Source organism: Otolemur garnettii, unplaced genomic scaffold, assembly GCF_000181295.1.
Source record: "Otolemur garnettii isolate 467f Iridium unplaced genomic scaffold, OtoGar3 scaffold00009, whole genome shotgun sequence".
Classification (NCBI taxonomy): domain Eukaryota; kingdom Metazoa; phylum Chordata; class Mammalia; order Primates; family Galagidae; genus Otolemur; species Otolemur garnettii.
Window position 1 is genome coordinate 20,480,632 of NW_003852404.1, and position 127,308 is coordinate 20,607,939.

The window sequence follows — 127,308 nt, forward strand, 5'->3', positions numbered from 1 at the left end:
GTGTATGTATATTTCTAAGATAAGATTCATCTATTGTACTTTCCTTTTATTTTAATTTAACAGAATATCATGATCCTTTTTCAATGTCCAGATATACTCTTCTATAATTTCGTTTTCAGTGCTTCATTTGTATCCTATTATGTTGATGCTACATTATTTAATTAACCCACAATTGCTGTAGACATCATTTCTACAATGGCCTAGTGGTCATTTGTCCACCCCCCCACTTTTTTCTGGTCTGCCCAGCTTCATTCCTTTGCTCTATAACACCTTGATTTCCAACCAAAGAAGTAGATCTCTGTCCTTTTTTTAAGTATTTGGGGAAAAGAATTCTGGACGATTGCCTCCAACCACAGAAGCCAAGAAAAAGAAATGCTCTCTCCTCATTTCTGTACAGCCAGGAATTGGGATGTGACTTCCATTTGGCCAGTTGGAGGCCCTTTCCTGGGACTTAAAACCTTGGACTTTGATCAAATAGAGGAGGGAAACATGAGAGGCTGTTCAGCCCCAAAGGTGCAGGATCTGCTGGAGTTGTGAGGGTGTCCTGACGACTCCGCCAGCTACACACAAGTAATTGTGCTTTTTACCTTATCCTCCTTGATAAGCTGATTCTCATTCTTCTGGACACTCCCAGGGAACTCCTTAACAGATACATTTTTATAATAGTCACTCAGGTTCTATAGCATTAATCATGGATTTCAATATTACAAAAGTCTCTAACAAAAACCCTGAAGACACAGTTTGGACTTACCCACTATTAATGCTTTAGTTAAAATCTTAGAAGTGCTAAGCAAAAAGGTTTGCAAAAATTTAACTTTAAAAAAATGTATAATGTGAAAACTACCTTCTAAAAATATAGCATAGAGGTTACCAGGGCTAGCTGACCCCTTACAGTATAACTTTTTAAAATTTACTCTCAGCCTTACTTTATTCATTTTACTATAGGAATAATTAGTACACACAAAGTTAGTACATAATAAACTATGACTAGTTACGTGTCATTGTTATTAGACAGTGTGTACAATTACACTTCCATTGGCCATTTCCTTTATATATACCTGATCTATGATCCAAACTCTTGTACAATTTTGATTTCCTTTGAGCTTTTTCATTTACGCAAAAGTCAGATCAAATTTAAAAATTCCCACAATATAGGATTATTCAATTTTTTTTAATTTCTAAGAAAAATACACTTGATATATTAAGAAAGCTTTCCTATAGTTGTTAATCCTTAGTTAATTTAAAAACAAAACTCTGTCAAACGTCCTTGTAATTTTTTTGCAGCTTACTATTTCTTGTTATAATTACATGTGAGGCGGTGTGAAATCACAATCTTGTGGGTGTTTAGGACTTCTCAACAATGATCTTAATCTAGCCTGCATTCTAAAAGATGATGCAAGCTAAAATTTAGAAAAAGAGGGTAAAAGTCAGGCATTAGGAAATAATTTCAAATACAGCATTTTAAGAAAAAAGAAGCACGGCTATGATTAAAGATTAAGAAAGGTAAGAAATTTCTTTACATAGAGTGAAAGAAAAAGGGAAGTTTAACTGTAACAATTAAAAAACGAATTTTCGCTAGGTGTAAAATAGGGTCAAGAAGAGCGTCGAATCTTATCTACATTGTCTAACAGCGACACCTGCTGGTCACTTTTCATTTCACAGTTCAAACCCTTAAAATAAATTTATTCATTCACTTTTCATATTCTACTTCCACAGATAACCTCTAATCTCTTGAAAATTCACAGCACGAAGATGATGAGAGATTCATATCAAAAGGATAATAATTAAATCAATGAAGTGTATTTTTCACATTTAAACTAGAGAAGAAGGTCTGCCAGCAAGACAACTTTGCTAATGCCATTATAATGTATATTAAATTAAGTCCACTTTGTATAATATACTGTCAAAAGTTAGGCTGAAGTATATAATACAATACCTTAAACATAAAAAGAACTAGTTTTTATGTTCTGAAGGTTCACAATAAAATACGGTGAATGAAAAAGATGAAAAATTATAAAACAAATACATATAAGACACCAGGTTAAGATTTCTGTCTTAGAAAAGAAATATAAACTATGATTACCTATAAATATGACAAGTATATCGTATAAAAATTCAGTAAAGGAATTGGCTTGTTTTCTTTCACTGCTATGAAATTCTCAAGATTGATGGGTTGTGTCCATAGCAACTAGAGCAAACTCAAAAAAGGCCAAACACAAAGATTGATCAGGTTATTACAGAGGGTAAGTTGGGGCACCTATCCCCAAAAGAACTTGGCTTAATGAGAGTATATCCTGTTCCCTTAAACAATTCAGATTAATTAAAATACTAGAAATAAATATATTTTGACAAACAAAATATAAAATTGCTTTTTCTTTAGTACCCTTAAATTTCATATTTTGAAAACAAAGATTTTAAAAAGTGCTTCAAAAACTAGGAATTGTCATCAGAATCTAAAATAGCACATAGCATAAATTAGCCCAGTAAGTAAGCTGTTGTCCATTCACAATGGGGTCAAATGTAAGAAGTGCTTATTATGTATATAATCAATCAGATAGACAATTATCAAGTAGTTATTAACATTCTCTGCTCAATAGTGTTCATGGAATTATAAGAAATGCAGAACTGTAAGACAATCTCTTTTTAAGGAGCCCATAGACCACTGTATTTCACATACATAACAATGTATAATAAAAGTCAGTATTTAATTATGAGACAAATTAAGTTATGATAACCCCAATTCGTGTAAAACTTCCTAGGAGTATGGGGATAGTTGGGAAGTAGTTAAGGAGTGGTTAGTTCATGGTGGACATGAGCACTAAATGGGCATTGAATATCCGATAGGATTTGAGTAAGTGGATGTCTCAGTGAACGTTATTTCAGAAAAAGAGAAAAGAAAACACCATAAGGGGAAATGAGCAAAGCCTGGTGAGAATTTGTTTGCAGGCAATGAGTACATTTGCTGAAGCAGAGAGTAGATTAAGAGAAGAGCAAGCAATAGTTGGCTTGAAAGAGTGGGGTTAATGTAGGGAGATTCTTAAAAGCCTGGCAGAAAAGTTTAGATTTGATGCATCAGGACCTAAGGAAGATGAGTTCTGATGAAGTCAAAGAGTGACTTGACAGATTCATTGGTTACAGGTTAGTTCGGCAGCAGTACTTATTGTAAGTAGTATAACATGGGTTGGCTCCACTTGAGGTTACTTTGCTAATAATATTTGGATTTAAACTTCAGCTTCAAGGAAAGGTGTTCATATATAATTTCATATATCCTATGTGATGATTGAATTATTTACTTGTCCATGCCATTAATAAATGAGGAAGAAAGCCTAGCAATTGATTTGATTTCTGTTGGCGACCAACCTAATAACTTAGACCCCCATTCCATTCCCTTCTACCTCTCTTGCTCCACTCCCTGATCACAGGGAAGGATTTGCTTATGAGGAGGGAATAATTATCATCATATTTCTATGACCTAAACTTGTTTGGGAAAAAGTGAGCAATTTCCCTAAATTATATACAGCTATAGTAAGTATACATGAATATTAGCGATAGGGATAATTATAATGTGTGCTACTGTTAAGGAGTGCCTCTTACATGTTAAGCATATAACATGGACCATTTCATTCTTACAACATCCCTGGAGATTGTGATTGCCATTTTTGCAGCCAGGTTATCCATGGTTCACATAATCTGGAAGTTGCTTCAGATTGTGTACTAGGATGTGGAGCCAGGTCTGTCTGGTTCCAGAACTTGTGTTGTCTCTGTGATCCCTCCTGTCCTCTCTGTCGAGGACACTACTTGAGCCAGTGAAACATTTCCTGTCCTGGCTTCATCCTCCTAAAGCTAAATGTCAAAGTTAAAGGCTACTTCAAACTACATACAAATCCTAGCATATAATGTTAGCGTATATGCTAATCCTAGCATATAATGTTAGCCTCTAATATTAGCATACTCCTACAGTGGTGATCATGGAAAGCACGAGTACTGGTAGCAAGGTCTGGCTAAAAATTCAAATGGCAGATTTCCAATTCTTAATTTCAAAACTCATTCTAAGCATCCTAGAGTCATCATGAAGCTTGACACTGAGTGGTAGTTAACAACATAATAATCTTCTTTATGGTTTGCTTCAATTACCTCATGGTTTGGGGGATATCATTCAGGCAATTCTACATTCTGGCTTAATTTTTAAAGTTCTTAATATAAATTACTGACACTGAGATTTTTCTAGGCTGCCTCTCTCATTTTGGCATGGCTTTTCCCTGTCACTGATTAGTATAACCCTATTTGGAGAACACATAATTTCTGGTTTATAGTTTTTTAAAAAGAGAGAGAAAGAAAGTTAAGAGCTGCTAGCTATTTAGGTGCACACTTCTTTCCAACTCCATAATAATGTACAATAAAGAGAGAAAATGGGTCTGGGTCAATTGACTGTAAAGGCAGAAGCTAAGGTGCTGGGTCACTCTCTGACCCTAACTCAGAAGCGAGGATTGCTATTTCACGGTTCAGCCACTGAGCTCCTAGAATTGCATATTGAAGAGCCCTCGCACAAAGAAGAAAACTAGTTTCCTTAAAACCTGTTGTTAGTGAATGATGGACTCCTGAGAATTTCAGGAAAATCTCCAAAGGCCTAAAAAAGAAATTAAGTCTATGGAATAGAATAGAGAACCTAGTGATGAATCCAGACACATATCCCTTCTGATCTTTCATAAACCAAACAGAAATATACACTGGGGAAAAGAATTTCTATTTAATAAATGGTCCTGGAAGAACTGGTTAGCAACATGGAGAAGACTAAAACTGGACCCAAATCCTCCACCTCTTACAAAAATTGGCCCTTACTGGATTTCAATTTAAGATACAAAACAATAAAAATTCTAGAAGAAAGTATGGGAAAAACTTCTAACAGTATTGGCTCAGGAAAAGGTTTTATAAAGAAGATCCTCTTGGCAATTGCAGCAACACCAAAAATAAACAAATGGACACAATCAAGGTAAAAAGCTTCCGCACAGCTAAAGGTATAACAACTAAATCTTACAGACGACTTTCAGAATGGGAGAAGAAATTCATCAGAGATTTGGAAGGTGGAATTTTTCACTCTCAGAAGGTCAGTATCACTCACGTGCAGTGCAGCTCACATGCACTGTGGCTGATCTTGGCAACACACAGCAGCCAGGCTGCGGCGTCCCCAGATCTCATCAGATTTCCTCCTTTAGGTTCTCTGGGTCTGGCCAGGTGTGGTTCAGCTCCCTGGGGAAGAGAATCCTCTTATCCATCAAATCGCCATCATCAAGATTGAAGGTTGTGAGAGAAAGATGTGTCTCCAGTTTGTTCTTGGGCGACCATTTCTGTCATGTCTGCTCACTTCCCCAAGCAGGGTCTAACTGGCTAAATTCTAATTAATCCCTGTGACAAGTCCCTTATTTTAAATCAGTCACAGAGGTCTGCTTTCCTGAGAAAACCCTCAGTGACACAATCAGTATGATCCCAGCATGGGCGTTTTGGATGGGTCAAAACTAAACTAAATAAGGTTTTGTTTAGGTATTCATTGTATATGATAGAAAATAGAGGAAATGATAAATAGAAATTCACCTCTGAAAGGAGGCAGGAATAGGCCAGGAGAGGAAAGGAACACAATGGTAGATTCCGTGGTATTCAGAATGGGGTTGGTGAAGTTCTTAAAGCGGGAGCTGAATCCGTTGGTGTTCATTTTGTTATTTTCCTTCACAACGCAAACATACATTTTATATTTATGTATATATGTACACACACATATATAATTTTTACATAGAAAATATTATTTAAGAAAAATAAAAGCACTGAGATAAGAATGGCATGAAAACAAAATTAAGACTCAGTAATGGAGCAAGAAGAGAAGGCAGCATGCAGAGCCCACGATGCAGAGGTTTTCTGACCCAGCCTGGAAAAAGCTGTGCTCAAAAAGGGCAGGGAGTTTGGAAACACGAGCAGGTACAATAGCAAGACACAGGGTGATGAGAGTGACTTAGGAGTGGAGCATGGCCTCACAGGACCTGGCACACAGATCGGCTTGTCCGTCCTACATGCTAAGGCTGCAACTTACTAATGAACACTCCGTTTTGGATAAAGTTGCAGTGAGTTCTAACATGGTTATCAGAGTCAGGGAAGCCACCAGGAAGTAGTGTCCCCACAGCCCTCTGACCTACATCTCTACATGAAAAAAAAAAATCCTCCATGTACTTGCAGGTGCCTTTCCTTAACTATCTTCTCATTTTAGAGGAGAGACTTGTTATTTGGAGATGATAGTTATTTAGACAATTAAAGACAGATCAAGTTAGAATTATATAGATTTAAGTGTATTTAAAATTGATAGTTTTAAGAGTTTTTAATTGACAATGTGATTCTAACAAATACTATATCATAGTATCAACAAAATTATAGAATATCTTAAGATAAACGTAATACAGAATATATTAATGCCTACTTGAGAAAAACTCTGAAACTGTACTACGGGATGAAGAAGTCCTTATTAAATGCGGAAATACGGCACACGTTCATGGATGGGGAATTTCATTGCTGTAAAGATGTTCCTTCTCCTTAAATAGTTATATCAAATTAAAGTTTTAATCAAAATGAAGAGAGCAGAGCAAGATGGCAAAGTAGAAACATCTCCCTACTAGCTGCTCATAGTGAGACAGGGGAAAAGGAACTTCAGCCACCTCTGGCTGCAGATACCTACGAGGGACATCACTCTGGGGGCAGAGTCAAGCAGTGGTGGACTCCAGAAGCCAGTGAGCAGGTCTGGAACTGAGGAAATCCGGCCTACCAAGTATTTTTATTCATGCAGGGGCCACACAGCCAGTCCTCCCACAGAGGATCGGGGATGAGAAATGGCTGTCCTGCAGTTTTTTGATTTTGAACTGATCTTGCTGAAGCTGCCTTGGGAGGCTGAAACGAATGAGTGGAGTCCCACAGCCAGGATTGAATACCAGTGGGGTGGGTCTCCCACCAGCTCAGTAGGACTAGCAGGGAGCCACCATTGTGGAAAAGCCACGAAGGAAAAATGGTCCACAGGGTCTTAGTGCATGGCCGGCTCTGGCACACCTGCTGAGCTCAGGCACCCATCCTTGGGGTAAGCTGAGCACCTCTCTACCCCTAGGAAGTCTACTTTGTTGTTTGGGAGCATGGTTTGGCCAGCCTCCCAAGGAATCTTGTGAGAGCTTTAAGACCTCAATCCCATGGGGATTCACTGCTGATGAAGTGGCCAGGCCCTGTCTGAAGGCAAATAAGTCAGGAAAAGCAGGACCGGACTCCACTGTATCTAGAGAGTAGCTTCCAGCCCCCATTTTACACACCAAACCCAAGGTCTCTTAATATCACAGTGACACCTGGTGTTCAAGCAATATATTGTAATAAATAGGTACATATATATATACATATATATATACATATAAATACATGTCTTTCATTTTTTGCTCCTTTTCCAAAATATCCTCTTAATGAATATTGATGCAAATATACTCAACACATTCTTAGACAATAGATTACAGCTACACATTAAAAAAAATTATACATCATGATTAAGTAGGCTCCATCCAAATGATTCAAGGCTGGTTTAACATATACAAGTTCATAAATGTAACTAACCATATTAACAGAAACAAAAAAGACATTATTATCCTCTTAACAGATGCAGAAAAGCATTTGATAAAATTCAGCATCCTTTTCTAACAAGAACACTTAATATAGGCATAGGTAGCACATTTCTCAAATTGATGGAAGCCATCTATGACAAAACCACAGAAAATATCACATTGAGTAGAGTAAAACTGAAAACTTTCCACTTAGAACTGGAACCTGACAAGGATGTCCTCTATGGTCACTACTATTCAACACAGTTCTGAAAGTTCTAGTCAATGCAATCAAGCAAGAGAAAGATATTAAGGGCATCCAAATGGGGTCAAAGGAGGTCAAATTCTTGCCCTTTGCCAATGATATTATCTTATATTCAGAGAATCCCAGAGGCTCAACCAAAAGACTCTAGGAAGTGATCAAGAAAGACAGTAATGTCTCAGGGTATAAAAGCAATGTCCATAAACCAATTACAGCCAAGATGAGAAGCTAATCAAAGACACAATTCCTTTCACAGTAGCTTCAAAGTAAATGAAATACCAAGGAATATATCTAACAAAAGAGGTGAAATACCTCTTCAAAGGGAATTATGAAGCCCTAAGAAAAGACATAGTAGAAGGAGAATCAACATTGTTAAAATATCTATACCGCCCAAAACAATCTGCACTTTCAATGCAATCTCTATTAAAATACCAACATCACACTTTGAAGAACTGAAAATAGTTCTTCATTTTGTATGGAGCCAAAAAAAAAAAATCCCTATATAGTTAAGGCAGCTGTTAGAAATAAAAACAAAGCTGGAGACATCATACTACCAAACTTTCAGCTGTCTTGTAGGTCCACAGTGATCAAAAAAGCATGGCATTGGCATGAAAAATGGAGACATAGACATATAGAACTGAATAGAAAACCATGAGCTGAAATCAGTCTCTACTGGCCATCTGGCCTTTGAAAAACCAAACAAAAGCATACACTGGGGGGAAAAAAACCTATTTGATAAATGGTCCTGAGAACACTGGATAACCACATGTAAAAGACTGAAACTGGACCTGAACATTTTACCACTTAAAAAAATTGACTCAAGATGGATTAAAGACTTGAATCTAAGACATGAAAAAATAGAAATCTTAGAAGACAGTAGGAAAAACTCTTGAGGATATCAGCCTAGGGAAATATTTTATGAAGAAGGCTTTAGTGGCGATTACAAAAACAACAGAAATAAACAAATGGGACTTAATTAAACTGAAAAGCTTCTGGACAATGAGGAGACAGCAACCAAAGCAAACAGACAACCTTCAGAATGGGAAAAGATATTTGCATGTTACAAATCTGGCAAAGGCTTGATAAGTAGCATCTATAGAGAACTCAAATTAATCAACACAAGAGTAAACAATTCCATCTATCACTGGGTAAGAGACATGAATAGAACCTTCTGTAAGTAAAACAGATGAATGTCTAACAAATATCTGAAAAATGCACATCATCCCTAATCATCAGAGAAATGTAAAGCAAAATCACTCTGAGACAGCACCTAACACCAGTAAGATTAGCCCAGATCACATAGTCCTAAAGTTGCAGATGGATGTGGAGAGAGGGCAGGGCATTTACACTGTCGATGTGACTGCAAACTGATATAGCCTCTTTGGAAAGAAGCATGGAGACTCCTCAAAGAACTAAAATTAGACCTCCCATTTGACCCCATAATCCCACCACTCAGAATCTCCCCAGAAGAAAAAAAAAAAAAAAACATTTTATCATAAAGAAATTTTCACTGGATTGTTTATTACAACTCAATTTACATTTGCCAAGATGTGGAAACAACCTAAATGCCCATCAACTCAGGAATGGATTAACAAGCTGTGGTATATGTATAACATGGAATGCTATTCAGCCATAAAAAGATGGAGACTTTACATCTTGTGTATTTACCTGGATGGAGTTGACACACACTCTTCTCAGTAAAGTATCATGAGACTGGAAAAGGAAATATCCGATGTATTCAATACTAACATGAAGCTAGTAGCTGATCTAAAACATGCCCACATGGGAGAAAAACTCAATTCAATTCAAGTTGGGGTGAAGGGAAACAGGAGAAAGGGATGGGGAGAAAGGAGTTAGGAATGGTGTCCACCCACTGAATGGACACGAGGTCAAAGTGTATGGCACACTTTTAGGTTACAGAGCACACCTACAAGGGAACTCTACCTAACAGATTAGAAAATTAAAGAGAAAGGGTGGGGGATCCAAATGAGATTTTTTTTAGAGGAAAGGGAACTAAGCTGGTTCTTGAGCCCATGTGGGAAATGAAGTCAGTGAAAATTGTTAAGAAATTGTCAAAGTAAAGAACAAGAATATATTCATTCAGCTAGATGAAAATAGTATGATAATGCTCCAATGACTTAAATAATATATTTCTCTTCCTAATAATCAAATTGATGAAATGCATTAGTCAAGAAAAAGACATGTGTGTAAGGAAAATTCTCTATGCATACGGATATTTTATTTATGATGTAGGTAGCATTTAAAACCAATAAAGAAAGAACAGTTTATTCAGTAAAATCTGTTTTAACAACTGCCTTTGTATTTAGGAATAAAGTTCAAAATAATTCTCATACACTGTAATATATTTCTATTAAATTTATGATTTGAATATAGAAAGCAATAAATATGTAAGAATAAATGTGACAGCACTATTTAAATCTCTTTGAATGAGAGGTTTTTAAAATCCATGGCACCAGTCTTGGAAGCCATAAAAGAAAAGACTTGACTATATAAAAATTTAGAACTTCAACACGACAAAAGATGGCATAAAGAAAATAAAAACCAAATGACATATTAGGAAAACTATATAATTGAGACCATTTTGATGTGATAGGAATAGTGACAACAAATCTTGACAAAAAATGAATACAAATGACCAACTAATGGGTAAAAGAGATGAACAAACAACTCATTCACAATAAGTAAAAAAGAGCTAGAAACATTAACAGAGACTTTTAACATCACTAATAAAAATAAAAATGGAAAAATGAAGCAACTAGAATATAATCCACTCCCCACCGCCACGATCTGATTGGCAAATGTTGATAATCCTTAGCACTGGTAAGAAGGCAAGGAAGGGTAGGGCACATATACATTTGTAGGTGTACAGAAGTATAAATTGCTACATCTTTTTGGACGGCAAATTAGCATTATCTATCAAGATTTTGAGAGTATGTATTTTTATACTCCTAATAACTGATAGACATAAATAATTGCATAAAAAGGAAAAGGTAGAACAATTTCATTGCAGACGTATAATCACAAGAAACTAGAAATAGCCCAAATATTCAACAAAAGAGATTGTTTAAATAAGTTGCAGTACATTAGTGTCATGAAAAGTGTTGCAGGTATTAGATTGAAATAGAATTATGTATAGCATGAAAAGGTATCCATGATAAATTGTTAAGAGAGATAAGCAAATTGCAGAAAAATATATAGGACATCAGCACGTTTTTAAATAAAGATGTGTAATTGTGTATGTCTATGTAGGAAGAAATTCAAGAAAATATACAATGTGGGAAGTTTGATTGTTTGAAAAGAAGTATTCTCTCTAATCTTAGATACTACTATTTAATTTTATTTTTACAATAAGTTATATAAAGAAACTATTTTTAGTTGGCCTAAAATTTAGGGGGGGGGAAATCACATTAAAAAAAGAGCTATCTAGAGCACAAGTATATTTCACCTAGTCCTCTGAGCTTATCATCTTCATGAATAAAACAACTCATTGCTAACATTTGAAATTCTTAAAGTAGACAGCCCTGAGATAAGCTTAAACCTAGAGTACCGCAAAATAATTTTCTTTTAGAAAACAAGACTAATTTTACTAACAACATATTTAAAAGATTGTCAGCTGTGTACTGCATGACAAGTATTATTTTCTTTAGTGAAATGTTAGCCTGTTACCAATTAAATCTCTTTCAATATAGTAAAAAAGATGGAACTACTTCCCTTTAATACATGGAAGTGAAGATACATAAACTAAAACAGAAAATAGTACTCAAATCTACCTCTCCACCAGTGTAAATCCTTTTCTGAAGCAGTTATAACGCTTAAAATCACACACTATTTCAGCAAATAATTGTTTCAATATTTGAGCTTTTCCAACTAGGCAATAAGCTGCCTGGGCTTAGGAATCTTTCTACTCTGGTTCCCTACTGTATTCAAAGTGCCTGGGAAATGGGAGGTGTAAAATAACTATCTGTGGAAGGGAGGGAAGGAGCAGCATGGAGAGATTCCCAACATTTAAGAAGAAAAAAGGAATCTCCAAGGCCATCTGTGCTGGAGAGATGTAATCAGTGTCATGTACTCAAGGATTATATGGAAGAGTCATGTAATCAGTGTCACAGAGCTAGCCCTGGAACTCTCTTCGAACATCTGGCCCCAAATTCCTTCAACTTTACTTGGCCAGAGATTTTACTGTTTCAACTTTGTTCATTTTGTCACAACTGGAACCAAAAGAGTATCTTGAGGTACACAGGATAACAAGTTTGATCTAAATTTAGCCAAACACTTCAACACTTATTACCAAAATTTCAGATAGGTTATTATTAAAATATTTGATTTAGAACATTTGATTAGGACGCATAATTTGTCAATGCTTTTCTTCCCTTTGCTCCCGCGTCTCTGATCTGTGTGTACAGTTGAGAATAGAAGGCTCTTATATTTTGTGCCTTTATTAAATTTCCATTGTATGTCAGGCAAACATTTAAGGCCATAACTCTGTGTTATCAAAATTAAATGAATAAATACTTTTAATATACCATTTTGCTGAAAGGTTTCTTTGTTGAAAGAGAAAACGCACCCCCAAACTGAAACATATTGCCATATTTATAGTCACAGGCACTCCTTCCTAGTCTAGTTTTGCAATGTAATTTTTAATCATTGGATGCTTTTATTCATGTAGTTGTTGACTCAAAATAAAAGACTGAAGAAAAAAATCTCAAAAAATACAGGGAGGTTTATTAAGCCAAAGTTAAAGACACACCTGGGAAAAACATGAACTACAGACAAAACATCTGGCTGTTTTTCTGAAGAGGAATATGAGAGTTTCAGCTTTTAAAAACACACAGAAATTTAAAGAAGAGGTGGGAGGGGATTGAGACAAATGGTTACATTCTTTTTTTTTTTTTTTTTTTTTGCAGTTTTTGGCCAGGACTGGGTTTGAACTTTCCACCTCCGGCATATGGGGCCCGTGCCTTACTCCTCTGAGCCACAGACATTGCCACAAAATGGTTACATTCTCTTGCTGCTCAGAAAAATCCACATTTTAAATAAGGTGAGGTGAAAGTTAGAATGGGAAAAGCATTCAAACTGAATGAAGCATCAGTTGTGTAATGTCGATGTGTAAGTTTGTCTGATCCTGTTTTATGCTTGTCCAGCTGCTGTGAAGGTAAACCTGTAATTCATTATTAGTGTGGAATTGAATAGACTTTTAGTTTTAGATGCTAGACACAGCTGCAGACTGGAAGTTACAATTTGCATGTCTTTGTTCATGAGGGTTAGTGAAGGATTTTTTTAAATGAACTATCTGTGGAGCAAATTCCTCACAGCTGCCTAAGGCCATTAATTTCCCTTTTCTATAAGGAATATGGGTATGGGGGCAGCCAGGAAAATCTTCATTTTCTTTTTACATGCTCAAAAGTTGTATCCAAAATTTAATGATCTTGTGGCCAAATATTGTTTTGCTGGATTGAAGATCAATGAAGATGGCTGCAGTAGTCTGGGTAAGTTTGGTTTGTTATCATCAAATTTCACATTTTGTCATGGTGGAAGATTTCTCAAGAGTAGATTAAAGCCCTCTCTCAGGGAGACTGAATTCTGAATTCCCGGGAAAGCGGGTTGTTAAACAGAGCCTGACACCTTCCCTGTCTCTCTCTTGCAGCCTCTCTCACCAAGTGATCTCTGCACATGCCAGTTCCCCTTTGTCTCCCATCATGAGTGAAACCAGTCTGAGACCCTCACCTAAAGCAGATGTTGGTACCATGTTTCTTCTATAGTCTATAGAAACATAGGCTAAATAAACTTATTTTCTTTATGAATTACCCAGTCTCAGGAATTCCTTTATAACAACACAAAATTGAGTATGATAATGGCAAAGAGAATTAGACTACTGAAGTTTCCCACTGTAAGGCAGAATTAAGTCTAGCAAACCAAACCTGATTTTAAGTTTAAATAATTATCTGAGTTCTAGGGCTACTAGAAAAGAAAAGAAAAATTAAAGAGTGCTATCTGCATTGGAAATAATGCATAACTTAAACACTGGAGATTAAAAAACTGAAGACCATACAAGAATTTAAATCTGTATGGTCATAAACTTGTTATTTTTAGGGGATGGAATGAATTCATTAATTAAACAATTATCATCAGATACCAGAAAGTTATTCATAGAGTTATTAAGGGTAGGTCACAAAGCACAGAAGACAATTGGAAAATAACTTCAGATATTAAGTCATTCATCTTTCTTTAAAATTATAACGGTACTAATTAGAAAACAGTGGATCATAGTTTTTAAGAACTGCTACAGACTGAATTGTGTCCCTTCTGAAAATTCATATGTTGAAGCCCTAAATACCAATGTGAAATGTGACTACACCTGAAGATAAACTCTTTAGGAGATAATTAAGATTCAAGGAGGTCATAGAATGGAACACTAACTCCAGAGGGCTGGGATTTTATAAGAAGAGTAAGATCTCTCTCTCTCTCTGTTCTTTCTCCCCCTGTACCCCTCTTCCTTTCCCTCTCTTTTGTCTCTCTCTTTCCCATTCTCTCTCCACTCCACTTGAGGGTATAGTGAGAAGGCCACCTCTGCAAACCAGAAAGAGAACACTCAAAAGTAAACAAAGTGGATTGCACCTTGATCTAGAACTTCCCAGCCATCAGAACTATAGGAAAATAAATTTCTGTTGTTTAATCCACCAGTCCATGCTGTTTTGTTATGGTAGCCCAAGTTAAGGCAAGAATATAGGGTAGTTTTTTTTTTTTAATTCTAGTTTTAAATTCTACCCTAAATCACTCTCTAAATCTCAATTTCCTGTTTATAAAAAGTTATCAATCCACCTTCAATATACAGTTTTAGAAATAAAGCTTATAATATATACAAATCAGTTATTGTATAATTTTATATTTATTTTATGGTTCATTGGTTATTTATATAAACTGTTTAGCAAATCACAGACTTTTATTACTTTCATAATACAGGTTTAAATGTTAATTCATTATTAGTGATTGCCAGTCCAGAAAAAAGTCATTTGTCTCTTTTGATTTTAAACATTTGTTTTGATCTTCAACCTCAAGATAGTGTGATCTTTGAATGACTAGCTGCATACCAGAAGACACAAATGCCCATTAAACAAAGTAAAAGATTACAAAATTATTGAACACACTATTTATGCATCATCTGGTGAAAACTTTTTCAAGACATTAGTGTATATATAAATTTACATATTGTTACTAGCTTAAGTAAAAGTTGCTCTCAGTGTAGTGTTTGATACAATGCATACAGAAAAATAAATTAAAGCTCAAAGAAATCTAACTATTTAAGCAACATGTGAAATGTTTGTATGTATGGCATGCTGTGAAAATACTAAAGTGAGATTGAGTCTTAGCCTTTACGCCCCTGGATCCCCAGGAGTTAGTGGAGGTTCTTACCCAGAAAATTTCAAACACAGTCTGTATTTACTTTCTATTTATTCATTCAGTTAATACTAAGCATCCAAAATATAATTAGCACTGTATTAGGAAGTGTATACACAGAAAAGAACAAAACAACAAGGCTCTTCTTCCATGGAGCCCCAATTCATAGCCTGTATTATACTTCTCTTTCTTCTTTATCTTCCTTATGTCTTGGGCATACCTATCACCTACCAGAGTTTTTTGTACATAGTAATAAATGATGTAATTAGAAATAGGAATAGCACAGGTGCCACAGTCCCAAATCCAATCCCATGGCAGACATTTTTAATTAATTATGGCTTGTATTCCCCCAAAACATGAATGTGAACTTAAAATCCCCTTTATCACAATATTAACACTACACATGACTCAGTAAGAGTTAAAAAATAAGTTAAAAATCTATTTCAAACTTTGAGTAGAATTCAGAATGTAAGGGACATGCTATCAACACCTACTTCAACAAATACACGCATACATCAAATTTGTAAAGACAAGAAAGTAGTGAAGAAGCAAAGAGGACAGCATGAAGATATCTCAAAGAACTAATATAGACCTACTATTCGATCCAGCAAACCCTACTACTGGGCATTTACTCAAAGGAAAAGAAGTATTTCCTCACAAAGACACATGCACTCTAATGTTTATTGTAGCACATTTCATAATTGTAAAGATATGGAAATAACCCAAGCACTCATCAATTCATGAATCGATCAACAAAATGTGGTATACTATGTAGTACTACTCAGCCATGAAAAGGAGGTATTATTGCCTTTTACAACAACTTTGATGGAACTGGAGACCATTATCCTAAGTGAAATATCTCAAGAATAAGAAGAATAAACACCACATGTATTTTCTACTGAACTGGAAGTAACTGAGGGGCATACATGTGCACAGAGGGAAGTAAAAGTCACTGGAAACCAAACATGGAATGTGAGAGGATATAAGGGGCTAAAATCTACCTAACGTGTACCAAGAATACTATTTGGGTGATAGCACACTTACAGCTCCAACTCAAGCATTACTAAAGCTATCCATGTAACAAATACATTTGTACTCCCTTAATAATTTGAAATTTAAAAAGAAAAATTTCTCTAGATGGATGGTTCTGCAATAAACACAGGACATATTTATATTTGAGAGAACTAAATTTAGCTTAAGCTGGAATTGTGCCCATATCCAGCTAAATTCCCAACTGTACCGAAATGATTTGCCCTCTGTCAATCTGGAAAAGAGAGACAAGGAAAAATCCTGTCTGCAGAAAAATAACATCAACTTCTCTCTCCGTGGTTCTGGTGTGTAAAATAAATATGAGACAGATAAAGAAGCAGGAAAATATGACTGAAAATAAAGAAAAAACAGATTAATATAAGGACCCCCCCCAGATGTCATTATAACAGATAAAAGCTTTGAAATAATTATCAAAAATAAGCTATGAAAAAAAGAAATAAAGATGGAAAATGTTAAAATATAATTAGACCTAATATAAAAATCAAATGGAATTTCTAGAACTAAAATTAAGCGAATTAAAAAATTTATGGAATGTGTTTTAATAGCTTACTAGACACAGTAAAGAAATTATTAGAGAACCAAGAGAATACTGACAGTTTAAAGGAATGATAATGATTCTTATTACTCAGATTCATAACATATTATATGTATAATATGTGACAATAACTGTTTAAGGACAAGAGTGATAAATAGAGTGAAAAGAGCATTCTGATTCTTACAATCTTCAAGACATGATAAAAAAAGACGAAATGTAAGAAGTCAAAGGTACAATCACAGAAGAATAAAAGGGATTCTCTACTGACAAAAATGAAAGGTATAAAAAAGATTAAAAGTATTGATTAATCTAACAGAAAGCAGGAAAAATGTTAAAACAGAAATGAGACAAGTTTTTTAAAAAGCAAGAAGGTAGAAAAATTCTTATTGGTCTATAGTATAAGTTGACTAAAGATTTGCAATAAAAGACCAATATTATCAAACTGCCTTTAAACATAAAGCCAACTATAATACCATTTGCAGGAGACCCATTAAATATGAGGAAATAAATGTGTAAAGAGACAAAGGGTTGAAAAACTATGCTAAGCATATACTAACAAAATGAAGCTGAAGCTACTGTATTAACATCAGGCAAAGCAGGGCTGGAACTAGGGTCAGGCAAGCAAGAGCAAGTGACATGAGAGTGAGTGCCTCCACAGGGTCCGCATGTAGGGCACAGAATTTAGGGAGAGCCTTAACTCTCACTTGTACTTACTCCTGCCAGTGCAGAGCCAGTCTGTACCAGAGAATAAGCTTCTCCTTAAATTTGCTATGTATTTTTGGCCGGAGACAAAGTAGCTATAAAAGAAGATGTAGTATTAAACATAAAATGAATATTTCATGATGATAAAAGCATCATAACGTAAATTGGTATGTGCCTGAAAACAGAATTTTTTTTGTACTATTACAGGTTTGTCATTGGTTTTAACATATAAAAGGGTTGTTCTCTCATTAAATTCTTATTCTTTAGCATTCCAAATAGGTTAAATTATCACTTTGTTAAGAAATGAAATATCCTTCTGGCATTTTATTTGACATTGTATTGAATTTAAACATAGGGAGAACAGCATCTTTAAAATGATACCCCCCCCCTCCCGTGCACAAATTATGGTTGCCAAATACCACAACAAAAGGAAGTAGAGTTCCATAAGAATATAGCTGAATACATGGCAATAAAACAGAAGTGTAAGAAGGTCTCAAGGCATCTTTTTGGAGCAGGTAACAAGAAAGTAAAGCCTACTAGGGTTGTGTCCAAAGCACTCATAAATGAATATTGACAAGAGTGCTACCGGCCAAAGTTGGGACGATATGAAAACCAAAAAGGATTATGTTTGCAATGGATTGGAACATTTAACAATAACAACTAAGCCGCAACAACAAATTCATTGGTCATCATTGGAAAATGACCGCGAGCCATCTGATTATTTTTAAAAATAGAAAGTAAAGAAAATGAATGAAGAACTAATCTTGCCTTTTCTATATAAACTGTACCACTGGGTAATTCAACAGTAAATGAAAGGAATTTCTCTTTATAGATATATTTGAGATAATATATAAAGAAGAAAAAAATTATAAAACAATGTTTTATAATGCCGAATTAATTAATTGGGCATTAATAATGAAAAGAGAGCAATTAGAATTTTGCCTTCTAATGGAAAAACATATGACTAAAGACAAATAAAAAGAACATAATTAAATCAGATCTCTACTAATTTATACTACATACACAAAAGAGACAAACATGTTCAACTATACCATGGGGATACAATCAGTAAAATCCTGAGTGTGGCACAGTTTACTTTTTAAAAACTTCAAGTTGTGGACTTTATTTGGCTTCTCATCCAGAGGAACAAAATGGAAAACAATATAACACTTATGAAACAACTGGAAATTTGAGCACTGATGTTTCTCAATAGCAGAGAATAATTTTTAAAATTTGACTTTTATAATATTAGAGTGAATGTATAAAATCATTATCTTTTAAGAATGCCTATTGAAATATGTCAGGATAAAATGATGTATCTCCTATTTTCTTGAAAGTAATGTAAGATGGGGAATGGGTGGAGATAAACATAAAATATGATAGCCACTAGTTGATAATTATTGAATATGGATCATAGGCTTGGTTACTAATTCTTTTTGTATATATTTAAAATTTTCTATAATAAATGTATTGAGTTTCCTCTACAAGAATTATAAGCTTTTAATTTACCTAAATGTGTTATTTTAGTCTTACAAGAATTTAATTTTTATGTTTTGTCTTAACCAGAAGCAGATTTTTAAAGGATAACCTGGTATTTTTTAGTTTATTCTCTTCATGGGATACAATGAAATTGATCCTAAATCTGTCATCCATTATTTTCACTGCTTCTTTTCTTGATATATTTGCTCCATGAATTTTTAAAATTTAACTCTAAATGATATGTTTTGATCCTGTATGGAAAACTGAAAATTGTACATATTTTTATTGCTTCTCACTTTTTCTTCTCTGTAACTTAATCTTTTGAATAAATTCTTGTTATTTTTTGGTTCTACAGAAGTAGACTTTTAAACTTGAATAATCTATTTAAGCTTCTATTTCTTTAATTCTCCATATTAGATAATATTCACTAACTTCATGCTAAGAAAAATAAGTATATCACATTTCTTTACATGTTCCTGGCCTTGTGTAAATTTCCCAATCTGAGTGCTTTGACTTTTCAATTTTTTATAACATTACCACACGTATAACCATGAGAAACAACTAGAATAGTCTTACTAGCATTCCTACCTGTGTATTTCATTATTCCTCTGACTGTAAGCAAGCATGACGGGTTAAGTGATATCAAGTTACTAACCAATTTAGTTGGCTCAGATAATGAAATTTGAGACTGTTAAGTAGATGTGCCTTCTAGACTTTGAGTTGATGCTTTGGGGGATGACTTTGGGGGATGGTTTGGGGGTTGACCCGTTTTTCATATGGACATATGTGAATTCTGTTGAGGGGGCATAGAAGAAATTGTAGTAGGTATAATAATAGCCTCACAAAGTTCACGTTCAAATTCCTGAAACTTATTTCACATGGAAAAAAGAACATTTCAGATATGAGACAATCAGAGTTTGAAATGGAGAGTTTATACTGGATTTGTTCAGGTAGGGTCCATTTAATCAAATGACCTCTGAGAATTTGAAAAAGGATGCAAAAGATGTCTTCTGAGAAAGACCTGACTCACACTGTTGTTAGCTTTGAAGATGAAGGAAGAAGGTCCCTGAGCTAAGAAATGTGGTGGCCTCAGAAGTTGGGAACAGCCCTCACTTGACAGCCAACAAAAAAACAGGGACCTCAATTTTACAAATGCAAAGAAATAAATTCTACCAACAAGTCCACTTAACAGTAAACTGATCTCTCCTAGGTCCTACAGGAAAGAATGAAGCTCTGCCAATAATTTTAGTTGGATGAGACTGTACCAAATTTCTAATATATAAAATCATAAAATAATAGATTTGTGATTGTTCAAGAATATAAATTTATGATAATTTATTAAAGCACCAATAGAAAACAAATACAATCTGAGAGCAATTTTTTTTTTTTTTTAGATGGGGTCTCACTTTGTCACCGTGGGTAGAGTGCCATGGCGTCACAGCTCACAGCAACCTCAAACTCTTGTTAAGCCATCCTCTTGCCTCACACTCCCAAGTAGCTGGGACTACAGGCCCCACCACAGGGCCCATTTATTTTTAGAGACTCCTCCACTCTAGCTCGGACTGGTCTGGAACCTGTGAGTTCAGGCAATCCACCCGTCTTGGCCTCCCAGAGTACTGAGAGAAATTTGAATTCCTTACCTAGAGATCCTGTAGTCTCTACCTGCTTCTTGAACAAATTAGGATCTTACAATTAAAGAGAAAGTGTTGGGTGGCAGGGAGAATGATCCTGCCTATCACAAATGACTAATCTCGATGTGGTTTAAATCTCTAGTTTTATCTCTCAGACTTCTACCTCATGCTTTATGATCCAGCAGTTTCCAGTCTGCAGTATAGATGATCCTCTGCTTCTGTGCTCTTAGTAATTCACTTCCCTCTCCTTAGAACACCGGTAGCCCACTGCCCATTACACCTAATAGCCAAGAAATGAGTGCTTGATCCTTCAGAAGAATCTTACTGAATTGCACTTATTATAGACACACACTTTTTCTACCCACGCTTAGTGGATGGGGCGCTGGCCCCATATACCGAGGGTGGCGGGTTCAAACCATACCCGGCCAAACTGCAGCAAAAAAATAGCCAGGCATTGTGGCGGGCACCTGTAGTCCCAGCTACTCGGGAGGCTGAGGCAAGAGAATGGCCTTAGCCCAGGAGTTGGAGGTTGTTGTGAGCCGTGACTTCACAGCACTCTATCGAGGGCTACAAAGTGAGACTCTGTCTCTACAAATAAATAAATAAATAAATAAAGGTAGAGAAAATATATAATAAATCCCTGTTAGCCACAATTTACTTTCAATAATCAACATTTACAGGTCTATTTTTAAATCAGCTAGGACAGTAGCTTTTTATTTCCATGGCAAGTTGATTTGTTAACTGGCATCTCTCCAGGATCTTAGTTTTTCTGAACTTTAGCAGCAATAATAACAAAACGACTCTCAGAAGGAGCCAGTAAGTATAGGAGAGACCAAGATGTGCGAAAAATCCTATTACAGACTAGAGCCTGAAAAACATTTCACAAGCGTCCCACATGGCCACTCCCTTGCGTAGGACAAGTTCAGCAAGGGCAGTTCTCAGTACTTAAGACTTAATTCAAGAAAAAGGTTTTGTTGTTGTTGTTGTCGTCGTCGTCGTCTTGTGTGCGCGCGTGTGGGTCTGTTTGCATTTAATGGCTCAGTTCCGTCTCAGCAATACAGAAAATATGTCCTTGTCGTTTTAGATAAATGGCATTGACTGCAGAATGCTTGAATGCATTTATCCTAAACACAGAAGCACAAGACTGAGGATCTTTTTGGAGTTCGAGCTGCTCCCAGCGAGATGAGAACACACGCCGAAGCAGACCGCTCTGTCCTGCACTGCGGCGGAGGAGGGGTCGGGGGTGGGAAGATGGAGAACTCCATCTAGAATCTGGATCTCAGGCTTTCGGACGCGCTTTAAAAGAAAGAAAAACTAAAGAACAAAAGCCCTGTTGCTGATCCTGATGAGGGACGCCTCCAAACATTACAATCCCGGTTCTCCCCACCTTCCCTCTCATTTCCTCCCGCGGAGGGGAGAGAACCGAACTACACCTCCCAGGATGCACAGCGCGGGGCGGGGCTGAAGAAAGAGCTGATTTTAACCTCGCGCCGGGTTTGGTTATAAACAACAGTCGGCCTTGGCTCTCTTCCACCTCAGCTTGATTGGTTCGGCAGTCCGTGCGTAAGAGGGGCGGATCCGCCGTCACAGGCCGCGGTTGACTAGAGGCTTTGCGCCCCGCCAGCTCACGGTAGCTGATGTTCTTGCTGGAGTGGGAGCGGTAGCTTCTCGGGCCGCCTCGGAGCAAAGGGAACTACATTTCCCAGCGGGCAGCGGGAATGCCGGGCGGCGTGGGGGCGGGGCCTCACGTCGGGTACAGTCATCCCAAGCCTCTGCGGCGGGATTGTGATGGCCGGAGAGATGACGATCTTAGGTTAGTGCCCGGGATCCCTATTACTGTCGTGGGCATCGGGGTGGTCCGAGGAGGCCAAGTGGGCGGGGGTAGTTGTCTCCCTTACTGGATCCTTCGGGCGTTGCGGGAGGGGGGACGGAAAGGTGACTTCAGGGGCAGTTTTGGCTGTTTGGAGCGGGTGGCGCTGGGGCCGCCTCTAGGAGGGCCCAGGACCGAGTAGGCCAAGGTAGGGCCAGCGGTGACCAGCTGCGCGCATCTCAGGGACGTCGGACTTAGGGAAGCGTTCTTTGCAACAGAACCTAGGTTTTGTATTGCTGGTTGGATTTGGCCTTTGACAGACTTCAAGACCGTGCACCTCCAGTACTCCTTTGTGGAGGAAGAGGGAGGAGCAGCTGCAGCATCTGGACCTGTAGACCCCTGGGGGTGCTGAGTTTGGAGGGATTCTGGACTCTTTGATGTATAGCCCAATATTTTTCCCACATATGGGGCTGGGAATTATTCTTCCCTACCTAGTAGGTGGTGTAGTGCTTCTGAAATTTTGCCCATGTACGTATTAGAGGAAGGTGGTATTGACACTTGGTTTCATGTCTTTGAGTTATGTATTGATGAAGATGTGCTAACGGTAGCACAAAGTTTGCGAATTGACATTTTGGATCAGACGTAATATGTTTGAACACAGCCTCCTGAAACCAAATAGGAGATTAATTCTGAATTCATAGAGGCATCTTTCTTCACTTGTATTTACAGTCTACTGTGGCATTTGTACTACTCTTTTTTTTTTTTTTTAATGTTCTTTAATTGATACTGATCATTTCCTTTTCCTGGCGTGGGGGATACCAAAGTGAGCAAAACCTGTCTGCAAGGAACTTGCATGTATGTTGCCATTATCCAACATATGCACCTTCTTCCCTAAATATTCTCTGCAAGAAGAATGTCCGTAGTTCATACTTAAATACCTAAAATGATTTTATGCAATTTACCCATATGATCATTTTGAAAGGGACAAGGAGGTAAATGCAAAATTAGAGTTTTAGCCTTACAATAACAATGTTTAAGTTGTGTAAATTGTATTAAGCAATCTTTTTTTTATTAATGACAATCGAAACTATAAAGCCTAAGCCTTACATATTAGTTGATCAAGAAAATTGGATTATATCTAGCTTTTACTCCACATGATGGTATTTCCTGTCAGGATAAGCACAGTTATTATCAAAATATTTTTTACATTTATTCCTTTTTCCATCTGTTAATGAACTGCCCAAACATGTAATTACAGGGTTTTGTGAGCTTTATTGTTGTTACTTCACTTTTAGTTGTAACCGGTTTTCATTATGAAAAGCTTTATGTCTGAGAGAAATGTTATTTTATAAAAAATATTTTGAGATTTGTATTTTTAGTCTTGTTTCAAAGACTGGTATTAATCTGGCATATTATACTAGTTTGTTAAGATGTATCTTTAATTTGCCTGTATTTCAGGATCAGCTGTTTTGACTCTTCTGTTGGCTGGCTATTTAGCACAACAATATTTACCATTGCCTACTCCTAAAGTGATTGGTATTGACCTTGGCACCACCTATTGTTCCGTTGGGGTGTTTTTTCCTGGTACAGGAAAAGTAAAGGTGATTCCAGATGAAAATGGGCATATCAGCATACCCAGCATGGTATCTTTTACTGACGATGATGTGTATGTGGGATATGAAAGCTTGGAGCTGGCAGATTCAAATCCTCAAAACACAATATATGATGCCAAAAGATTCATAGGCAAGATATTTACCCCAGAGGAGCTGGAGGCTGAAATTGGCAGATATCCATTTAAGGTAAGTGATTAATCTAAAGTCTATTTTAATATTAGTTTAGTGTACTGTTTCATTTAATGCTTTGGCTTCACCTTATAAAATGTTCTATCTCAACTAGCTGTATTATCTTACATAACAAAAGTTTCATACAGCACTAGGGTGAGTTAATTCAGTAACTCCACAATGCTATCAAGAGCTTACGGTTTTACAGTGTTCTTGCTTTCCCATCCTCAGTGTCTGTTTAGCTTGTTCAAGGTAGTAGGAAAGTTGATAAAGCCGTATCGTATACTGTAGATAAGTAGATGTTCTGTATGTATATGTGGACATAGTTGTATACATATAAAGAGAATGTACTGGGTATGCTGTTTTATGACTTATTTGAAACTCAACAATATGCCATGGACAGTTAGTTAATAGGTTCACATCATTATCTTTAATAGTGTCCTAGAATGACCTATTCCATTATTGAATTGACTAATCTCTTATCATTATACCTTTTTTCCTGATTTTCCATTAATACTGGGGGTTCGTAAAATATCCTTATAAATATACCTTAACACACTTCTCTGAAATTTTCCTAACTTGAATTCTAGAGTAGAATTGATAGGTCAAATGTATACATGTTTTTTTTTTTTTTTTTTGTAGAGACAAAATCGCGCTACTGCCCTCAGTAGTGTGCTGCGGTGTCACACAGCTCACAGCAACCTCCAACTCCTGGGCTTAGGCAATACTTTTGCCTCAGCCTCCCGAGTAGCTGGGACCACAGGCACTTGCCAGAACACCCAACTATTTTTCTGTTGCAGTTTGGCCGGGGCTGGGTTTGAACCCACCACCTCTGTATAGGGGGCCAGCGCCCTACCCATTGAGCCACAGGCACTGCCCTGTATACATGTTTTTAAGGCTTTAGATTTCTGTTGCCAACTTGTGCACCAGAAAGATTTTGTGCACTTAAGATTTTTCAGAGTACCTATATCTTCAGTGGTTATTATTTTTTAATATTTGCCAGTTGGACAAATGAAAAGTAGTAACATATTAATTTTCATTTCTTTACTTTCTAGTGAAATCAGATCTTTTTAGAAATTTGTTGATATTTTAATTTTCTTTAGTCATCCATTTTTTGTTTATTGTCTTATTTTCTTTTTCTTAGTGACTCTAAGAGTTGTATGCTTTTGTTATTTTCCCCTTATTATCTTTTAACTCATATAATTTTATTTTGAACTTTCAAAAGTTTAAATTTTTTTGTGGTAAAATGATGTCTAAATATTTTTTTTTAACTGTTTTTGAATCTTACTCTGCTGACTGTGACCTTTCCCTTCTTATCCACTTGTATTTATTTTAGTGGTTATATCAGTGCTATCCATAAAAATTCTCAAATTTTTTTTTTTTTTTTTAATTTGAGACAGAGTCTCCCTTTGTCCCCCTTGGTAGAGTTCCGTGGCTTCATAGCTCACAACAACCTTGAATGCTTGGGCTAAAGTGATCCTTTTCCCTCAGCCTCCCAAGTAGCTGGGACTACAGGTGCCTACCACAGTGCCTGGCTAGTTTTAGAGATGGGTCTCTCCCTTGCTCAGGCTGGTCTGGAACTCCTGAGCTCAAGGCGATCCACCTGCCTCAGCCTCCCAGAGTGCTAGGATTACAGGCGTGAGCCTCAGCGCCTGACCAAAATTCTCCAAGTTGTATTCATTTTCAAAGGACAAAGAAGTTTGCTCCCTGTGTTTGTTAGGTTTATTACTTTGTTCTTTTTTAGTTTTTCTTGGGATTTTGTACTGATTTAATAGCTTTATGGAATGATAAATCAATCTCCAGCCGTGCATTTTGTCTAAATTACAGCTTTGGGTACTTTACTTATTAATCCAAAAGTTGTTTTAAGTTTCTAAGTGATCTGCTGTTTTTGTCTTTACTGTTTTCGTGTGGACTGTGATGGTTCTGGTGTGTTTGTACTTTATTGCAGTAGTGTCTGTATAACTCAGGCTAGTGAAATACTTTTTGAAAGATCAGATTTCCTGACTGAAATCCAATTATGAGGTCTACCTACAGTGGGAAAAAAGTTATAATTTCTGGGGACAGATTAATTCTCTTTACTATTGCTATTAATTTGGTCTATTGGAAATGCTAGAATACTATGATTTAATCCAGATTTTTTAAATGTGCACCTGCTTTTTCAGGGATAATGAACAAATGCACAATACATGTTGTCAGGGAAGTGAGAGAGTAAATGATATTTGATTCCTGTGTAAGAACATAACGAAGTACTAAAATTACTCTTGTTAATATGTGCTAGAAAATTACTTCAGTTATCTATTAGTTTTAGAAACAAGTAAATGGGAAAAAATGGAGAAGACCCTGGGTTAGTAACATCTGTGTCTCCAGCCCCTGGGCCATGGACTGTGCCTGCAGGCAGGCAGGCCAGAGAAGCTTCATCCATGTTTGTAGCCCCTCCATCACTCGCATCACCTTGAGCTCCGCCTCCTCTCACATTCTCACAGCATCGCAAACGCTCCGGTAGACGTGTGCTCTCCTTATGAGAATCTAGCACCTGCTGAACTGAGCTGGAGATGTAATATGCTTCAGTCATCCTCCCACTCTAGATTGTGGAAATATCATCTTCCATGAAAATGGTCCCTAGTGCCAAAATGGTTGGGAACGACTGACAACTGTGACTGAGCAGCTGTTATTTCTTATCTTTTGTCATTTCTCCTGTCATTCATTCATTCAACAAATATATATTGGGAGTTTTCTCCCTTCTAGTTATGTGCTTGGTGATGAGTTGTTCTTTTATTGAAAACTAGTGTGGATTTATTTTATAGACTGTAAAGTATAACATGTAATAAACTCTAATCTTGGTGAATGTATTGTGAGTGCAAATACATTTATTTTTATAAAGATAAGGTAAATTTTTGTTGAACAAGTCTAGTATGTATATATGTATGTACATATATAACTTTTACACATTTTTTTTTAAATCCTGTTTACAGGTTTTAAACAAAAATGGAATGGTTGAGTTTTCTGTGACAAGTAACGAGACCATCACCGTTTCCCCAGAATATGTTGGTTCTCGACTCTTGTTGAAGTTAAAGGAAATGGCAGAAGAGTATCTTGGAATGCCAGTTGCCAATGCTGTCATTTCTGTACCAGCAGAATTTGATCTAAAACAGAGAAATTCAACAATCGAAGCTGCTAACCTTGCAGGTAACAGCACCCTTGCCTGAGTTGCATTTTTTTCCTTCAATTTTTATTATATTAAAAATATTATGTAGTAAGGTTTATTACTGTCCAGGCCTCCTAACTGTAGACACATAAATCAACTATATGGTAGGTAAATTTGATGGCTTTTTATATAGTTTTATAAATGATCATTATGCAAGCTCTGTAGCAAAATGTAAAGTGTGCATGTAACAAGAATCATCAGATAAGTACACGACAAAGGCTGAGGGAGAGCAGGGACCTGTACTAGCAGTGAGGAATTTTTTCTTCTACACTTTCTTTAATGTTAAGGTGGATAATGTAAGTTTTCAAAAAAAATCAGAGGTGGAAGAGAATTCACTTCACCCTATTCTATAAATATTGAATGCCTTTGTCAATAAAATTAATAAATCTTTGTTCTTGTGTACCTTATGTTCTACCGGAAGTAAACATAGAATAAGCTTAGAAGATAAGTTTAATACAGGATTTTTTTTTTTTTTCGTTTTGAGACAGAGTCTTACTTTGTCGCCATGGTAGGGTGCTATGGCATCATAGCTCACAGCAACCTCATAATCTTGGGCTCAAGCGATCCTCTTGCCTTAGCCACCTGAGTAGTTGGGACTGCGGTTGCCCACCACAATGCCCAGTTATTTTTAGAGACGAGGTCTCAGTCTGGCTCAGGCTGGTCTCGAATCAGTGAGCTCAAGCAATCTATCCTCCTTCGCCTCCCAGAGTGCTGGGATTACAGGCGTGAGCCACCACGCCCGGCTAATATAGGATTTCTTACCTCAGGGTGACTAATATTTTGAGCTGGTTAATTCTTTGTTGTGGGGACTGTCCTGTGTACCACAGAATATTCAGGAGCATCCCTAGCTTGTACTCACTACATAACTTGCAGCAGCCTCCCTAACCAAGTGGTGGCGATCAGAAATATTTCTGTACTCGGAATATTACCAGATGTTTCCTGGGGACAAAAGAACTACTAATACAGCATATATCAGAAAGTAACATGCTCTGATAAAAAAGAACATGATAAGGGATCAGGCTTGGTTGTGGTGGTCAGGGAATGGGGAGCTAGTATGTTTTAAATATGGTGGTCAGGAAGGTCTCATTGAGAAAGTGACTTGAAGCACATTGGAAGGTAGTTAGCTATGTAGACATACGGAGAAAGTGGGATGCAGGAAGAGGAAATAGCCAGTGCGATAGCCATAAAATGGGAATTTCCTGGTGCGTTAGAGGATGGGAAGTTGGCCAATGTGGCAGGAACGGAGTGGATGATAAAGTCAGAGCTAAAGGAGGGGTGTTACCGTTTTTGGAAGAGTCTTTGGAATTCTTAGTTATAGTTATGACTCCCGTTGTATAATGCCATATTACTTCCCGGGTCACTCATTTATAATGGTAGTTAGTTTAAAGCATGAATTTTTCTGAAGGAAAACTGATCTTCTGCCTCTAAAAGATAAGCTTATCTTATCTCCATAGCACTTAGTTTATAGTACATAATGATTTAAGTTTTAACGCTCATAGATTCTCAACTAGAATATGAATATGAAGTCAAAAAGGCTTAGAGTTTTTTTTGCAAATTAAGTGTTAATAAAGAACAAAGTTACTTATTTCAGTAAATCTGGACTTTTATTTCTTTGTATTATAATCTTTTTTCAGAATAACTTGAATGATACCATTTAAAAAGTCTATATTGTTTCCATTTCATATTTCTATTAGGTTTGTGATGGCTGTTACTGTTACTCAGTGGAGTTCACGTCATAGAAGATACAAACTCACTGCCAGGTTGAATGGGAAGGAATTTGTTAATCAGGTCTTCTTATGAGTGGTTCTTCTCTTCAACCTATCTCTTGCAGGATTGAAGATCTTGAGGGTAATAAATGAACCTACAGCAGCAGCTATGGCGTACGGTCTCCACAAGGCTGATGTCTTCCATGTCTTGGTGATAGACTTGGGTGGAGGGACTCTAGATGTGTCCTTACTAAATAAACAAGGAGGGATGTTTCTAACCCGAGCAATGTCCGGTAAGAGAAATGGAGGGTTTAAACAGTGCTTTCCTTAACATATGTAATGTGTAGTGCATTTTTTTCTAGAATTCTTTGACTTCGTTTTGGTAATTCTATGTATTTGTAATTTTAAACAACTATTTATGTTTGTTTGTTTATTATTTGAGACAGAGTCTCACTTTGTCATCCTCTGTAGAGTGTCATGGCATCATAGTTCATAGCAAACTTAAACTCTTTAGACTCAAGCAACTCTTTTGCCTCAGCCTCTGGAGTAGCTGTGACTACGGGTGCCCACCACAATGCCTGGCTATTTTTAGAGATTCATGAGCTCAGGCAATCGCCCGGCCTTGGCCTCCCAGAGTGCTAGGATTACAGGCATGAGCCACCCAGCATCATTTATGTATATTTACAGCAGAAAGTTAAGTTTCACAAAATGACTGCATATCCTATAAGTAAAATAAAATACATTGCCAGTTACAGCTCCCTAAGCCAATAGAAATTCATATTGTGATGATGAAGGAAGGGAACAGAGGGAAGAAAACACGTGGCTTTAGCAAATTTAATTTTAGTGTTCCCTAAGGAAATGATAGGCTTTTGCATTCTAAATATTTTTTAAAGGATTTTGTTTAATTTATGTATAAGAATGAAGCCTATTTGAAAAGTTTAAGAGGTAAGTTACAGTGTGCCCTAACCTTTGCATTTTGCTTTTCGTTTATCAGAGTTTTTTTAAACCCTAGTAAATGCCAGAGATTTTTATTACATTATTTTTTTCCTTTGAAATAATTTTCCTTTTACTATTTCTCTCTCTCCTTTAAGAGACAGAATCTCACTCCGTTGCCTAGGCTGGAGTGCAGTGGCCTGATCATCATTCCATAGCTCCCTGCAGCCTCAAAGTGGGCTCACGTGATTCTCCTGCCTCAGTCTCTAGAGCGTCTGGGACTACATGCATGCCTGGCTAATTATTTTTATTTTTTGTAGAAATAGGGTCTCACAGTATTGCTTAGGCTGATCTCAAACTCCCAGCCTAAAAGTGTTCCTCCCACCTTAGTCTCTCAAAGTGCTGGGATTATAGGCATGAACCACTGTGTCTGGCCTGAAGTAATTTTTCTGCTCTATAGTTCTTAATCATGTAAGCAGAATAATGAAAGAATAAAAATATAAAGTGCCTGCTTTTTAATTATCGATAGCACTTTCTACTGTTGACAATGACATTTAGAGTTTTTAAACAGCTATTTAAAGGCTAATCTGTGTTCTCAGTCTCCATTTTTTGCAAATTATTCAGTATCATTAAGAGATACTTCTTTTTATGTCATTTAAAAATTTTAACTATGATGAAAAATTGTAATTGTGATGTGCACTGTTTTTGTAATAGCATATGTTTGGGTTAAATTATTTTAGCGCAGTTATTTTTATTCAGTCTTTATATAAAATCTTTTTTTTTTTTCTTTCTTTTAAGGGAGTGTCACCCATGCTGAAGTGCAGTGGCAGAATCATAGCTCATTACAGCCTTGAACTCCTGGGCTCAAGTGGTCCTCCTGCTTGAGCCTCCTGAATAGTTAGGACTATAGGCAAGCACCCCCACACCTAGCTAATGTTTTAATTTATTGCAGATTGGGTCTCTTTCTGTTGCCCAGGCTGGTCTCAAACTCCTCCATTCAAGCCAATCCTCCTGTCTTAGCATCCCAAAGTGGTGCTGGGGTTACAGGTGTGAGACACCATCCCTTGCCCCTGAAATCTTAATAAGGGATTAAGTTTGTTATTTCCAGAATATAATTTTTATTATACATATGTACACATATGTGCATATTCACACACATGCATAAATATAAACTTTCTTTTCCTTAGGAAACAATAAACTTGGAGGGCAGGACTTCAATCAGAGATTGCTTCAATACGTGTATAAACAGATCTATCAAGCGTATGGCTTCTTCCCCTCTAGGAAAGAGGAAATCCACAGATTAAGACAAGCTGTGGAAATGGTCAAATTAAATCTGACTCTTCATCAGTCTGCTAACTTGTCTATATTACTAACAGTAGAGGAGAAGGATAAGAAGGAACCTCAGAGTAGTGACACTGACCTGCCGAAGGACACGCTTTCCTCAGCAGATGGCCACCAGGTGGACAGTGGATTTGGACCTGGTCTTTTTGAAAAGAAAACTGGAGGAAGTCAAGTTTTATTTGAAACAGAAATATCACGGAAGCTCTTTGATACCCTTAATGAAGATCTCTTCCAGAAGATACTCGTACCCATTCGGCAGGTGTTAAAAGAAGGCCACCTAGAAAAGACTGAGATAGATGAGGTGGTTTTAGTTGGGGGCTCTACTCGTATTCCTCGAATCCGCCAAGTCATTCAAGAGTTCTTTGGAAAGGATCCCAATACATCTGTAGACCCTGACTTAGCCGTGGTAACGGGAGTGGCGATCCAAGCAGGGATTGATGGAGGCTCTTGGCCTCTCCAAGTGAGCGCTTTAGAAATTCCCAATAAGCATTTACAAAAAACCAACTTCAACTGAATTCTGGAGGAATCATGATAATTTATGATCTTATCTGATGAGCTTTTCCCTTTATCAGACTACCTCCTCCAAAACAAAAGAAAGTATCTAAAATATCTCACAAAATTTCCCACATTTAGATACAGGAAATTTTTATGTAGCATTTTGCTTTAGGATTAATTGTGAACAGATTCATCCTACTTGATGTTGGAGAGATACCATTCCAGCAAATATGGGAAAATTGAGGTAAAACTGTCTTAAAAGAGCATGAATGACTATATTTTCTGGATTCTGGAAGTAGATAACCATAGGCGCTTAACATTATATTCTGTAAACATTAAATAGTGCCAATTATAAAATAGTGCCAGTTCTTACTAAATTGTATTAGCAGGAGCTGGTAATTTCCTTACTTGGTTATCAAATGTGACCATTAATTTGAATTATACTTGAAGGACAGTATTGATGTCAGGTATTTACATTGGCTGGGAGATAGCCGTATTATTAGTATAAGCTGCGTACATAATATTCAGTAGCTGCTGCATTATACAGTGTATTTTACATTTACTTACAAATTCAGTATCCTGTTATCTGTCATATTCTCATAATCTGCATTTTCTATGTTTTGAATGTATTCAATAGATCAGTTTTCTTTCTAAAACAGCCACAGGTTTATTCAAATGTTTCAGTACTAGACAGTGGAAATACCTACTGTATATTCTAGTTCCTTCATTTCGTGTATCATTCTCTGGCTTTCTATGATTCTGTTGTGTTAGAAAATAATCAGAAATTATTAGTTGCATTTTTAAAATGTTTTATGTCACAATAAAGCCATTGTTACTATTTCATTTTTTAATATCCAAGACCTTTGCAGACATTGGTAAATAGCATTAATTACTGTATTGATTTTGCATTTTTGTTCTTTCGTTTATACTTTCAGTAAGCCCTGGGGAATATAGCACGCATTTGAGCTATCAAATGGTACTTGATTCAGCTTCACTGAAATTTTTCCTCCTATTTAGCTGTAAGTAAGGAAAGTATGTTCAATCGGAAAAGCTCTGTTACTGTTTTTTGTTGTTATTTTAAATAGTCACACTTAGACTATTTTCAGCCAGCAGGTTAGTGTGCAATGAGAACAGAATGTTTGTGAATTACTGGGATTGATGTAGAAGGCGTTGTGGAAAGGTTTCGTAAATCAGCATTTGAGCTGTGTGTTTGTTTTATTTTTTCTTTGTTTATTTCCCATAAGGAGAGCCACAGGGACCAAGAAAGAAGATAGAGCAGTTCGATTTCTGTGATACTCATTTTATGTGAAGATCTATTTCTGTTTTCCCTTAATAGAGGAATGCTTCATATTATTATCCGAAAATTATATCCTGGTCAACATTTTTGTTACTATAAAATGTGTTTGCTTAATCCATGGCTGAATTTTGAAGGATGTTGAATTTCCAATCGCTGAAAAGGAATCACTAAGCAAATTTATTTCAACAAAACTTTTCAATTTCTTAACAAAAAAGCTACATGTTCATATATTTTGATCTAAAGAAAATGTTTATCAATGAAATTGCTGTTAACACACATTTCAATCAAATACTTTTGTGTAGAAAAAATGTTTATAGTAGATAAGTAGAAAATATAAAGTGCATTGATATGTTTTATTTTAGAACTAAAGAGGAAATGCCAAAGATGAACCCTTCACTGCATTGTGAAAATATCTGAAGTGTTCCCTTGGGCTTTATATAATCTTTCATAGATTTTAACACTGAAAAAATTATTTTTATGAAGGTCTTCAAGAGAAAAGTGTTCACTTTATATCCACAAACAGTATTAGCATTCACCTAAACTGATACAAAATTTTTAAAGACCTTGAATTTCTCCAATATTAACAGAGTTCGAGACAATCTGTTAACGATTTTTAAAGAAACGAATTTATAAAACGAGAGGCAGCTAATCTGAAGCTAATTCTCAAATTGAAATTTAAATAATTTGCATCAGAAAACTAGAATGGCAGTGTTGGAATTTGGGGGCAGTAGTTCAGCATCTTGTCTAGTATAATTGCATCTTTAATGAAATGAAAAGATGTCTGTTTTCAGTCCTGTTGTAGGTGGTTATATATTGTCTTGAAACCAATGTAGTTTTATTTATTTAAAAGATGAGAATGCATCCTGGAAAGGATCATTTATGACTAACAATCCGAAGTTGTTATTCATAAAATAAATACATGTTAGTTGTACAGTTAGCTAGTGTTTTTTGAAGTACATAACTTTTAAAATATTAGGTGTCTTGTGTGATTAGAACGTGTAAATGAGGAATTTATTTTGCATCAGGAATGTTTTGGTACTGTGTTTTCACTCAAACCACTGACTTAACAGATAGTACTGTATGTAACATGTACTGAATATTACAGTTATTGTGCATAACAGATTGTGCCTCTTAAATTTGTGTGTATCCAGGTAATTCGTGTTTTAGTGTAAATAAATACCATTTTGCAGTTTCGTTTTTTAAACTGTGTACTTTTTTTTCCATTCAGAACTGGGCTGGAGTACATTTTTGAGGTATGTAAATAAGAAAGTAGAGATAAAGCCAATCAGATGCTCACACAGCACATGACCTCAATAGCAGTAGTCTAGTTCTAGAAATGGTACATTGCCCTGCATCCATCTCTGGGATTTCTTACACATTTGCCACTTATTTTCCTAATTTAGGAGAGACTGTATGTGAATACTGTTTCCAGAATCCTGAATCCCACTTCATGGCTTCTGACCATAACGTAGTCAAGAGCTAAACTAAACTAAGCTAATCTAGCTAGCTAATAAGTACTCCTGCATACCAGGTTAATGTAGTCCTTTGGTTGATGGTTAATATTTTTTGCTTTTCTAATAAAGTTTCTTTAAGATTTTAGACTAGAACAACTCAATATACTATTTTCTTTGAAGGAACATTTGATCGATGTAGTCTTTTAAGGAGAGCCTTTAAATAAAGGTAGTGAACTTGACCACCTTGCTGGTACTTAAATATATGAGGAAATACAGCGACACTTCCCTGCTTACTTTATTTAACAAATCTACAGAGCTTTATTGAGGTAGGCATCCTCCAACATGGCTCCCAAACATCCCCACCTTGTGGTGTTACTCGCTTCCTTGTGTAATCCTTTTCTCTTGAATTTGGGCAAGATTTAGTGACTCCTTGATAATTAACAGAATTGCAGAAGTGCTGGGATGTCCCTTCTGAAGTCAGGTAGAAAAAAAGAGCTTTTGTTTTACATATACCCTCTTGCTTGCTGGCTCTCTCTCTTGAAGCCCTGTCGCCGTGTAAAGATCAGGCTATGAAAATACAGGTGAAGAAAGGGTCCCCTTGAGGAAGACCGGCCACATGGAGGGGACCAGGCACCTCTGCTGCCAGCAGACACCAGTGTGAGAGACGCCTTGGAATGAACCTCAGCCCTGGATGATTCAGCTACAGTTGACAACTTGAATGCCACCTCATCAGAGCCCTTATACCAGGACCATTCATTAGCTAAGTGACTTTCAGCTTCCTAACCCGTGGAAAATGTGAGAGTATTCAATTTTGTTGTTTTAAAGCACTTTTAGTTTTACTTGCAGTTATTTGTTATACAACAAAGAGTTTTTATGATGTACCAGGTATTCCTCTAAGTGTTTTACTTATACTAACCAATTTAGTGTAGTACTCTTAGAAAATATATGAGTAGGCATTATTATCCTCATTTTCAAATAGGGAGACTAATGTGTTAACGTGTAGGGTGATTTTCCCAGATTATACCCCTAGTAAGTGGCAGAGGTCAGATTCAAGTCCAGTCTATGCTCTGAACCGCAAAGCTGTGCTTGCTGCCTTATCCATGACATGATATAATCCCAGAGTATCTTTTTTGTTCCTTTACTAAACTGCTGGGTGGTATCCACACAAGAACTCTTACTTAGCAGATAATGTGAAATGTACCGCTATTTAATCCTTTCCATTTTTTGACAGGCAGAGTTAGAACTTAGAGATTTCTTAAATACAAAATAGAAATAATAGTACATATTTCAATGGGTTTTGTAAGTACCTGGCACATAGAAAGTGGTAAATATGAATGGACATGGTAATAGGGAAATGAACAAAGAAGTTCAGTGACTGCCATTTTTACATAAAGAATGTCACAAGAAAATAGGTTACGCTCCCTAATAGCCTCAATAGCCTAATCCTATAGGTCTGAATTTTCTGCAAATTCATTCCCTTGATGAAAGTTGAAAAAAATAAATATGTATTGATAAATCACTAGTTAGTTTTGGAAAGAATCAACAGCCTCACATTAAGTTGTTCATGGAATGTTAAAGTAGAAATAATAGGGTTTATTTTATACCTCACTGAGTTAATATTATGTGGCATACCTAAAATATTTCAATTGGTAAAATACTTGGAACTCTATAACTTCTTATACATACATTAAGTTTATATGATAAACACACATTTCTCCTGATAAGAGTTCATCCATTATCTTAAGTTATCTAACTTAGACTATTGGAAACTAGAAACTGGTTTTTAATTATTTCTAATCACTACTTTTCCTATTTCCCAAGTTGCTAAACTAATTTCGACATGGTTGAAAAAGACTTTGAGTAGTGGTAGACTACTACTAAATGCCATCATAATATCTATCCTATTCATTCTTCTAGAACCTAGTTTCATTTGGAACAGTGAGATGCCCTGCCTCAAAAATTACATTTCTATACTTTCCAACTTCCATTACAACGAGGGGTCGCTGTGTGAATCACTAGATAGAAACCCCGACTTTTTTTCTTTCTTAGTGTACGTACTTGGATTATACAAACGTCTTACTCCTTACCATTTGTCTCTTCTCTTTGTAATGCAGATGTGATACTGGATATAAAGTAATGGGTTTACAACTACCAAGCAACAGACACCTTGGATGACTGAGAAAAGGCAGCCCAGTGGTGTTATGAAGCCACCTCAACTAACATCTCCTCTATTCTTTGGGACTTCTTTCTACCTAAGAACAATAAGCTCCTTTTTTTTTTTTTTTTTAATTGTTTGGGATTCATTGAGGGTACAAAGAATTAGTTTACACATTGTATTTGTTAGGTAAAGTCTCTCTTGTAATCATGTCCTGCCCCCAAGTGGTGTGCCATACAATGTCACCCTCCAACCCTCCTCGCCTCCCCTCTCCCTGATCCCTCATTACCCTACCCCCACCTTGTAGTAGCTCATCTACTGCCTTCATATTAGAATTGAGTACATTGGACTCTTGCTTCTCCATTCTTCGATGCTTTACCAAGAAGACTATGTTCCAGCTCCATCCAGGTTAATACAAAAGATGTAAAGTCTCCATCTTTTTTAATGGCTGAATAGCATTCCATGTTGTACACGTACCACAGCTTGTTAATCCGTTCCTGGGTTGGTGGGCATTTAGGTTTTTTCCACATTTCATTGCAACAACAACAACAATTAACAAATGGAACTTAATTAAGCTGAAAAGCTTCTGCACAGCTAAAGACACAACAAGTAAAGCAAAGAGACAACTTCAGAATGGGGGTATGAATCTGACAAAGAGTTGATAACTGGAATCTACAGAATACTCTAACTCAAAAAGAGGCAACAATCCCATCTAACTCCGGGCAAGAGATCTGAGCACCTTATTTGTTTACATTTCTTTATTTGCTTTTCCTTCGTTCTTCCTTGTACTTTGTTAAATTTATGACCCTCATTTTAAGGTTAAACATTTAGTCAAATTGTTCTGTGTTGGACGTCTATTTCTGGTAAAGATGGAATGAGAGAAATAGCTTTTCCCTCCTGCCTGCATCAATTAAAAAACTGGACAAAGAGGGCAGCGCCTGTGGCTCAAAGGAATAGGGTGCCGGCCCCATAGGCCAGAGGTGGCGGGTTCAAACCCAGCCCTGGCCAAAAACTGCAAAAAAAAAAAAAAGAAAAAAACTGGACAAAGTGTATGAAATAATCGTTTTGAAAATCTTACTCGTCGTAGCCGACAGTAATTGCTGTGCATTAACTCTGTACAATCATAGATCTGACAATAGAGGTCAAGCAATGGGATGTTCATGTCCTGTAATACCTGGGAGTTACTGCACAGACGCTCAGAGTAAAAAGCAGAAGTTCAGAGGGAATTCGTGGTGACCGAAGTGGTTTTAATATTTATGCCTAGTTCCTGGGGCGTTCCACTGTCTTGCATTCCAATAACACAGTTTAGTTTTCTCCAACATTTCATTTTCTACTATATGTACCAGAGGAAAAGATGGTCACAAACCAATGCATTAATGATGACCTGAGTTTTATAAACACAAATTCAAAAATCGATCCCATGTTACTTTCCTTGGCACACCAAAAAATGCCTATGTGTCAGTTTCTTCTAAATCTCTGGAGCCAATTTAAAATATTTTTAAATTTATCATCTATTTGACATTTCACGAGTATGCCCGTTTCTTTTTGTTTTGCTATTGTGAGGCATTCCTGAGATAAATGAAAGGTCCCTCTCTTTAGGCAGTAACGATAACTAAGTTCAGACTGGTTGTTCTATACATAACAAATGAGCAGCCCTTGTTACCTATGTACTTAGTCGTAATCAACAAGAAAAGCCAGTCAGCCTTTGCGTGGTTTGGTCCCATTACTACAGCCTCACTAACCAACAGCATAGCAGTCACATGAACCACCAAATGTCTTTATGTCAGTAGGTTTCGAGAACTGTGTCTCACAATACAGCCAGGAGTCCCAACTTCTTGTATCTTACAAATGGTCCACTTATATATAGAAAATTGGGACCAAAAGGAGAGCTAGAAGGAACCTGGAGAGCTGACCTAACTGCTTGCTCCTCACCTGTGCTTGATCTCACTAAGATCATATTGTGTATCATCAAGAATCGTGTCTTATTTTAACCTCCAGTTCTCCCAACACTGCTGGGCATAGAACAGGCTTCCATAAACCTTTTGCCCTTTTTATTACAGTGTAGCCTATAATGTGATTTTGTAACTATGAAACTACAGTTAAAAGCACTGACTGTTGTGTCAATAACATGTAATGGAATGCTTTCTATATGCCAGACACTGTCCTAAGTGATAATGTGTATCATATAACTTAATTTTTAAAACAACCTTAAGAGGTAGACAAAATTATTCCTCTCAAATAAGCACAGAGAAGTCAGTTAACTTGCCCAAGTTTATACAACTCACAGGTGGTTGACTTGGGATTGAACACAGGCATCCTGTCTCAGGATGGTGAACTCCTAACAACTATCATATTGGCCTATTCTAGTTTTTTTTTTTTTTAATTTTTTAAAAAAGATCCTCTAAATCAGGTAGAACTATTTATTACTCATACACATATTAAATGTAACATTGAATTTTCTTAATGCTAAGTTTAATATCCAGGCTGTGCTCATAAGTATATGAAATTGCCATTATATTTTAACCTAAAAAAATGACTATTTCATATAGTTCAAACTAATACCAGACTAAATAACACCACAAACTTTAATTTTATTTACTATTTCTAGAAAGCGACTGGTTTAAAATCTATCTCTATAAGGATTTTGAATCATTCTTAAAATACAGACTCTTTTAAAGTGTCTCCTCTAAGAATGAGACATCTGGATAAAGAATTGGAAGAGCATGATCAGTTTTATCCTCACATAGACCTGGATTCTGCATCTCACTGGCCAGGCTCCTCTGGGAATGGTAGTATCATTTGTGGTAAAACAGAATGGATAATCCTTTGTTACATGGCTTGGTGAGGACGGAAGTGGCAAATGCTCCAAATACCTTGCACATCGTGGGCTTTCAACAATATTCTCATGATCTCCAAAGAAAGCAACTTAATGCTGTTTAGAATTTTTCTTATATCAGCTACAGTAAATACCTTCGCATATTGAAGTTATATTTACTATTTTCTAAATCCATTTTGAAGCTACAGTTTTTAAACAAATGTTACAATTGTAGAATAAGCTTTTTAAAAGTACATATATGCCACCTCTCTGTAATCTCGTCATTTTGAGTACGCTAAGTGTTTTTTTAGTGTACTAAAGTGATTTAACAAGGTTGATGTGCATAATTAAAATAAAAATAAAATAATGCATTTCTTAAAGCAATAAAATTGTCTTCGAGTAATTTTGGTTATTCATTTTAATTTTTTGCTTTCTTTTTACTTTATGTAATTATATATGATAAAATTAGTATAAATATACTTATTTGCAACTACGAATGCTGTCCAGGAAGTACCCAGCCATTATTAATACTATTTTTCATATTACAAGGCTGGATGCTTTTACATAGCATATACACACACACACACATATGTATGTATATATATATATATATATGTGGAGAACTGTATAAATCCTGTAGCATACAGCTTAAGGGTAAAAGTGTGGGGCACTAGGGACAGAGCAATCTGGACAACAGCCAAGCATCACTGCTGGCCCAGTTTACTGAAAATAATACTCACTACTCTACTATCCCAACCCTAAGTCTTATTTAGCAGTGAAAAGAAAAAGGCAGGACAGAAGTGCAGTAAACAGAATGTGTTAAGAGTTCAATCATGCAACTAAAGATAAACTCCTTGTTTATAACCGTTTGTCCTTTTGTAGCTTGCCACTATGCAGTATGTTCTCATGCCTGAGATTTCAATAAAATCCCCCGTGAGGATGCTTGGAGGGGCCATGCCCTTGCATCTCCGTGTGGAGGACTTATTTGGTATAGGCCTCCCAGGGTCTCTCAGTTCAATGCACATGGACCTGAGCAGGTGTTATTTATTTGCATTGAGTCACACCAACAATATCCTCAGTATGCAGCTTGGTAATTTTCACAAACTGAACCAACACTAAGATTCAAATCAAGGAACAGAACAGAACTGTGTTCCTAGAAGCCCACCTTCTACGTCCTCTCTGTCATTACCTTCCTCGACCCAGGATAACCAGTATTGCAATTTCTAATATTATTAACTAGTTTTTCCTTTTTTTGAAAAGTGACTTGAATATAAATGGTATCATGAACTCATATAACATTATTTTGCAGCTGTATAGAATTCCATTATGTGAAAATACCACATTTTATCCCAGTTGCTTTTGATTTCCCATTAGATTTTAAAGTTATGCAGCTTCTCTGATTTACTGAGGACCACAATAGAGAGCTAAACCATTTTTAACTGACATTAATGAAGTACCTTGATCCCTTTCTTAATGGAATTCAACAAATCCTTATTTAATTTTTATAAAGCACTTCAGGGATTGTAAAGACAGGGCAACATTCTAAAGGGAAGAGACTTTCAATAACAAAAGGGTTTATACTTTAAGTCAACTTTTCATGAATACCCTTAGGAAATAAAGCAAGATCATATAAGGTTGAATAGAGGAGATATAAGAAATAGTTGATGGGCCTTAAAGAACTGTCTGAATATTTTATTAAAATCAACTTGAAAGAAAAATATTGCTAAATTTAAAGTTTACATTTGAAGGACAATTTAGAGACATAATGTTACTTCTGTTACATCCAACTACTAAATTCAAAAGCCCTTCGAAATAGGATTAGTACTACAAATCAATAATCCCGTGAATGTATACCACCTGATACATATCACACTGAGCCTGACCCAGCCAGAAAATGATGTTCCAAGGAAAACATCATTTTTTTCTACTAAAAGGCAAATAGTAAAAACATTATAAAACATTTTCCAATACAGCAGATCATAAAATTTAGTTAATACAGTATATAACTATTCTTTCCAAAAAGTAGGTGAATAACTTATTTTTTTCTGTGCTTTCAGAAGTTCATAAAATGTACATATACATACATACACAAATAAATAAGTCTTTAAATTACTCTAAAATGTTTAGTTATTTATTCTACAAACATTGATTGGCTATCAGTTTTGTGAAAATTACTCTACTAGGAACCAGCCATACAAAGACGATGAAAACTGGGGACTCGCCTTCAGGGACCTTTAACTGGGGAGAGGCAGACATTAAAGAATTAAAATAAAGTATGGTCCCAGCTACGACAGAGCTTTGCATGTGGGGATAACGGGAACAAAGAAAAGGGGCACCTAGATCACAGGGGCAGGCAGAGAGGGTGCTCAGGGGACACTTCACTGAGGAGGTGACTCCTGAATGAAGTCAGAGACTTAAAGGTTAAGTAGTGGCTCTTAGCACTTTGGCCATGCAGAGAAGGCCGGCAGGATGTGGGAGGGAAGCCCGGGCACAGGCAAGAACAGTTAGAAACAGTGCTGCTTCCTGGGACGTGGGTGCCGTCCTGTAGCCAGGGTCCTGCCTTGCCGCATTTCTCCCCTACTATTTTTTTTTTTCTAAGTACTAATGCACTACTTTCTTTTTTAGCTCGGTATAATCAACATGCAACAAAAATAATTTATGTTTTTGTCTCGGAATCTGATGTTATTCCAGCTTCTCTTGTCATCTCAAAGAAAAGTCCTTTCTGAGCTATCAAATTCCGTGGTGCTTCAAATTCTACAATCCTTCCAGAGTCTAGAACAAGCACCCTGCAATGGCGGGAGAAAACAAACAAAAACATCAGGTGAACTATGATCAGTTTTCCACCTCAGCTGTTTGATCTTGCTAAAGTCAGGTTTCAATTACTCTGTGAATCATTCCAGTACAGAATAGAGGCCCGAGTTAATTCGGGAAATAAATAAATCAAGTTTTCTAACATTCTTTCAGTATTAGATTTTTCTTCTAATTATTTTGGAAAATATTTTCTACACCACTCGGGAAAACTTTTCCTAGCACAGATAAATTTGTTTATTAGTGACAGGCTGTTAGTGTGTTTTTTTTATGTAGAAATTGGTTTCTTTCTGAAAAGAAAGCAAGCTTACCTGTCTGAATCAATGATGGAATGCAGTCTATGGGCAATCGTCAGGATGGTGCAATCAGAAAATCCCTTCCTGATTGTGGTCTGCACCAGGTTATCTGTCTCAAAGTCAATGGAGGCCGTTGCCTCATCCAAAATGAGAATTTTTGTTTTTCGAAGCAAAGCGCGAGCAAGACAGACAAGCTGCCGTTGTCCCACACTGTTGGGGGGGGGGATATATATATGTTAAATATATTATATGATATATTAAATGTATCAATATATTGATATATACATTGAGTTCTAAGAAGAAGTCCAACACACAGAAAGAAGTATACAGTATTGGTATGGGGTGGGCATTCTATTAATAGATAAGCAAGACCTGAAGGAAGGTTGGTTGCAGTGGCTCACACCTGGAATCCTAGTACTCGGGGAGGCCAAATTGCTGAGCTCAGAACCTGAAGACCAGCCTGAGAAACAGTGAGACCCTGGCTCTACGAAAAATAATAAATCTAGCCCTGCATGGTGGCCAGTACCTGTAGTCCCAGCTACTTGGGAGGCTAAGGCAAGAGGATCACATAAGCCTAAGTGTTTGAGGTTGCTGTGAGCTATGACGCTTCAGCCCTCTACTGAAGCTTGACAGTGCGAGACTGTCTCAAAAAAAAAAAAAAAAAAAAAAAAAAACCTGAAGGAAGAGGAGAAAGAGCCATGCAGGTTTCTGGTGGGAAACTTGTTTCAGTCAAAGGTAACTAGAAATGCAGTCTCTAAAGCTGCCATGAGCTGGCCTGGTAAACTCACGCAACAGTAAGGAGACCAGTGTGGACGGCAGACGCACGGAGAGAAAGGCAGTGAGTGAGAAGTCCTGCCATGCAGGCCATCAGAGGGATCTAGCAACTCACTTTCCAGAGTCTCTGATCACAAGAAGGGGACTGTCTCAGTGACTGAGAGAAGGCAATCCCCTACACTATTTTTAAGTGACTAGGCTATTGGTGTAGCAGTAATGAGAAAAGAAGATTTCACTAAATGGTGACCTTCTGCAGTTTCCTTTTTCTTTTCTTTCCCTTCACCAACGTTTCCCCAGCCCTTGGCTCCCATTTTCTTCCTTGTTTCTCTTCCCTTAAGACAATCAGCAACTTGTTGCCAACAAACCAGACAAGCTCCTTAGCGGCTCGAGAGCTGTTTGCCTTTGAGGACAATTTCTAAAGAGCTTAGAATGAATAAGCAGGGCAAGCTCTGTTCTCGGCAGACTACCTGAGGTTCTCACCACCCTCTGAAATCTCGTACAGCAGCTTCTCAGGAAGGGACTGCACCAACTCTTTTAAGTGACACAGTTCCAGCACCTCCCACAGCTCACTATTAGAATAGTTATTTAGGGGATCCAGGTTCATTTGAAGGGTTCCAGAAAATAAAACAGGGTCCTAGAAAATAAAATAGTCACCTGTAATCTTCCTGTCAACTGAGGCATGCATATGTTAATAAAAGAATCAGATTCAGAAAATAAAGAAAAAGCAAAATGATCTAATATAGTCATCAAATGCATTTTGTATTTAAAACAAAAACAGAAGAAAGCCCAAATAAACTACAACTTAAATTATCCTAAGTCTCTTGATTCTCTTTTCCCCCTCCCATTATTTACAATTGTGTCATCAACCACTGTAATAATGGTGATGCCACGTCGTCAGGAATAAGATGTAACATATAATAAATATAAATGTAATACGTATATGATATTATCATTCAGAATACCAACTCAAAAAGATGGAAACTAATATTCCCAATTTACAGACAGTGAACTGGGGGTTCCAAAGTGCACTTTTACAAGACCACACAGAAGATAAGTTGTTGAGTAGAATTCAAACCAGACTAAGTTCGTTTTATTTCCACTACACTTACATGCTCGGTGAAACTATATTTTACTACACTTGCATTTATTTATAAGAGAGGAATGGCTGATGTCTCTTTTTTCCAGTAAATTTTTTTTTTGCCTGACTGAATTTCAGATGTTACCCATTTTGGGGGGAGAGTGCATAGGTTCTTTCTCTGTTGCCTTGGCTAGAGAGCAGTGGTGTCACTATAGCTCACTGCACCCTCAAACTGCAACTGCAGGCATGCACAACTGTACCCAGCTAGCTTTTTATTTTTTTGTAGACACTAGACATGGGATCTCACTGTGTAGCTCAGTCTGGCCTCAAATTCTCAGCCTCAGGAGATGTGCCCACTTTGGCCTCCTGAAGTGCTAAGATTACATGCATCAGCCACGATGGCCAGTCTCAAATTTGTTTTGAAGTAAATCCTCTAATACAAGGACATGCTCAAACAACATGATGAAGCGATATCTTTATTTTTTAAGATCTTTGTAGAAAATAGTACTAAAATATTTAGTAAATGGTCAGAAAACATCTTATTTTCTCAAACTCAACTGAATAAATCATATTTGATTTTACAAACATCATATTCTTAAGTCAATTTGCAAACTTGATAATGATCAAGTTTCTTTTATTCTACAAAGAAACTCAAAGGACTTCAGAAAAGAAATCTCACTAAATTATGAGTTGTGTTTCACTGTTTCTAAACTTCAAGACAGAAGAATCAAACTACGCTCAAACTACCAAAACAAGGCTTCACAATGTTTTTCTTCCAAAACATTCCAAGGCATTTCAGTCTGATTTATTCCTTTGAATTTTATTTGTACTTACAATTAGGAAAGGTAATATTTCAAAGAGATATACTAGTTCTTCAAACACATAAATGCTCTTAGAAAAAATGCTTTATAGTGAGAGTGTTTAAATAGGGATCAATCAAATACCAAGTTTTGAAAACATATTTAAAATGATATGGCTTCGGAAAATGAATTTATATACTTAAAAGGAACAAATTATAAAAATGAAAAACAAACAAACGGTTTACTTGGAGTGAGTTAAGAAAGACTACTGGAAAGCACCTCACCTGTGGAATAATATTAAGTTTGCCCCGAAGGTCGTGAAGTCCAATAGTGGATATATCGATTCCATCAATGATAATTTTGCCTCCTGATCTCTCCACAATTCTAAATAAGCAATTCGACAGCGTTGATTTGCCTGCTCCGGTCCTTCCCACAATTCCAACCTGTGTGGAAATGACCATCAAGTGTTCATGCTACACGTTCTGTAAGGGAGCGGGGCCTCTGCACTGACAACAAATACCCTACTGGCCAGATGAGTGGGATCTAATTTTTCATCTAATGCCTCAAGTGGTAGGAAAAATGTGAAGTGACTTCTAAGGGTCATCTTTATCCAGATACCCTCTACTCACCGGAGGGGCTCTGGCTAATGTGTATTTTTCGTCTATTTATAGATATTTAGTTATTACCTAACTAGAGAACTGCAGCAGCCCCAGGAAGAACAGATCACTCTGAACCACCTCTGATCTAACATCAAAGGCAGGAAAGGGCGGAGGAGGCAATGATGATAAAATGGTTTGACTGGGACTTGCAAAAAGAAAGTTTTTTTTCCTACCCTCCTTGCCCCCAAACAAACAAACAAATAAACAAATGAAAAGCACTCAAACCTTTTGCTAGATGGGCTGGAGAATTTAAAGGCATGCCAGTAAATTTCCCTGGTGTATCAGAACAACTTAACATTAAAACTATTGGGGGTGACCACGGATAATGATTTAGGATTTGACTCCTGGCCAAAATAATTGGCCTGTCATAAATATCCCAGTATTAAACATGTCCCCTTGACCATGAGAACTAAAGCAACTTTTTTCTGTTTTCTGATGCATGTGTTAGTGTTAATAGGGACATTAGGCAGAAAGAACATTAAGGTTTTTCACTTGGTCTAATGTACAATTTTAAATCTGAAAATTATATCAGAGGAAAAAAAACCCAGGAATCTACTGAATCAAATCAAAATTCCAAAATGATTTCATTTTTTCCTGAAGTATTTCTGTTCCCAAAATATATGCCCTAATGTGTTTATCTGTTTGCCTTTTTTTTTTAGAGACAGAGTCTCACTTTGTTGCACCCAATAGAGTGCTGTGGTGTCACAGCTCACAGCAACCTCCAGCTCTTGGGCTTAGGCGATTCTCCTGCTTCAACCTCCCAAGTAGCTGGGACTACAGGCACCTGCCATAGCACCTGGCTATTTTTTGTTGCAATTTGGCCAGGGCCAGGTTCAAACCCGCCACCCTCTACACATGGGGCCAGTGCCCTACTCATTAAGCCACAGGTATCCCCCTTATCTGTTTGCTTTTTTAAAAACACAAAACTGGAATCATACTATCAACAGTTTTGTAAGTTTCTTGTATTAACTAAATTACAAGCATCTTTCATCTCTAATAGTCTTAGAAAACATGATGCCATTGACTATATAAATCATTAATAATATGCATTTACTGTTTCAGACAATTTTGTTTATTGTTATAAATCATTTTATAAAAGAAGTAAAAATATACACTAAAATTATGTTTCACAATAGTGCGGGAGCAATTTAAAAAATACATTTTTCTTTAAAGAGATAAAACTTATTCTCTACCTATGAATCACAGATTATTACTTCTATATGAAATTTTAACAAAAGACCACTTTATATTCAATATTACTTCACACTTAACGAATGCATTCAGAAAAAAAAGAAAAAGAAACATAAGAAACATATGTGGCACCTTTTCTTCTTCACGAGTCTTGAAAGTGATATCTTGTAATGCTAAGCCAAGATCATCTCGGTATCGAGCCTGAAAATTAATAAATTCCACTATCCCTTTATTGGGCCACTGTTGTGGAGGCCTTCTAGACATTATCCAAGGTGCCTTGAAACAAAGAAACACCCTTTAAATGACAATTACAATAAAATACACCCCCACAAAATAATTCTCATGCATATAAACAAAGTGAAGATGAATGATGATAAATGGGACATTTATAGATATTATGATTTTCTGAAAATAGTTTTAAATACCATCAGAATAAAACCTCTCATCTAGTTGTAAGAAAATCTTAGAAATAAATTTTACAGGTAAAAGATTTCCCATCATCTGTCAAGTTATTAAGAAATACCTCTTAAAATCCTTTAAAAACCTGAAGGCAACCTGAAATTTTAGCTGAGATGAGGACCGTCTGTCAGACGTTCCTTCCCCAAACACTGAACGTTTGCTGTCCCTGTCATTGTATTAGTTGCAGGAGATTTGGCAGTGAAGAAAACAGATAAACATTCCTACCTTTGTGGAATGCACGTGCTGAGAGGAGTAGAGGCAGAAAGAACCACATAGTATACGCAGAATCTGAGATGATCATACAGCTTTGGAAGACAAGAAGAAATGGGCAGAGTTGATAGCAGGAGTAGGTGTTATTTTAAGTAAGGTGGTTAAGAAGAGTTTTCCCGGTCATGGTGGAAAGCTCCTACTTGAACTTGGTGGACGCTCCTGTATAGCATTCTAGGCAAAAGGACTAATAACTAGTTGGAGCTAATCACTTTTTGCCCAGGACTCTGCGATGGGCTTGTCTGGAACACAGGAGAAAACCTGAGGCAGAACACAGAGGGGGGTATGGTGCCTGGGCAGTGGATGAAGTGTCCCATGGAACAGGGAGTCAAGGCCAATGTCAAATGATAGGCCAGGTAAAGGGAGGACAAAGAAAGGGCCCTTCTTGATCTTGACAAGGGCAGGTTCAATGGAGTGGTAGGATTGAAAGCCTGTTTGAATCAGGTCCAAAAAAGAGTGAGAGAAAAGGAAATGGAGAAGCAAATACAGGCAACTTTTCAAAAAATATTCTTCTGTAAAGGGGAGCAGAGAAACAGAGCTGTAGAGGGGAGAAAGGGTTACTATGTGTTCAGACAAATTTACCTCTTCCATATCAAGTATTTTTGCAGAAGTATTGGTCACAACTTTCATCACATTTTATAGAAGTTTTGTTTATTTTTTTAAAAGTATGTGTCTATACATACACATTTTATCATCTTTTTTCTAATGTGAAAGAAATATCTATTAATAGCAAAAAATTTATAAAAATATGTGTATGCATATGCATTTTTACAGACAGGATCTTGCTCTGTTGCCTAGGCTGGAGGGCAGTAATGCCATCACACCTCACTGTAACTTCAAACACCTGGGGTCAGGTGAGCCTCTCACCGCAGCCTTCTGAGTAACGAAACTACAGTTGCATGCTACCATGCCCAGCTCATATTAAATTTTTTTTTGTAGCGACAGGGTCTCAGTATGTTGCCCAGGCTGCTCTTGAACTCCTAGCCTCAAGCTATTATAATATTTCACATGAGTTAGCAGATGAAAAATGACTAAATAACTTGAATATTTATTACTTTGGATTACTTATTGTGAAGGTAGACTAAACTTTCATGAAATTTATATGAGAAGAAAAGATAAGACCTTGGGAATAATCTACAGAAGAATCAAAGTTCGGGTAGGACTTGGAGGATACAGAAAATATTTTACCTTATTTATTGGCTGAGTGGAGCAAGAGGGTAGAAGGTGGAAGAAGTAGACAGGGCCTCAGAGAAGACAGGAGGTGACAATACCAAAAATACAACTGGAAATGTTAGATTTTTATTTGGAGGAGGGGCACCTTTTCCTTAGACTTATGAGCCAAAGGATAAAAGTGAGGAACAAAAGAGAAAAGATACTTTCATGGTTGAAAAAGAGCCAGGCATTCAAGTTAGCTTTCCCAGACGCAGTGTTAATTAGTGAAACATCGGTGCAGACGTAACAGAGGTGAGTGAAATACAGGGATAATTTAAACATGAGGCTGTCCATGGTCAAATTCTTTGCCCCTTGAATGACAGTTCATTAAAAAGAACAAAATGGACTGATTGATTCCCCTCCGCCTTCCCATTCACAGAGTTGCTAATGATGGGTAAATGGAGCAGAAGGTACAGGCAGTGAGGATGTAATCAATTTGGAAACTGCAGACTCTAAATAGTTATGAGACAACTAAATGAAGACGCTTTCCTCCATGTAAATCCCCACACGGTTGTAATTATATGTTGGATATTTTACCCTACACATCAGCAGAAGACAAATCACTGTGTCTTTTAAAAACAGGTCATTATATTCCCTTCTTATAATTCACAGAAATACGGATGTGTCTCATAATTTATGGACTGTCCTAACTAAATAAGAAGTGTTTTTATTTCTACTTTAGTGACATATAAAATGATGGTCCATTTTACAATATTTTTTGTTTTAATTTCATTGACGTGTTGAATATTACATGAATTTGGAAATATAGGGCTTATAAATTATATGGAGTAAATAATAGTTGTCTGTCTTTATAGGGCACATGTGATATTTTGATCCAGGCATACAATGTGAATTAATCAAATCAGGGTAATTAGGATACCCATTACCTCAGGCATTTAACATTTCTTTTGTGTTAGCACCATTTCAATTCTATTCTTCTAGTCATTTGAAAGCATGCTCTAACTTATTATTGATTATAATCATTTTGATGTGCTATCAAATATTGTTCACTTTAATCTAACTATCTAACTAAATTTTTGTACACATTAATTATTCCCACTTTATCCCCCCTTCCAAAATTCAGGTTTTGTCTAAAATTTATTTTTTAAATGTCAATTCGAGATATATTAAAATATCCTAATCTTCCATCTAGTTATTGGTTACTGAAGAGTACTTACCTCTTTATCCATATTTTCATATTCACAAACTCTTTCAATGGAAACGGCATTGTTTTCAATTTCACATACCTTCCTCACCCAAGAATTCAAGGAATGAGTAATCTGGGATGGGAGATGATGGAGATGGGAACAAGAGCTTAATGCATGGTGGTTAGTCTTGTACGTGATATAAATAATACATTATTTCTAAAGTTTCACTTTTTAGTGTTTTCACATACTTTATTTCTGTGGATTATTTAACAGCTCTAGAAGTAAGCATATTTCCTCACATACACACTTGTTTCTGTAAGTAGATTAAACTTATTAATATTCTAAAGAATGCCATTATTTGGCAGAGGATAGAAGGGCCATAGTTCAGCGTGGACTAAGAAAGTCCATATTTAGAATAAGGAATGATGAATACCTTGATGAATACCAAGATTGAGGAGATATGCCTCAAAATATTACATCCTAAATAAAAGAAAAACACAGTACCCAAACATTTGGACATTCTTCACTATTTTCCATTGGAAGGAAGTTTCTCCTAATTTTCTGACTTTCCGTGTCCTTTTCCACTCTTTCTAACCATACTTTCTTCTTCTCTAATCTCCAATGTACATTCTCCAAAGTTATTATTTCTTGTCTGATTCTAAAACTCAGAAAGCTTTTACAATCCGCGTTTTTCTTGAGATTTGTGCCAACGCCTTTGATGGGCCACCTGACATGATCTGGCATCGGATCATTAAAATGTTTATTTAACCTACTTAGGGTGATATTAGTATATTTCATTGCACAAAACAGTCCTATTTGATTATGGGGTTCAGCCGCAGGCCCTGCTTAGAGATATGTGCCATATTCCATTTCTAGACGCCTAAATTCTGAATTCTAAAGTGCAAAAGGCCTCAAGGTTTCTGGGTAAGTCGCTAAAGGTCTATACCAAAGTCATCAAGACTTATCTTCTAAATAAGGTGAAATTAAGTTTAACAGTTTAAAGCACTTGCTATTTTCCAAAGGGGGCACGGAAACTCTCATAAGTGTGTGTGCGTGTTAAAATACCACTAGTTATTTGTGGTATAAGATAAGATAGGGTTTATTAGGGGAAAACTTACAAGCAGAAGAGAAGCAGCACATAAACCTTCCCTAGAGGTTGCAGTATTTTCTCGCTGGGCAAACTGAATGCATTGGCCATGGTGGAGAAGGATGATACCCTGTAACATGCTATTAATCTATAAGGGTAAGACAGCAGAAACTTCTGCGTAGCTATCGGACAGCAGTAATTTCCTGGTCTCTTAATGCTCAGCCTTGTGTATCAGCCTGTTCTTCCTATTAGCTAGCTTAAAACTGCTGAGCCAGATTTCTGCTACCATAAAAATAGAGAGATGTAAGCCTCCTGGGTAATTCAGATTTGTCTCTCATTACTTAGTTAATATAATCTATAATTTATGCAGGCAAAGAAAAGTGTTTAATTAATTGGTCTATAGACATGTTATGTCCTACAAAAATCATTAGTTACTTACATTTAGGGCATAGGATATAGATAAACCAACTACGGCTGAATCTATGGAGTCTCCAGCCAGCACAGCCAGCAGTGCAGTAAAGAACACCACTGTGTTGCCAAGAAATTCAAGTCTAACCGACAGCCACCTAGGGTAAACAGGATGTGTGCCTTAGTCACTGAATGGAAAAGTTTCGTGGACTTAGTATAACTCCCTCTGGGAAACCAAGATGTAAACATCAATGGCTGCTTTTCCTTGTTCCCCCACTTACCTGGAAGTCAGTTAAACATAGGATTGTCATATAGTGATAATATACAAAATTCCTCTGCATAAAAACATGCTTGCAGAACTCTGATTTAAAACTTGACCAGAATTTAAAAGGAAATGAAAAGAACACTAGCTAAAATCCTATGGGGTAATCAATTATCTTTCCAATTCCATGAACTTTTTATATGATAAAATTATTCTCTAAAAACTAAAAGGTGTCCAACTACTATTGAATATTTCATTTATTCTTCTTTAAGAGGAATGATAGCTTCAAATTCAAAAATTGTATAAAATATTGTGTGCAAATAAAATATATTCTAAAAATATAAAATACAGTGTAGAATCATGTCATAAGTAATTCTAACAACACCCTGTATATCCTTCGACAATTTGGGACCTTGTTTCACTGTAGTAGTATGTGCCTTTTATACGACTATACATAGATACAATTTAATGTAAATGTATATTAATACTAACAGTATTTAGGACTTATGAATACTTACATTTTTAATTGGATGAAATGCCATTACAAAAGCCTATTTCTTTTTAGAAGTCAGTGAACAGGATAGCTAGGAAAGCTAATCTTAAGTTAGGTGTATGAGTGTGACTTACCTGTTTGAAATTACATTATTGTAGAAACAGACCAAGTTCTCATTCACCACCTCCTTGTTCTGCTGGATGAATCTGTGCTGGTGTCCAAAAGCTCTGATAGTGGACACGCCCGCTAACGTCTCACTAAAGTGGGATATGACAGGAGAACGAGAAGCTCCTGCCATCCGCCGAAGCTGCCGTGAGCTCGCCATGTAACGTCTCTAATTGGAAGACAGGAAGAGGACATTGCAAAGATGTAGTGAAATCACTTCAGGGTTTAAAAACGGCAAGACCCTTGGGAAGTGATTTAAAGAGGGACCCCCAAAAGTTAGATATAAATCCTAATCCCCACTACCTGTTGAATTGTGACCTGATTTGGAAATAGTGTCTTTGTGTATATAATTAAGATAACATCTCAAGACATTATGAATCCTAACTCCAAAGCTGAGTGTACTTGTAACAGACAGAAAAGAAAACACAGGCTCGGGGAGAATGTCCTGTGCAGACAAAGGCAGAGACTGAACTGATGTGTCTATCTCTAAACCAAGGAAAATGCCAGGGGTTGCGGACAGTAAGCGGAAGCAAGCAGAGAAGTGTGATACATTCTCCCCCAGAGCCTCCAGAAGGACCCACCGCTGCCCACGTAATTGAGTTTGGACTTCTGGCCTTTAGAACTGACAGAATACATTTCCGTTGTTTTAAGCCATCCAGTTTGTGGTATTTTGTTACAGGAGCCTCAGGAAACTAATATACCCATGTAACAACAAAAAGCCCCAATTCTGGATAGCACCTCTAGAACCTAATTGGGCAAAAGTTCACTTTGACAGCATTCAAATGACCATTATTGAGAACCTACGAGGGAAAAACCTCTGTGCCCCATATTGAAAATGTGGCAGTGAATCCAGGACATGAGGGAGGCAGAGGAAGCAATAGTATTTTTGTAGCAACACACAATTATAGAAAAAAATATATATATTTTTCCTACGAGAATTACTAGTGCAGTCACAATTTCAAGCTGCTTCCTCCTTGGCCTCAAATTGAGGACCATTGGAATGGTGGGGCTGGTGGAAAGCCAGAAGGACCGGGCCCTGAATGAACTGGGCCGTAGTGCAGCCCCAGAAAATTGCCATTAACCAAAAATGAAAATGTTAAGGGTTACCAGATCTTGAACAATTTTTAGGAGAGTCTTCAGATCTGAAAATTTGCATAAAATTCCTGATTTTTAAAAGTCTTCAATTGGTTAAAACACTATACAAGCTAGGTAAAAACATGTCTCCATCTCTATACAGCCTGCTGGCTTGCAACTTATGAATTCTGCTCTGTGCCAAATGCTCGGAGGATATTTAGAATTGTGGCATTCTGACGCTGCTGGAGATTTAAGAGGTTGTCTAGAACAAGGAATATGTTTCTGGGCTCACAGGCTCTCAGAGTAGCTGATTAACGATTAAAGCACTTTTCCATAGATAAATGTAAATACACATATGCTCTCAAGGCTTTTTATACTATTTCAGTGAATTGTAGAAGCCATGGAGTTCTCCCATGAAAAGTCTCCTGGAAATAGAGTTTAAGAACCTTTGATTTATATCAATGCTTCTTTTACTTCAGTAAGAATCACACAGAAAGTTTATTAAAGTGGAGACTTCTGAGCCGCACCCTGGGGGATTCTGGCTTGGGGGTCCAGGAACCACATGTTATGCAGTGCACATCCAAATCAAACCTTTTCTTTCATAGGAGAAAGATCTGGTATCAGAAAAATGAGTATGGAAGGTGACTTGAATGCCAGGTTCTAGAACCCAAATTCAGAGCTTACACTATACCACTCCCTGTACTGAGACATGTTTGCTAGACTCTTTTCCACTCCTGATCACTCTGTTATGGTTTACCAACCATAGCACCATTATAGAAAATTGTATGTGTGATATTTAGAGTATTTTTTTTAACTCTAAGGCGAGACAATTGATTCTCAATGCCACCTCTCTGTTTATTGATTTTAATATATAATATAGATATAGATATAGATATATATGGCATAATCTCTGATCCCACAGAATTTACAATCTCATTGAGGAGACAATCTGTGATACCTAAAAAACAGTTATAATCCAAGTAGTATAGTAATTCTATAATACGTAGGTGAGTCAGATCTTTTTTCAAATTCGGTAGAGAATTCTTCACACAGAAAATGGAATATGACCTAGGCCATGAAGTGTATACAAGATCTAGAAAGACAGAGAATATAGGCAAAACACATGAAATAAGAGAAATAATGGTGTATAGGGGTAGAAATGAAAAATTTATTAGCATTCTAGCTTGAGCAGACTAAACTTCAATATCAATTTAAAAACTTAGGTTTTTGAAAAGCATTAAACTTTAAGAGTATTTTTTGGAAAAATCCTCAGAGTGCTTTAAACATATGTTAAATTTGTTTGTTTTCCACTGAGGCCTTACAGTGGCAGAATTTTGAAGTTTAAATTGGTTGACCACATTTTAATATAAAGATATCATGTAAATATCATGAGAGATAAATTTAGCTCTTCCAAAAATCATTTGTTGATACCTGCGATAATGGGACACAAAAGTTGTAGCTGTTTCTCTCTTGGATATTCAGGCAAATTAATTTTCTGTTAAAATATAAATACTATGTCGGTTTTGTAGTGGGCATAAAAATGCAGGATTCAGCGCTCCTGTTTCTGGAGCATAGCTAACTAAGATAGCCCAGATGTTGCACCACTGGACCGCACTGTATTTGTATGGATGCCACTTTTTCCAAGGGTTGTTTCCAGCTAATGACTGAGCATGGCAGGGAGTCCTAAAGCAGAATCGTTCAGAGACAAGTGGAACTCTCTCAGGGGAACTGAGGAATTACCAGTCGGGTTGAGTGAACTTGTTAGGAAACTGCTCTGTAGTCCAAGTCTCTCTACCCAAACTTTCTTCCTTCTGTCCCCCCACAGGGAGGGATTAGATAGCCCTGCCTTCCCCTCATCACTCTCCTTTATCTTTTACAGGCATTTCCCTGAGTCAATCTCTAGTACACCTAATCCTTTCCTGGACCCTGCTTCTCGGAGAACTTAGACTACCAGGACATAGGTTTAGGTGGGTCTGAAACTATACCATATTTAACTGGGGGCTGATAGGTTATTAATACAAATAAAAATCCATGTACTTACTTGTATGGAGAAATAAAAGAAAATCAAGGGAATAATCCACAGAATGAAGAGTGGCAAAGCTCCTGCAATGACCAGAACTGTCACAACAATGTCCAGCGTACAATTTATCCAGGTTCGTAAATGGTAATGAAAGCGTGTGTCAATTATATTTATGTCCTGAAAAATTTGATTATCAGGTCACTTTATTTTTAACTTTTCATGTTTTACAACGAAGAGAAAGAGAAATATATCATTCAATGAAAAAATTTAAAAATGTTTATTCAGATATCACAATCTGTCGATTAAATGAGTCCAACTACATGATCTTTGCTCACCCTGGCATATTTATCCCCTAGAGTCAACTGTAACAATTAAAAGCCTGTTCTAGTAGCCAGAAGCCTATGGTCAAGCAATTTATATCTCCCATTGATGACTACATAGCAATTAATTATATAACTAAAGTCAGACCCTAACAACAACAACACAACATATATATATATATATATATATATATGTGTATATGTGTGTGCGTGTGTGTGCGTATGTGTGTGTGTGTGTGTGTGTGTATATATATATTTAGTAGAGGGGCCAGCTGCAGTGGCTTGTGTCTGTAATCCTAGCACATGGGAGGCCGAAGTGGGTGGATTGCCTGAGCTCATGAGTTCAAGACCATCTTGAGCCAGAGCAAGACCTCGTCTCAAAAAATAGCCAGGTATTGTGGCGGGTGCCTACAGTCCCAGCTACTTGGGAGGCTAAGGCAAGAGAATTGCCTGAGCCTAAGAGTTGGAGGTTGCAGGTTGCTGTGAGCTATGACACCACATCACTTTACTGAGGGCAACAAAATGAGACTCTCTCCAAAAAAAAAAAATTTAGTATTTTTCAAGATTTGGTATTTGGGATTGGGCTACCGTTATTCATTATTCAAAAATTATAAAATACTCGTGGGACATTGTTAACAACTAAAAACATGCCCAGTGGCCTTCTTGGATAGCTGGGTCCTACCTGTATCAGAAAGGCAGAAAAACAAAATAATCATCATTTCCATAATTAGAAACTGAAAGGTGGAGATGGGCAACATAGATGTGAGAGAAGGGTACTGGGAAGGCAATGCATTAATTCATACTCTGTTGTATATAACTTAATCAAATCTATGTTTGTGGTACAAAAAGCATGACCTGAGATAGCTCAAGGAAGATGAAGACACTGAATCTGAACTACGGAGTTCAGGACAAATTGGATGCAAAGTGTAGAGAGGACATTTTATGGATTCTACCTTGCTTTGAGATTTCCCTGTGTATTGTATATACCCCAAAGTATAACAGTATCATGTTCATGAAATGAAATGAAATCTCCTGCCTATTTTTAGAGTATAATGTCCCATATTCCCATTTGTTCATTTGAAATTTTACTTTATAAAACTGATTGTTATTCAGTGGGGTCACAGTAGGAAATGTCCACTGGGAAGGGAGAATACTGGTGACCACATTCTTCTTTAAGTTTTCAAAGAACAATGTGAACTTTGGTATGAGTAAACATGATTTAACACTACATGAGGAATTTATTATTGCAGGAATTTTCATTTATATTTCCCTACATTATTTTCACTTTCCCTTATACACACACCATTTTCTTGACATAGAGATATAAACAAATGAGCATATTTTAAAGTTACAGACCTGCACTAATACAGGAACAACTAGCAATATGTGTAGAGGTGGCTACTCTTAGTTGAAATGTACTGTTAAGTACATAATAAAAAACAGATTTCAAATACTTTATATAGAAACTGTCAGGTGTTTTATATATAGAACAGTTTAGAATAATATTTTGGATATACTTTATTAAGTAAAATATCTTACTATATATAATTAGTTATTTCAACATTTTCCTTTTAACTATTTACTGTGGCTATCAGGTAATTTAAAATTACACATGTGGTCTGCATTACATTTATATTGATTGGGCAGTGCAATTATAAGTGCTTAATAGTAAACACATGAGGGAAACTCCTATCTATAAAGAGAGACATTCTGAAAATCTCCACCCAGATTCCATTCACCATAAATTATTTCTTTAATTTTCTTAGAGGCAGAGTGTTTTCAAGTCCAGATATCTTCATGGTAACTCAAATTTCCATCTCCTTAGCCTACACCAGTGATTCCAAACTCAGTATGTATAAGAATTAGAAGCGTAGACATCAAAGCTCATGTGTTTCTTGCATTTTAAAGTGATTTTTAAATGTTCTTTTAATTATATGTGTAAGATGTGACTCTGTTACACATCAGTTATAAATTTCCCAAGGTCTAGAAATGTATCTAATAATTAAGCCTCTTCTAAATACACGATCTTTTGTACAAGTGAGATCATAAGGTACTAAAGTAAATACAGGTCATCATTTTTAGGAAGGCTATTTAGTAAGTTACATCTTTCCTTACCTTGGTGAAGCGGCTGATGATTTGGCCTATGGGGGTAGTTTCAAAAAACTGTAGTGGGAGGTGCAGCACGTTATTCAGCAGCTGCACATACAGGGCCCGAGAGGCCGTCAGGGACCCTCTGGTGGCTACATAGGCTCCCAAGCAGACAAAGAGACCTAAACACACAATGTTATCAGGGTCATATTAACACCACAAAAAGGATTTTGCTATCAGAAGTTTGCTTGTAATAACAGTTTTTAAAATTGAAAACCCAAATATCATGCCTAAAATGTGTCACTGTGGGCTGAACTACATATACACGTATATGTGCATGAAATAAATAGGCACTCCTGATGGTTTCTTGTTTTTTCTTTTTCCCTATGTTTTTTTTTTAGACAGAGTCTTACTTTGTCATCCTCGGTAGAGTGCCCTGGCAGAAGATCCTAAGGGGAACCCTTGTTGCAAGGGGGAAAGTACAAATAGCAAGAGAGTACATAGCTCACAGCAACCTCAAACTCTTGGGCTCAATCATCCTCTAGCCTCCTGAGTAGCTGGGACTATAGGCCCCAAGCTACTCTTTTTTTTTAAGAGACAGGTTCTCACTTTCACTCAGGTTGGTCTTGAACTACTGAGCTCAAGCAGAGGGGAATCTCCAAAAGCCACAATTAGGAGTCTTTCTTTTATGGCTGTCACGCTAGAGACCTTAATTTCTTCATTAAAGATCAGCTTTCTGATTTTCTTTGTACTACAACTGTGTCGGTGGCTGTACACATTGGTGGTGGAGGAGGGTTTCCTAGGAGGGGCTGACAGACAGTGTTTTACTGACTTACTCTGATCACTCCAGGCATCTCAGTTCTGCTCTCTGTACCTGTGACTGCAGGGTTAGTTTTTCTGCAAAAACTCTCCCGACACCTCCCTCCTCTGTTCCAGCTTCTCCACTCTCTGCCCCAGCTGCAGATTTTCTTCTACTCTTGCTTTTCTACCAGTATAATCACATATATGGAAATCTATTACTTTGAAATGCCCTGAAGCCCTTCCTTTCATATTTATTCACTGTCATTTCAGTGGCGTTTAGTGAGGTAAGTCAAGTAAATGATCCACTCAGCCACCTTAAACGGGAAGCAGCAGGGTACTCCTGAAACATGACGCTGGGGAAGGAAGGTGCCCATGTTTCACACATTAGATAAAAGGAAAGAAGTTCCTAATAGTGAGACACACAACACAACAGACTGGGGATGATCTGAGTGTCCTAGAGATTCAAAAGCAAAGAGCTGAGACCCAAGGAACAAAAATATTTGAGGCTACTTCATTATTGGGAAATGAGGTGAGATCTTTATTCTTGTCATAAAATACAGATATAGTATTTTCTGCTTCAGTACTCAAGGTTTGTTTGAATGTTAGCCTTCTAAATTATTCAAAGCAGGCTTCTGATATTAACATATGAAAGTGCTGTTTATGCTTTAAAGTTCAAAAAAAAGTGAGCTATGACGATGTCAGTGATTCAGCCTGCTCTTGATTGGATTAGATTCCTAAAGACGTAAGTCTATTCTATTAAAAAAAATCTGAAATTATAGATTTTCATTGTTTAGGCTCATTACTTATAGAAGTATAACTTATATTCGCATTTAATAAAGCTTGACAAATATTTAAATTTGTTTTACATGTAGAAAATTAAAAGAGAAGAAGAAAAAAATTGGAGAAAACAAATATTCTAATGACTTCAGGCCACTTCAAAGAAATATCTAATCAGAAAAAAACTTTATGATTAAACTATACATAACCTGTTGCCTTAGTTATAAAATATTCCCCAAATTTATTTACAGTCAGTTTAAATTAAGATTTTATGCAGTAATATGGTAGACACTTGCATGTTTTATACATTATGGAAATGATAATTGCTCACTTAAAATGTTCTTCAAAGGCTATTTAATCTACTTTAAAGTTATAACATAAATTCATTGTGTTGGTATGAATTAAATCTTCATGTGTGGATGTGACTACATAGATAGACAGATAAGTAGATAGACAGATAGATAGATATAGAAATTCATGTATAGAGACGTTTCTCTTGCAGCTAAGAATTTTAGACCTATATATGTACTTTTTTCTCACTGACCTGAACACTGTACGCCAATAAACTTGACTCTAGCTGAATCAAAACCAAGCACATCGTAAAGTCCTGTTATTTCATACATCTGAATAATAGATCAGCCTTACATCTTATTTTAGTTATTAACATCTCTTCCCCCATTCAGTTTGCCAGGGCAATGACAGAGCAAACATAAGTCTGTCCCACAGGTCTAAGGAGAGCTACAGAGCTATAGAATGTTAGAACTCGAGGAAATGAGGCCATTATCCAGTGTCTGCCTTTTGATTTTATAGATAAAGAAGCCTCTGTCTAGACTCTCAGATGAGTTTTAACTTGCCTACTGGAGAAAGTATCAACACTTCTCAGTAGAGGTGTCCATTCTTACTGAATCCCTCATTTCCCTGCTCCATTAGGTAAGGCTTCCTTCTGGTTTCCTTGTTTTTTTCATCATTACTCTTCCAACCTAGACCACAAAATCATGACTGAGGGATGCGCTTTTCTTGCCCTCTAATCAGCAATTCTCGTGTATGTGTTCACCGCAGCATCTTTCCTACCCATCCCTTACATCCAAGTCCACTGCCGCTCTCTGACCATTCGTTTGTTCTTTCATCATTCTCCGGGTATTGACTCAGTGCTCTTCTGCTTCTTACCCCCTGGCTAGCATTGAACTCGATGTTGTGTGTGCAGCACAGACACGGACCAGATCAGACATCTGCCTAGATCAGCTTACCTTCCACCTACGTTCCTGGATATATTGGATTATTTTTTTCCTGCCATCTCCAACTTCTCCCTGGTCTTTCCAGCTATGGTTTTCCTAATAAAAACACGTTTTAACATCACGGCTGATTTATTCTTTGCCTGAAATGCAACTCCAACTCTGCCACTTCTTTCCTCCATTTCCCAAAGATTTGCCTTTCTCTTATCTCCATGGTTAATCATAATTTCTGAACTACTTTCCCACCTTGAGCTCCCCTCTTTCCTTACTAACATGAAGACCACCCAAGTGGCAGCCACACTTTTGCCTAAATCTCTTATTTTCTGCAATCCTGCCTTCACTCACCATCCTACACACCTCTTTACCTTCTTTCCTTTGTGATCTCAATCTGACAAAATTGTATACCTTCTTTTAGTGTCAACCTCCCATGACAAGTATACCTTAGAAATCACAATAAGATCAATAATACCACAATCACGGCCTTCCCCGGCATCCTCACAGGGATTTTCTATCTTTACACCCTTTACAGCACTTACTGCTGTTCATGCAGTTTGACTGTACACCTGACCTCGTCTCACTGGGCTTTAAACTCCTTAACACGCTCAACTCTTGGTCTTCAGATCCCTCACAACCCTCACAAATGTAGAGAGAAGTCAGGACTTTCAAATTAACAGTTTCTGCAACTGTAAAATGGGGAGAATAGCACCTTTCTAAATAATTATTGACCAGATTCAATGAGAGACATATGTGAATTATTTACTGTGAGCCTTGTAGCAGGTAGCTGACACCTACAGATTTTGCTTTGCTCTCTCAAACAAGGTACATTGCAAACATATGCATTTGAAGGATGCCTACATATCTGAAAATTATGGCATAGATATTATTTGAAATAAGATGATACCATCTGCTGTATTTAAATCAATTAGGTCAGATAAAGAAAAGAGAAACAGCTGAGTATTTTTTTTTTTTACCTTGTATTAATCCCAATAATCCGTAGATAGTGAGCTTAGAGCTTCTCGTTTGCTTCCATTCTGTGAACTCATCCATGTGTTTGGCTCCCTGTGCCCAGGCACTAAGCCACAGATTCTGTCCAAAGCCCATCAAATTCTGCCCTAGGTAAGTGGCCACCACCAGCCACACCCAGGGCCAGGTGCAGGCGTGGAGATACTTCAGAATGACTGAGAACTTCACCTGAAGGCAAAATTGATATAATATCAGGTTACTGAGAAATATGAGAATGTGACTTGCCTTTTCTGAGTAAGTTTCATTACATCAGTTAAATAAATAATATGATACAGGACCTCAGAGCTGTATTTTAAAGTCAAGCTAGATTTAAACTCTCTTTGTTCCTAAGCTTTGTGATCTTGGTCAAGTGATTAACTTCTCTGTCAGATTACTCATTTATAAATCTCCATATTTATCAGTAACTATGTGATAAGTACATTTAAGGTGTCAAGTACAGTCCTAAACACTTAAACATGCTCAAAAAATGGTTAGGTACTATCATTAGTTAAAAATACATATGCGTGCTAGATAACATGTAATACTAACTACATATGACCACATTGTCCAACAAACTCTTTAATTGAGTATCATCAAACTATGACATAGCAACCCTCCTCAAGTTCAATAAGAAACATAGTATTTATAGATAATGCGAGGTAATCTTTTAAATTGGAGTAAAGCAAATAAATTAGTTCTTCTGGTGCTTACCCCCTCAGTAGGAATATTTTCTTTTTTCATTGAAAATTGTTTTCCTTGATCCAAAGAAGGCCTGATAAAGTAATAAAATGTTCGCTTTTTAGATTTTAGGCGGATGAATCATTTTTTACAGCGTACACATCGTCAGCCCCTTCCGTGCACCTCCCTCTTCTTCCTCACCTTACTGCGCCCTGGCTTCCCCTGAGGATGACACTGGTCCCACAGTCTTATCCAGGAGAGACTGTTTATTTTCTCTTATCCATTAGTGGCTGTGGCATGTTGTCTGAGTTGTCATTGTTTCTTTTAAATAATTATCTTTCAAACTGGAATCAACCCCCTGGATTGTTGACGCGGCACCCTGTGACGGGATCATAATCCATCCCTTCTCGCCCACCCCTCTGGACATGACGGAAGAGTAGCATTGTGCTTAGTCTTCCCACTTGGTTCCCACCATTCTGGGTGATTTTTTAAATTACGTGGATAAGTGTGTTCAATTCAGTCTCTTTCCAACTTCATGACCTTCATACTTTCAGGGCCCTTCATCTGCATTCTGTTTTGATCAACAACTTTCATGACCTTAAACCACGAATCTTATTATCTAGGACTAACTCACCTCTGAAATTCCAAGTCTAAATATTTTAATCTCTGCCCATAACTTCTATTGCAATTTGGAAACTCAGTTACTCTCCTTACATTTGTTTCTTATTTCATCTAGGTTCTCCGTTCCCAAATACAACTTTCTATCATCTTTCTCCTCTTGCTAGTTATTTATTCATTTAATTAATTTATCCATTTAGACAGAGTCTCACTTAGTCACCCTGGGGTTGAGTGCTGTGGTGTCAGAGCTCGCAGCAACCTCAAATTCTTGGTCTCAAGCGATTCTCTTGCCTCAGATTCCCGAGTAGTAGCTGAAACTATATGCACCCACCACAACATCCAGCTAGTTTTTTTTTTTTTTTTTTTTTTTTTTTAAGAGATGGGGTTTTGCTCTTTCTTAGGCTGGTCTCAAACTCCTGAGCTCAGGCAATCCACCCACTTCGGCCTCCCAAAGTGCTGGGATTACAGTTTTAAGGAACCACGTGTGGCCTCATCTTTCCCCTCTTGGATGATCAGTGATCCTGTTTACCTAGAATTTTCTTGGTTTTAGCATTTATTGTCCCAGATTCTGAGGAATTCCTCAGTCCCAGGCAAACTTATCCCCTCTCTCTTTTCCCTTTATTATTGGTCCATTCACCATCATTATTGTCTCATCCATCCAAACTGGAGTAATATTCTGAACCGTCATCCCCTGTTTTCTTCCCACTAAACCTCTCTGTTAGAACTCATGTGTCAATCTTGGTCACATCTATTCTTGTGGATTGCTACTTCAAATAATCATGCAGACCTCAACATTAGTTTCTTTATAAATTAATATCTTCCTTCCATCTGGGCATTGCTAGTGCTTAGAAATCCTTGCATCACTCTCAGAAGGGGCTCACTTTCTCCTTCATGGAGAAAATAGAAGCGGAACGTCTGTCATCAGACATTGACATCTAGCTGTGTTTCTGCTGGTCTTTTCCAATGCTTTCTTGTAACAAACACAGGTAGTTAAAAATACAGGTTATAAAATTTCTCCTCTAGAAATATTCCTTTTAAACAAATGTCTATTAAATTTCAGACAAGTCTAAGACACAGTGGATTATTCTCTCTCTCTTTTCTAATCTTCACATTCTTCACTTTTACTGGCTCCATCAGCCCATCAGAAAACAACACGCTCTTCTCATTTTACAACTCTTACCTCAGAACAATCCCACTCTCAATTCTATGTCCCTCTTTAGTCCCTATCTCTTGCTTTACTATTAAACCTTCTTTATCTCCTTAAGATTTTTGGCATTTGACTTAACTATTTTCATCAAGAATACTAGCAAACTGCTTTTTCCTTTCTCCATTAGGTATTTTTTTTCTTTTTTGGTTGGGGCTGAGTTTGAACTCACCACCTCTGGCATATGAGGCCTGCGCCCTACCCTTTTGAGCCACAGGTACTGCCCCCCATTTGATACTTTGAAAATCATTTAACTTAATCTCTTCATCCCATTTAACACTTAACGTGTCTAAGGGACTCTTCCTTCCATATCCTCTCACAGCCACACTTTGATACTTTAGCCCATATCTATGCTGCTCCATTAGTTTCTTTTTCGATGTCTTCTGTCTAATGTTCATGTTTCCTCAGGTCCAGGCCTAGTCCTTATTTCCTTTGTATTCTTTTTTTTTGGCCAGGGCTGGGTTTGAACCCGCCACCTCTGGTATATGGGGCCGGTGCCCTACTCCTTCAGCCACAGGCACTGCCCAATTTCCTTTGTATTCTTTACATTCTCCTAAGCAATCTCATCACTCTCATGGTTTCATAAATCTTCTTTGTGGATGATTCTCGAAGCGGTATCTCTAATCCACGCCTTTTCCCTGGGCTCCAAATCCATAGGTCAAATGCTTGCTTGACATCTTCTTAATCTCTCTGCTCATCTGTCTCATACACATCCTGAACTGAGCCAGTTCTCCACCCAGCTCCGCTCTCATTTTCTCAGGCTTCACAAACAGCCGTAACACTTCCTCTGTCTTCATCATGGCACATTTCTAACCAATCAACAAATAATGGTCAAGGCCATCTTCTAAAAATCTCTGCAACAACATTATTTGAGAAGTATTTGGAATATATCAGAAAGTATGAAAAAGAGTAAGAAGAAAGAAGGAGGAGAAGATGAAGGAGAAAACAAGAAGATTTACAACCCCGTGTTTCAGGGACAACCCATGCTAGCACGCCTGGGAATACTGCTACACTATACTGCTATAGTGTGTGGTACAATAACACCAGTGTTGCTCTATAATGGGTCTTTAATTTTCAAAAATAATTAGACACGATGTAATGAGCAACTCACTATGTAATGAGCAAATATTCTTCTGTAACAGTACTGTATTATATAACATTATATCATTTTATCTTAATATGAGTTGCTTAACAAGGTCCATGCTTACACTGATTGCAGTTATTTTTCTACCTTAATTATTACTGTAATGACTATTCTTTTTAAATATCTCTCATTGTCCCTTGTAATAAATTCCCCCATGAAGAGCATGGAGTATGCTAAATTGTACGTCATTTGACATGTCTACTACCAAAGTGACTTTGTGAGTTACTGAACTCAAATTATAAGAATACCTTCATCAGATTATAAGAAGCTCTCATTTCTCTATGGTTCCATTTTATTTATAAGAACAAGAAATGCCTTATTTGGTGAACCTGGTGGTGCTTCTCTCCCTGTCTCTGGCACTAGCGTCAAGAAACATTCTATGAGAGGTTGCAATGCATGTCCTTTGTAGAACCGGCTTTAGCATCAGGGAAAGATATACTGTTTAACAGACACCTTCATTGGAATGGCTCCTGGTAGATGGCTTGGGTTAATTACTGTCATCATCCTTCCAGCCCTTGGCATGGCTTGTGTTTGGATAAGCAAATTTAGCATTGGTATCAAGCCAAAAAATTAATTCTTAATGTAGCTGGACATAAAATGCTGTGAAATCCAACTGTTAAAAGGGAATTAGAGCTTTCTAATGAGACATAACTAACAAAAAAGACCAATAATTTTTTGGACACTGTACAGAAAGGTACTGCTTTTTCAAATTACAGTGTTATTTATTCTTTTTTCACAAAAACACTCCATTTGGTTCTGGGCACCTTGTTGTCAATAACAGGTTTTATCTGAGTCCCTTAAAAGAGGAAATTATGTTATGCTAGTAGAGAAGTTTTGAAAATGAATCTTGTCCTTCAGAAACTCTCAGGGAGATTGGCATAATACTAATCTCCATATTTTTGTATAAAAGATAGAAAAGTAACACATCACAACTATTATCTCTGAGCTGAGCACATATCACATGTGTATGGGAGGATTAAATTAAGAAAGTCTGGCACGAGAGCCATAAGGGGGCAGTCTAGGTACTACAATAACATTTCCAGTTTATTCAGGGAAGATAGTACTCAAGATTTAAGAAAGTAACTAAATAGCATAATATAGATTTAGACAAAAATATAGAAACAGTTCAAAATAGTTCAGTCCTTGTTAGAATACTAATGTCATTAACCTAATTCTTAAATTCCAAAGAAAGGAAATTTCAGAAATTATTTTATCCAATTCCCTTCTTTTTCATCTCGTTCCCCATTAGCAGTTAGCCAGTTTTTCTCATGAATTTATCCAATAGGAAGACTTGTTGTATTCCATACCACTACGTCTAATTGTGAAGAGACTCTAAGCGCTGCAAATCTCTGGCCTGCTTCTATCTTCCTATCTTGCATCTATTGTAATTCTACACTAATTGGAAATAAGTGAGTAATTCTAAGAAAGAGAAAATTAGATCAAAAAGTCAGGAAGATTCTCTTCATGGATTTTTCCCAAATAGGAAAGCAGATTTAAAAAAAAAGAAAGTGAGAATAGAAGATGGCATAGAAAGTAATAAACTTCACTAGCCACGTCTTGGGAAAAATTAAAAAACATTGCTCAAATATAAAATTGAAAAATTATTTATTAACTTATTTGAAATTGCTTATCTAAAAACACAAGAAAAGTTCATCATGGATGGATTTATAGACTGTTGATAAGGTTAGAACCAATTATTGTTTTTATCACACTCCTTAAAAAACAAACTTTCTTCTGGGTTATGTTGATAAGAACATGATATTGAAAGTGCCTCCCAGTGTATTCTTCATAGAAGAAGCAAGTTTCAGAATTCTGGTTCCAGTCTGAGCCTCTAACACTTAGAAATTTTTAGAATACAAGTGTGCAAACACATCTTTATAGAGGCTGGTGTTCTTTTTTCAAGGAGAAAAGGGGAGATTCGTTCCCCCAAAGTGGTTCACAGATAGTTTAAGGGCTTCAATTTAGATGATCAACAGTGATGAACATCCCAGTACTCAAAATTGTCATGTCCAAAGCCTATTTTCACATTATTATCTGTAGAATGTATGAAAGCTGTGGCATGGGGATATTTTTGGCACAAAAACAATCAGATTAGATTTCTGCTACCAGAATTTGGCTAGCAATAGCTGAGAGTTTAGTGAGCATATGTTTCCAAAACTAAGCCTCATTCATCTCATTTATAATTTTAGACATATCCATTTGACTTGTAGTTCAGAACAGGAAACCACTAAGTACATTTATATTCATTATAATGTATGTGTCTTTTTTAGAGAATACATATTAAATGCTTGAAAACAATTACTTAGTCCCTAACCCCAGGAAGCTTGCTGTTATATTATACTAATACTCACCTGTCTTTTTGCCCCAGGATTTGGTCCTTCAGCATAGTTCTGGAGTTGATCACACTGACTTGTTTTACAGCATGAGCTGGAGAAGAAGATGGTGAGTGTTTTTATATGCATATAATCAAACAATTCAGAAAGTAGAGAAAAATGATGAAATATTACACAAATTGAAAGTATTTTTGAATTCTGGATCTCTAGGTAGTTTGGGAGCACTTTTTCCACTATTTCCACTTAACCTAAAATATGTTGAAATGTCTTAGTAAAACTATGAAGCCATAATGAAAAGCCTTGTAATTTTTTTTATATATTAGAAGGATAATAACTTATTTGGGATCTTCCATAGAAGAGTTAACTATTACCCAAGGGAACACAACTCTAGCCTTTAAAAGAAATACGTAATTTCACCAAGCCTTATATACAAATGTGATTGTTGTGAAAATTCATAAGGAAACACAATGGCAAATTCCTCAAATTTGTCTTCTTAGAAATGTCATTAACATTAGCTTCTTTAGTGGCAGGCACTGTTCTAATTCTTTCAATTTTCAAGAACTACCCCTATGAGAAAGGTACTACAGTTATTCTTACCCTTATCTCAGAGATATAAAGATTGAGGCACTGAGAGCTCAAGCACGTCACACAAACCAAGGTCACTAACCTAGACCTAGTAGAGACTGAGGTTCAAGTAATTGTTAGTGAATTTGACGGCAAACACCTCAGAGCTAGAAGATTTTTGTCTTTTTTTTAAAACAATATAATAAACTCCTTGAATTTCAGGTGTTAGATTTCCAAAAGGGAAGGAATTGGATTTGAAGGGTTGGGCACCCCGTGGCCTTAAAACCACACACAGCCTCCTAGGTCCTTAAGTGCAGCCTTTTGGCAGCATCCACCTTTTACAGAACAAATCTTTTTGTTAAAAGGGCGAAGCAGAGAAAGATGGAGCTTTTCTTATCTGCTTTGGTGCTTAGAAAAGAACAATCGTATTATGATTTAAAGAGTACTTACATATGAATTATATAAATAGAGCCCATAAGAGAGTCAATACGACAAAGGGAAGGGGGAAAGTCTCCTACATCTTGCAGGGAAAAAATGTAGAGAGGATAAGTGACTTTCCTGTAATCTGGAATCTACAAAAGAGAGATGGGGTAGGTGGCAGTCAGGTCAGGTGGAACATGTGAAGGGGAAAAGTGCAAGCAAGTAAAAAGAGTAAAGGGGGCCCCAGCCCTGTCTTTTCACATTAAGTCAATATTCTTTCAATGTATAATACTTGTTCCCACATTTAGTACAATGTTTGAGAGCTAAGTTGTTCTCCACCATGAGTCAGGCAGCATGGATCCAAATTCCGATGCTTACCTTGAGCAAGATACTTCATATTGTCTGTCTTAACTTGAGCAAGATAGTTCATATTATTGTAAAATCAGGAAGTTTAGGAAGAATTAAGTAAATACAAAACTCATGAATGTAGTTACTACACAAGACATACTAGCTATCATCACTGTTGATAGTGTGCATAAGAATTAGCTTAGATTAAATCTTCAAGTATGTAAAATTTATCTTTAGTTTTTTTACAGCTTTCTAAACCCCTTTCTCACCCCTAATTTATTATCTTATGTAACACTCCCATAAAGTAAGACTTGAACATTTTTCAGGCTAGATGGAATATTAGAGATCTACTGTAATCTACTATTTAGATCTATCTAAACTTAAATGACACTATAAAAAGTACTTTGGGCTGCTGACTCTCAGTTACCTGTTATCAACTTCAGCAATGAGAACACTTGGGAAAGAGGAAAGAGTGGCTGAGTCATAAGCAGTTTGGGGGGCAAAGTAGAGGAAATAACCTGCGTTGTCCATTTCTATGTTTGCCACTAGCAAAAACTGAGCTAGGTCATGCCCTGTATTTCATAAATGGGGACGAATCAAAGAAGTCATTTCTGTGAAGGCTGAAATAGTGATTACTTGTGAAAACTAGCTTCCAGGCCCCCTGACAATTAGTCCCCTGTTTTTTCCACAATGTTATGCTGACTTTTACTATAATCCCCCCTTATCTGAGATTCTGCTTCCCAAAGTTTCAGGTACCTGCAGTTAACCTTGGTCCTAAAATATTAAAGAGAAAATTCCAGAAAAAATAATTCATAAGTTTTAAATTGTGCACTAGTTTGAGCAGTGAGAGAAATCTTGTACCATTCAGCTCTGGCCTGCCTGGGACATGAATAATCTTTTGTCCAGTGCATCCCCATTTCAGATGTTTCCACCCCTTAGTTACTTTGGAGCCCTCTAGGTGATCAGATCCACTGTTGTGATATCATGGTACTTATGTTGAAGTTACCCTTATTTTACTTCATAGTGGCCTCAGAATGCAAGAATAGTGATGTTAGCCTATCATTATAATTATTCAATTTCATTACTAGTTATTATTGTTAATCTCTTACTGTGTGTCGTTTATAATTTAAACTTTATCATAGGTATATATGTATAGGAAACAAATATAGCACATTTATAATTTGGTGCTATCTGTGGTTTTATACATCCACAAAGGGTTCTGGAACATCATATACCCCTCAGTAAGGGTTGGAGGAATTACTGCACTCCCATTGTACTGTCACATAAGTTAACAAGAATATTTAATGGCAGGATTTTGTATATGTGAAGAAATTTTTAAATAGACTCAACAGCAAATAAAACATGTATTATAAAGTAAATTACAGATTATACCATGCTTTTACAATGGGAAACAGCACCTCTCCTATCTCACTCCCAGCAGGTAATTCCTTTCCCCTAAATCTTAGCAAAAATGCCCTCAAACAGAATTTAATTTTGTTCTATTACTTATGCAAATAAGAAAAAGAAATTCCCCACAGGGACAGGCTTGCACCTAACATCTGTGGAACCAAGGCAACAGTACAATATCTATTAACGTCAACATGCTGTATTTCTAATTATTTTTAAAAGTCATAGCTGGAACTAACAGACTCTTAAATAAGTTCTATTGCTTACTCTGACAAATATGGCTTCGCAACCAGCTGGAAAACAAGGTTAGAGGAGAATGTTTGGATTCCTGAGGCTTCCTCTGGGCTCATGGAGCCCTTAGTGAGGTGGTGCCAATCAAGGCCTGAGAACCCCTTCTCTCCCACCCCAGCCCCATCCTGCACCGTGACAGGCTCTGCACATGTGTGAACACCTCATCACACACATCCATGGTTTGTCCAACACCCACCTTGGGAGAGTAGACCTGAGAATTTGCAGAGGTTAAGAAGCAATGGTGGATACTGTGGGTGGGGAGGGCAAACCCCTTGGCCTCTTAGCCAGAGACCCAGGCAGAGAAGGCCAGACTGGAGACTCTCTGAAGTATGGAGTATAGGACCAGGTTAGGCTGGCCCAGATCTAAAGAAGTGCAAGAACGTTACACCAAATCTTACCCGACTTAATGCTATTGTTACCAGGGTGTTTTATATCACCAAATCCTATGCTTCTTTTCCACTACATGGTGGCTAGAGCAATTACACTATAGGGTGGTGGTTCCTGTGGCTCAAAGGAGTAGGGCACTGGCCCCATATACTGGAGGTGGTGGGTTCAAACCCAGTCCCAGCCAAAAACTGCAAAAAATAAAAATTAAAATAAAAATTAAAATTAATAAAAAAAGAAATTACACTATATTGGGTTAACCTTTTACAGATCTCTATCATCTATCATCTAGCTGGTGTTTGTTGTGAGTAAAGTAATTTTGTGGGGCTGATTTTTAAAGTCCTATACGTTTTTTGAATCCAGTTTTCAAAACTTCAAAATCCCAGAAATAATTTAGTTTCAAAAACATATTTTATTTTATATAAATATGTTTTATATATTTGTTTTATATAAATATAAAAGTAGATATAAATTTTTATCTACTTTTCCATCTTCCAGAATTTTAAAAGACAGAAATACTGAAGTCATTAGAAAAAAATTCAAATTCAACATTTTTCTAATTCTGGCATATTTCTGATGGTAACTTAGAAACATCTTTTATTGTCAGCCCAACTTCAAAAATATTCTTCCTTTTGATCTGTTACAGTAGAGGGCATGTGTAGATAAGAAGTTACATAAACATAAGAAAGGGGGGATTTGTTTCTCAAACAGGGACTTAAACGATAGTAAATTCTACAACTTTCAAAAGATAAAATGCTCATATTTTATGGTAAAACTTACATGCCGCCTGTTTTGGGAGCTATATTTTTCCATAAGAATGTAATCTGTATTTCACATTTCCTTTAAAATAAATGGCCAAGAAAAGGAGACATTGGTTCATAGGAAGCCAAGGTGGGTGGATTCCCTCCCCTGAGCTCAGAGGTTTGAGACCAGCCTGAGTCAGAGTGAGATACTATCTCTACCAAAAATAAATAAATAAATAAATAAAACTAAAAAAGCCAGACATTGTGGCAGGTGCCTATAGTCCCAGCTACTTTGGAGGCTGAGGCAAGAGAATAATTTAAGCCCAAGAGTTGGAGGTTACTGTGAGCTATGATGCCCTAGCACTCCACTGGGGGCCACAAAGTGAGACTCTGTTTCTTTTTTTTTTGGCCAGGGCCGGGTTTGAACCTGCCACTTCTGGTATGTGGGACCAGTGCCCTACTCCTTGAGCCACAGGTGCCGCCCAGTGACTCTGTTTCAATAAAATAAATAAATAAAAAAAGAAAAAGAAAAAGAAAATTAAAAACTAAATCTGTTTCAATAAAATAAATAAATAAACAAAAAAAAAAAGAAAAAGAAAATTAAAAACTAAATCATCCTGTTAACTGCCGAAGAGACACACTTCTATATTCACCTGTTTCACAAACATTTACTGAGCGCCTGTTATGGTTCTAGGAGGAGGCTTCGTAAGTGCTCGAGATAGAGACAATGGCAGCGTCCAAGCTCTGTCTCGTCCTAGGAGACACTCCTAGATATCTCTTTCCTACATGGGAAGCACAAATTATTATTAACAATTAACCTGTGTGAGAGGGCAAGGAATCATTTCCAAAGTTGCTAGTCCCGGAGAAAAGAGGAGGTGCTTCCTTTACTAGGAACGGTTACTGTCACCTGAGGATGCATTGGGTATTTTTGGAGGTATCTACAAATAGAATGTTTATAAGAAAGGAGTGGCAATAAGGAATAAAAAACAGTAGTAGACAACTAATGTGTGTGGCCTTAGGTTCCAGAAAGAAACAGATCACCAAAATGAGTTTGTTCTTAGGATGTCCTGGCATTGAAGTAATCAGTTGCACTGAGCTTGGTATAGACTAATTTCACATTCTTATGACCTTCCCACCCAGGTATGGTATAAAGTAAGTTACCAGTTCCTGTAGAAAATACTGAGACATAGATCTACGTTTCTCCTTTTACCCTGACATTATGAAATGGTTCACTGGTTTTAGAGTAAATTCACAAAGTGTTCTGGAAAGGTGTGAGAAAATGCTGTGATGTAGTAGTGTTCTACCTGAGAGGCCTCTCTCTCTGTGAAGAGAGGATGGCGCAGCATCCAACTCTCAGAGCAGAAAAGGAACAATCTCTGTGGAATACTAAGATAATACTGGGTTTTAAACATCCTTGTGTCCTACAGATCAGGTAAAGTCAAAACCATTTTATTTATTTGAAAATGTCTATGAATCTTAATTTAAACTTCAAGAACTATGATAATAAAAATTAATAAATAAAACCAATTGTTAATTATTTTAATTTGGGCACTTACTTTCCCCTTTGCCTTTTCCCCAGGCATGTTTTCCTGTTTCTTTTCTTCAACTCACTCTATGTAACTTAGATGTTTAAAATAGTTATTGTAATATTTACTGCTCATGGATTTATGTTCCAGCTTCTTCATTTAAAAGTAGGTAGAATGTTTAGATCCATTATATTCTAGGCCTAGAATAGAGTTTAAAAATCATCTGCTCTCTTATTTCATAGATGAAGAAACATATCTGCGGCATTTGAAACTTAAAAAAAAATCATAAATGAGCTAGATTTTTAGCTGATGCCCTGCAATGCAATTGTTTCTTTCCTGTAGAAAGGTAGATACCCAGCCTTGGCTTAAGCAGGATGAATGAGAATTTATAGCAAGAGGTAAGGCAGTTAGAGGACTTCCAAAATGGGTAGGCATAATGTATCCAGGTTTGTTTTTCTTTGTGTCCTTACTTTTTTCATGTTCACGGAAGACCTGAAGCAAATTAGTGAGGCTTTTGGTCTTAGAGAGCAGCTCCTGGTAGGTTCCCATTTGCGCAATCCTCCCATTCTCCATTACAACAATAAGATCCGTTTGTGGCAGAAGTGTGAGGTTGTTTGTCACTAAAATGCGAGTCTGTAAAAGAAAGTGTTTTATTCTGTAGGTTACAAAAGATGACACAAATAATCCGTTGTAAAGAAAGTTGCAATCCTTTTTTTTAAATCTTTACTCTTTGTGTAATGCTGGGCACGTGCCAGTGTAAGGCAGCATCTGTATGTTTCACAAAGAATGACAAATGTCCTGAGGGTAGAGGAAAAAACAGTTTGTAAATGTGATTGTAAACCTGGCTTCAGGTATTTGTCATTCATTAGAAATGAGTTAATTTTGTAGTAAATTCAAGATAGGTCCACCTAATTCTTGCTTATTTTTTAGAATTATAGGGTTCCATTACAAAAGTGTTTGATCCAAGTTGTAATTTATAATCTTTATTTTTAACTCATTCATATTATTTTATAAATGCAATAGACATTTGTAATCTTAGATTCATCTCAATAAGTGAAGACAAGTGGATATTGTTTACCGAGGCATATATTTTATAACTGTATACACTAATTTTTTCCAGAGGGCTCAGTATGGGTAAATTCATAAACATAAAGGAGTGTGGCTTCTTTGTCAGACTATTAAAAAATCTCTGCTGTTCTTAAGTTGAGCAGCCAATATCAAGTCAATTTGTTCCCTAATTCCTTCAAATATAAAAGAGGAATAATGATAATACTTAGCTCAGAGATTTGCTGTAAGACCTAAAGGAACTACTTTAACATATTGACTATGGCATGTGCTCAGTAAATATTAATTCCTATCTTCATGACCCCTTTGTAAAGCAGTTGAACCCTTATTACTGCTATATGAACAATAGCAAATTTTAAGTAATCAATAAGATGATTCTACTTTTTTAGAAAGCAGTGTGCCTCGAATATAATTTTCAAAAAGATCAGCTAAATTATAAACAACTCGTTATGACACATAAGTCATCCGAGGGTATGGTATCAGTCAATGAGGTAATAATCATATAAATTTTAACCGGAGTAAACTTATAGGTAAAACTTTACAAAATATTCATAGAAAATTTTCTGTAAATAAGCAATATCAGCATCCCATTTTTAATGTGAAATTTGACTACTTAGCTTAAACAAATGAAAACAATGGACTTTTAGGTACAATGCTAGGCAGATTGTCCCTCCCTCCCCCGACCCTCCAACAAAGCAAAAATGATACTTTGGCTACCTTGTCTCTCAAAAGGCCTAAGGACCCTATTACTTTTTCAAAAAGCTGCTTTCCAACATGAACGTCCACGGCAGATAAGGGATCGTCCAGGAGGTAGATGTCAGCCCCACTGTAGACAGCTCTGGCCAGACTGACTCGATGCTTCTGGCCCCCACTTAGAGTCACACCCTGAAAATGGAACAGGAGAAAAACAAGACAGGTGGAGAGTAAGGAGCGTTTGTAAACATCAAAGCACAGGTGGTGGTTCCATTCAAATGCTACCCACACTTCATAGCAGGCAGAGAAAACAACCTGAAATGAATGCTCACACTTCTCTTTATTCATGATTTCCTGGACCTACTGCCTTTCCACCTCGTAGCACTATTAACTTGTACAGATTAGCAGATATATCTGCTTTTTCTTAACTGCTTCCTGTCAAAACAAGATGCTAACAATTAAGGAGAAAAGAATTTCCAAATCCCAAATTCTGAAAAGTCATGCCTGTGGAATATGAAACAAGAATTTTGGCTGCCAACCATACACTGACACTGACACTTGTGATTATTTTTAAATTGACACATAGGAAATTGAGAATAATAGCTAAATTACCGAAGCAGTAATAAACATGTCTTATCTTCTCCTGTAGAAAGGCTAGTACAAGTCTTGTTGGCAAAAGTACAGCACTAAGAAGCAAGAATAGGGAATATTCATCACTCCATGTGGGAATTAAAGTTGATATGTACAGCCATGTATGGAGAATTATGGGTCCAGGCTCAATGTGCTTGATTTATTTTTTATTTAATGTTTACAGATCTGGCTTAAAAGCTCTCAGTGCAGCACAGAACTTAGCCAATGACCTACAATTGTAAAATACCATTGCTTCTTTGTGCTTTTCATCCTCTTCCTACTCAACAAACATCTCCTGAGTATGACTATATTCCTGGTGCTATACTAGTACTTGGGATTCAAAGATAAGTGAGGCAAAGTCTATGTCATGAGGAGGTCCCAGTGTACAGTTTAGCAAAGGAGAGAGGCATGGATATGTTTGTGTGTGATATGTATACAAATCAATAAAGAAATGGGATGTGTGTGTGTGTGTGATCATAATAGCATCCAACTCATAGGTTTGTTGAGAGCATTCAATAAGATGAGGATAAAAATATTTAGGAAAATTCTCAAACCCAGAATGGGCACTATCAACATTAGCTATTATGACCCAATTATTCTTCTCTCCAATCCATTCTCTGACTTATCATCATTATTCTGGTAATTACATCATTATCTTGCTTCGGTACCCATATATCTCTCTTTTTATCACTTATGAGCAATAGCAAATTTCTTAGCAGGAATCTAAGATACTTACGTTTTGACGTTGTTAACTCATCTTTTCTACCACTGTCCTAATTCTCTCAGGTGACTGTGGTTTGCCAGCGAGGCTCACCTGTCATACTTCCCTTTCATACTGGGCAGAGGCTGTTTGTTCACTTTGCTTGGTAGACCACATCCTTCCTTTTTAACTTAAGGGCTAGTCACACTAAAAAGTTCTCTCCAAGAGCAACCTTTCCCTCAATGTCCCAAGTGAAGTGACCATTCTACTGGTCTTGTGGTGCTTTGTTTATTCCTCCATGGATATTGGCTAGATTTCGCATAGCCACGTCAGTCTCTCTTACTAGCCTCTGAGCTCCTACCTGGGTCATCGTTGTATTCCCAGTACCTAGTGTTTGACTCCAGGTGACTGAAGAATATTGGTAAAGATAATTGATTAACATCATTGACAAAGGTCCACTAGACTACAAAGCTGCTAAAGGCAGGGTAATAGCTCTCTTGGTCACCACTGACTGTGTAGCCCATAGCAGAACAAAGGCATGTAAGAATGCCAGAGGAAAAGATGAGTACAAGTGAGGAAAACTTTAAATTCATTGTCTTTTCTGCGTCATAAATAGCTGTAAACAGATTTCCTCTTTGAAACATTCAATTACATGTTTAAAATTCAGGGTCAAATTAAGATAAATGTAATTATTAAATGAAGAATGTACTAATGGCAATGGCACTTAATGCCTATATTGCATGGTATATCTCTACTTCCCAGTTTAGATTTCATACCCCCTAAAATTCCTTATAGTTAAATCTAATAAAATCAGATATTTCATATTTTTAGATATTGGATTTACTGGCATCTTATTCAATCTATATTAACAAGTGAAGGAGAAGTCATAATTCCGCCATTTAGCTAAGGCGCCATTTTGTTTTGGGACAGTGAAGGTGTTAGGAAAAAGACCCGGGCTAAGAAAAATCTATACAATACCACTGAGAAAATAAATATGCAAAGTAAGAGACTATTAAGGAAGTAGGTTGGGTTACCAGGTAAATTCTGACTCACTTTAGATTTGTATACATTTCTGCTTTCTATGATTTTGTTATATGATATGAATTATTTGTCAGTTTATAGAATGAGGCTATGTTATAACACAAAGTCGGGGCAAACTGCCTATCAGTTTTACACTCACTCTCCTTTCAGGATTGCACCTAAGGAAGGACCATTCATCTTCACAGCACACCGGAATCTTAGGCAGAGGCTGCTTGGTACTCATGTTTAATTGATGGAGATTTTAGTCACAAGTTGGGAATTATCTCTGGGGGTTCCTACTTCAGCTCAGGATATCCTCTTATTATTATTTTTTTAAATCCATAACACTGAGCAGAGGAATACCTATTCATTAACTCAATGAAAATAAAATGGAACGAAGAGAGAGATGATTTGGAAGCAGGTCCTTCTTAAGCAGGAAGGAGAAGCGTGACATGGGCACATTAATCACAGAATCATCTCAAAGTCTTCTTAGCATCTAGTCGTGGGGCCACCACTAAAGCCTGGTGTTCTTTTGCTCCTGTTCCAGCCTTGACTTTGTGTGCAAGAGATGCAGGAGCAAACAAATCTATTATTCACAGTTGGGAGAGTGAATAGCATCGTGCCAGCAAGCAAACAGAAATGGTGATGACCTAATGGCTGGGCTTGCATTCCCCCACATGAATACTGACAACAGAATTTCTTACTGATTTTTAATCCGTTTTCCAAATAGTCTGTTATATAAAATTATTTGTCTTTAATACTATATCTCTTTCATAAGGATAGTGTAGCAAAGTTGTACAGCTCCTTGAGACCTGAGTAAAAAGACTAGAAACATTTGATGAGAGCAGCTGAATGGAATTTCATTCCTGCACATGATAAATTGTATTCTCCTTACTCTTTCTCCAATCTCAGTTTGATCTCCATTTGGTAACTGCTCCAAATCGGGAAGGAGAGCACAGGCTTCCAACACTCGCTCATAAAACTGCTTCTGCATGATGGAGCCAAAGAGAATGTTTTCTTGCAAACTGCAATTCTGAATCCAGGCCTGCTGAGAAACATAAGCCACAGAGCCCTAAAAGAGAAAGAGTAAGAGAAAGAAAAATTCTTAACGAGAGAAAAGGAGAAGCTGCGCGTGCACTCACTGTACTGAAGGCACGTGTTTAGTCTCTGGATTTGCCTTCTTTAGTATTGAAATAGAATTTTTAATTAAAAAACTCTAGATCTCTTTGTGAGCCTGGATTGTTTTTTCATATGTTGAACCAAAACATATTGAAATCGACTGAATTCAAAAGTGGACAAAAATGAAAACAAAAGAAGTATAGATCATGATATACTATTCAAATCTTAGAAACGATTATACGAGTTTCCTTCAAATAAGTGAATTTGTGCTTTTTATTTACTTTCACTATAGCATCTATCAGATTTATCTAAGTCTGGCAGAGTTCTCTGGAAGCAGGTGCTGAGTGTGTCAGTTTACTGGGGCTGCAATAACCTTTGGGTGGGTGGCAAAAATAGAAGAAATTTATTTTCTTATAATTCTGAAGTCTGAAATGAGGGCATCAGCAGGGCTGATTTTGTCTGAGGCCTGTCTTCTTGGCTTGTAGATGTCTGTCAGCTCCTCGTGCTTCACGTGGTTTCCCTCTGTGTGCTCTTCTGTGTCCTAATTTCCTTTTCTCTTAAAAACACCATATAGGGCTGGGCCCTATTCTCATGAGCTTATTTTAACTTAACTCTATAAAGACCTTATCTTCAAATACAGTTACAGTCTGAGGTACTGGGGATTAGAACTTAATATATAAAATTTGAGGGGACACAATTCAGTCTATAGCATTGAGACAGAGTTTGGGGTGCAGGTTATTTATTGGGGATCAATAAAGGAAAGGAGGAAGGAAGTTTAGGTAGAAGGAAGAGTAATACTGTGATGCAGACCCAACCAAGCTTGGCCATCCCTCCAGAGAGCCATGGAAGAATATCACCCATCAGAATTGTCTTGTGTTAGGCTCAACAAAAGTGGGACCCCGGCTGTTTTCTTCAACCAAAGCCAATCTTGAAGAAGGTGACTTGCTGGTGATTGTACTGCTATAGTTGGGTGGCAAGTCCTTAAAAGAAGGGGGATCTGGGTGGCATGTCCTGTATCCTCTATATTAATCACTGTTCTCAAATTCATTGTTTGATAATTTTCTGGCTTGAAATGATTACCCAATCTATGACAGTCAGCTGCATAAACTATCCTCTTAACTAACCCTTCTTTTCCTGAGAAGAACCTATGGTACTTTAACCAGAGCCCTACTTCTCCATATGCCCCATAGACTACACCCAAATATTGAATGAGGAGGATGTTCCCTACTGCACACTGTGTAACAATACCAGACATTTAAAGTACTTCCTGATGTAGGCATGTATGTAAGTATTATTAGCCCTTTGATTTGAATTCTTTAAAGATCAAAGATTAACTTTTCATTCTTCTTTGTAGAGTATGTAAGACACAGAATGGCTTCTGATCAAAACCAATATAATTCTGATCTGACCTGGTCTTGAACACAAAAGTAATTGCTCTTGAATTGCCTTGTGAAGTGAAGGCATATTAAATCAGCCCATAGATGATACATATTTTGAATACTAGCTACACATTAAGCAAGTTAAGCAGAACAGAGAATGAACACAGGCAGAAAGACTGAAGAATATGATATACAATGTAAATGATACACAACATAAAGCAGAAACTAAATACTGCCTTGAGAGTGATAGCCTTGTATTGGTATTATCTGAGTTGAAAAAAAGCTGATCAATATTCACAGACATGTATATGTTTCTTTTGTTATTGTTATTACAATTATTATTTGCCTCTCGCATGCCAGTGAAAATATGTTTTTGTTGCATTCTTAACAATGAAATGACAATAGAAGTGTTGCTAGTTCAAAAATGCTCTCCAAATCTATGCTGTCCTATCACAGATCACTGATTACTGAACACTCTTTACAACTAGTGTCTAGTCTGAGCCCTTGATATTAAGAGCAAGAGGTCCTTAGAGAAAGCTTAGAGAAAATTGGCAGTTATAGAATGTAAACACTTACACTCTATAAACTATAGCTCAAAAAATGATCATCTGAAACATTGAAAAACAGGAAGATGTGCACACAAACACTTAAAAAACTCTAAATGTTAAGTTGGTCGTGCCGTTATAATGATGACATAACTAGGGATAACCAGGAAGATGTAATCTCTGGATCAAATATATTTGGGAAAACAAATAAAGTGTGATACTTCAAATCCTGCCACTGATCTAGCAAAACCTTTCCTGAAGGTCAAAGTGATAGAGACAGTTAATGTCTTCTGACTTATACAGCTATAATTTTAACACAAAGAAAGGGTGTTCTATCTGTTTTTTGCCATTAGCAATGAAATTGTTGTGGTTCCTTTTATTCCTATGAACACTTTCTTAGTCATAAACAGTCAAAGATATAAAAAATGATCCCTAAATCTTACCATGAGAGCCTCAGCAGTCAGAATGAAGATGATGATAAACATGAATATTCATAGGCAGCCAGCAGACGCGCTGCCAGGAACTAGGCGAGGTCTTTGCACATTATCTTACTCAATCCTCACCCCAGCCTTTTCAGCTCATCACCATTATTAAGGCATCAAGGGATATCTAGAACTGACATCATTTTTATCTTTACAGATTCCTAATTATTTTTCAAGATCAAATAAAAGGCTATCTCCTTTCTGAATCATTTTCTGACTACTCAAAGCAAAATCTGTATTTTATACTTGAATTTTTTATGCATGATTTAAACATTTCTCACAATTGATCTTGATATTCTTTCATTCGATTATGAAAGGAGAGGAGCATATTTAACGCGTGTTTGTTTTTCTTTGGCTAAATATTAGGCACATAGTAAGTGTTCGATAATTGCTTGGTGAAAGTAGCTGAAAAAATTAAGTGAAAATAAAAAAAATGCTATGACGCTTATTAGGTTTTTAAAGGATACTCGCTGGTCTAGGGAAAGTTACAGTCATCTTCAGTGTTAGAGAAAGGGCTGATTGCAATCATTATGAATACCATAAAGATACAAAGATGGCATATTTTAGGTTAAAAAGTAGTGGTTTTCATTAAGTGATTAAGTGTAATCTCATCGGAAAAAGTTATAGGAATCATATACGTGTATTTGATCCTAAACTAGGTATCAGTAATGCTGAAAAAAAGTCACAAAAGGATTGGGATCCGGAAAGATATAAGGATATGAGGAAAAATACATCCTAAGAAAAGAAGAAGGAAGTTAGAGTTGATTTTTCCCAAAAAGTTGGGTAAGAGAAACTGTTGCACCTACTTAGAGCTTCTTAACTTTGTCACTAGTGAGGAGGATGGATTGGGCTCTAAGGAAAAACTCACTGGGTAGCCTAGTGGTTCAAAAAGGAAGCATGTTTGGATTATGAACTTGTTGAACTTTTATTCTTATTAATATTTAAAAATAGGACAATTAACCAACAGTAGACTTCCCCCACAGTCCAAAGGCTGATTCTTAAATATAAGTCATTAATACTATTATTTTTCTGAGGTTTTTTGAAGGTCAAAGATCCTACCTGTGAGCAGTTCTGAGACTTCTTAGAAATGAAATGGCTGTAATTAACGAGGGAACCTTGCTGAATGACAGTTGGAAACCCAATGAAATTACAATATAAATCACATTTATTTCTCTATAATTGGTTGCAATTCAGTTAATAGCATCAAACAAGTACCATAAGCATTCATAAATGATTTGCCGAAGCATTTGGCAGACAGAATTCTAATCCATCTGGAGTTAATCGATTCTATGGAATGGAAATGTTTGTTACAAACTAGAAATGCCCACTAAATTCTTGCATCTTCAGTTTAATTTGATCCATTCTTATTGGCAGGAATGATGAGCGTCTATAGCCACTTACAGTAGGAAATCTTGAAGGAACATATTGTCGTTTTTACCTGTCTTTGGGCAACTCCTGTAAGCTTCTCCATTTCTCCCAGCATGGCAGAGAGCAAAGATGATTTTCCAGACCCAACTTGCCCTACAATAGCCAGCAAAGCTCCTTCTGGAATCTTGATATTCAAGCTGTGTGACAACGAGAGGAGAGAGATGACAGTGGACATTTTTGTTACGGTTGTTCTTAATGTATGTTCCTAGGTAAGTCACTGTACACAGCCGTGAGTGTCATCCCTGAAATTGTGGCTTTTCACATTTTTCTACAAACACGTAGCCTCCAAAATGCAAACAAATGCCCAACCTGGTGCTGCAGAGAGAAGAAATGAAAATCTTTTTCATTTACCGTCACTCGGTGCCAGGAACTAAGCTAGGTCTTTGCGCGTGACCTTGCTCAGTCCTCAGCTGGCGACAGTAAAATCACCAGGAAAACAAAAGATACAGGGAGAGGCTTAAAATAAAAAAAAGTCTCACTAATGTAAATATATGCAGCTTCTTTAAGAATTCAAAAAATAAAAATAAGAAATATTATCGATCCCAATATTAAAATTAAAAAAAAATTTCCCTAATTCACAACTTACTCTTTTAGTACTGGAATCCCTGTTTTATCCCAGGAGAAAGATGCCTTTGTGAACCCAATGGCATAATCTAGGAAGCAGAAAAAATACAAAGATGCGTTTTAGAAGCAATTACCTTCAACCCAGAAGTGAAATACATACATATTGAGGGCAAAGGGCGGACCTCCTATGTAGTTTGTTTCAGTGTTTTGAGGAAGCAGCTCCTCAGCATTGAGAAAGTCTTCCAGACGACTCAAAGATAGTCTTGTCTATGAAAATAAACACAGATGGAATTTATTGGAAGTTCAAGGAGAAGGTATTTGAGCTTTTAAACACGTGTTAAAAGCATCACATTAAGAGTTCTATGCCCTCTGTTGGTTATTATAAGTAAAAAAAAAAAAAAAAAAGAAAGAAAGAAAAAAATGAAAGAGTGTGATGTAAAAAATGGCTTAATTTGTTTTTACTGTTCTAACTGTTCTATTATGTTCTGATTAAAACGTTTTATCAAAACCGAAGATGTTAATATAAAGACATGTAACAGGTGTAGTTGAAATTGTTTTACTGTTATAAATAAGTTTATCCCTAAAGAGAAAGAGCAGGTTTTTTTTTTTTTTCTTTCTTTTTTTTTTTTTTGCAATTTTTGGCTAGGGTTGGGTTTGAACCCACCACCTCTGGCACATGGGGCCGGTGCCCTACTCCTTTGAGCCACAGGTGCTGCCCAAGAAAGAACAGTTTTAAGATCAAAACTAATGTCATCTAAGCTAGGAACTATGAGAAGAAACAAAAATTCCTTGTTATACTAGAAAAACCATAATAACTGCTTAGTTGATAATTATAGGAAGATTAGTTTTTACAGCTTTAGTGAGGTATACAAGACAAAAATTGCCTATATTTAAGGTATACAATGTGTCTTGATGTATATTTTGAAACAATGTTTACAAACAATTAACATGTCATCATCTGACATAGTTATCTTTTTTCCTTGTATGTGGTGAGAATATTTAACATTTACTCTCTTAGGTATTTTTAAGTATACTATTATTACTAACCACAGGCGCCATGATGTGTATTAAGTGTCCTGAACTTACTCACAACTGAAATTCGTGCTCTTTGATCAACATCTCCCCATTTCCTCTCACTTCCTGGCTACTCTTTTCCCCGTTTTTATGGATTTAGACATTTTTAGATTCCCTATGTAAGTATTTTTCTTTCTCTGTCTGAATTACGTCACTTAGTTTAATATTCTGCCATGTGGTCACACATGGTGGGATATCCTTTATGGAGGCTGAAACGTTGTGCGTTTACATTTTCTTTATTCCCTTATCTGTTAATGGACACAGGTTAATTTTATATGCTGGCTGCTGAATAACATTGTAGTGAACATCAGAAAACATATATCTTTTCAAGATAGTGAATGTAGTACCATTGTGTGTATATACCCAGAAGTGGGACTGCTGGATCAGATAGCACTGCTATTTTGAATTTTTTGAGGAACACTCATACTTTTTCAGACTGTACAATTTACATTTACCGACAGTATATAAAAGCTCCCAGGTTCCCTTCTCTTCATATCCTTGCCAACACTTGTGATCTTTTGACTTCTTGATAATAGCCATCTTATTAGCAGGTACCAAGTGATATATCACTGTGATTGAGAAGGATTAGGTTTTAAAAGCAATTTTGAGATTGAGGAATGAATTCTGCTCTTAGTGATAAACAGAATTATGATTTTGGTAAGGAAAATATTCACTTAAAATAGCTATGAAATGTTTAACTACTATTAGGATAAATAAAATCACATTTATTTTCCTGAAACTGACTTATAAGAAAGTTCTAGTACATTTTTATTTACTTTGAACTGGGAGATTTTTATTGTTAACAGAAAAGATGTAATTAGGTGACAGGTTTTTTTATCAAGTGTGTCACTCATATTAGTACAAGTTTTTCTTTCTTTCTTTCTTTTATGTTTAGGAAAATTGTCCTTGTTAGTTATTAAGTGAAGGCAGCAGTATATCAGTAGGAGTTGGAAAACACTTCGAGAAACCAGAGCTTTACCTGGATTCTAATTAAAACAAACAAACAAAAAACCCACAAACCATTACTCTCGTAACTGACATCTTTGGGAGAAGTGCTCTGTGAAAACATGTGTTAAAAGCATCACATCAAAAGTTCTTCTACGCCCTCTGTTGGTTATTATAAGTAAAAAAAGAGAAAAAAAATGATAGTGATGTAACAAAATGGCTTAATTTGTTTTTATTGTTCAATTATGTTACTCCTTAAATAATAATAAGAAAACAAAGACAAAGATCTTAGATCAAAAAGCTGAATCATAAGCAGAGACTCACTTTGCTTATGAATCCTTGAGGAAAAGGACTCAATGGAGAATGCCCAGACAACTGTTATAAAACCTGCCATCGGGGAAATTTAACTTGGTAGGTCTCAGGACAAAAGCATCAAGGAAATAACTTTTTTGGATTCCCTGTGGTTTCACAGCCATCTGATCATTGTATATAGTATCTCCAGGGATTGGAGATTACAGCTCTTAGCAGGCTGCACCAGGCATGTCACAGGAGGTTTGCTGGTAGTCTGATTTTATCAAGGCCCTGTTCTCCCTGCTTATTTATTCAATAGAGATGAAATGCTGCTGAAGTCTGGGGAAATATGCAATTCAGTTCTGGACAAATGGCCTAATTATAAATGTTCAGCTGGAAACAGAAAATGAATCCTGTGATGGCATAGCTGCTATCACCAACTTTTAAAAAACGAAGTAAAAAGAAAAAAATAGAACTTAACACGCAAAGTGACAGAATATATGGAAATATTTAAAAGATACATGGATGGGAAAAAAGCATAAGCATGGAAGACAGGATTCCTTCCATTCTGTGATGTTCTTTATTACTCATTAACTCAGGGCAGCATTAAGTAACCACGGAAGGTAAAATAAGTAAAGAACAAAGGCAAAGAAAGATCCGAAACACAGATAGATTTCCTCAAAGGAACGATCCTTAGTTTAAGGAAACTTCGTATGTACCTGGACCACTGTTGAGATCACCCCTGGCAATTCAAACAGAGGAATCCTTAAAATATTAAACAAAGACACAGATGTAAACACTTTTGTGGCGGTTAAAATATTTTCTTCATCCAGTAATAAATAAACCCTAAAGGTCACCAGAGACACCTAAAAAAATAGAGAGATGGTATTTACTTCAAATATTGACGGATAATAATGAGGTACAGTCCTCCACATTAGAAAAGAATCTTAATATTATTGTTTTAGTTACTGAGATTCAGTATTCTTATTGAAGGACATAAAATATATGTTCAGCATGGACCATAAAATTGTGGACAATAACATCCTTGAGATATGTGGTGCAACTCTTTTCTGTAAGATGCGTCATAATTTTACTGGAGTTAGTATTCCCATTTAAATTGTGTATCAGTTCATTTTTCTTTAAAATGCAGAAGTTTTAGGTACACTTATTTTCAAGTAGTGTGTGCAGACATTCTAACTTACACATAATAATTATGCTTTCCTTGTGTCATATTAACTGAAGTAGATAGGAATACATCCCGGCTTATACGAGTCATACTTGGTCTTATAAGTTTCATTTAAACGCATGGGAGTATATTGACTATCGTGTAACTGGCTTAAGCAAACGCTTCTTGGACATTTTTACCAAAGTGTTCCAAATGCAGATATTGATTTTTCTTCAAAAATACTCAAAGTTTGGTTAGATGAAAAAAATAATAACATTTTAAATTATAAAGGGAGACATAGACGATTTCCTGTGATCTCATCATTTCCTGGAGTGCCAATATTGATTAGAAATGACACTGTAGTTATATGTGGCTGGTCTATCCTTTAGCTTTTGCCCTTGCTTCATATTCTAAGGCAATTCATACTCTAAACAGCATGGGATTCCCGATGTCCACATGGTGCAATAGAAAGAGAGTAAGCTTATTTCATATCAATTTATCTCTAAATCCTAATTCTTTAACTTTGAAGATATTTTCAAACTAGTTTGTCCCTCGTGAAATGAGAAAAATAATGCCTTATTATTGTAAGAATGAAATGAGACAATGTAGATAACTTGTCTGATATGCAGTGAAAACACTCAGTAAATGTTATTTCCCTTTCCAATTCAACGTAAGGCAGACTTGAGCACTGCTTAAAAGGAATTTATTACTATGCAGCCCTAAAAAAAGATGGAGACTTTACCTCCTTCATGTTTATATGGATGGAATTAGAAAATGTTCTTCTTAGCAAAGTATCTCAAGAATGGAAGAAAAAGTATCCAATGTACACAACCTGACTTTGAAACTAATTCATAGCTTTCATAGGATGTCATAACCTAATTATAGCCTTAGAATATGGGAAGGGGGTGGGAGGGGGGATGAGGGGGATGGATGAGGGGAGGGAGGGTGATTGGTGGGGTCACCTCTATGGTTTATCTTACAAGGGTACAAGTGAATCTTTCTAAAAGCAGAGTATGAACGCTTTAAGTCAATAACTAAGAAAATGACATGAAGGTTATGTTAACCAGTTTGATGAGAGTATTTCAAAATGTATATGAAAACAGCACACTGTACTCCATGATTGCATTAATGTACACAGTTATGCTATTAAATTTTAGAGCTGGAATTAAACTCTGAAAGGCAGAGTATATTTTTAAGAAGTACATATGCATATTTTCAATCTGTGAGAAATTTACAAAGAAGAAAAATCTTATTATATACAAAATATACACAGCAATAAAAACATACATATTTCCTCTCCTTTAAAACTTTGTTCTCTCATCTACATAAATAAATACATATATTTCATGAAAATTTCAATTCATATATAGAAAGCTTCACTTTGTATACCTTAATCCCAGATCACTGGGAAGTGAATCTGTAGATCAAATTTGAAAATCAAAACAGGAAATATTATAGATACTCACCAAGAATGGAATGCAAGTTAACGCCATCCTAGAGAATATGGTAAGATACCCAGCTGATTTTTTAAATTCCAATTCCTGATCTCGAATTTCCATAATCTTATTTTGATAGAAGGGTTCCCAAGCATAAAGCTTGAGAATCTGTAAAAAAGTCAGACAATGATTATTTGGCAGTCCATACTGTAGAAGAAAAAATACATAAATATATACCACACCCACACACGGGAAGGTAAAAAATGATGGTGCCCTCATAAATAGGAGTAAACCGCTTCTACTGTAAGTCAAAATATTTCCTTGAATTACAGATTTGGGGGCTGGGGGTTAGGACGGGGAAGGAATCATCCTTCTCCAGCCTTATGTCCTTCGAATCCCCCAGTAACTTACTTCTGAGCTGGACTCTGGTAACATTCTAGCTCCAGGCACAGCTCCATAGCAGTTTCTGCCTAGCCCAATTCTGTCCCAGGTCCTACTAGTCCAATCCCCCATCACCATCTACTTCCCATTTCTTCCTAGCTAAGCTTTCCCCCTGGCTTCCCAATTTCTTCCAGACAGATGCTTTGGGACTTCAAACCATTTTCTGAAAGGTGCTTGATGTTTTGAGATTGTGAACTGTTGTTTGAGCAAAACAAAACAAGACAAAACAAAACCTCAGCGAGCAGGGTCACCCGCTGGCTACCACACGTAGTTTAGAATGAGATATAGACTCTATTCAACTTCCTGCTCTATTGACTGGACTATGGTGGCCAGTTGTTTGGTCAAGTAATAGTTTAGATGTGGCTGTGAGGTATTTCTTTGATGTAATTAACATTTAAACCAGCAAATTCTGAATTAAGCTGATTTACCATCTGTAATACAGATGAGCTTTGTCAGATCAGGCGAAGGTCTTAAGAGGAAAGATGGAGGGCCCCTATGGAGGAAGTAATTTTGCCTCTAGACTCAAGGCTGCAGCATCAATTCCTGCAGAATCAATTCCTGCAGACTCTCCCGTTGGCAAGAACAGAGTCTGAATCCTGCTACTTTCATACTTGCCAGCCCCCTCAATCAGATGAGCCAATTCTTTAAAATAAATCTCTCTCCCACATCTTAATATACTCTCACTGTCTCTGTAAACTTAGTCCTGAGGCTTAACTGCTGTGTGTCTCTGTTTCCTAATTTTTTTTTTTTTTTTTTTTGCAGTTTTTGGCTGGGGCTGGGTTTGAACCTGTCATATGGGGCCAACACCCTACTCCTTTGAGCCACAGCCACCACCCTATGGGAATGAGAAATATTTTTCTTGGCAATTATATGAAAAATAGCTATAAAATGATAAGTATAGCATTTCAAACATAAACAATTTGATACATAATAGAAATTATCGGTATTACCCAAGAGATAATTATGACACATGTTATCAAACCCCAAGGATGCCAACTGTTTGCACTTTTAAACTATCCTAATCACCATTTGGACCTCTACCAATTTCCTGGTCTGTTCCCCGATAAGACTACTACTATTTCAAATCTTGGACTTAACTCAGATCTTGAAGAAACGTTCTGCTATTTTACAGACAATGTATGCCCTGCTAATTTTGTTTTCTGAATATTTAAAATCTATAAGCATTGCATTTTCGTACTTTTCCCATGCAAGCTCTATCAACTAACCAATGAGAGTTGCATTTGAATTATATTACTTTGGAGTGTGTGACCTCATTAAATAATTGAAGTTAAATTTCAGAGCTATGTTATGAAATTTCATATAAATCAGTGTCTATCAGTCCCTTCTAAGGCTTCTTCAAGGTAAAAATTTCTTTCACTTCAGTAATTTATAATTGTGTGAAAGCTCTACATAACACCGTACGAAAGAGCCCTTGTTGATTCTAAGGTGAATCAAAGTGTACACATGATTGGTACACACAACGGCTACTGACAAATCCAGAAAGAAATTGCACATCGGCTTTGTAAACTTTACCTCTTACAAAAATCTGAAAAGCATAATCTAAGTGCAGTAGAATCTGAAATTACGTATATGAAAGTTTATTCAAACATGTATATGAGGTTTCATTCATTTTACTACAGAGAAAGTATGAGTGGCATGGATAAGGTAACTTTCCCATGGAAAATAACAATTTAAAACATACTTATAGAGTAGCATTTATATGATCATTGGTATCCCACATAAATGAGCTACCTGATATCACTTCTCCCTTATAATTCCACCTTTACATGCATGGCGAGATCATTGCCATTTTCGCCTGTCCCATCCATTCCATACTATTCCTTAAAATGAGTAATATTTTGTGTCTTGTAGAGTATTTGCCTTTAGTTCTTGGGCAAGAAACAAAAAGAACATGTCTACATTTTATTTGGCTTTATATTTAAATGCTATTTTAGCAATAAGGATGCCTACAGATCTGGAATCTGAAACGCCCTCCCAATAATTATACATATATCATCAGTTTGAGATACTGAAGATGGGACAAACTTCATTTAGTAACTAATTTATTGTTATACTCTAAATAGTCAATTCAAAAGCATATCCTTTTTACATGTATTACCTTAATTCCATGTAAGATTTCTTTGAGTAGTTTTATCTGTTTATCTTTGTTCTTTTTTTGGCTTTTCTATACAATGGAAAGAAAATAAGAACACAGTTGACAAAATTGATAGTACTTCTATGGCCACAGCCACTTCTTAAGTATAGTCTATTTTCCCTATTTTATATAAGATGTAGTTGAGAAAAACATCTTATAAAACATGTATCATATTGGAAATAATGCTGGAAAATAGTTTTAAGTAGGTAACTTCAAAGAAACCAGCAGGAATCAACAGCAGTATGAAAATAGTAGGAAATATTTATTTAAATCCAATTTGTTTAAAATTGAATAACAAAATACCACCATCCACATATGTACTATTAAAATGTAATACAGGGCAGTGCCTGTGGCTCAACGGAATAGGGCACTGGCCACATATGTTGGAGGTGGCGGGTTCAAACCCAGCCCTGGCCAAAAACCACAACCCCCCCCACAAAAAACATAATACATTTCCCAAAATTTTATCAGTTATCTCTATATCTATATATACAAGAATATGTATATACATATACATATATATGTACACATATATTTATAACAGACATGTCACAGGAATAAAAATGAAGCTCTCCATAAGTCAGATTAGTTATTTGGAATTAGAATAATTAAAATGTATATTTTTAAATACCAGCTCTTTTCTTCTTATAAATACTATGTAATTGTTCTATGTTTATTCAAATATTTAACTATGATCATATTCCCATCGTTTGGGTCTTGCTTATTAAGCGTATCTTCCACCAACATTGGCAATCAATATCATATGTCAGGCGTTTGTGTATCTTGTGAAGAACGCAGTGACGAGTTAACACTCACAACATCATTTGCATAATTTAAAGGCATATTTTCTATTTCATATATTTGCACATAATCTTGAAATCTCTAGGAAGGTTGTGGGACTCATTAAAATTCAGAAAATGTATTTCCATTTTTAATAACCGTACTTTAAGTGACATTATTTAAAACCCAGAATACTTAACAACTGGTTTGAAAAAAGTATTCTTTATAGTTATAACCGAAACTGATATTCTGAACACCAGCATCTTTAATACTTCCCCTTCACAGTCATATGCTATTTTCTAGTTTTCATCTTTGAAGATCAGTCATCTTTGAAAATTTCAAAAAAAATAACAAAAGTGTCATTTTTATCACTTAACTGTATTCAAATGAGTAAAAATCTCCCTGCCTTCTGTCTAATTCCACTCTATAGATAACTATTCCTAAAAGACTATGATCTCTAGATTACTTCTATGTGTCTATGAATACATTTGTAGCTATATATTTTTATTATTTATCTCTCTATCATACACATGTACATAGGTATAGCTACTTTAAAAATTGGTTCAATTATATAAATACATATATGCATGATATACATAGAGGTACATATATGCTGTTTCCTCTAATATTTGATTAATACATTTCCAGATGAGTACATTGACATTGTTAATATTTGATTCATTTAAAATAATGAAACATAGTTTCATAGACAATGCATCTGTGTCTGTGTATATTGATTTAATGTGTGAAATCATGTGTCATCATAGTGGGCTGATCTTCAGAACCCTGAGCTATGCTGTTTCTCCATCCCTACACCACGGCATCGGGCACACTGACACACGTGAGAGGTCACAACGCATCCACAGTATTGATGGTAAGATGAATAACTGAATGTAAAGGAAGGATGTTAAAAATCATTCCGTGAGGCATCTACTGTCCACTGGCTGCCTGCAGTCCAAACACCCTGCAGACATCCCAGCACACCCCTACCTCCAGCTGCAGGTGGACTGTTCCCTCTGCTTGAAATACATTGTTTTCAGACACCCACGTGGGTTACTCCTTTATCCTGTTGCTATACATTTCCTTTTGGAGGACATTCTTTCCCTTGTATGTAAAAGGGCACCCTTTGGTTGTCCATCAACATATCCATACTTATTTTTCTTCAGATACAGATTGCCACAAGGCATAATGTTATGTATCTTTTTACTTGATGCCTGTGTCCCCCCTACCCCCCAGAGAGGTGGAATTTGTGAGTTCTCCTCACTGCTGTATTTCTCTGCCTAGAGCAATGACTGCACGGGATAGATGCCCAGTCATTACACTGGTTAAATGAGTACACTAATGGTAGATTTGGATGATTTCCATGTATAGAGAATTAGCTAGATGTTATTGTTGACAAGTCAGAAAACTCGGCTTCTGTTTGAAATGTGTAGCCTGAGGCAGTCATTTTCTTACCTTCAGCTTTTTAATTTTTGTTGCAGCTAAAGTATTTATTGGTATGACAAACACAAGGACTGCCACCCCTGCTAGTACGGCTGAGCCTAGCTCTTTCCAAAGGAGGGCTATGGCCACCAGGATTCGAACAGGGCCTAACCAGAGGAGACTGAGGTTTTCGGTCAAGTCCATGAGCTGCTGGGCATCTGCTGACATCAAGTTAATAACTTTCCCAGTAGAAAACTTTTTTCGAGAGACATTTGATAAAAGCAGGGACTGTAGAAAGAGAAGCAAAATATTTAGGACTCCGTAGCTTATGGGGCATCTTTTAATCAAATAACAGTATATTTTAAGGTCAACTTTTAACTAGTTTGTGGAACTATACAAGGTTATTTATGTATTGGGATCATAAACAATCAAGAGAGGTAAATTTTACATGAGAAACATAATGATTCGTCCAAGTACACAGTTTTGGAATTCCCTGCATATTGGTAGAGAGTTAACGTTTTAGTTTCCAAGCAATTAACACTTCATCTCTTGTTAATTACAAAGTTGCAAAAATAAATCTCTTCTAGTTAGATTGAAGCTTTCCTCCCTTTTATCCCCATAATGCCTAATTGTCTCAGTTTTATCCGCACAAAATACATCAACAAATCAACAAATATCAAGGGCATGCTGATGAACAGCACTATGCAAAAAATTTATGGAAAATTAAAAAAGGACATGGTTTCCATTCTTGGGGTGATTACAGTCTGCCTGTGGAGCTACACAAACAGGCCAATTCTAAGTGCAGAAGCAACTAATAAGGGCCATGGGAACTTAGATAAGAGTACGGGAAAGGCCTCATGGAGCAGATAGAAATAGATCTTTTGCTCCAGGGCCTAATTCTCACTTTTCACTTGTGCTCACTATTTAATATTTACATTTTCAACCCAATACCCCTAAAATATGTATTGAAAATTCTTACTAATTATGCTGAAAGAAATCCATTTAAAATTTCCAGTGAAATAGATAATATTCCACTGTATGTATACATAGCATATTTTCTTTATCATTCATCTGCTGATTGATCAGGTTGTTTCTACGTCTTAGATATTATGGATAGGGGTGCAAAGCATAGAGTAGATATCTCTTCCAGATCCTGATATTAATCTTTTTGTGCATATACCCAGAAACAGGGTTTCTGGATCTTACAGTAGTTCTATTTTTAATTTTTGAGGAACCCCCATATTGTTTTCCAAGTGGCTGTAGTATTTAGCCTTCCTACCAACAGTGTGCAAGGATTCTGGTTTCTCCAGGTTCTTGCCAAGACTTGTCTTTTGTTTCTTTGATCATAGCCATCTTGACAGGTGTGAGGTGATAGCTCACAACTTTGATTTAATTTCCAGGATGATTAGTCATAATGTTTTTTTTTTTTTTTAATATATATACCTCTTAGCCATTGGTATATCTTCTTTGGAGAAATAAGTATCCAGCTTTAAAAAAGAAGGACATTCTGCAGTATGTGACACTAAGGTAGATGAAATAATCCAGACACAGAAAGACAAATATTGCATGAGTTTACTTAATTAAGGTATCTAAAATGGTCAAATTGATAAAATGAAATGCTGGAATGGTGGTTACCAGGGGCTGAAGAGGAAGGGAAATTGGGGAATTATTAATCAATAGGTACAAAGTTTCAATTAACCACATAAGATGAGTAAGGTCTAGAGATCCGCTGTATAATATTTTACCTACAGTCACCAATAATGTGTTTTACCCTTTTAATTAAGATGATAGGTCTCATGTTAAGTGTCCTGACGATAAAAGAAAAAAATTACTTCAGAATATTAAAGACTAAAATTCACATATAATTGAATGTATTGTACACAGCATTTCTAACATTAGAACTGATTTTTGTTTTTATTTTTTTCTGACTAATAAGCCATTTTTTTTTGTAAAAGACAAAATTCACAATCCGTGAAGGGTAACTTGGTTACCCTTTATTGCTAAATTGTACAATCTAAACTGTCTTTGTCATATGGAGCAATTTGACAGAATACTGCAAAAGGCGGCCTGATTACAGCGGATGGCGCAACCTTGCACAAGTGTCTGACAGGAAGTGTTTTAATCTGATAAAAGAGAAACTAAACTTGGATGAAAAGAAAACACCCATCTTTAAAACCTTCAATGATGGAAGAAGTTGGGGAGTTTTTAAATACTCTTTAGCTGAAATAAAAATTAGCTAAAGTATATTGTTACCTTCATCGTCTTTCTAAGAAACATAAAGTTCTATCCCAGTTTGAGATTTCTTTCAACAGTATTTGCGTAGAAGCCCTAGTCTTCTCACATGCACAGAGTTTCACCGGGTGACTCATTTATTCTTTCGGAACTTAATTCGTTTCACTTACTGTATCAGGCTCTACGAAGATCCTGATGAACCAGATACAGTGCCAAGCCTCAGTTCCTCCTGCTGACGGAAACACCTTCAGCATCCCTGAGTTCAATGCACTATTGTTTCATTTTATTGATCATAATATTTGTTTTGCCTCTTCACATTCTCCCTTGCATGTATTTGTTTGTTTCTAGATTCATGCCTTGATGCTAATTCATGTCTTTATTCCCCAAAATACTGCAACAGCTGCTTCTCCTTCTTTCCAGCTTCGCTTGTTTCCAAACCTTTTGTTCTGATCATCCACCCTTTGTCTCAACTGGATCCCGACTGCCTATAGAACTAAAGTGTATTTTTACAATATATCTTTCAAGGTTCTTTAAAAAAAAAAATTAAGACGCAATCTCTTCTGTCTCTACTATCACTCCTCACCATCCTGCACGTGAAATCTTGTTTCTCGTCAGACAGAATCTACTCACTATTTTCTGAGCAGGCTTTGTAGTAATTTCTGTACTTTTTGTCTCGTTATTCCAACAGCAGCCCCACATTGTGGAATATTAACAATGAAACTTTCCTGACCGCTCAGCTGGAAGCCATGCACTTCATTAATGTAGAGCTGGAAGGCTCATAAACTCCCTATCCTGATGATTCTCAGCCAGCAGGACAGCATATGGTGAGCCCGAAGGTGGGGTCACAAAACATTTACAAAAACGTTCTTTAATTTCTTCTTGTGTGCCAGGAAGTGTTGCAGGATTCGCATTTCTATAAGGCTTTCCATTTTTCATCAAACCTAAGCATAAAAATGGACAGTTTGCCTAGGGTTTGGGGGTCTTTATCTCTAAAGGCTCCTGTATCAGGGAAAACTTTGATTAAATAAATTTGTTAAATCTGCATTTAGTCTTCACATGTTTATTACATATGCTAACACTTTCCTAATTTCTTAAAGGCAAGGACTCATTCATTCATTCACTCATTTGCTCAGTCATCCAACTGTTACCAAAAATTTTAAAAAGTCACTGTCTTAAATGGTGAGGATAGAGTAAGGGAATAAGTTCCTATTTTGTTTGTTTTTGTTGCTTTTTTTTTTTCCCCAGACAGAATCTCACTCTGTAGCCCTAGGTAAAGTACCATGGTGTCATAGCTTACAGCAACCTGAAACTCTGAAACTCTTGGGATTAACTATCCTCTTGCCTCAATCTTCTGAGTAGCCAGGAGTACAGGTACTAGACCACCACATCTGGCTAGTTTATCTATTTTTGGTAGAGATGGGTCTTGCTCTTGCTCAGGCTGGTCTCAAACACTTGAGCTCAATCAATCCACCTGCCTCAGCCTCCTGAAATGTTAGGGTTACACTTATCAAAGAACCTACCATGCACAGCGGAGCACAAAGTAAGAACCTGATACTCATGTTCATTAAATAACTAGTTGATAAGTAGGGAGGAAGGAAATTCTTTAACTATTAATAAGTAGGATGTAAATAAAAGGCTGTGGATGGTAAAGAGGTGTTGTTTAAAATTGTATTTGAAGGAAAGGACAAAGTAAATTTTAAGGTTACATAAGGAGTAAAAATTAGTCCAGTTTGGGGTGCAAAGCTTAGAATGAAAGAAGAGCTCATAATGATTGAATAGAAAAGGATGGCTTTGTTGCAAGAAAAAATAAGGTAGTTTGAGCAGAGGGAGACAGAAAAGGTAGTCTGTAGAATGAAAATGACTGGTGAAGAGAGGAAATTTTATGGATGCATTGAGATGGACAATCATTTCGACATTCAACTCCACTCAGTTTCTGAAGGTCAGATAAATGACATATCATAAGACAAGGATCATCATCTAATTTCATGTGTTAGGGCAGAAGGGACTATGGAGAAATTAATGTAGCCAATAGGAGTCAAAGTTCTTCTAAAGCAAAGTGAATACGTATGAAGGACATCTTAATAATTTTTTAGTATACTATCCTATCTTTCTAGTCCCCTTCTTTTTCGTCTTTTTTTTTTTTTTTTTTTTGGAGACAGAGTCTCACTTTATCTCCCTCAGGAGAGTGCCATTGCCTCATAACTCACAGCAACCTCCAACTCTTGGGCTCAAGCTATTCTTTTGCCTCAGCCTTCCAAATAGCTGGGACTCCAGGTGCCCACCACAACATCTGGCTGGCTTTTTGGGGGGTGGGGGATGGGGTCTTGCTCTGGCTTAAGATAGTCTTGAACCTGTGAGCTCAGGCAATCCACCTGTCTCGGCCTCCCAAGTGCTGGATTATGGGCATGAGCCACCAAGCCCAGCTAGTCTCCTTATTTTAAAGTACATAAGGAAACATACCATTTAGAAATTGAGAATTACTTACATTAATTTTTTTTTTTACCTTTTTGTAGATCAGTCCAATTACAGCTGTTTTAATTTTTGCTGAGGTGAGCATGTTAAAACGTTGATATTGCTGAAGGATCAGGGTTTGTAAAAGGACTACAACAAAAAGTGCCACTGCATAACCGCAGCCAATCCAGCCAGAATCTAAGCTGTGTTCACAGAAAATGATAATGTGCCTGAATATCATAAAAATTGAGAAAGGGGAAGACAGGTTAAACATCGGAAGTAGTTAAATGCTTATGAGAGTCGAGTATTGCCGAAATGTTACACACACACGTACACCGCGTTCTCACACGCATATAACCCACCTCTTCGTCTTCTGTACGTGTTCAATTTAATATCTTTACACCCCTACCCCGTTTATTTTAACTTAAGCATTAGATGATAAAGTAAATAAACCAATAATTGTTTTCACAGACTTGTGGGTAAGAAATTATTTTCTGGTTTTCGGATGGAAATTTCATCAAAAATAAACTGTTCTAGTTTAACTTCATCAGAGCAGTTGAGACACGGAGGCATAGAAAACCTTTTTGTCTTCTTTTCTTCTGGGCACAAAGACCCAGCTACTTGGGAGCCTCAGGCAGGACGATTGCTCTAGCTGAGGAGCTGGAGGCTGCAGTGTGACACGGTTGGTCGCACCTGTGAATAGCCACTGCACTGCGGCGTGGGCCACATAGTGAGAGACCTCATTTCTTTAAAACAAACAAACAAAAATGACAACTTTTTTTCTCAAAATCATGCACTTTTGTCAAATATAAAGAAATACAACAATCAAAACTGAAGTGGGGGTCTCTTAAGATGGCACATTGATGCAATTTTTACAGGCTTACTTTACATCTCATCTTTTTATTGCATTTTTATTCATAAGCACTTCTTCCATTTTCTACCTTTGCATATTTCCTCTTCTGTCTGGTGTCAGCACGGTTATAACGACGACGGACCCACCGCTGGGGTACAGAACAACCATGAAGGTGGTTCTAAACTAACCATCGTGGCTGCTTATAGTCTCTGAACCTTGATTAAAACTCAGAGCGTCTGATGTTCACTGTGAATAACAATTTACATGTGATCTCACCCTTTTAGAGAACGCATCTCAGTGACCGGAAATAATCATACTTTTAAAAAACTACATATACGGTGCAAAAGGATGAAAAAAATAAGCATATACTCAGCGATACTATAAATTTGTATGTCATTTATTTTTGCATGCATGTGGCTTATTGAAGGAGTTTTTTTCTATTTCATCGGTGACAGGTATAGTAATAGAGGTTTTATAAATGGGCCTTTTTCATTGTGAACTCGAGAGATGCAAAAATGTTCTATGGCATAATAAACGGCCATTATGAGTCAACTTGGTTGTTAGAAATCCTAGGCAGTTAGGTCTGACAATGTCACTACCGTTTTCTCCAAAGGATTCTGAATGTAAAAACTCATTCTGTTGCAGTCACGTCACACTGCAGCCTCCAGCTCCTCTGCTAAAGCAACCCTCCTGCCTGAGGCTCCCAAGTAGCTGGGACTTTGTGCCCAGAGGAAAAAAAAAAATAAAAAAGGTTCATATGTCTCCATTTTTCAACTTTTCTGATGGAGTTAAACTAGAACAGTAAATTTTTGGTGAGATTACCATCTGAAATTTAAACATATGTTTAATTTTTTTTTTTTGAGACAGAGCCTCAAGCTGTCCCCCTGGGTAGAGTGCCGTGGCATCACGGCTCACAGCAACCTCCAACTCCTGGGCTCAAGCGAGTCTCCTGCCTCAGCCTCCCAGGTAGCTGGGACCACAGGCGCCTGTCACAATGCCTGGCTTTGGCTGCAGCCGGTGTTGTTTTGGCAGGCCCGGGCTGGATTCGAACCCACCACCTTAGAAGTGTATGTGGCTGGTGCCTTAGCCACTTGAGCCACAGGCGCCGAGCCTACATTTAAATTTTAAAGTGGTAAATGAAACATAGATTTCTAGGCTTTGATCCATTTTCTTGATGGCTTAGCTAATATGTGAACAGTTCAAAGCAATTTGTATTGCCCAAATGTACATGCGAGGTATGGAATGTGGAGTAATGCATACGTGGACTATCAGCAGGTGCTGTAGTGGTTCTACACATATCAATCAAGAATTACTAAAAATTATCTGTAGTCAAGGCGTAGTAAAGACCGTAAAATAATATGCAGAATATCTAATATAAACATTCATTTATTTGTTTGATTTTACAATAAGATATATAAATGGAGGAAAAGGGCAAACAACAATCAACAAGAGACATATCTGGTCCATATCCAAATTATTATCCTACTAGTAAATTAATAAAAACAATACTTTATATGCTTTATTCCACATGCAAGTCAGACTAATAGGATAATGTATATTCATCCCTTCAACTCCTCCCCCTAATACCTTTCTTTTGGATTTAGGCTTCGAGATTTGCTTGGCTAAAATAATTTGGCACAAGTGACATTCTAAGATTTCCAAGCCCGGGTCATAAAACAAGTTCTCTGAGACTCTTGGAATGTTCACTCTGAGGAAAGACAACTGCTATAAAAAAAGTGCAACTATCTGAGACCTGTATGCTCAAACGAACTATTCAGAGAAGAGGTGTGTGTGTGTGTGTGTGTGTGTGTGTGAGAGAGAGAGAGAGAGAGAGAGAGAGAGATGGGTCTAGGCATTTTATCCATCATTATAGGCATCAGATGTATAAATTGAAAAGCTGTCTTGGACAACGCAGCACCAGCACACATGGAGAAGAACCAAGGTGACCAGCTAACAGCCAGAACCCAGCCACATATCTCACACCAGCCACATGAGATGGCTCCAGCTGGAGCTGTCTCCAGCTTTCCCACATACTCGGCTAAGGTCCTAAGCATCGTGCAGCAGAGAAAAGCAATCTCTGTGAAGTTCTGTCCTTCCATATTGTGAATGTAATAGAATTGTTTTATTTGTATCAATTTTGACATGGTTAATTTTACAGAATTAGATAATCAGAATATACTGAGCTGGGGGTCAGAGGCAAGGGGAGGGATGGTTCTGAGATTTCATCTGGGGCATGGGAGTTAATCCAGGAGACATTTGGTTTATAACTCTAAAAGGCAAGAGAGCCCAAGAGAGAATTTGGGATGAAAAACGGCAGGAAGTTTCCTTACACAAACACCTTCTTGCCTTGGGTTTCCTGACACCATTCTCTCTCTCTCTCTCTCTCTCTCTCTTTTTTTTTTCTTTCTGAACTATTCATTCCTTCTCAAGATCCTTTGACAGACTTCCCCATCATCACCAACTCTCTGCTTTGGAATGCTGATGGTTTTGGCTGTTGACAAATTTACTTGTCTTCACTTAAAGCTTATGTGGTTTCATCCAGAGCAATGACATGCTCAAGCCAATTTAGAACAATTCCAATTTATCACTTCAGGCTTTATCTTTCCCAATTCCAGACTTACACAGATAACTGCTTAGTCGACATTTTTGTCTGGAAGGTTGTGTCAGGGACATCCCAAGACCACTCCCAGATCAAAGATTCATAAAAAGAATGTAAAGGATTCAGAGTATGGTCATACCGGTGGCTATGATTTATTATGGTGAAAGGTTACGAAGCAAAGTAAATAAAAGAAAAGGTGCATGGAACAAAGTCTGGGGGACAACAGGCACAGATAACCAAAAGTCCTTTTCCTGTGAAGTCACAGACAGCATATTTAATCTCCCAGCAACTAGTTATGGCAACACACTTAAAATATTGCCTCCCAGGCAAACTTGTGAGAAATTCAGTGTCTGGGGATTTAATAGGAGGCTGGTCAAGTAGAAACCCTCTTCTTAATGCACACCAAAATTCCAGACTCCCAAAAGGAGACAGGGTATTCAGCATGAACCATATGGATTGTATATAAACAGTTTAGACGTACTAGGCCACTCTCATCAGTTAGGATAGCGAGAACCCTCCTGAAACTCAAGTCTCAGGTGTCCTGTAAGCAGGTCTTCCAAAGTCCTAGTGAGGCCTGCAACATTGATTCTTTTTCAATAGCTAATAGATACTTCAAATTTAACAAGTCTCAAAGCAAGCCCTATTCCCTATTTTTGTCTTTCCTGAGTTTTCTTGGCATATGGTGATTCATTTTCTTGCGACTTGAGTAAAACAAAAACAAACAAACCAACAAATAGAACAACAACAGACAACTCTGAAGGCGTCTTTGACTCCTTGCTTCCTCTCTTAACCTACATGCAGTTCATCAGTAGATTCTGTTGACTCCATCTTTAAAAGAGATCCAGAATCGGACTACTTCTTACCATCTTCCTCGTTACAACCCAACTGAAGCCACCACTGACTTTGGCCTCGCTTACCAAATAAACTCCTAACTCGTGTTCCTTCTTCCACTCTTGCTCTTCTTTACGCTACTTTCCACATAGCATTCAGAGTGATCCCCATAAAACTTAAGTCTAATTAGACCATTATCTCCTCAAATCTTCAAAATAGTCCCATCATGTTTCATAAGGCCCTTCAAAGGTCATTTTCACTCCAAAACATTTCTGACCTCAATTTTAACACTTTTTCTCTCATCCTCTTTGTTCCAACCCTACTCTCCTCCTTGTAGGCCCTCAAAGATACTATGCACCAAGAATACTCCTGGTTTTTGCCCTTCCTGTCCCCTCTAATTGCAATTGATACTGTCTTGGCTTTCTTTCTAACTTCCTTTAAGACTTTGATCAAATGTCACTTACCATTGACGTCTTCCCTAGTCACCTAACATAAAACATCAGCTTCCAACTCCTCAGACTGACATCCCTTTAACCTGCTCTAGTTCCCTCCTAAGCACTGATTATCTTTTTATCATTATTTATATATATTCAATTGTCTATTGTTTTTCTCTCTTCTCTGAATGTCATCAGAGTTTTGCTTTTTGCTCTATCCCCTTAGTTCACCTAGAGGAATGTCTGGCATATGGTAGGTACTTAATTAAATGAAATATTCCTGAGTTTTATCTGTAGTTCAGGTGACTCAGGGTCAACTGTATTTTCATGAATTAAATGGCTCCAAAACGTTCCAACAGGTTGGGCACGATGGCTCATTCCTGTAATCCTAGCATTCTGGGAGGCTGAGGTGGGTGGATTAATTGAGCTCACAGGTTTGAGACTAGCCTGAGCAAGAGTGAGACCCCATTGCTACTAAAAATAGAAAAACTGAGGTAAGAGGATTACTTGAGCCTAAGATGAGGTTGCTGTGAGCTATGATGCCATGGCACTCTACCCATGGTGAAAGCTTCAGACTATTTCTCCAAAAAAAGAAAAATAACAACAACAAAACCCCCCAAACACTCCAACAACTTGGAAATATTTTCAATAATAAAAATTTAATCAGAAGTTAATAAAATAATATGCTTCTCTGTATTTCCTTCATGTGAGAGTTAGAGGTAAGGCAACATCTCCTTGAAAAACATAGCACATAGTCAAGGGCACAATTTCATTGTCTTCCTGTAGCCCCCTCGCAGATAAATATTACAAAAATGCTTCAAATCACTTTAATATATATATATATACATATTTATTTATATGTATATATGTGTATGTATTTTACAGACATCTATACATAATTATAACATATTTTAATATATGTCATGTATAGTAATTTATTTATTTAGTTACCTTGGCTGATAAAGTTTAATTCTCAAAAGACCACAGCTAATAAACATAATGAATATATCTATCATTTCCTTTTCTAAACATAACCTTTGAGCAAGATATCCTAAATTTCAGTCATGACTCTTGATTCTTTCTAGCATGTAACCTTGGGCAAATTTCTTCAACTTCTCTGTCTCTGTATCTGCATTGTAGTAATGAGTGTAATAATGTTCCTACTTCATAGCAATGTTGTCAAGATTAAATAAGGTAACTAATGTGATGATTAATTTTATGTGTCAAATTAACTGGGTGAACATATACCCAGTCAGCTGGTAAAACATAATTTCTGGGTATGTCTGTGGGGGTGTTTCTAGAAGAGATTAGCATTTTAATTAGTAGACTGAGTAAAGAAGATCCCAGGGTATAGAGGCCTATCCAATCTTTTGAGGGCCTGGATAGGAACAAAATAGTGGAGAATGGGTGATCCTATTCTCTTCTGGAGCTGGGATATCCATCTTCTCCTGCCTTTAGACATCAGAGCTCCACATTCTCTGGTTGTGAGATTCAGGCTGGATTATACCACTGTGGTCTCCGACTTGCTGACAACATGATTGTGGGACTTCTTGGCCTCCATAATTACCTGAGCCAATTCATAATAAATCCCCTCTATATATCTATGTATATCCTATTGGTTCTGTTTGACTGAAGAACACTGATTTTATATAATTATCATACAATTTTAGAACGGTGGTTAATCCATAGTTGGCTCTGTCAAATATTGTCCATGTTACCATAATTCCCATTTGTATTACAGACAACCTTAATAGAATCCCATCCACTAAATAAAATTCACAAGAAACACATTCTCCACTCTTTTTTAGTAGGACTTTTATGGTAGAATATTTGCTTATTGTTTACCTATAGGAAGGAAAGCAAACACACAAATAAAACCAACTTACTTCATTATGAATGGGCTAAAGAAAAATAAACCATCAGCCAACACTTTGAATAAAGTGACTTGAACCAGGAGAGTCTTAAAGGTGTTCCACAATGCATAGAGGAGAGATGGTTTCCCAGTAGATGCCTCTTTGTGAGAAGACTCCTATATAATTAAAAAAAATAGAAACTATTAAAATTGGATAGAATTGATATTAGTACAAATACTATATATGTGCATACATATTATGTGTATATATATCATGAAGGTAATGTACTCCAAAGACAGTAAAAAGCAAGGAATAACAAAGGAATAAATTCAATTAAACTTTAAATTATGACCCATGTTATTGGCATGTATGTAATCAGACTAGTTGCTGATTTTTATATCATATAGCATAAATGGTAAGAGTAATAATCATATTTTATAACTTTTGTGAGTTTTGAAATAGTTTCATTAACATAAATATACCTTTTATCTCCTAATTATATTTCTTGTTTCTAGAAAAGGTGTTTACAGGGTGACCATAAAGTTCATTTGAAATTTTAAATTTCACACTATTTTAAATTGCGTGCACACTTTATGGCCACCTTATATATGATGCTGGATATGGAGTACCTCTCCCTCTTCTCTTAGACTTTGGCCTTGGCCACCATAAAATTAACTTTGACCAATACTATGTAAATGGAGGCTTTGAGATATAGAAGTTACCTCAGTCACCATTCATTGAGAAGCCAAGGATATATGTACATGTCAACACTAAGGCACTAAAGAGATCTTGCTGATCATTTCCCAAAAGTGTGCAAAAAGAAGGTACACTTAAGCAATAACAATAACTTCAATTCAACTTTGAAAAGTATTATGTAGATAACATCTCTTAAAATGTATGTACATTTTTTGGCTTCGTATTTGCTCTTGAACATTAGAAGGAAGTGATGAAGTAATACTGAATAATTTGAGGATGGGAAGAGTTCCAATAACAATCAAATATACTTAGAGAAATGGGTTGTCATTTCACATTTCTTAGGGATTTTCTGTATTAAAATAAACATAATATCCTATATTTGGAAAAAGTCTTATTGAGTTACAGGTAGTAATTAACTACTTTAGGATTTAAAAATCAATTACCTTGACTTTTTGCCTCTCTTGATTCCTTAAAATTTCTTTCCTCCATTGTTTTTCAAAGATAGGACATACAGTGTAGGAGGAATCACTTTCACTCAGTTCAAAAAGGTCTTCTCTTTCCAAAGGTTTCTTATAGCCTAAAGTAATTAGTCTAAAAATCAAAGAGTAAGTTAAACAAAATGGCACGACAAATAATCAACTTGAAAAGAATTGCATATGCATTTATTTCACTTCTTAATTTATAAGTTATTTTATTGATCAGTATATAATGGCTAGATTGTGTGAAATATCATAAAACTTAACTCTGGAGTTCAATATTACATAATAATAATTTGTAGAAAGGCTGTTTAGACATCTAATTATTCAGTGAAACATTAACTTCATTTCCTCATCTCTTTGGAGAAAGTACCACTCACCTCACTTACTGAAATTATCATCTCACCTCACTTACTGAAATTTAAATAGCAAAATTCACAGTAATATATTCACTCAACCACCCCCAAACCCATCTTCCCTTTTAGGCTTGTAACAGATGAGAAATAGATCCACCCCTTGCATTTGCAACTTCTCTTCTGTTGCACTAGGACATTATATACTGCTTTTCCCTTTGCCTCTTGACTTTAGAGATGGTCTAACTAGATGTAGAGTAGCTGTCCATCAACTTTAGCTTTGGTCAGATGACCTATTACCATCAAAAGGAAGTAAAATATGAGATAAGATGAGAGTGCCATTTCTGAGTTGATTTCTTAAGAGCTATGGAAAGTTTTTGCCAGCTTCTTTGTTGTTTCCACCCTCCTCCTTTCAAAGAACTTGACACAGGAGACACTGTGAGTAATTATGCCAAGAACAATGGGTCCAAACAGAGAGGCAAACTCATATGCATGGTCTACTTATACCACAAAAGTTATTGTGGTAGACAATGGATTTTATTTACCCACAACTATCACTCTGCCTATCATGTTCTTTCTAATAAGAATCTGATATTTATTCAGTTGAAACTCTCTTAAGCTCAGGTAAGCCCTTATCCCAAGCACAGAGCTATGAATTGAGACAGTTCAGAACCAGCCCTGGTAATCTCATTATTCTTTGTTTGTGATCAACCACACAACTCAGAGATGGCTCATGATACCTAAATAATAATCTGCTAAGAAGAACTTTCTTTTTCAAATGAAAGCACAAAACTTCAAAAGGTGAGAACATTTGATTTCCAACTTTTTTCTGCTCTTCCTTCCTGCATACACTTGAAGGCAGGATGCTCTGATAAAAGCCATTTCCCACCATGGATGAAAAGTCAAAGAATAGGGCAGCACCTGTGGCTCAATGGGTAGGGCGCTGGCCCCATATTCCAAGGGTGGCAGGTTCAAACCCGGCCCTGGTCAAATGGCAACAAACAAATAGCCAGACATTGTGGTGGCACCTGTAGTCCCAGCTACTAGGGAGGCTGAGGCAAGAGAATCACCTAAGCCCAGGAGTTGGAAGTTGCTGTGAGCTTTGTGATGCCACGCTTTCTACCGAGGGCGAGAAAGTGAGACTCTGTCTCTAGAGTCTCTTGGAAATAGAAGGAAAAAAGGCTCTGTATAACATTTCTGACTCCTTACCATATTCTCATCCCTCTTTCCCAATAACTTAAGAAAATAGAAACATGTTTGTTTAAGCTAATATTTTTCTGTTTTCTTACTTGAAGCCAAACACTCCCAAGGGATAGAGTTCAGATATATCGTATATTCTGTGAACTTGTTGACATGATTTGTTCAGTGGAAATTAAATTCATATTTAAACTCATGTCTTCCGACTCTATAGTCTCAGTTCTTTCCATTATGAAGTGTATTAGCCTACGAGATGATAACAGAGTATTACACTACTCCAAATTTGGGGACCACTTTTATTGTTATTGTTACTGACTAATCTCAATTGCTTGACCATGGGGTGAATTTTAAACCCTTTGGTAAATTTTACTTTTATTATAATAAATGATATCTTACACAATTCCTACTTAAGAATGTCTTAAAGGTAATAAGAAAAGACCTTTAGTAATCATGTTTCTGTTGGCTCAAAAAAGTTGGATATTTTCCTGCAGTGCACTTTTAAAAACATATTGAGCAATAAACTACTTATGTGTGTCATATTAAGTCTTTCCATTTCATTTAATAAAATAATTACTCATTTTCCAAATAAGACTGCATTGATTTTCACAAAAGCATTTTTAATACCATTTACTACCTCAGCATTTTGAGTTAGAACTGTGCAAAACTCAGCGGTTTTGGTTCAGGGTAAGTGACCCCTGGCTTTCATGCTGAGTGTCCAAATAATGCAGCATCAGAAAGTGACACTTAAGCTGAATTGATTGTGATTCTCGTGGCTTGGTGGGTTACCTCCCTCGACTTTTCTTTTCCCAGGTGTGAGCTCCCTCTCCCTCCACCTTTGCTCTCTCCTGGTAGACTCTGATCATAGGGGCTGGTCTTACCTTCTCACATAAAAGTTTAAAAAAAGAGGAGGCAAGGAAATAGTATTTCTCTAAATCAAAAGTTGATTTAAACAACTAAGATCAACAGTTGACCCTTTCAATAAATGAAATATATCACACACACCAGGAACCATAAAATTAAGGACCTTATTCCAAAACCAATCATAAGGTGATTTCCGTTTTTTAAGAATGATATTTCTTTTCAAAGGACATTCACTTTAATTAATTTGATCCAGATAACACCCTAAAGAAGGGAAAGAAGTATTACTTTCTCATTGTAACAAGTAGTTAAACACCAAAAATTCCAGAGACTGGTCACTTGTTTAAATTTATGATGTAAAGTACTGCAAAAACATCAGATAATGCCTGAAATAAAATACTTCCACTTTGTTTTTAGTTTTTGTTGTCTTAGAATTTCGAATATATTTAGCACTGATAAGGGAAAATATGTCATCTAGCTGATGTGAAGAGAGTAGAATAAAAAAAGTAAAAAAAAAAAAAAACAACAGAGAGTAAAAGATGAAATCAGTGTCCAAAATTTGTGGATAAATGCATAAGTAAATAAATCGTGGATAAAATGCATAAATTTTATTAATATGGGAGAAAAGTTAGGACATAATGAGAAGTGTATACCTGATCAAAATAATGATTCAACTGTGATTTATACAAATTTTAACTAGACTTCTTCATGTATATCAAGGGAATCATTCTATGACCATGATCATTATACACTGATGGGAGATTCTATTTTCTAATAAAGGCTCAGTAATTTTTGATCATCAAAATAATCTAGATAGGTACTATCTTAGGAATTAAATTTCATAAGCATACAATTTTCTAATTATTCTATCATCTGAACATGTTTAATTGAATTATTCATATAATTATGGTTGCTTGAATTTGACCTAGGAAATAATTTCTGACTTTACTCTGCAACTCCAAAAATAGATCTGAGAATACAATTAACCACTATCTTCAAAGGGACATTCTCTTAAACAATAGCTATGTTTCAACTGCAATTGTTTAACCACCCCGTAAGAAATCAAATTAGATTCATGCCAATGATGATGCCTGATAACAGCAGGCTATGAAATCCTTTATATCTAGTTCTGAGATGTTATATTTACACAGAAAATAAAAATGATATTTAACAATTAATGCTCGATATTTTGTTTGATTGACTTAAGACACAGATTTTAAGATGGTAGATTGTCATATTTTTAAATTCACTATGCTTTATCTTGCTTATTAAAGTTAATTTCAACATCTTATGTTAAGACATCTAATAAGATGGTTGTAATATTTAATACATATATACGTTGTATTTATAGTTTGATGATCAAAGCCTTAAAATGACATTTATTTAAAATTAATTTCATTTACATTATTTAAATTATATGACTTTAAAATGTCACTAAAATTTTTTAAAGCCAGAGCAAACTTCCTTCTCAACTTGGGTATGACGCAAAAGGAATTTACCTAACAAATTCAATCAGTGTAACGTAATTCTTTAAACCCTCAATGAATCCCAAACGATGATAAAAATAAATAAATAATTAATTAAAATATATACATAAAAATGAATAAATAAAAAGAAAATATTTCTACACAAATTTGAGAAATTAAAATAATTAACTATAAATAGCTCAGATTTACATAATTTCTACTCAAGCTTTCTTTTTTCTAGTGTGAAGCTTAAGGTTACATGGTAGCATAAAATTTTTGTTGTCCTCCTTAAGTGATCACTAGATTTGTATAACTAGGAAATCTTATCCTATCTCAGCCTCTCTGTCCAAAAATTTGCTCATAAGTATGTAAATTTTCTATTTAAGCTGCTTTCATAAAACCCACTAATGGTCTTCATATTACCAAATTTAATGAAAAATATTAATTCTTATTTCAATTTACTGCTTTTCAGTATTTGATCCTATTAACCACTTTATTTTTCTTTTTTCTTGACAGTTTCTCTTTTCTTAGCTGTCAATTACCACTTTCCTCTTAAATTCTGAACACCTTTCTGTCTTTGTAGACTCCTACTTTTGCCATTTAAATATTGATTCTCATTGTTCCACTTGTTCAACCGAGTCAATGGACTCTTCTTCTGGGTAGTTTTATTCATACTCATGGTTTCAACTACTGACTTCAACTATTGACTATAGTCAATGAGTCCCAAATACATAGGCTGGTCATTCATCCTAAGCCTAAGAACCACATAGCTAAACACTCATTCACGTGATGCTTCACAGGCATCGCATAATAAATCTTTTCCAAAGTGAACTCACAATTTTTTTTTTACTTCAGAAATAAAATTTAATGACTTAATTTCGTTTTTACTAGTAAAAACTAGGTTAACAGTTTTAAATTTAATATACTTCTGGACAATGATACATAGGTCCCATTTTTAGCAGAAGCTTATGGAAAATGTTTGATATGGTACAGATTAATTCAACCCTTCAGTTTGCACAAATACAAAGGCATAGTCATGATTAAAGGTAAAAGTTGTATAACAGTTCTGCATACTAAAATATTACTAATAATGCAGTTTCTGAGAACCAAAATATCAGCTGGCTGATTTTGCTTTTATGATATATATTAACTTCTAGCATGACAAGGCCACTAACAAAATGTTCACCATTCTTCCAATACCTTTGATTCCCAGCATGCTTACCAGTTGGCAAATTCATTTTAGTGGCAGATAGAATAAGAATTCAGGATACAAAGAGCAAGGATTCTTTTTCATGAGCTATTTTATCATAAAACATGCAGCAATGAACTTTCAATTAATAAACTATTTTTATAATTCAGTGAAGATTATTATTGTATCTGGCATAATAATGAGAACTTTATTCACTTGATTAAAAGCATTTACCATTACCATTAGATCAGCTCTGGCATTCAAGAGGTCCAGTAACTCTGCTAAGAGTATGGCAATAACCTCACCAGTATGATTGGTTCATCTATGACTGGCTGCCGTGATTAAGCTTCAACACGAAACATCACACACTTCTAGAAAACATATCTCCACAGAGCCTCTCACCTTCTTCACTTGCTCACCAGACACAGGGTGTCTATCACTGCCTAGCCTGACTTCTTCTGACAGCAGGTTTTCTCAGCAGAGGAGCGTTGTAAAAGGAAGTCACGTCATCTTGCTTTTCAGTCGACTGAAGAGCCGACTCTCATTTCCTTGAAATTCATGAAAAGCATTTTTCACCAGTCTGTCTAGATCTACTTTGTCTTGAAATTCTAGCTCAGGGTTTATTTCCAGTATGATGGATACAACTCCACAACAATCTGTCTGTACTTCAGCTGGTCAATATTTTTCATGCGCCTTCAACAAGGAGAGAGAAATTCATCTCATACACGGTCACATCTGACAGAGTTGGTTGCTGGGGAAGAAGCTTCCCAGCCACCATGATGCCCCTGGGTGTGTTCTCCAGGATCTGTCATACTCTTGAGGCTGGAGAATATCCAACAGAGTTGTTTTAACTTCACTGGGTAACAGCGGGTATAAGTCCATTGCTAGCTTGTCTCCCCTATGAATCTATAGCTCAGATGCTATAGCATGAATGATCCATCCAATTCATATTTTCATCATGACCCTGAATAATTCAGGGTTATTGGAGATGATCCAGCCAATGTGGATGACCAATTCTTGCTGGAGGACCACCTCCCTCTCATCATGAATATTATATTTGTAATAGATGAAGTTCTTAATCATGCTTCAAGACAAAGGATTAGAGATAACATCTTCTTGGCCAAAGGCACTCAGATTTACCATTTGCCCTGCCAGGCTGTCCACTACTTTACTTAAATAACTCACTGCTTGGTACACAACTGACCAAAGTTTTGCTGCCAGCTCTTCTACAGAGAAGATCTCTGATCTCTCAATGTGATCAGAAATGGTACCTTCCTTTGTGATGAAGTTGGGGCCTTCTCTTTTGAGTTGTATACCCAGAGGACGGCTTGCCTCACAAGACACCTGCAGTCATTCAGCTTTTGAAGAAGGTCACAGGTAGGTTTGTTTTTCCATTCAGTCATGTTGACATCTGGTTGCTGTTCCAGCTTAGGAACATCAGAGGTGCTGCTTTGACATTTGACTTTTGAATGTTTGGGAAGTTCTACTTCCTCAAAACTCTTAAATTGTGGAAAGTCTTCTGGTCACTGATTTGTAGGAAGTCCAGTTGTTCTACTACCGCTCCAGATATTAGTGTCTATAGACAATCAACATGAACTTTGACTCCTCCAATCATTCCTTTTTTAAAGACTGCCAGCATATCTAATATGGGGTTGAACTGTCTCCCTCTTTAATTATATTTCTGAATGATAACAAAGAAAAGTGGACATCCAGGCATTTTCCAGTATTGCATAGTGAACTGTAGTGAGTTCTTTATGTTATCTGTCAGCAGCAAAATGTCTTAAGAGATGTAGAAATCACTAAGGTTAAAAATAATAAGGTAACAAACCAGTCTTTCCTAGAATGCAATGAATCTTTGATGTACTGAGGCAGCCAATGGGCCTATCTGGTCTTTTAGAGAGTCCTAACTTTTCACTGATTACCCAGATGAAAATACACTTTCAAAAGCTCCTGCTGAACCCATATCTGAATGGGCTCTACTTGATGAGGAGTTTGTGTCTAGACACTATATGTATTGAGCAAAATTTAAAGGTACTGGCTTTCTGCTACAAGTGTATGTGAACTACCAGATCGTTTTCCAGCAGGCCTGATTGGAAAACCTCATGCTCACTAATGCTGACTCTTTAGTGGAGCATAGCTGGACAGCATTAACATCTTTAGGACTGCTTAGTTCATCAGCTGAGAGTTTTGCAGTGATATAAAGGGCTTGACTCCAAATAAATAGTTTTCCATCATAGCCACAGTTGCTAGGAAATTTCTTTTGACTACCTTTTTTTTTTTCATATTCTGAAAAATCAGCTGGCACATAATAGTACTTTGGTAGAATAGGCTAGCCTTCTGTGGTCTGATGTAGCACTGGAATCAAAAGATCCTGAAATTCCTTTACTTGTTGGGATTCTCTCTAAAAACTCCATCGATCATCATGTAAAGGAAAAATATAGAAAATTCACATTCAATGCCATCAATTAGCTTAATCTTAGCTGGTTTGTAGTGGCATTTATTGGAATCTTCCAATGATGCTCTATACCTATCTCTCAAGAAATGCCTAAATCATATTTTCCTTTTAATTTTCTAATCACTTTGTGAAGTGTCTGGCTAAACAGAACTTCATCATCCAGGGCAGATGTAGGGAAGGAGGGCAGCGTCTGTGTTGTGTGATCTTGACTTTCTGGGTAACATGCGAGCACAAAGTTTGCATGTTGCAATTGTGAGCATTGAGATCCACAAATATAACTGACCAAGAACAGCCCTTGTCGCCAAAGAGGTCAAATCCATTAATGGTTTCTAGTCTTTTAAGTAAAATAATGGGTAGCCTCGCCTTATCCGTTACTTTTGCCAAGCCGACAGAGCTTGAAAGTAGTTCTGTGCTGCCATTGTTATATTTGCTTCCTCTTTCCCAGATACCCAAGTCAGAAACATGGTAAACCCTTTCTATGCCAAATACAAGGATTTGAATAAAAGCGATCTCATTGGTGTTTTAGATAATCTGGAGTCCTGAGGAACACCTCTCCACAAGGTAAAGAAGACACTGTGACACTGCATTTATCTGAAGATGACCATACCCCTCAGAGGAGAGCAACTCACTCCTGGGTGCACATTGAAAACAGAATGAAGAGATGTTGCTGGGCACAGGTCCTGCTTAAAATGCTGGACTTTATCTGTCTGCCACAAACAGCAGTAGCGATTTCATCTCATGAATTTTATAGCCAAGTGCTCCGGCTCATGGGTTCTTCCCTTGTCATCATCACTATGCCTCTAAGCAAGAGCCAAAGCCCAGGCCCCAGCAGCACAGTGCAAGCTATCCCAGATCTTGGCCTCATCACCTCATGTCTTAGTAGGAAAAAGACCTGTGGTTGGACTTTGATACAGGAGCAGTGTAGACTTGACAATTCTGTAATAATGATGCAATTTATCACACAGAGTTTCACTCTCCTCATCTCTATTTCCATATCTTTTTAAAATTTAACCTTTTATTAAATCATAACTTTATATATTTATGGGATACGAAGTGATGACTTGATATACAAGGTGGAATGGTGAGATTTCCATTTCCATATCTTATAAACCATAGCCACATAATTGCAAAGGTGATTTTCTAAAATGCAAATATGATTATGTCACTCCTCTATTTTTAAGAAGCTTCTTATGGACTTCAGGATGCCCTAGAGAAATCTTTATGATCTTTCCCTCTGGCTTAATCTGTCACTTCACTCATTCTCTCTCACCTCTGTGGTTTACACATGGTATTTGCTAAACTTGAAGTACCAGGTGACTCATTCCTACACTCCCTTAAAAATTGGATGAAAGCATTTGTATCTGTTAAATCTTTCCTAATTGTGCAAACTCATGAAAAATTGTGAATCATGTTTACATTGCCTTTGGTCTTTTTTGATAATTGATGGTCTACTTTTTAATCTTTATAATTTAATTTTGAATTCCTGAACAACAGAAAGGAAGTCATTTATCTCCACATTTTTGAAGGTTATCAAATTTTTGAGCATTTAGTATCTTTTTTTTTAAGCTGGAACTTTTTTTTTGTTTTTTTTTTATTTTTTAATTTTTTTTTGCCAGGGCCATGTTTGAACCCATCACCTCCAATATATGGCCAGTTTCCTACTCCTTTAAGCCACAGGCACTGCCCATAAGCTGGGACTTTTTTTAATTTAATTTTTTATTAAACCAAACTGTATATATTTATGGGGTACAATGTGATGATTTGATATACAATGTGGAATGCTTAAATCAAACTGATTGACATAACCACCAACTCACCTACTTATTGTTTGTGCTGGGACATTCATTATTTACTCTTAGTTGTTTTGAAGTGTACCCTTGCATTGTGCACAGTAGGAGAGATCCCTCCAAATGCCCTCCCTCCTCCCGCTGGACTATAATTGTGATTTATCATTTGTATGAATGTGTATGTGATTATGTAGGTTTCCTAATAGTATGGAGTATATTAGATACTTTTTTCCCCCCAATCTTGAGACACTTTACTAAGAAGAGTATGTTCCAACTCCATTCAGGTAAACATAAAAGATGTAAAGTCTCCATTGTTTTCATGGCTGCATAGTATTCTGTGGTATACACATACCATAATTTGTTAATGCATTCATGGGTTGATGGGCATTTGGGAGAACAAGGTATCAAGATGTAGAAGATGGAAACTGTATGCACACCTTTTACCACTAACAAATATTGATTCTCACTAGATAAAAGATGTAAATTTAAGAGATGAAACTATAAAAATATTAGACAAAAGTGCAGGGAAAATGCTTGAAGATATTGGCCTGAGAAGATATTTTATAAGGAGAACCCCCCTGGCAATTGAAGCAACACCAAAAAAATACTGCTGGGATCTGATCAAGCTAAAAAGCTTCTGTGCAGCTAAGGGAACTACAACCAAAGCAAACAGACAGCCTTCATAATGGGAGAAGATTTTTGCAGGTTATGTTTCCTACAAAGGTCAGACAACAAGAATCTACAGAAAACTTAATCAGTAAGAAAAGCACAAATGACCAACACCATTTCTTTGTGGGGAAGAGATTTGAACAGAAACTTCTCTGAAGATGACAGGCACATGGCCTATGAACTCATGAAACAATGCTCATCTTCTTTAGTTATCAGAGAAATACAAATCAAAGCCACTTTGAACTATCACCTGACACCAGTGAGATTAGCCCACATAACAAAAGAGCAAAACTGCAGATGTTGGGGTGGATGTGGAGAGAAAGGGACACTTCTAAACTGCTGGTGGGACTGTAAATTAATACAGCCTTTTTGGAAAGAAGTATGAGAATTCTCAAGGAAGTAAAAGTTGTCCTACCATTTGATTCTGCAGTATCATTACTAGGTATCTACTCAATTGAACAAAAATCATTTTACAACAAAGACATTTGCACCAGAATTTTTATTGCAGCCCAATTCACAATAGCCAAGTAGTGGAAGCAGCCTAAATGCCCATTGACCCATGAATGGATAAAAAAATTGTGATATAACCATGGAATACTATGCAGCCACAAAAATGATGGAGACTTTACATCTTTTATGTTTACCTGGATGGAGTTGGAACACATTCTTCTTAGTAAAGCATCTCAAGATTGGGGAAAAGTAACCAATGTACTCAATACTATTATGAAACCAATATATAGTCACATACACATTCATATGAATGATATGTCACAATTCTAGTCCAGCAGGAGGAAGGAGGGCATTTGGAAGGCTCTCACCTAATGTGCATAGTGTAAGGGTACACTTCAATATAACTATGAGTAAATTATAAATGTCCTAGCACAAAAAACAAGTGAATTTATGGTTATGCTAATCAGTTAGATTTAAGCATTCCACATATTACATTGTACCCTATATAGTAATGATTTAATGTATATAGTAGTGATTTAATAAGAAATTAAATTTTTAAAAAATCTGCTTAAAAATGGATACTAAATACTCTAAATTTTGATAACCTTTAAAAATGTGGAGATAAATGACTTTTTCTGTTGCTCAGTAATTCTTAATTCCTTAATTCCTGGATGTGGAGAAAAGGGAACACTCCTACACGGCTAGTAGGGTTGCAAACCATTTTTTAAAAGTGTTTCATCTACGCCTAAGAGCATACCTGTAGGTCAAATTAGAGAATTTTGCTTCTACCAACTATAGAAGAAAAATCATAAAGGTAGGAAGACAGACTTAATTGCCATTATCACGAAATACATTTCCAAAGAAAGCTTCTGAATCTATAAAATGAGAAAAAGTCAGCTCTTCCCATTTACTATGATTTAATTCCTACATTAAAGTCAGAGGTCACATCGGCATCTTTTTTAGGAGAACATCTGAGCTTTCACTGTACATCATAGATGAGTGATTCTATGAGATAAACCATAATATATCTTATAAAATGATTAGTTGTGTGTATGTGTGGATATGTATATGCTTTAATACTAGCATATTGAAATATATATAAGAGCTTTCTTTGTAAAGAGTAGAATAAAATAGAAAAAAAAAAAGGAAGGAAGGAAGGAAGAAAGAAAAAAAGAAAATCATGAGATACAGTTTCATCAGAAACTGGTTTATAACATTTATTTTTTTCTACCTGGGTATCAATGGACAGATTCCTTCTCTCCCTTAGACTCAATTTGCTTATCTGTAAATGCCTATGTCGTAGTGCTTTGGGGAGAATTAAATAAAATAATAGACATAATGTGGGTAACATATACTTGATGCTGAAAAAAGGTCATTTTTCTGTCCCTCCCTAGTGCTTAGTACACTTTCTGTAAGATATTTAGTACGTTTCTGAAGGTATTTACCCTTTTCTGTGGAAACCATTTAGTACATTATTACCTATGATTTCTGTGTAAGAAATAATATAACAAACCTTTACCATGTCACTTTGCAAAAATATTCATTCAGAAGTTCGTTTCAAAAGAATATCATTCAGAAGTTATTTCCCTTGAAGTCTTCCTCTGTATAGTATGCTACAAATAAATTGGCAAAATTCTTACCTGCTGAACCAGGAATATGTCATCTTACTGAAGAATGGAGCATTTTTTTCTGAACTATATTTCTGGAAAAGAAAACATATACCAAGCAGCATATAAAGAAAATGTCTTTAATTTACATTTGGAATGCTTTTGTCAGTAGAAAAAAATAATTTTTTCTACTAATAGTTACAGATATGTTGATACTATAATCTTTAAGAAACATAAGTAGATATTCTTGGATGGTGAATGAGAGGAATTTTAAGATTTCTCCCAATATTACAACTGGGCACAAAGCATGGGCATAAATCATGTTGGAAAGGAAAATCATTCCTGATGTTCCTATTTCTTTTTTTCCTCTGTGTGTGTATGAGTGTGTGTGTGTGTGTGTGTGTGTGTGTGTGTGTAGGTATTCATGTGTGTAAGCCAAATTTAAAATGTTTTAATTGCTAAATAAAAGATAGTTTTGCCTTTTTTTCTGAAAAATACAAGAAACCAGCAGAGGTATTTGGTGTATGTCTATGTGTCTACATAATTTCCCAAATATATATTTTCATAATTACATATTACTCGGAGGTAAATTATAATATTTTCATAAACTCTTCCTATTTCTTGGTGGGTTCAACCAAGAAAATAAGAGTTTTAAAAGAGAAGGCCTCAAAAATTATCATTTTACCTTTTTAAAATCAGTATCACTCCCTTTGTATTTTAAAACGTCAAACTGGCCGAGTCAAATTTGATTTTTAGAAACTCTCCTACATTTAACAACTTTTGCACTGGGCTTCTCTAACTCAGTTCTGATTCCACACTCAAAAAGTGTTTACTACATGTTAAAATTTCTCAAACTATGCTGCCAAGTGTCCAAAGTATAGAAGAAAAAAGTACGGTATTGACTCCAAATCTGTTTTCTGCAGTGTATAGCAAATGGTATAATATAAATCATTTAAGATACATGTAATTTACACAGACAAACTTACCCTTGCCAGATTGTGGCAAGAACTAAACACAGTGACAGATGACACCTGCACTCAGTGTTTACTGCAGCAGAATTCAGAATTGGAAAGGTGCGGAATCACCCCAATTGCCCATCAATTCATGAGTGGATTAACAAAATGTAGTCCATGTATATTACAGAATATGTCCTACTCAGTCATGAAGAAGGATAAATTAAACCCTTTGCAACAATGTGGATGAAACTAGAGATTATCATCCTAAGTAAAGTATCTAAAGAATGGGGAAAACATCTCCACCTGTACTCTCTATTAAAGTGGAACTAACTGATGAGCGCACATGTGCGCAAAGGGAAGTAAATCTCAGTGGAAATCAAGGATGGGGAGTTAGGCGGAGGGGATGGGAGAAACCTACCCACGGGGTGCAATGAACACTATTTGGATGATGGGCACACCTGCAACCTTGTCTCAAGCATAACAGAATTGATACATGTAACCAAAACAATTGTGCCCCCAGAATATTTTGAAATTAAAAACAAATTAAAAAATTTATCAAATCGTGAGCTCAAAACCACAACTCAAATATGTGAGCAATAATGTCATCACCTCGATTGTTACTGAACGTATCATTTGAAAAACAAGTACACAAATGATTTGGGAAAACATTCTAAAATCCTATAATTAACATGGAGGTTGTATTTTACTACATATGTTCCAATTATATAGGGAATTGCCAATTTGATAATTTGCCATCAAGGAAAGGACCTTATTCATACTCAAAACACATATATTTCTGTGGCAGACTGCAAATGGCTACAAATTCTTTGCAGCTTTTCCCATCAGGAGATACAATCTATTTCTGACCCCTTGAAAGTAGAAAGTGATCACGGATATGCAACAGTGCAACAGGAGTAGCATTGAAAGAACCCCAATAGTACTTCCATTCTTCCTGTGCTTGGAACCCAGAGTGGGCCATGTGACTGAGGGCCCCAGCCAGGCTGCTGGGGGTGGCAGATGCCGTGGAGGAGAAGTTAGGCACTCATCTGACAGTCTGTCGGGGTGGCCAAGAACTTAAAAACTGCCAGAGGTGTGAGTGAGGTGGCTCTAGGTTATCCAGCTCCTGGCCCACCTGCCAGATAATTGTAGATTCATAAAAGAGCTCAGTAGGTATCATCAAGCAAACCTACCCCAACAGGTTACAGTCCAGTTAATCCACAGAGTCATGAATTAAATACAATGGCTGTTGTTTTAAGCACCTAAGTCTTGCAAAGCTTCTACAGATGGCTAATTCAGTAGACTTACAATTCAGTATTTGATTTGACACTCCCTCTAGAATTATCCACTTGAAAACATCTTATATAAAGCCCTATGCATTCTCTGGTCAATAGCTTCCTTAGATGGGGGCCAGGCATCTTATAATGAATATATCACAGTAAAGCCAAAGAATATTTTATCTCCCAGAAGGATAGAAGCCAGGTTTAAAAAAATAAATAAATCTGGTGAAGGTAACTAATCCTTTACCAAGCACCAGGAATGTAAAAATGACTTCTCAATGAATTGGTAATTACTGAACTCGTATTATGGATTTCACTGAGTTTATCATTTATGTGTTGATGCATAGTAATTTCTATGTAAAAATTGACAATCTGAGATTATCTTTCAATGTTATACTTTACTCTTATCTTCCTCATTCAATATTTCTCATCTTTCTAACTTACTCGTTCTTGTTCTGTGACCTCACGTGAGTTACTCATTTCTCTGCCTCTCCAGATCTATTACAGTCTTCCTTCTCCAAACTATTTTATCATCTACTAAACTTTTCTACCATTGGGTTTATAGTATGAATTATGCAATCATACATTAACATAGACGACTTAAGAGCAATTTTCAATAGTATAGAGGTCCTGTTACTTCTAGATTATCTCAGAGCAGGAGAAGTGTTTAAATTACCAGAACACCACACAGCCAGGGTTCGTGACTTAGAGAAGTGTGTTGCTTTCAATTTCCCTTGGGCCCAGCCTGAGTTGTGGCCTCGTGGAGATAGTGTTTGCACGAGTGATCATTATGTTAATATCTCATAATCCAATTTCAGGTGCTTCCTTTGTGAAGGAGTTTGGGAATACTTAAGTTATGAGAAAGCGAAAGTACATGCTCATGAAGAAGGAAAAACTTTCAGATATCGAAAAGAACTTTTGTTTTCTAATCGTTTCAAATGTGCCACATTTTGTACTACGTATATGATCTCACCAAATAGGTGTATAAAATAACATACCTTTAGGACGAAACCATTTCTGTCATCCCAAGGCCTAGCGTTTAAAAAACACCTAAGATCTTCCAACTAAGAAGTATAAGGGACTAAATCTAATCCAGTTAGTTCATTCCATCTTCCAACCACAATCCCATACTCTCAGCTTGATACCTGTTCAAGACTGTTTCCCACAACTTAGAAAGAACTTTTCTCTTGTCGACTTTCTTATACTTCACTTCTCCTGGTTTTGGCTCTTCAATCTTTCTCAGGATTTATTGCCTGTGGTAGTTCTTTCCCTCCCACTGTGGCCTCCAAGGCTCAAATACAGGTTGTTATCACTGTAGAACTTTCAGCAAACTCCTCAGGGAGTTTAAGGGCTCCCCCCGATCTACAGTCACTGAATTTACCCTCACCTTCCCCAACTATCTCATGATTTTGTGACATCTTCTCTTCTGTTAAACTTAGTGTATCTGGAGGACAGGAACTATATTTTATTTATCTCCGTATTTCCTGTTTTGGCCCTAGTCCTAGCTTACAACAACCATGTTTGCATGAATAACTGAATTTATGGGTGGATGCAAATGACTACCAAAAAATACTGATAAGCATCTATTCTTAGGTCACCATGCCAGCCCTAGAAACTCAATCAGAAAAGTATATTCTTAGCTGATTGGTTAGGTAGGGATTTTTCCCTGAGGTCTATTCTAGTGAAAATATAAAGTGTTAACTATAAAATGTAATCACATGATGTTTTTGATACACTTTGAAATGATAAACTTTTAAATAAATTTTTGACATCAAAGCAAATAGAGAATGCAACCTGAGCAGATTCCAGTTGAAAAATAGTCAAAAATTAAATAATTGTTCGAATACTAGAAGAACTGACTAGAATTTGGGGTGACAAAATAGAGTTTTGTAATTTTTCAATCTACAAGTTTGAGAGTCACTGCCTTTTGTCACCTGTGTTGTTACACTAATATTAAACCAGTTTTACTGATTAAGCGTGTCATCTCTACCGTATGGTAAGAACAGGCTATTGTCTAGTGGCACCTGTGGCTCAAAGGAGTAGGGCACCAGCCCCATATGTAGGAGGTGGTGGGTTCAAACCCAGCCCCCGCCAAAAACTGCAAAAAAGAAAAGGGGGGGGAGGCTATTGTCCTGATGGGGTTTTTCACATTTTCAAGTAGCTTATTTAGCCCCTCTATTTAAAAGACTTTTAAAAGAGTATTTTACTTTAAAAGAAATGTATAGCTTTGTTTTATATGTGATCAGAAGAATAGCTGTAGTATTTATTTGACTTTTGGGAGTTACTAAAAAAGCAAGGATTAGAACACCTTCCCTGCATCTGAAATCTTTTTTTTTCCCCCTTCTTTTTGTTAGGACTACAGAATCACTTGCATGAAGGGCTGTTTCTAAACTCCTGTCTTGTATAAAAATGATAAGTGAAACACGTGGAGCTTTTGTTCGGAAAATTGCTCCTAAGGCGCAACTGTGGGGTTCGTTTCATTGACTCCTGCCTCAGCAAGTGACTCCAATTGTGGAGAAACCAGGAGGAATCAAGGGGCAGAGTTAAGTCTCCGCAGTTTCGGAGTTTGCCTCAGACCGCAACTTCCCCAAACCCGGCGGTTAACGCACTGGGTACCCTTTATCCTGAGACGCACCTGCGGGGGATCACCCACTGGTTGTAGAATTGCGCCCCACCTTGTACCCCTTCAGTGATGAAGACAGCCCCCCTCAGTCTCTCCAGGGCGCATTTCTGGTTACAGTGGAATTACTGATCTCTTTCAACAAAGATGCCCCTTCTCTGCTCCGGCACCACCAAGACTGAGATCGCCCTGGCTCAGATTTCACACCATCCTGGAGATTGATCTGACTCTCAAGATTGAGTGTGCATCTGTCCCTGGAGGTGATTCCTACTAACAAAGTTCTGAGACATCAGCCTACGTGCAGGGTCCCAGGACTCAGCTCTCCCCACTACCACTTCCCCACCCAGAGTGGCCCAAAGACTTGCCACGCCTCTTCCCCCCAGGACCAGGGAGCTTTACCTGCGCATCCAGCCTCCCCGGGACCTGCTCATAAGAGTCGTGGGCGCCCCACCTCCGCAGGCTGGGAAACATGGTAGGGGATCGCCCCTCCACAGGGAAAGAGGTGCTGCGGCTGTGACTCCCCCAGCAGGTGTGTGACAGTTCAGTTCGGGAAGATGGGAAGGAGGACCTGCCCTCAGCCGGCCAAATCAGCTGGTAGCTAGTTGGCAGCCAGCTCTCACTGGGTGTGCGCCTGAGGGCGGGGTGGGGTGAAAGAGGGTGGAGCCGGCTGAAGGAAGGTGTGGCGGGAGAGGAGGAGGGACCTTCTCCTGAGTCAGAGATCACTGCCCCGAAGGAGGCGAGGGGATGCCCTTGACTCAGTAGCTCTCAGCTTCTTCATCTCCCTGGGTAGGGTGCTCTGTAGAAAACCTGTACCCCTTTTATGACAAGCAAAAAACTTGCTCCTTCCCGTGATGACATTGCAAACACAACGTTACAGAAAGTTGTGGAATTTGAGGGTGCAAATTAATTGCAATGGCCTTAACAGTAAAACAAATGAAATGTTCCCCTTAGCAGTAGAAAATCCTAACAGTATACCACATCTAAATGTTACTCTTCGAGTTATTTATAAAGCAAGTAATACATGAAAAACTTCATAGTAACTGGGATTAGCAAAGAACTAACATGACATGATGCCTAGAGGGGGATATGAGAACTAAGGATGACATTTTGATTTTTTAAAGGAAATCCAATATTAAGAAACTGTGAGTCTTATATAAAGAAGTTCAGGGATATGCAGCAAGTTACTCTAAGGCAGATATTTGATACATGCAGGGACGTTGGTCTGATGCAGCATTTTATTTCACTTAGAACCTGAAGCAACAGAAAAGGAAGAAATCTTAGGATTTCCTAATAGTGGGGACAGAGATAAAGCAATGTAATATTTTGCAAGAATAAGTATTACGTTTCAGGACCAAGGAACATCCTTCTGCCTCTTGGGGTTGATGTCACAGGTAGATGAGAGATTTAAAACAAGTCCCTGGAGAAACAGGCCCAAAGATGAAACCTGGGTAAGTTTGGGGTACACCAATAAATGGGTCAAACTGTGGGGAATCAGATAATTTCTGCATAAGAATTAGACCAAATGATACTTCATGGAACTGAAGTCCTGCAGAATGCTTAGAATATAATTTATTTGTCTTTGTCTACTTAGATCATAGTTTTTTGGCCCTACGCAAGGATGAACCTGTAGATTTAATTTTAAAATAAATGTGTGTGTGTGAGGAGTTGAGAAATAGTCTCAGATCTTATCATAACTTTCTAGTCCACGTAGCAGTTTGGGAACATCTCATAGTCAGCAACCTCAGCCTGAGTGACCGTCTCCGAATCTATACTTTCAGGCTATTCACTCTATGGACTTTACATAGACTAGGAATGACAAGATCTTTGAATCTGTCCCATAGAGATGGAAGCCATGAAAAACAGAAAGCCAAAAAATAGTTCAGGCTCTAAAACTCACATTTGTCTTCCTTCCACGTCCGGGAATCAGGTGCCTTAGGAAAGGCTGGTTCTAGAACTGACAGCAGCACTATCTCTACAGTTACTCAACTCTACAGAGATACCCGACTCTTTGGCTGGCAGGAAGAGGGAGGAATGTCTAAGGCTTGGGTAGAAGTTGGGGCCCTGATATGTGAGTTGGGGACTTGGAGTGATGGGGCCCCACCCAAAGGGATTGGGGGAAAAAAATCTCTGGAAAGCTCACAAAACATAATACAAATTAGATTTTACTGTCGAGTTTTCCATTTTGTAGTAGGGACACATGAGAGGGAAGCTAATAAATAAGATCGTGCAGATGAGAGGGAAAGTACAAAGGTTTGTAAGAAAAACCTAAGTTCAAAATGCTCAAAAATGCTCACTTAAGGAAAACGGGGTAAAATATTCAGATTTTCCAGGGAAATAGAAAGTATATATATATATATACTTTTTTTTTTTTTTTATCAATCTCCCACCACCCACAAAAATATAACCTATAACTGTGCTGATGAAAGGATCCTTCTTCCTCTACCATAGGGACAAGTATATGCCCAACTAACTGTGGAAAAATGTCAGCTATTTCTTTCAGACTTATATACCTGACATATGCAAAACCTTACCTCAGAGTTTGTACTCTGACTCACTGATTCCTCATGTGATCTGGACTGTGAAAAAAATACTTTCATTTTCCAGTACAAAGAAAATCATCAGGTATGGGAGGGGTGAAAGAAAAAGGTATATAGATTAGATAATGGGTGGGGCATATTTGAAGCCTCAATGGTCAATGTTTCAACTTGTCGGAAAGATTCACAATATCCTCCCAGAGAATCTGTGGTGCTTCCCAAGTTCTCCTGCCGCAGCTGGTCATACTTTCTTATTTGGAAGTTGTTCATGAACAGGGACAGAATCTCTGAGTCTGAAAGAAATAGCTGACTTTTTTCCACAGTTAGTTGGGCATATACTTGTCCCTATGGTAGAGAAAGAAGGATCCTTTCATCAACACAATTATAGGTTATATTTTTGTGGGTGGTGGGAGATTGATCAGATGCTATTTTCATTGTTCTTGTTAACTTTGGTATAAAAATTTAAGTTAACAGTATTATTAAATGCATGGCATACTATCATTGTAATTTTGTGTAGAGGCTTTTAAAATTTTATTTTGCACTATTTACTTATATTTATTTTCCAATACATTTTTTTTTTCTACCATAGGTCATTTATCTGGAGCAACTAGTAAGTATCTTTCCGATTTAACTTCTATACATTTATGGAGATACTTGTTTATCCTTGAAAAATATATAGTGCTATTTTATGTGTTTTCAAAATTTATACAAATAGCCTTTTGCTATAAAGTCATGGCAATACATTTCCTCCTGTCATATGTCTTTGAAATGATTCCAAACACAGGGCTTGCTATGTGAGTGGTACATGTTTTGCTGAGATAAGAATGAACATAGAGTGTGTTCCTTCTTCCCTTGAAAACGTGACATCTTATCAGACCCCATATGTGAGAATTTGGAATGAACTCCCAGCCCTCGCGAATGTATCACACCTTATCGGAGACCATCTGTGAGTTACTGATTTCAGCTACTAGGCTTCTAAACTATGTGTACACTGGAGTTTTGACAAAAACAGCGTGAGAGCCTAGGCTGTGGCAGGCTACACTTTAGGAGCCATCTCTTCTCATGCTACAACAGAGCCGTGATGTCGGGGCTTTCCTACAGACTCAGAGTTCAACAGGGACACACCCTCTCAGTCTTCAAGATAATCCCTGAAGCCCTGCCAACACCAGCACGCTGCTCTAGCGAACTGAGATCTCACAGCTGTGCTTGCTAGTCATGCCAGGCTCTCCCGAGAACTAGTTCTATAAAAGTACACCTCAAACGTTAGTTAGACTCTTTTCTCTAGAGACCTGCTTCCGTCCTAACTGAGCAACCAGACCTGAGTCGTTTTGGAACTACTTGTTAATATCCCTCACCTAACAAGAGAATTCTTTGTTGGATTTATTTTTATTCTTCTCCTCTTTTTTCTGAACCTAAGGGCAAACAATTCTCCTTGGTGTTTTAGTATATTTTGTGCTGTGATAACAGAACACCACAGACTGGGTAACATAGAAACATACATTTGGGGGCTCACAGTTCCACAGACAGGGACCCAGTATCAAGACAGTACTAGCAAATTTGGCAATTTCTGATTCCAAGGTGGTACTTTGAACCTTGTGTCCCCTGGAGGGGACAAATACCATCACGTCCTCACAAAGTGGAAGGGCAAAGAGAGAAAAGGGGGCTGAACTTCTTTTTATAACCACATTAATCCCACCAAGCAAGGAGAAAGTCCTCATAGCCTAATCATCTCTTAAAGATCCCACCTCTTAACACTGGTACACTGAAAATTAGATTTCAACTTGGGCTTTGGAGGGGGCAAACATATGATTCCTGATATCCTACTTTGGTCTCCTCTTTTCAACCATGCAAAACACCTCCCTTTTCCCATTCTTTTAATTTAGCATTATTTGTAAGGCATCTACCTATATGAGAGGCTATATGGTCCTCACCTATATTGTTCCTGACTGCTGCAGGGTGCTCTGTTCTATGCTAATACTGCATCCCATAGCAATTCCCATCGCACATAGATTCTAAGGTCAGATTGTGGATTCAAGTTTTGGGCTTCATTATTTACCAACAAGTCATTAACTCAGGCATTGCTTTCTCATTTATAAGATAAAAGGAATAGCAGTGCCTTCCTCATAGATTTGCTGTAAGGATGACAGGACTAAATCATGTAATGAGTGAAGCACTTAGAACACCAAGGGCATATGGTAAATGCTGCAAAATTACTGCGATTATTACTTATCTAGTCACCTCATGATCAATATATAGGCTAACTTTAAAGTTAGTGCTGTGTGTGTATATGTATTTATTTTAGATGAAGTGTCCTCAAATATTTTGCATGTCATCCCCATTCCATTCTTGTTCGTCTTCTTTTTTTTTTTTTTTTTT

The 127,308-nt window shown here is 36.7% G+C and overlaps 2 protein-coding genes across 2 annotated transcripts; one reads left to right on the plus strand and one right to left on the minus strand.

Moving 5' to 3' along the window:
- The first annotated feature begins 22,386 nt into the window (after positions 1–22,386).
- Positions 22,387–32,766, plus strand: HSPA13 (heat shock protein family A (Hsp70) member 13). Its single transcript, XM_003783912.3, has 5 exons — positions 22,387–22,495; positions 23,951–24,291; positions 27,246–27,459; positions 29,310–29,477; positions 31,305–32,766. The coding sequence occupies exons 1-5, from the start codon at positions 22,471–22,473 to the stop codon at positions 31,970–31,972; spliced, it is 1,416 nt and encodes a 471-aa protein (XP_003783960.1). The 5' UTR covers positions 22,387–22,470; the 3' UTR covers positions 31,973–32,766.
- Positions 32,767–42,330: 9,564 nt separating this feature from the next.
- LOC100966416 (canalicular multispecific organic anion transporter 1-like) lies at positions 42,331–117,632 on the minus strand. The gene is made up of 27 exons (XM_023509769.1): positions 117,579–117,632; positions 105,482–105,629; positions 104,376–104,518; positions 97,825–98,002; positions 93,123–93,377; positions 90,852–90,917; positions 88,322–88,459; positions 86,410–86,556; positions 83,563–83,647; positions 83,403–83,469; positions 82,827–82,953; positions 78,759–78,935; positions 75,538–75,705; positions 74,226–74,388; positions 68,091–68,166; positions 62,807–62,867; positions 62,065–62,284; positions 58,311–58,465; positions 55,897–56,052; positions 52,751–52,950; positions 51,893–52,019; positions 50,397–50,498; positions 47,413–47,556; positions 45,715–45,873; positions 44,020–44,186; positions 42,794–42,988; positions 42,331–42,460 (listed from the first exon to the last, which is right to left on the minus strand). The coding sequence occupies exons 1-27, from the start codon at positions 117,599–117,601 to the stop codon at positions 42,331–42,333; spliced, it is 3,777 nt and encodes a 1,258-aa protein (XP_023365537.1). The 5' UTR covers positions 117,602–117,632.
- Positions 117,633–127,308: the final 9,676 nt, after the last annotated feature.

Coding starts and splice junctions, on each gene's coding strand:
- LOC100966416 (XM_023509769.1), bottom strand. CDS start 117,601: ATGACATATTCCTGGTTCAGCAG. Junction 98,003..104,375: donor TTTAGCCCATTCATAATGAA/GTAAGTTGGTTT, acceptor TATGATATTCAG/GCACATTATCATTTTCTGTG. Junction 45,874..47,412: donor AGACTCGTGAAGAAGAAAAG/GTGCCACATATG, acceptor ATTTCCACACAG/GTTGGAATTGTGGGAAGGAC.
- HSPA13 (XM_003783912.3), top strand. CDS start 22,471: ATGGCCGGAGAGATGACGATCTTAG. Junction 22,496..23,950: donor CGGAGAGATGACGATCTTAG/GTTAGTGCCCGG, acceptor CCTGTATTTCAG/GATCAGCTGTTTTGACTCTT. Junction 24,292..27,245: donor TTGGCAGATATCCATTTAAG/GTAAGTGATTAA, acceptor TCCTGTTTACAG/GTTTTAAACAAAAATGGAAT.